General features: G+C 41.8%; 2 protein-coding genes across 3 annotated transcripts; both read left to right on the plus strand.

The window, feature by feature from the left end:
• Window positions 1–4,913: 4,913 nt before the first annotated feature.
• ST18 (ST18 C2H2C-type zinc finger transcription factor) lies at window positions 4,914–80,736 on the plus strand. The gene is made up of 16 exons (XM_069960046.1): window positions 4,914–5,108; window positions 6,710–6,844; window positions 8,763–8,853; window positions 11,323–11,421; window positions 11,788–11,987; window positions 12,443–12,651; window positions 39,050–39,165; window positions 51,469–51,531; window positions 52,888–52,956; window positions 56,221–56,283; window positions 56,361–56,441; window positions 58,824–59,045; window positions 65,107–65,195; window positions 69,837–69,940; window positions 74,527–74,670; window positions 79,342–80,736. The coding sequence occupies exons 1-16, from the start codon at window positions 4,994–4,996 to the stop codon at window positions 79,480–79,482; spliced, it is 1,941 nt and encodes a 646-aa protein (XP_069816147.1). The 5' UTR covers window positions 4,914–4,993; the 3' UTR covers window positions 79,483–80,736.
• A 30,252-nt stretch (window positions 80,737–110,988) lies between these two features.
• On the plus strand, window positions 110,989–134,580 carry PCMTD1 (protein-L-isoaspartate (D-aspartate) O-methyltransferase domain containing 1). 2 transcript variants are annotated; one of them, XM_069957593.1, is made up of 7 exons: window positions 110,989–111,160; window positions 113,832–113,914; window positions 119,246–119,679; window positions 124,938–125,040; window positions 127,428–127,599; window positions 130,071–130,194; window positions 130,826–134,580. In XM_069957593.1, the coding sequence occupies exons 3-7, from the start codon at window positions 119,373–119,375 to the stop codon at window positions 131,191–131,193; spliced, it is 1,074 nt and encodes a 357-aa protein (XP_069813694.1). In that variant the 5' UTR covers window positions 110,989–111,160; window positions 113,832–113,914; window positions 119,246–119,372; the 3' UTR covers window positions 131,194–134,580. The 2 variants fall into 2 exon arrangements, with proteins under 2 accessions (XP_069813694.1, XP_069813693.1); XM_069957592.1 differs by lacking the exon at window positions 113,832–113,914.
• Window positions 134,581–144,179: the final 9,599 nt, after the last annotated feature.

The raw sequence follows: 144,179 nt of genomic DNA on the forward strand, positions 1-144,179 counted from the left end.
AATGACTTAACTCTGCTTCATTGCCTCATCTATTTATCCCTCTTATTTCCATCCAAAGAGACTTCACATTATAATTACATATATTCTCCCGCAGAATGGGCTTAACGAAGGATTTAACATATAGGAAGACCCTTGACCCTTTCTTATTTGTTTCTAAAAAGTCCATATCCCTGTAGATTAACTACCCAGAGTTATCATCTAGCCATGTCTCAGTTATCCCCACTATATTATATTGCTCTTCTGCCATTATCAGTTCTAATTCCTCGGCTTTTTTAGTGAGGCTTCTGGCATTAGGACACATACCCTTAATATACTTATCCACATTTCCATCCCTCTTATCACTAGTGACTCTTCTATCCCTCCCGACGCTCCACCCCCAGTTCCATAACTTAGCCCCTGTTCTCCATCTACTCTTTCTTCACCATCTATGTTGTACCCTCCTGCCCAGCCCCTAGTTTAAACAGTCCTCCAACCTCTTAGCATACCTACTGTAACTGTAACCATCAGAAAAGTTGGTCCAATTCTCCATGAACCCAAACCCCTCTATCCTTCACCAGCTCTTGAGCAACTTATTTACCTCCCTAATCTCCTGCTGCCTCTCCAGTGTGGCACGTGGTACAGGTAATAATTTGGTAAATATCATCTTGGAGGTCCTTGTCTTAAGCTTTCTGCCTAAGTTCTTGAAATAATTTTTAAGGACCCTTCACCTATTTCTAACTTTATCATCAATGCCAATGTGCAAAATTACAGCTCGGTCTTCGCCAGCCCCTCCCTCAACCCAATCCGCAATGTGATGAACTTGAGTGCCAGGTAGGCAACACACTGTTCGATGACCCCAGCTTTTATGACAGATTGCATTATGGTGATGTTTCTCTTATGCTGCAAGTAAAGTGAAATTTCTGTGCAGCCCTTAAAGAGATAGTACACTCAGCCGATGGAACTTGGACTGGAGCTGTGTGAGCAGCGTGAAGGGCTGCCTAAATGATCATTAGAATGTTTGGGCTGTCCACTGAAGTAGGCAGAAGTCTGCTGCTGCTCCTATTACATGGAGCATTGAGCAGCAGACCCTTGCTGACATGATGGTGCTCTTTCAACATTTTGATCGTTGCCTGTTAACATGTCCTGTCACACTAAATTATTATCAACCTAAATGGCCGGTAATCTGCCAAGTAAGTCCGATAATCATTTTGTGTAATAGGGCCTTAACTCATGTGCAGTCAAGATTCCTGACCCCAGTGTAGGGAGCTTCCTATAGGGTCATGTTACATGAATCAAATAAAGTGGCTGAACGGCTACAAGTACAGTATCTCTTTGCCATCCCTTTGCAAATATATCAATTTTATAATAATTGTAGTGTTATGAATAGAGATGAAAACATATGGTTTAAGTGGGGTAGACAATAAAATGAGAACGCCTAAGGAATCGTTCATATACAGCATAAAAAATATATATATATATATATATATATATATATATATATATATATATATGCACCAAAATATAAGTTTGAAAGGGCTGTGTTAGCACCAGAGTCATATTTAAAAGATCTTTACGGGAATTATAAATGTGTCGGAAAATGCAACAGATTCCCCCCATAGAGATAGACTAGAAGCAAAAAATGGGGGAACATTAATGAACATAATAATAAAACAAAAAGAGTATAAACCAGGACTTATTTACAATTGTGTATTCCCAGTGTGTAGGAATCCTTGATGCTTTACAATTAAAATTCCTTTATGAGACCCTATAATATATTATGTATTTATTATTTTGTATACTTATAATAATTTCTTATTTAAAAAATAAATTGTATCGCCACAATCATTTTGGAAGCTAAGACCATAAATGCAAAAATACAGAAGAGTCTAATGATAGACCACAATTTTCTAACTGGAGAGAAAATGAAGAATTAAAAAAAAAAAATGGACTTGTTTGTTATGCCTTATTTCATCAGCATGCCAAATTTTGTATTCAGCTTACAAGGGAAGTAGAACAGCGGGATTTCTTTAAAAGTGAGAACTACTTGGTTGGACTAAAACCTCTTTTTACAAAATCTAAATCATCATTCCCGGTATGAATCCTATTTTCTTAAATATAATTAATAAATATTTTTCTTTTAACACATAACAAACAGTTGAACCAAACATTAGGTAAGTTGGAAACGTCCCAAAATGCTAACAGTTTGGCATCAGAAAAGTGAAATGCATTGGGCCGCACATGTGCTTTTCTACCCCCCTGTAATCTGCACTTAATAGGAATATTTTAAACTATGTAACTAAGCAACAGAGGTAATTGTTGCTTTCTAGAGCTTTTGTTAGGCACTTTAACACAGCCCAAATATGCATAATTAGGCATAATGTCTATAAATCATTATTGTACACATGTGGGTAGTTAAGTGGATTGAGAGAATAGTTCAATGAATTGAGCATATTCACTGAAAATGCTTTTTATTTGTTTTCTCCAGTTCATAATACTTTAAAATTATCATAACCCTTTACACCATCTCTCAATAGCTAGCAGTGTTATTGAGAAAAACTTCATTTGCATTTTAGACTATGTTTAATTTATTATTTAAAACTGGAGTTTTGTTGGATGTGAAATCAGGAGATGATAGGCCATTGTGCCGAATGATATGTGGCTTTTTACGCAGCCTATTTTCTAGTATGTAAAATGTTAAATTTTTCGGTTTAGAGTGAATAGATCCAAACAAAAGAACGCCATCTATAATCAAAGTTATTAAAAGGGCTAGTGTTGTGACTTCTTCCAAAAATGCTTTTAGTTACTATGACAATATTTACTTGATCCTGGCAGTCCAGTGTTGATTTTAGGGGGATAATTACAAGAAAGATACATAATGTGGACTTTTTTTGTGAGTGCCCTTGTCTGTGGTGCTGTTTATAAGGATTGCAGTGGAGCATAAAAGCAGCATTGTCTACTATCATTATACCCTCTCATCCGGCTTCTACAACCTGCTGCTTTTCTCAATTTTTCTAGTTCATATTGTCATTTTGACAGAAACATAATAATTAACACAAATAGAGATATTTATTAAAGTTTCCTGGCTGTAGAACTTTAACAGAAATGTAATGAAAACAAAGCTTTAGGAAATAACATTGCTAGATGAAAGACTCTGCAGTAAGCAATGGGATTCGGTATCATTAACTTAGTGCTGTTTTCCTCCCCAGCCGTGATAGCCACTTTAAAGACTGGTCTGTATCACGGGGTTAGGTTTACTGGAGTGGAATTCAGGTTAGCTATTGTATTGTGCATTTTCACATATCCTCTAAACAAAGATCTCTGTTCCAAATCAAATTACGCCACAGGAGAAAATTCTTTATCTAGTGGCTCCTATCTGTAAGAAAATGTGAGTGAAAAGTAGAATATTTGAAATATTTAAATGACTTTCGGAATTTCAGGTGCAAGTTGTATCTGGCTAGTTTCTTTTTGCTTGAGCTAATTAATATAAAATTTGTGTACTTTGTGTTCTTAAAAACTATTGATGGCTCGACCTAAAAGCATTTATTGCAGTATTTCTCAGTCTTAAAAAGGAGTACTCCGGCGATTTGTTTTAAAAGATTAATTAACACACATTACAAAGTTATATAGCTTTGTAATGTGTGTTAATAAGCTATCTGGCCCCGTTATTCCCCTTTCCCCTCCCCCCCGAAGAGTAAGAAAGAATACATACCAAATAACTGTCGACCTGTCCTCTTCTCCCGGGCATCATCTTGGGTCGATGGGGTCAGAGCAGGGGGGCGAGAGCTTGGTCTTCTTTCTCTTCTCTGTCTTCTTCCACACCAGGGAATAGGAGAGGAAAAGGCTAGATTGGCTAGAGCGCATCACATGGCTTACAGCTTGCTCGACCCTGATTGGCTGAGCAAGCTGGAAGCAATGTAATGCGTTCCAGCCAATGAAAAGGCTGCTTCTTCGCAATGTTCAGCAGCAGCCTTTTCTCTCCCATTCACTGCTTCGCAACCCAGAGGTGAGGGAGATCCGAGGAAGATGGACAAGATGACAGGGACGCGGCCGGCTGGATATTCAAGCGGTGAGCACCACGCATGGTGTTTTTTTTTTTTTTGGGGGGGGGGGTGCAAGAGTACTCCTTTAAGACCCTTTACATGGGCCGATTATTGGCAAGGAAAGTTCCTAGAAATGCTCCTTCAGACAATAGCTGTCCCATGTGCACGTGTCAGTGAGTGGTAAAACGCCCCATCCACCGTTCTTTCCGTCCTGTTGTTGACAGCTTTGTCTACCATAACAACCACCACTCTGCTTTAAAAGCAGCGGTCTGGTTGGTGTACATATAGCTATATTATACATATTTATTTATATTATACAGTATATTTATACTTCATTCTTATAGGCACATTCAAATTTCATGTATTGTATACAGACACTTTTCGGTATGTTTTAATGCAGTTTTTGTGTTTCCATAGGTACAATAATTGTTCAATCATCTGGCATGTCAACACATGCAATAGAGGAAAAGTGTAGCTATGAAGACCATATAGCAGACTCGTGCGTAATAGGAAGGTCAGAAAAAGACACAGACAGCCCTACTGGGAGTGTAATCCAATCTACAAAAGCCATTAGAGATCATGGAGAAGCCTATTGTATCCAGTCCTCCAAACAAAAAGACTCAGCATTTTCTTCTGATGACAATATTGGTAGTCCTGCAAAACCTGAAAATGGATGGGATAGTTCTTCCAGTTATTCAGATGAAACTCATTCACAGGACCATATATCAGACAGGTTCAGTAACACTAGCAAGCAGAAAGGTAACATGGATATTATTGAAGGAAAAACATTGGAAACTGACTCATTGCTAGGAATATCAGAGCATGATGACAGAAGTCCACACCACATTCCTGAAAGTGAAGAAGATGATAAATGTCTCTCCATTATTACAGAGGAGTCAGTGGACCTGGATAAAACGAAAGGGAATCTGAGCCTGCTGGAACAAGCAATAACTTTACAGGCAGAGCAAGGTCACATGTTCCATAGCACCTACAAAGAACTTGACATGTTTTTGATGGAACACTTAGCGAGAGACAGAAGACAAACTAAAATAATAGATGGAGTTGGGCGGCAAATATATACCAGCAAAAGTAAGAAGTAATATTATCAGATTATTTTTTATTTTTTTTTTAGTTTTGTAAGTAAAGAGAAAATTTGTAGAAGGTGATTGCATAGTATGCTCTGACATCAGACAATACACTACACTGTAAGAATATCTGCAATTTAAGCACATTCATACCTTTTGCTGCTAATCTACATATCATCACCTTGTTAAAGAACCTTCAAATTTAGTGCAAGACTGAGAGCTATGGTCCATACCTGCTTTTGTCTTTCTAGGTCATATTCTCTCTCAGTCATTTAAATGAATTGATGCCTCTGATAACAGGTCTATTAGGATACTAGACCATGTGGTCATTAAGACAGGAAGTGTTGTCATTTGATTGTCAGGTATTAAGACATCACTAAAGAGAGACTTCACAGGAAATGGCCACACATATCTTATATAGCAGACATAAGGTTTCATAAAATAAACCTTAAGGCTATGTTCCCACTAGGTAAAAATAGGGGCAAATAATGGTCGTTATTAAAGACGATTATAAATCACGATTTGCTCTTATTTTTACCTAGCGGGAACATAGCCTAAACATTGATTTTAGTAAGTAGAATATACCATAATATGGAGTGGTTATAATACATGTTAATCATATTTTTAATTATTCCCAAGCTCTATTAAAAAAGGTTTTCATTACAAAAGATCCTATTACAGGGATTTAAAGGGGTTGTCTGGTAGAATAAAACCTTTTTAAAAGGGTAAAACTGGGTTAAACACAATGCCTTACCACTGCCATTCTGATTCTGACTGGGTCCTAGTTGAATTCTCCACTTTCTGGTCTTATCTGGACACACTGAAAATGCCTACTCAGCCAATCACTGGCTAAGGCAGGTCACTGCTCCGGCCTCTGATTGGCTGACCAGGCATTTTATTCTATTTCATGTGTACCGACACAGGGATCATGAAGTGGATATTAACAAGGATCTGGGCAGTGTGGGAACTACAGCAGTGGGAGACTGCTGAGGTGAGGTAAACTGTGCCAGAAAATCCCTTTAAAATAAACTAATCATTTTAATAAGATTATAGTTTAGCATGATATGAATAAATGGAGAATGTTTTCCATTGAATTTAACATGCAACCCAGAAGCAATGACGAGAAATAGAATTGTACTATATGCATTGTATCATAGCTAAAATAGTTTAAGGCTGGGTTCACACTACGTATATTTCAGTCAGTATTGTGGTCCTCATATTGCAACCAAAACCAGGAGTGGATTAAAAACACAGAAAGGATCTGTTCACACAATGTTGAAATTGAGTGGATGGCCACCATTTAATGGCAAATATTTGCTGTTATTTTAGAACAACGGCTGTTGTATTGAAATAATGGCCGTTATTTACTGTTATATGGCGGCCATCCACTCAATTTCAACATTGTGTGAACAGATCCTTTCTGTGTTTTTAATCCATTCCTGGTTTTGGTTGCAATATGAGGACCACAATACTGACTGAAATATACGTAGTGTGATATGCTAATATGCTAACTTTAACCTTCTTCTTATATTGTTCCATGTGAATGACAACCAGTGCAGACATGTATGAAAAGAAGCTTAAAACGTTTGATTCTTTTCTGTACAGGTTCTCCACGTCTTGAGAAACGTGAGACCAAATGCCCTATACCAGGCTGTGATGGCACAGGTCACGTTACAGGACTCTATCCACATCATCGCAGTCTGTCGGGGTGTCCCCATAAAGTTCGAGTGCCTTTAGAAAGTCAGTGACACTAAGTTTACTGCAGATTTAATGTGATTAACTGTAAAGTTTGTAATGGATTTGGAATGAAATATTAGCATGTTAGGCTATGATTGTAACATTGAGCTTAATTGACTATTGAGTAGAAAATGATGTGGATTCCTATTTACTATTGATCCAAATTAGGTCTTCCTATCTAGTAAGCCTAATTAATGCAAAAGATAAATCAATATTTAACATAAAAAGTAATAGATGAGTGGATAACGGATACAATGAAGAACTGAAAGCTGTAGAATAGTTTCAGTACAATGTTGAACAATATGCTCATAGTAATGTGTTCATTTATAATACTTTACTAAACTCAATACAAGCATCACCTCATTGTTTAACACAATCTGGCAGTCATGGCCATTGGTAATGCATGTATTTCTGTGTGATAACAGGATCACAGTGATACTCATACACATACCACTTATTTCTATTACTAATATATATATATAAAGTATACAGCATAACATCAGGTTGTAAACAGCTTTTGTACTGTTTCCTCTTCATTCTTGTATTTTAGTGCATTACTGTTTCTAGGGCACACAGTGACAAGGAGACCTTCCTAATATCAAACAGGAATGTTTAAGAGTTTTATTTAGGATATCAAATAAACTCCTCAGTTTTGTACATTGATAGTCATTTGCTCAGCTACAGACTATCCAAAGAGGTCCAATGATAGGATACAGAAATGGTAGAGGGTCTGAAGCGTAAAACCAGAAAAATTAGAAAACAATTAAAAGAGAAGTTTCATGATATAGAAAAAAAAACAAAAATGACAGGGGTGTGTGGGAACATAATAAAAAAAGTATACTTACCTATCCTCGGGTCCTTTAGGGCAGCTCCTGGGTCCAGCTGACAGCTTCCTGCAGCTCCTCCAACTGCAATGTCACCCATCTGGCTGAGCGACTGCCCACTCAGCCAATCAGTGACTGGGACGGGACACCATGATATTGCAGTTGGAGGAGGCAGGTACGTGACGAAAATGACAGCTGGCAGCCATCAGCCAAACCTGGGAGCGGCACTACGGAGGCACAAGGACTGGTAAGTATACTTAAATTTATTAAGTTCCTGCACTCCCCTGCCTGCCTTGCTTTTTTATTTTCTTGGGACTTCCCTTTTAAATATTTCAGGCTGGGTTCACACTACGTATATTTCAGTCAGTATTGTGGTCCTCATATTGCAACCAAAACCAGGAGTTGATTAAAAACACAGCAAGGATCTGTTCACACAATGTTGAAATTAAGTGGATGGCCGCCATTAAATGGCAAATATTTGCTGTTATTTTAAAACACCGGCTGTTATATTGAAATAATGGCCGTTATTTACTGTTATATGGCGGCCAGCCACTCAATTTCCACATTGTGTGAACAGAGCCTTTCTGTGTTTTTAATCCACTCCTGGTTTTGGTTGCAATATGAGGACCACAATACTGACTGAAATATACGTAGTGTGAACACAGCCTAAATCTGTATAGTCTGGATGAAAGAAGAGAATGGGGAGGACATGATTAAAACCTTTAAATATTTTAAAAGGAATAAATAAGCTTTAAAAGTGTTATGCAGGCTTGGAAAAACACAGCTACCTTTGGGCAAAAAAAGCACTACCCCTGGGCTCAGGTTGTATGTGGTACTGTAATTAAGGTCTATTTACTTTACTGAAAGAGTAGTAGATGCTTAGAACAAGATTCCAGCAGATGTGGTAGGAAAATCTACAATACCTGAATTTAAACATCCCAGGGATAAACATATATCTAGCTTAAAATAATAAAAAAGAAAATAATATATGGGTAAACTAAATGGAAAATGTGGTATTTTTTGTTTCTAACTTCAACTATCTGCCTGATTAATGTACGTATAGGTTTCTGAATGAAACTTTCTTTTCGTTTAACTAGTTTTGGCCATGCATGAAAATGTGCTGAAGTGTCCAACACCAGGATGTACGGGAAGAGGACATGTTAACAGTAATCGCAACACACACAGAAGGTACCGGCAGCAACTGGTGGATTTACAATTGCTGAATGATTGAGCTATGATTGACAGGACAAATGACTGTTTGGATAAAGTAATAGGCTGCCGGCTACAAAGGAACCATTTTGTAGCAAATCAGGATTGAGCAGATGGCTTGCTTGCTGGGAAGCATTTTTGAATTTACTGAAGCCACAGATTTATTTAAATTAAAATAGTGATTTAAAACTGTGATAGGGTGATGTATTTCAGAACCAGATGACACAAAAGAGAACAGGTTTTAAATTGTGACTCCATTGAGTCATTTATAATCTTGGAAATACTCCAACATATAGATGATAGAAACAATAAACGTGTAAATTAGACAAGAGAGGACCCTCACAATCATGTACACATATGTAGAGCTATCTATCCCATAGCATCAAAATTCCAGGTTAAACAGAATAATATTGTTCCAGCTGTCATAGACACATACATTATATTCCTAATGACTCCATAGCTGCCATACATGCTGTAAATCCCCCTCAATACTAACCAAATAATAAGGCATTATTAATTGGGAGATTACATTAGAACCTTCCATATATATAAATGTTAGACCTAAAGTTTTGAGATTTTGAATTGCTACAGTTAACACCAGCTATTAACCCTTTAAGGACATGGCCCATTTTCGTTTTTACGTTTTCGGTTTTTCCTCCTTGTGTTTAAAAGGTCATAGCACTTGCATTTTTCCACCTAGAAACCCCCATGACCCCTTATTTTTTGCGTCACTAATTTTACTTTGCAATTACAGACTGAATTTTTGCATAAAGTACACTGCGAAACCAGAAAAAAATTCGAAGTGTGGTGAAATTGAAAAAAAAAAACGCATTTCTTTTATTTGGGGGAAATGTGTTTTTACGCCATTCACCCTGGGGTAAAACTGACTTGTTATGCATGTTCCTCAAGTCGTTACGATTAAAACGATATATAACATGTATAACTTATATTGTATCTGATGGCCTGTAAAAAATTCAAACCGTTGTTAACCAATATACGTTCCTTAAAATCGCTCCATTCCCAGGCTTATAGCGCTTTTATCCTTTGGTCTATGGGGCTGTGCGAGGTGTCATTTTTTGCGCCATGATTTGATCTTTCTATCGGTACCTTGATTGCCCATATACGTCTTTTTGATCGCTTTTTATTACATTTTTTCTGGATTTGATGCGACCAAAAATGCGCAATTTTGCACTTTGGGATTTTTTTGCGCTGACGCCGTTTACCGTACGAGATCAGGAATGTGATTAATTAATAGTTCGGGCGATTACGCACGCGGCGATAGCAAACATGTTTATTTATTTATTTATTTGTTTACTTTTATTTAAAACCTGGGAAAAGGGGGGTGATTCAGACTTTTATTAGGGGAGGGGGCTTTTTACTATTAACAACACTTTTTTTTTTTTTTTTACACATATACTAGAAGCCCCCATGGGGGACTTCTAGTATATACACTGTGATCTCTCATTGAGATCTCTGCAGCATAGATATGCTGCAGAGATCCATGAGATCGGCACTCGTTTGCTTTCGGCTGCTGCAGCCGAAAACGAACGAGTGCCGAGCCGAGGACGGCGCCATCTTGGACGCGTCCCCGGCCGGCATCAGTAACGGAGATCGCTCCTCCGGGACAAGGTCCCGGAGGAGCGATCTCCCCCACTAGACACCAGGGAAACGTTGCCTCCGGTAATCGGAGGCAGCTGTCAACTTTGACAGCTGCCTCCGATTAGCTAATTAGCGGGCACGGCGATCAGACCGTGCCCGCTAATAGTGGCGGTCCCGGGCTACACGCGGCACCCGGGATCGCGGCACTTCAAAGCGGGGCCGCCGCGCGGCCCCGCTTTGAAGTGCAAGTGAGGACATAGGACGTACTGGTACGTCCTATGTCCTTAAGAGGTTAAACTCTAAAGTTTACTATAGGACTGTACATAGAGTTGAGCCGAATTGTGAATATTGCAGATTTCTTTGACAGTTGTAACATTTCTACTGAATATAGATATACGAGAAGAATGACTATGTCATTGTATGTAAGTTACAAATATACAAATATAGCATGGATTTAGATAGCTGTAGCCCAACCACATTTGACTTTCCAAATTCTACCTTCCACATTGCCTTTCACTAGTCAACTTTAACAGTCTATTGTGTATGTGTTCTTCATTGGGCTTGCCTATGTTATTTATTTTCATATTATAAAGTATAAATTTAATTACTCATGGAACAGGATTGGTTTTGATGCCTTAAATATTACGACTGCAACATGCAGACGTCACCAGCCATAGTGAGCCACGTTTGCTTCAGCAAAACTTTAGCCGTTATAATAAATATGATTAAAATGCAGACACATTAAGGTTGACTAAAATTAGCCTTAATGGTAATATAACACTATTGTGGTAAATGTAGTAGAAACTGTTTAATCTCCTTATGACTTTGATTTTTTTTTTTCAACTACAGTCTTTCAGGTTGTCCAATTGCTGCCGCTGAAAAGCTTTCAAAAACGCAAGACAAACCATATTCTACTAGCAGTGGGTCAAGCCTTGAATCTTTTCACAGGTATGATATTTCTCAAAGTTATGAGATGCAGATTAGAACATTGGGTACAATTATTATTTTTTTTTTCAAACAAATTTTTATTGTGGAAAAGAGAAGAATAGCAGGAATGTCGTTAATCGATTACAGTGAACTTAAGCACATCGATCTCCAAAATATAAACAGAGAAAAAGAGGACATTCTATCTGATTACAACAATTTACAGATTATAACAGTTTCCACATTTTTTAACATTTATGTGCTGAAGACTTAATAATGGCAAGAGTCATGCCATGAACAGAGTTGGGTTGGGTACAATTGGGTACAATTATAAACGGTAAGGCAGAAGATTACATCGGTCATAATTATTGTTGATTTCTTTCTTTCCAGATCAACATGTGTCAAACATCTTGAAGTCACCCAATTCAGTTATGGAAGTGCACCAGTTACCACAACACGAGCAACAATAATTAAAGAGCATGATAGATTTGGGAAAGTTCCATTTGACTATGCCAGTTTTGATGCCCAAGTCTTTGGGAAACATGCTATTGCAACAGTTGTACACAGCCAAGAGACAAGTAATGGAGAAGGTATAAACTTTTAACTTTCACAATAGCGAAGTATCAATATAATGTTAATATAATGATAACTAGAAAAAATTTAATATTTGATAATATTAAAGTTAAAAAACGTTTCCAATTGAAAGCTTTATCTCTTACCATTGAAACAGCAGAAGGAATTGTTAATCAAGGTCTAGTTCTGATCTTGAGGCTGCAGTTCTAATTGCTATTTGTTACAGAACCATTGTCAGTAATAACATTGCACATAGATATATTAGATATAGTGATGACTAGTAAATTTAAGTTTATATTTGCCAAAATAGCTATTTGGAAATTGAATTAAAACACACACACACACACACACAAATGCTTACTTTCTATGCATAAATATAGTGCAAAATTCACTTTTTTGTTCAAATTTTCAATTATTCTGCCATGAAGAAAATCATATGTTGCATGCATGTAATCACATCTCTCTTTCACAGCAAAACAATTTACAAGTCCAGTGAAATCTTCCAACCGACTGCCTAGCGCCCACACACAGAGTCCCTGCCATGCCAGCTCTTACAGCTATGGTCAGTGTAGTGAAGACACCCACATAGCAGCAGCTGCTGCCATCCTCAACCTTTCCACCCGCTGCAGGGAAGCAGCAGCAGAGATCCTGTCCAACAAACCATTGGGTCTGTCTGCCAAGGTAGGAGAATCCAAGATCCTGGAGGTTGTAGTGTCTACTGAGCTGTGAATAAACTGCTTTTCACATTAGAGTTAAATCCCACAAAAACAAGGGATGTGCTGTACAGTATCTACAATAACTTTGTGTGAAGGGATTAGAAAATGTAAAAGAATGTCTTTTTTGTTTTGGGGTTCTTTCTCGAGATGTAAAGAAGAATTATGAGATCAGTAGGGTGTGAGAGATGCCCAATTGTGCTCTCTTGCAATTAGGGGGTTGAAAAAATTGTTCCATTTTTTTCATGTGTAATGGAGCTGAATTTTTGAGCTGCAGATTTTAGATAGCTATGATTTTCTGGAGGCATATGCAGTCGGTGGCTCTATTTTTTTTTCTCTCATTGTTCTAGGAGATTTCATGCAGAGTCTCCTCCGTATGGATGAGCAGACTACATGCTGAATTAAGCATCTTCTAATCTATTTACCATGAACAGAAAGTGATAGTTTAGCCCTCCTTTATTAAAACCCTACAGTGAGGTCGGATATAATGATCCATTTCTTAAAGTGTATTTCCAAAAATTCTGATTATTGGTTTCCACCTAAATAAATTTGCCTGGTGCTGATTATTTCAATATGGTTACACCACAACACCTTCATTGTAAGGTTTATATATGTGAGAGGTAAAAGAACAATAAGGGTCTATAATAAACTCTAAAATATAGGGCCAACCTACTTGAATGAATTATTGGTAAGCAAGTACTCTAGTTCATGCAAAACGAACACATTAGTCACGTTATAGCTATTAACAGTCAGAAATTTTACTATAGTTGAAGAAAGTTTCTCAATAGGCAAAGCCCTTTAAAACATCATGTGAAATCATCAGCTGTAGCCACTGGGTTTATGCACACTGTATGCAAATTATAATGCCTCTTGCTCTGACTGGCTGAGAGGCACCACATGGTTGTACCTCCTTCTGGCATTAAGTGCCATGGCAAAAAGGCAATATAATTTGCATACAAAGTGCAGTTTATATTGGCAATCCAGATGTGTGTTTCTCAGTGGGTACAAGATAAAGGATTGTCTGGTAATAGATTCCTACACATGGGTGCAAAATCTAACTACAGTTAGTTGGACCCTACGGAGAAACGAAATACCAAAAACGAGATACCATAAACCACCATATTAGTTGTATTCCATGTATCACCAGTCTTCAAAAAGCCAGCCAAGTCCAGTCTGATGTGATCAGCATATTGAAGATTACCTCATTTACTCTCTGAAAATCAGAACAATTCATACGGTGTGGACGGAAGCCTAGATTATGATTTGCTCTAATTCTCTGACACAAATAGGAGCTGGAATCAGAGAGAAAACCTTTGTTTCCTGCTATAATGTCAGATTAGTTTCAGTTTGTATAGAGTTAATTGCACCAAAACGACATTTTTTTTTTTCATTATCTTGAAAAAGCAGAGACAATCCCCGATATCCCATCCTAGATCAACCCCCAGTAAGTATGTGGCAGCAAGGAGGATATGTGGCATTAAGAAAGGAGGATACATGGAAATTCATTTTTACCATGGCAAGCATAGTATTATCTCATAAAGGATACCTTTTACCTTTGCCATCAAACTTTTTGACAGGCCAGTATTGATCAGTGAAGGTTCAAGTACTGAAACATCCAGAGTTTCTAAAATGAGGAGGCTAAAAAGCTTAACTGTGTCCAAACAGCATTCCTTGGAGCCCAGTGAAGAGTATACGGGATCATTGACTGTATGAGGACATATCAAAAGTTTAATTTGTCTTAACATAGACATAAGACATAGACATAGAGAGAAAAGGACAGGAGAAAAAAAATGAAAAAAATACTTTGTATCCTCTGCCTTCCTTAGCTACCTAAAGAGTACCTGTCACTAAAAATAACTTTTGACGTGTAAAAAGTCATTGTTCTCACCAGGGATTGGTAGATATAGCTGCGGAAAAGACACAACAGCAGCCCTGTCCATTCCTTCGCTACCTGCTCTGGCCATTAAAATAGTCTCATAAACTTCAATTGACAGACAGAGCCTTATCAGAGATATGGCCAGGGAGTAAAGCCCCTATTACATGGGGCAATGCAAAGGAGGAAACAAGTCAGGTCCCTTTGATCCTTGTTCCCCGCTCGCTGACGGTGCTATTACATGCGTCAGAAGAGAGTGGGTAAGAGCCGGGGGCCACCGGGGAGCTGCGGGGGGCTGCCCGGGTGATCGCTAGATTTTCTAGGCAGCCCATAGAAGATAGTGGTGATCTGCTGCCACCGTTCCTCTTGCGCAGAGCCATGGCAACATATCGCTGCTATTCTGATCGTTGTGTTTTCAACATGTTGAAAGACAACAATCTTCTATTACACAAGGCGATTATCGGCCGAATATGGCAATTGTTAAAAAAAACAAAAAAAAACATTGGCCTTATGGAGAGAGCTTTTGTTTTTGCGGCTGTGCAACGGTGGCACCCGGAACATTATTCTGGTTCAGGTGGACTGATTGCCCTTTGGTTGTGTCTTTAATTGAAAAGTCCATTGAATTTAATAGTAAGGACGGTGAAAAAAGAAAAAAATGTGTGTGAACCACTAATGTCTGTTAATTGCAAAAGACGTCATGATCACTATTTTGATGTCCACACAAACAGTGTGTGTTATTTAAAACACTGTATGTATTGGGCATATGTCATTTCATTGACTTTAATGCATTCCATTGACGTAAAAAAAATGTGATAATAAATGATGTCATATTAAAAAGAAAAGGTGGTTGACCTTTCTCTTTTTTCTTTTTTTTTTTACTTAGCATGAACATAGCCATTATGGGGTACATGTGATTTATTTAATTATTTTTATTACATTTTGTTTACAATGGGAATGGAGACAAATGCATTTACGCTATTTTACTGTGCAATAAAAAGATAAATTATTGTATCATTACATTGATACCAATTTATATTATCTAATGGGTAATAGGGTTACCTGTGGGCTTTTAGGACCCCAGCTGCTATGACATTCCATCTGTATCCAGCAATTGCTTTGTGAGGGTGCTGATAGGGTTAAATAAAGGGAGCCCATTCCCTCTATAAAATCAATTAGGTGACAAAGTCAACTTTTACCAGAGCATCAGAACAGTTAAATTGTAGTGATCAGAGTTTATGTTAACCATGGCCATTTCAGTATGTCACAGTTGATACCTGCTGCAGTGCAGGCCTAGCTCCCGAGCTTGCACCATCCCTGTGCTATATTAGTACAGTATAATTCAAAAAGTCGCCATGCTATTACAGTAGAGTGCAGGAACAGGTACGGCTGGGCTCATGTATCTTGCAGTGTTTGTTGATTCGAAACAGAGGGCAAATATGCTGGACAGTCTATATGTCTGACACCCTGTCCTACTTCATGTAAGGAAACTGGATGCAAAATATTTAGCTTGTGGCATCCAGTTTGCCCATTGATTCCCACCAGACACAGTGTCAGAATGACAAACATAAGTGAATCCAGCCTTGGGCTAAGTTCACACAGCATAAATTTTCAATAAATAACGACTGTTGCAACACCAACCGCTATTTATTGAAAATTTAAATAACATTGTGTCTTATAGAATCCCGTCCAGAGCATATACACTCTGTATACCCTCCGGCCGGGATTTCATGTGCGGTCGCTATTCACACTCCAGCCACACTCCAGCCACACTTTTCATTGTCTGCTATGGTGATTTGGAATGTGGCACACCCGACTGTGCCAGCATTCCAAATCAAAATAAGTGACGTTCATTCGGTCGGTACTGCTGTACTGGCCGGCGTGGACTTCACTGACAGCGGCCGCACTGTGACACGGCCATGTCACTGAAAGGCTGCTGTCTTACTAAGTGTGAACCCGTTCTTAGAATACTTGAAATGTAAAAAAAAGTCTGGTTTTGTCCTCCGCTTTCCTCTTTACCCACTTTAATGTATTGCATTGCAATTAAGCCCCAATAACTTAAATGGGAATTAGTTACAACACGAAAAGTCCATAAACCAAAGTGGTAAATTATCTAGGGAAAAAAGACCTTAATTTCAATGTCACATCACCTATTAATTTCTATATCTAATGCCTATAACTTGTATGGTTTCGTTTCATGAACTACCATGGCTGAATAAACAACATTGGTACGGGAGTTCTTCCTAGTAAAATCTATCTAGTAAAACCTATAAACAAAATCACAGTGCATATATACGGTACAATATTTGGCTTTTGTCTCATATAGGAGGAGACAAGGTAAGAGCTTGGTGCTATTTAATGACACGGCCATTCAGCTAGCTGCAAATGACATCTGGTGTTAGCACTAAACAAATAGTAAATTGGTCTGGCTGTTACAAGTAGACATTAGAAGCTGTTGAGGAAGAAGGGTTGCGTATCCTGTTACAAACTGGGTGTGGAGCATAGAATATCATCTGCTATGTAAAAGTAGAATGGGACATCTGTTTTAAGGTTTATACCATTCTTTACCAATTCTTTTCTTGCCTCTAACTGGAACAACTTGGTAAATAAGGAGCTACAGCTACAGTATATGCAGATGTATAGTGCCATAATACATGAATCCTATAGTTTAATGGCAGTAATATTTGAGCACTGATTTTTGTGATATATTAAACACATAACCTGTCCTACTTTAGAGGCAATACAATCAGTATGTATTCATTGCACTGCAGTCTTAGAAAGGGTTGTGAGGAGATTATCATGGAATAGCCCTTGAAATGCTGCTGGGTAAATAACAGAAGAGTGAAATCATTATGCTCATCCCTCCTGAGAAAATGAATCATTAAGTGGATTATTTGTTGCCATAGTGTATTGTGAGTCCAGTGTTTTTATTAAGAAAAAATGAACAATTGAAATAAGTCTATGGTGACTTTCTGTGAATTCCATAATAAAGATGTTTGTGTGGTCTTTATATCCCTAGTCGCATAAATGTCTATCCACGGCATATTATTTCTGAAACAGATTAGCATAGTCACAAAACTGGGAGTCTATCAGCCCCAGAGTAAAAGGAAGAAAGACAGGAGGGAAGAATTTATATTGTTTATATTGCAAAGGTAAAGAAAGTGAAGAAACGAATCTACATGTAATGGAAAACCAACTTATATTTATACATGCCACTATAACAATAGGCATAATGCATGCAACCTTGATAAAAATGTATACTCCAAAGGGCCAGTTCATTTACAAATATATAACTTTGAAATTAAGCAGTGTTTGTCAAAAATTCACGTGCTTAAAGGGGTTATCCAGCACCAGAACATTCTTACATCTCGCTGCTGGATAGCAAAACATAACAAACATTATATGCTCACCTCCTTGCACTCCCTCGGTGTCCCCCGCTGCATGTAGTAACTGTTACTTCTGAGAAGAGCTTGACTGAGACGAGACAGACGAGACAGACGAGAAATATTTTTTTCCTTTTTTTTTCTTTTATACTTTTTTTTTTTTACAGTTAAAGTGACTCTGTACCCACAAGCTGACCCCACCAAACCACTTGTACCTTCGGATAGCTGCTTTTAATCCAAGTCCTGTGCTGGGGTCCGTTCGGCAGGTGATGCAGTTATTGTCCTAAAAAACAACTTTTAAACTTGTAGCCCCATGCCCAACAGCCTAATGCAAACACAATCTAAGCCCCGGCCGTTGGGCATGGGGCTGCAAATTGAAAAAAATTTTTTAGGACAATAACTGCATCACCTGCCGAACGGCCCCTAGGACAGATCTTGGATTAAAAGCAGCTATCTGACGGTGCAAGCGGTTTGGGGGGGTCAGATTGTGGGTACAGAGTTGCTTTAAGAAGCTGGCGGCTATAATTCAATGGACACAATCCTCAATCCTTCTGATGGTAAATATACCCCCCCCTCCTCCAACAGAGCACAGTCTGGCCCCAAGGGATTAATATCCGAAGGTACAAGCGGTTTGGGGGGGTCAGATTGTGGGTACAGAGTCGCTTTAAATATGAAATCATTAGATTGCATATACCGATCAATGCTATGCCATAGCATAGCATTGATCAGTACTATTGACAATGTTCTCATAGAGCCTGATTGAGGGCAGACTCTGACAGGATGAGGTAAGAACTCCTCCGCCTATCAGTGCAAGTGATTGGAATCCCGGGGTCCAGTTCAGGCAGTTGCAGGTGCTTATCCTATCACTGACTTCCTTAAACAGAGCGATCGCTATAGATAGCAGCATTTAAGGGGTAAGGACAGGCAGCAGTGTGACCATAGCTGCCTGTCATTACACTTATGTGTGTGTGTGTGTGTGTGTGTGTGTGTGTGGGTGTGTGTGTGTGGGTGGGGGGGGGGAGATCGCATTGAAACAGCCCTGTACACATTAAATCCACTTCATGGCCGTAAAAGTTTATATATGTTTCTGCTCCATGGGGCATCGGCAGCAGGAACCTATATAGTCATATTGTGGACGTGAAGCTATAAAAGAATAACTTTATCTCTACAGCCCAGTGACCACACAAAAAACAAGCCCATACCCAGCTCTAGAAAACTATAAATCTTGGAATGTGGGGTGACAGTTTTTATTGTTTGTTTTAGGAAAATTGTTTTTACTGTGCCAAGTAGTAAGATTAAAAAAAAACTATATAAATTTTGAATCACTGTAATGTAGTGTTTATGAGAATATCTTTATTATTTTTACAGCACACTAAATAGCGCACCAATTTTTTTTTTTCATTTGTCTCCCCAGAAAGGGTTAATAAAAGTTAATCAATAAGTTAAATAAATCCCAAAATGACACCAGTAAATTGTTTTTCGCATAAGACAAATCCATATGGCTATGTTGACTTTTTTTTTTTTTTTAATGATGGCTTTCGGAAGGTGACAATGAAAAAACTAAGAAAATAGATTTGTTACTGAGGCTTAAAATAGAGCAGTACTAAGGGGTTAAAGAGACTCTATCAGTAGGTTTATGTTGTCCAATCTAAAAGTAACATAAGCTGGTAACAGAGAAGCTGAACAGAATGATGTAGAGTGCAGCTGATTCAGAGATACCCTACTGAATAATATGGACTATAAGTAGCCCTCTCCATTATGTGCATGAGCCCAGTAGTCCTTAATATTCATGAGAAGCAGAAAACTCCACCCACTAGCTGCTGATTGGCATTTATCTATCCATGAGTGATGGAAGTAATACATCGATCAGCATTTCGGTCATTAGTTTATGTTGCCCTCATTTAAGGAAGCATAAACCTAGAGACAGATTCCCTTTAAAGTTATTATCTGATTACAAATTAGCTAAACTATATCCATCCAAACCATCAAAAGACAGACTTACATATTAAAGATGAGGAAAGTGGACAATTTCAACCCAAATTATTGTTTGACAAGTGAAAGTAGAAAAAAGGATATTAGATTTAGCCTACCAATAACACACTGTCATCACCCGGAAAGAAGTTGACTGTATTTGGAAATATTTGTGAAATGATAGTTCATCAAATCGTTCATTCAACTGTCAAAGAATTTCTACGTAATAAGTATCGTCATTTTTGAAAATATTTTTTTCTTTTACCCCTTGCTATAGGGTAGCAAAGAGCACATCAAACCATGTCAATCTGAAATTATACAGGTTTTTATGCAATCTGTTTTTGCTCTGGTGCGCTAAACCACTGCTACATATTGGCTATACATACCCTGGCTGGAATTGGTAAAAAACCTCTTGAGCTTCAATCTAGCTATTTGACACCAATCAAGTTCCCTTGATCTTATTTTTTCTTCCATGTTTTGAGACGAGTACTTGGAGCAGGACCTGCCTGCTCAGCCAATCACTGGTCAAGACAGGACACCGCTGTGGCCAGTGATTGGCTGAGTGGACAGGTCCTGCACCAAGAACTTGTTTTGATAGGAAGAAGAATATCGAGGGACCAGAAGGAAAAGAATGGGAGCTGTGGGAAAAAAACAGGGGACTGGGACTAAGCAGGTATAGGTAAATATAGTTTGTTATTCTATTTTCCACTGCCCCAGCAGCATTCTATTTTTTTTTGTTTGTTTTTTGGTTTTTAACAGTACTGGGACTGAGATACCTCAAATGAATAGTAAATTACAATATACAGTAACAAAAATAGTATTGCTTTCAGATTAGAAAACTAATCCTTAATTATTAAGAAGATAAAAATATAAATATTGTAAGACAAATGATTGAAAAGTGGAAAGTTAAAATATCATAGCGTGAAAGTCAAAAATGGGCCAACAGGCAAAAACCTCACACAAAATGTTGACTGCAAAACAAATCCATAATATCAACAATAGTAAATCTGCTCAGTATGGATGGAACACAGCAGGAAGACATTTACTACTTATTTTCAATTGTTAAGTACTCAGTGCGCTCCCCGAGTTAAGCAGATCTGTTATTTGGAGTAAAGGAATATTGCTCATTTGCTGCTTTAAGAGTATTTTTTCAGTGGGAGAGTTTTTGTAACATAAAAGGATTTTAGCCCAGTTGCATGGCTTTTTATCCAAGCCATCTGTTGTGGAGGTCTGGAGTTTTAGGTGAATTTTATGGTTTTTATATAGTCTTTTCTGTTTTGAACAATGTAATTATTTACATTTACATTTTATGATAATTAAATAGAATGTGTTTAGCATCACATCATAGTCGTTTCAATAAGCCATCCCTTAAGGAGGATCAGAAAAAAATATTGTAAAATCACCAGAAATTCTAAAACTTAAAACTGTAATTTATAAAATTACAGAGGGCTTAAAGCATGTGAAAGTTGTAGAAAAACCTTTTTATATTTGATTTTGTATAAGTTTAATCTTATAGTATGTATGTTGGCTTGAAAAATATATAGGTTTTCTACATATAAATAATTTATATTTATGACAATAAAAAAAAATTCAAATGATCATGGTATATTGGTGAATTGTGCCCCATATGCTAAGGAACATGAATAAAGGCCGTATTAGACAGTCCGACATGGATGACATACTATGGCCAACTTCACATTAGAATTATTTTTAGACACTTTTAGACATGCAGTATTATTTTATAAAGGAATGTTATAGCTGATGAATCAGTTGTAAATGTATGGATATGTAAGAAAACATAACTTTGTATTTATGTTTGTATATTCAGGTGTGGATTCCATATTGGAATCCATTTGACAACTGCATAGAATATGAGCCCCATTTATTAAAGAGGATATGGAAGCTGTATAAAGACACAGTTTGAGTGTAGTATTTGGTCCAGTATTGGACTACTTGGAAGTACTCAAGCTAGTATTGTGTGCTAATCGGGTGCTCAGTTAAAAAAACAAAAAAACAAAAAACTTTTTGAAAGGCTGCTGAGTAGCAGAGTGGAGGATATCTGGTTAATCTGGAAGTGACAGTGTGACAGTCTGTTTAGTTAACCCCCTGGGCGCAAGACTATTCTCTGTTGGGGGAAGGGGGTGGGATTATAATTACCATCATAAGGATCAGGGATTGCATCTATTGCATTACAGTCGCCACCTTCATAACAGTATATTAACTCAAAATAGCATTTTTTCATTTCAGTTTTGCTTTTATAAACCAAAAATATGCTAAATATGCTAAAATTAAAAAAAATATGCTGTATTAAGTTAATACACTGTAAGGCTATGTTCACACAACATACTTTTTATGAAAAGAACGGCCTTTGTTTTATATTTACACAAAGGCCATTCTTTTTATAATGAAATGATTCGCACTGAAGTCAATACAAACAAGTGCGTTGTTCACACAATGAATTGAACAACGGCCGTTGTTTGTTACGGCTGTCGAAAGAATGATCATGTCAATTATTTCCGGACGTTGTCCATAGACTTCAATGCAATTTGCAATTTAAACAACAGCTGTTGTTTAACCCCTAGACGACCCAGGACATAAAGTTACGTCATGGAAGTCTGTCACCAGACGACCCTGGATGTAACTGTACGTCCTGGGTGGTTCTCCCGCTATGAAGCGCGCTCCAGAGCGGAGCGCGCTTCATAGAAGGTGGGGGCCGGCTGCAGTGAGGGACCTCACCGGTAATGACACGCTCCAGCGATTGCGCTGCCGCGTGTCATTAACTCCTTAAACGCAGTGTGACTGCGGGGGGCCCGATCGTTGAAATGGACCTCCGGAGGTCTCTCACCTGCCTCCGTGTGGTCCGATCGGTGATCTGCTACACTGAGCCTGCACAGGCAGGCTCAATGAGCAGATCGCCGATAGCACTGATCATTGCTATGCCTATGGCATAGCATTGTACAGTGTGAGCAATCAAACTAGTGTATGTAAAAGTCCCCCAAAGGGACTTCAAATGTGTAAAAAAAAAAAAAAAGTTCAAAACACTATTACACTACCCCTAAACCCCTCCCCCAATAAAAGTTGAAATAACCCCCCCTATCACATTATATAAATAAAACAAATAAAAATAAATAAATAGATACACATATAATATACCGTAGCGTGCATAATTGTCCGATCTATTAAAATATAACAAGCATCATTGCGAACGGCGAACGGCGTACACGAAAAGAGGGAAAAAGTGCGCGGATTACCGATTTTGTTACATTATATATTAAAAAAAAATCAATAAAAAGTGATCAAAACATCAGCTCTTCACAAATATGGTATTAATAAAAACTAGAGATCATGGCGGAAAAAATGACATACAGCCCCATAGGTAAAAAAATAAAACTGTTATAAGCGTCACAATAGGCCCATTTTATTAATAATTAATTGCCAAAAAAAGGATTTCATAAAAAAATATATATATAACATTAGAGAATCTGTGTAACCTGCATATGGTTGTGTTCGACCTATACAGTAATAGTATCATGTCGCTTTTACCGTATAGTGCATTACGTAGACACAGGAACCCCCCAAACGTTACCATATTGCATTCTTTTTTACGATTTCACCTATTTATATCTTCATAAATAATATATTTGGAATTCCATCATACATGTTATCGTAAAATGAATGACGCCATTACAAAGTACAACTATTCCTGTAAAAAACAAGCACTTACATGGCTTGTAGATAGAAAACTGAAAGTGCTAGAGATCTTAGAAGGGGAGGAGGGAAAAACGAAAACACTAAGATCAAAATTTGCGCGGTCCACTGGGTCATTTTGGGCCTGGTCCTCAAAGGGTTAATACTTAAAACCAGGGCTGTTGTTTTGAGTGCCAAATAATGGATGCTGTTTATACAGTGTTTAAACATAGCCTAAAGAAGATGGCTGCTACACTCCAACAGATGCAATCCCCTTCCTGTCTATTGCATTATAGCCCCCAGCTTCTTTACTATATATTTTCTTAACACAACATATTTTTGTTCTAATTTTGCAATTTTCCATTTATAAAAGCAAAATTGAAATAACAATATGCTGTTTTAAGTTAATAAACTGTTAAAGCAACTCTGTACCCACAATCTGACCCCCCCCCCCAAACCACTTGTACCTTCGGATAGCTGCTTTTAAACCAAGATCTGTCCTTGGGTCCGTTTGGTAGGGAATGCAGTTATTGTCCTAATAAACAACTTTTAAACTTGCAGCCCGTGCCAAACGGGAGCATCTGTGCCCTAACTTTGCACCACCCCTCCGTCCCTACTCTCTACCCTCTTCATCATTAGGAATGCCACTGGAACATTTTTTCCATGCTGAACATTGCACAGGTGTTTAACGATCCAGCCCATGTTCAGTATTCACTCAGCTGACAAATAGGAGACAATCTGTCTGGAGCATTCCTAATGAGACAGAGGGTGAGGAGGAGGGACGGAGGGGTGGTGCAAAGTTAGGTCACAGATACTCCCGTTGGGCAAGGGCTGCAAGTTTGAAAGTTGTTTTTTAGGATAATAACTGCATCACCTGCCGAACGGACCCCAGGACAGATCTTGGATTAAAAGCAGCTATCTGATGGTGAAAGCGGTTTGGGTGGTGTCAGATTGTGGGTACAGAGTTGCTTTAAGAAGCTGGCGGCTATAAGTCAATGGACACAATCCTCAATCCTTCTGATGGTAAGTATAATCCCCCCCTCCCCCTCCTCCAACAGAGCACAGTCTGGCCCCAAGGGATTAATAAAAACCCCTGGGGCTCAGTACTGCTGTACTGGCTGGGATGATCTTCTCTGACACTGGCCGTTCTGTGACCTGGCCGGTGTCTTACGTCATGTGAACATGGCCTAAGCCATGACCAAATCCTCAGCATAAAAGCTGTAAATCCACAGCAGAAATCCAACTATATAATATGTCATAGAGACTTGCTGAAAGTCCAAATTTAAATACATTTCATAAACATTTTGCTATATATAGTAAATTATTCATTAAAGGGGAACTCCAGAGAAAAAAAAACTGGTGTCAGAAAGTTATATAGATTTGTACAGAAACCCAAGCCTGTTGTACAGTATGACCTACATGGAGTGGAGTTTTCTTTCCAGTCATGGTGCTCTCTACTGCCACTTTTGACCATCATAGGAATTGTCCAGAACAATAGTAATTCCCCATAGAAAACCTCTTCTGCTTTGGAAAGCTCCTGATACAGAAAGAGGTGGCAGCAGAGAGCAATACTTCCTGTAAAGCCTACAGCAGCTGATAAGTACTAGATTAATTGAGATGTTTGTATGTACAATGCATTCTGTCTTACTTACAAATCTGTTATCACTGCTTTACAAGCTTCTGCTTGTTTCATTGCTGTCTATTAAGCCTTAATCTATAGATCTGTAACTTGTGGTCATTTGGTACAGATATAGTTAATACCTTGCATTTCTGTAACTAAGAGTTATTAATACTAATGTAAAATGCATTTGATATTATACAGATGGCACAAGATGTTGTTACTAAGTTATTATCTAGGATAAGCTGCACTGTTAAAATCAGGACTTAGAACTATCACATCAGATTAAACTATTGTAGTGAAATGGGCAGCGAGATAAAGTTAAACTATCTTAATAAAAAAAATGTTAAAATGTGTTATTATAGCGGTAACCCAGTATGTTTCTATTAATGGACATTAAGTACTATTATGCTAGAGGACTAGTGCTTTTGATTATAGTGTTACATTATACTGAAAGTAGTGCTGGCATGAATGTATAGTATACAATATGTGGGTATTTATCTATAAAGTTATACAAGGAACTAAAATTAGTGACTGAATGCAGCAGTATCACTTTATGGCAAATAAAAGCCATTCTCTGGCTCACCAAAACAATGTAATCAGCAATCTCTATTAACATTTTTTTTTTTTTTTTTGCAAGTTAGACATGTTACCAAATACTGCAACTTATAATGATCTAAGTTTGGATTCAGTGGAAATGCTTAGGGGTCAGGGTCTTACAGATGTAGTATACAATGGCATTGAGCTGGCCATAATAATTGTTTTATATAGCACCACAGCACTGTCATCATTCATATTGCTCCCTGTTCCCATTAGAGTTGACAATCAAAATTCACCTATCCATATGTTTTTGGGAGTGTGGTGGGAAACCGGAGGAAACCCACACCACACAAACATGGGAAGAACATACAAACTTTTTGCAGGGGATGTACCACTCCCATGACAGGAAGTTATTTTCTTCTATAAAATACATACAATTTAGTATAAAATTGCATTTGAGTTGCTTGAAAGGGCTATCTTGGGAGCAATTTTTTATTTTTTAATTCTCCGGCAGATTTAAATAAGGGTTAAAATGGCTTGTACCCACCTTCCTCCCTCCCCTGACAATGTCATTCCTACAATCCCACTTACCATGTGGAACTGGCCATCGTGGGAACATAGCCGTATACAACAATCGTGTTCATATTTTTTTTTTTTACTGACATAAATATAAAAAATTCATATATAGTCAACCTATATGTCCTAATACAACATAAATACTCTTAAAGGGTTAGTTTTTACTATTGACACTTATGGCCCATCCATAGGCTATGATACTTACCTATCAGGATGTATATATATATATATATATATATATATATATATATATATATATATATAAATTTAGTACATCTAAAAATACAGAAGGCAGGAATTACTTTAAAAATCGATAATGCTAGAATTACCAACACAGTGTCAGGCTATGTTCACACAACGTCTTTTCATCTCCGTTTAAAATTACGTCCGTAATTTTGAGTCTAAAATAACGGATGTTATTGAGCAGCCTGACCTCCCCTTAGTGCACTGACGGCTGTTGGCACATTATTCTAGTTTTAGTTACTACTTGGACTTTGGATGTGGCTTAATTGAAAAGTCCATCGAATTTAATAGTAAAAACGGAGACAGAACGGTGACAAGAGGAAAACTGTGTGTGAACCACAAAAAAAAACGTCCGCTGTTTGCAAAAGACGTCCGAAAATAATGTTCATGTTCATTATTTTGACGTCCGCGGCAAAAACGTCCGTTATTCAATACGCTGTGTGCATTGGACATCTGTCTTCCCATTGACTTAATGCATTGCATTGCACTCAGTTAAATCTCGGCAAAAACGGACGTTATTTTAAATATGAAAATCAGCCGCCTTTTTAATATTTTTGACGTTGTGTGAACATAGCCTCCCAATGATACAAAAACCAGGCCAGGATTTCTTTTTTTTTTTTTATTGTATCAAAAGGATCAAGCAGCTTTTTTTCTTTATTTAAATTACCTCAGATTTAGTGATGAATATTTCTGCTTAAATTGTGGTTAAATTCTGGAAGCGTCTTATTTAAATTCTACTTGCAATAAGCTGGAAAACATGGTGAGCATTATGAGGTTACACAGAACTCTGGCAAAGAATTACACATTAACTGATGTGATGTAAATCAAAAGCTGCTTTTTAAATCAGATATTATTTAAATAAAAGCTTGCATTTACTTTTATCCCTTAAAAGCACCACATGGCCACACTATCAAAGCCGCAAACTGTTCATCAGTTTAAAATATATCTTTATGATTCCCCCAGGCTGCAGAGATTGAAGTTGATGAAAATGGAACTTTGGACTTGAGTATGAAGAAGAACCGGTTCCACGACAAGGCTGGTACTTTAAGCCCTTCCAATCCCATCCTATCGACTCCATCGTCTTCTCCTTTTAAAACTAGTAGCCTCTTAGTCAATGCTGCCTTCTACAAAGCCCTTTGTGAAAAGGAGGGCTGGGACGCCCCAATCAACTACAGCAAGGTTCATGGTAAAAATGGAGAGGACATTGAGGTACAGTATCTACGTCTTTCTCTTACAAAATATCATAGTATAAAATGTGACTCACATAACATGTTAAAGTAACCTTATTAAAAGTGAATAAAAATAACCCTTTACTGAGTAAATAACCTTCATGTAGCAACTGTCCTATATTCAGTGCCAGCAATGTGTAGTCCAGGAAACCCTCCTCCTCAGTATTGTGATGTAACCGTGCCAAGAGATCTGTGCAGAACATAGTGAATACAACATAATATTCCATAATCGGGTGATGATTTTGTCTCATGCAATGGTCAGCACAGCCAAATACGTTGTAGCATACTTCTTATAATTCCAGCCTTACTTATATGTCCCTATATGGAACTGTAGTTAAGGACAAATATTTGCTACCGTTATTACAATTGTGTCTGTGTAAAGTATAATAATGTTACATTCTTAAGCCAAAGAATGTTCTGTATCCAAATTTACATGACACATACTAACTGAAGAGCTAGCTACCATAAATGAAACCATTCAAATAAAATACAATTTCAGGTTATGGCTGAAAATTAATCACAATGTCTAGTTTTATTAAGAAAGAAAATATGAAGTTGAAAATTTACCACCTCTATAAATCCAGCCGGTAGATATCCGTAAGCTATGCTGTTAATAACAATCATTCAGTCAATACAATTATACTGTCAGTAACAATTATCTTACCTTAAGGGTGCCTTCACACCTACCGGATCCACAGTGGATCTCACTTCTGCGGATTCGAAGCGAGAACCGCTGCGGATCCGGTATCAATTCACCCCTATGATAGCACATATTCGCAGCGGGATTGACATCCCGCTGTGAATATGTGCTTTAACTCCCTGGTGCCCGCAGCCCCGCCGTCGCATCCCCCCATCAGCCCACCCCCAGCCCGCCGTCGCGAGCATACTTTACCTGCTTGGCGGCGCGGCTGCAGTGAGGCTGTCGGCTCCGGTCCCGCTCAGATCAGCTGAGCGGGACCGGAGCCGGGAGCCTCACTGCAGCCGCGCCGCCAAGCAGGTAAAGTATGCTCGCGACGGCGGGCCGGAGATGGGCTGATGGGGTTATGTGGCAGGGATGGGGGGGATGTGCCGCCGGGGATGGGGGATGCGATGGCGGGGCTGCGGGCACCAGGGAGTTAAAGCACATATTCACAGCGGGATATCAATCCCGCTGCGAATATGTGCTATCATAGGGGTGAATTGATACCGGATCTGTAGCGGTTCTCGCTTTGAATCCGCAGAAGTGAGATCCGCTGTGGATCCGGTAGGTGTGAAGGCACCCTGAAGGGGTATTTTAAAGTTAATGTAGTCCGCAGTCCTTTTTTTGAACCGCAGCCCGGTTCCCACACACAGGGCGGTCTATTAGCAATGGAGGTGGGCTGGCTGCCCCTCTATGACGTGGCTCCATTGATTCTAATGGAGCCACGTCACACAGGGACGGGGGTCTCCTCCCACTCGGGTTGAGCCAGCCTGCCTCTAGTGCATCAGCCTATGCTGATGCCTGGTAGAAGACTGGCACCGTGCACAGGAACGGGGCCGCGGTCCAAAAGATCGACTGCGGCACCGGCTTCCCTACAACGGCAATTCTATTGAAATGCAACACTTAAAGCGAATGTACCTGATGGCACATTCACTTTAAACTTGCAAGGCTATACCTATTCACATGACAGGGGATAACAAGGTTATTGGTGGGTGTCCGACTGCTTGGACCCTTACTAATCATGAGAATGAAGGAGGACTCCTAAGTGAATGGAGTGCACCATTCATTCACTATAGGCATTCCTCCATTTCTATTATCAGTGGGGTTCCCGGCTGTCAGACCCCCACCTGTCAGCATGTTATTGCCTTTCCTGTGCCTAGGGAATAACTTTGTAGGAATACCCCCTACAATGCTTGGTGATAGTTTGTCTATGATATATACATTAAGGATTATCCTAGTGTTTAGTTTACTGCCTATTGTTCTGATATCGTTACATAACTCCTTAAACAGTAATAATGCTCTCATGCAGTAATCTGACATGCATCAGAGCAGATATTCAGAATCTCATAAGGCTTTGAGAAATGTGAAGAGAAAAGTGAGAAAAACCAGGTCTCTTCCTTTGGCTCTCCAGCTGTTTTTAACCAACAGTTCCTAGCATAACCTAAGCTGGAGTTTTAGTTTCAGAACAGCTGGAGAGCAACAGTTCAAAGACCTGAGATTTACGTTTGTTTTTTTACACCTGTATATACTCCCTCCAGCGTACACACAATAAAAAACTGTTCTAGACTTTGTTGGACCCTATACTTAGCTACTGGCCTCTCTCAGACTATTGCTAATGAGACTTTTGGTGCACTGGGGGTGGGATTGGCCCACACCTTCTAATGCATATGGGTGCGGTGCTCTGCAGTGACGTCACTCCGACGTTCATCACTGCAAAGCGCCTGGTAAATATTCATTAAAAGGGGCAGGCTGGCCTGGGTCACATGGAAGTCAGATTTCAACGAGTTAAATATTCTCTATAACTATAGAATGCCATGAATAGAAGAGAAATAACAATATATGTCAAATCTATTAGATTCCATGAATAATAAACCATATTCAACATAGGAAATCATAATAGAAGCAAGTACACAGTGACAGAGGAGCGCTGGTTTCTAATGAATTCTACTGCAGATTAGTCAATCTACGTTGGATGAACTGTATAAATATTTTTGTCCCTTTCTGCTTTCGGGTAAATTCTAGACAATGAGTTTTTATATGTGGTCTTTTGTTCGTTGCACCAGTTCTTACACACAACAGTTGCTTAATTTGGGTGGCAATTTACAGAAAATATTGTCTATATGTCTCTGCGAAATAGCCTGTCCAGATGCCCTCTAACAAACAAAAACAAAAAAAGAATGGATTTGGACATGGCTCAAAATCTCTACAAAATCCTTGATAAATAAATAGGGCTGTTAGTTTAGTTGAAACTGTCAGTTCTCCAACAATTTCAAGGCTTAAAAAAATGTTAAAAGTGCCAGATGCCATTAACTGTTATCCATTTTACCACTATGTTCTGGTCTTTGCTGAAATCACTGTAAACTTCCATCTGCATATTAATGGAATTTAACTATTCCTCCTTCTCTCTCGCTGTCCCTTTTTGACTAACCATCAGGCATATTAACAAAAACACCTACAAAATGTCAGCCTTAACCTGAGCTATTCATAGCCAGGAAACATCGAGAAGAAAAATTTAAATATTACATATTACAAATTTAAATATTACATATTCACTGACAGAATATTGGGAATACTTGCATAAATTGTTAGTCACATCATTTTGTAGGTAATAGTAGAAGACAAAAGTAATAAACTAATGGATCATTACAAAATCCTTCCTGGACAGTTTACAGCTATGGGCTCAACTTTACTGACAATTATGACAATTAGATTATTTATTTTATATTTAAAGGGATATCTCAGCCCCTTCTACTTTCCCTATTAAAGCAGGGGTGGGTAGGTAGGTGAGTAAGGTAAGGGATAGGTAGGTCTGTCCAGTAGGTGGGACTCCTATCATTAGGTAAATAGGTACCCCCCCTCCTTAATAAGTAAGTAGTTCACCTTATTAGGTAGGTGCTCCATATTATATGAGAAGGCCCCCTAAATGGCTCCTCTGTAGATAGACAGTTTAGGTCCTTGGTATATAAGTTCTTGTATTAGATGGTCCCCCAAGTAGGTGGTGTCCCTAGAAAGGTACACTCATCCCCACCTACCCCACCCCCAGTAAGCAGACAGGTCCCCATAAACATTAATAATGCCCCTATTCCCACACAAACTAGCAGGGCTTGTCTTCTCCCTCCTCCGTTTTCTATAGCTGTTGCAATGAACTATAGCAAAGTAAGTAAAGAGGCACATTGTTATACAAAATCAGATTTGCCCAAAAATCTATGACTTTTGTATGTTCGTTTTCTGCCATAAAAGTGTTAAGGAATGCCCCCTGTTGTTATGGCAACATATTTGCATTACTTTTTATTTTATTTTATTAGTATAAAAAGTTATTAAATGCTACATGGCTAGATAATAATTGTTTATGACAATGTGCTTCAGCGCAGCAATCAATAAATTAAATTAAAATCACATTAGTTACATTAATCACATTAGTTTATTGTTGGGGCTAATTTGTTTTTGAATTTCCCAATTTACCGTCATGTTTTATTTTTTTTTTGTGTGTGGTCATAAATTAATTCACTCATTACTTTCCTGTCACATAGACTTCTATGGGTCAGAAAATTAACCCCTGGAAGTCCTGCACCATGATAGTACTATGTAGGCAGATGTACACATTAGGACCTGCCGTGTACTATTATTGCGCTATAATTGAGTGAGCACTTCAGTGTGTCCATGTGATCAAGAGCAGGACCGTAGCTAAAATACACAACCACAGACCTGCTCTAACAAAGAGCCTTTGATCAGCATTGTTTAACCCCTTGTTTGCTGCATTGACTAATCATAAATAATTTAAAGCTTCACTTTTAATTATCTTGTTTAAAATTATAGTTCGATATTAAGAACATAAATAGGGAAAGGCGACCAGGTGTTTTACCTAATTATATATAGAATATTTATAGGGATGCAGGGATAGCATGGTTCACAGATTAGTTGTAAAGACATGGTGGGGGGAGGATTCTGTGTAGATTCTTCTTCTGGTTCATGAGTATTCACCTACATCTTCTTATTACTCTTATCACTCAAATCAAAGAGAGAATAGAGCATGGGGATTGCAGCCGAAACTCTTAAATCGACTCTGTACCCACAATCTGACCCCCCCCCCCCCAAACTGCTTGTACCTTCAGATAGCTGCTTTTAATCCAAGATCTGTCCTGCGGTCCGTTCGGCAGGGGATGAAGTTATTGTCATAAAAACAACTTTCAATCCTACAGCGCTGTGTCTAACGGCCAGGGCTTACATTTGTATATGCATTAGGGTGGCACCACCTCTCTGTCCCTCCTCCCGCCTTCCATCATTAGGAATGCTCCAGGCAGATTGCTTCCTATTCCCCACCTGTGTGTATAATGAACATGGGCTGGATCGTTAATACACCTGTGCAAAGCTCAAACAGCAGTAAATGTTCTTGGATCATTCCTAATAATGAGGAGGGTGGGGAGGAAGGACAGAGTGGGTGTGCCAGCCTAATGCATATACAAATGTAAGTCCAGGCCGTTAGACACGCTGCAGGATTAAAAGTTGTTTTTATGACAATAACTGCATCCCCTGCCGAACGGACCCCAGGACAGATCTTGGATTAAAAGCAGCTATCTGAAGGTACAAGTGGTTTGGGGGGGACAGATTGTGGGTAAAGAGTTGCTTTAAAGCCCTATTACACGGAGTGATAATTGCTCAGTGTAATAGAGAGAACGAGCAGCCGATGAAACGATCATTGGCTGACCATTTCTTTGGGTCCAGACCTAAAATCATCGGGGGTCGGGCGTGCATAGTTTTGAGTAATAGCGATGCAACGGCTGATGATTGTAGAATAAAATAATGAAGTATGAACTTATGCAAAAAAGGGTCCAAGGAGCCTCAGTTACGAGTCTCAAAACACGGGACGTATGAACTTAGCTTACCACATTCCTTGGTGTCCACGGGCCTTCCACAGTGTCCTCGGAGGCCTTCCCCGGTGTCTGCAGCCCTGCCTTCTGTTCTCTGCACTGCCACGCTGTGCCCGCTCAGCCAATCACATCGGGGAAGGCCACCGAGGACACCAAGGAACGTGGTAAGGTGAGTTAATACTTAATTATTTCACACTAAGGGCAAGGGCTGCAAGGACATTGCTAATGATTTCCGTGCAGCCTTTGCTGCCCGATAGTCGACCTGTGTATTAGCTCAGTAAATGAGCACCAAGCACTGATCTAGTAGATCATTTACAGTGTTCATTTAGTATTTATGATCCGGCCATGTAATGGGACCCTAACTCACCAGTTCCTACCAAACTTACGCTCTAAGTGAAGCACCCTTGCTGAAAAAATCATCAGTGCTGGATCAGTGCGGTATGTAAAAAGATTTTTGTTTTGTTTTTTTTACTTCTGCACAGTGCAATTGGTTTAGAACCCTTCATCAGGCAGCTGAATCAATTTGTTTAATCATATTTTTAATATGATTTAAAACGGTCAGAAATAGAAGGGCATAGTGAGGGTTCGCACAGACTACACAAAGAGAATGTTATGGTGTGTCTGTGCAGTAGACACTATTTACATTTAATAAACAAACATTTAAGAAAACTCCCTGGTTACTTACAGAAGAAGAGAGATGATAAGGGAAAGAGGAGGGTTGTACTCACTGCTCAGCCTGGGAAACAAGGGAGGATCAGTAAATCATTGATATGAACTATTTCCAGGATACACAGAGACCAAGGGAACAAGACAACACTTCTGCTGTGCTGGTAGACTTTACTTTAGTCTGGCAAGAAGTCGCACATGTCTGTCTGCACAAAAAATTATGACTTTTTGCCGATGTATGAAAAGCGTAGGGATAATAATTCCCCAACCCCCATTGTGTTTATGTCAAAATTAAGATTAAACGGTTATCTGGTACCACCATTTATTTTACATAACCACTTCATTTGTTGAGATCATCCACTGTTTCTAGCCCAGTCCTAACAGATTACCACATCCTGCTTTCTTTCAATTTTCAGAAAATGCTGAGATTAATAGGTTCGACCAGCATTCATCTGATGCTTATGGCCAGCTTTAAGATGGTCACATAGCCAAGGTAGTGGGTAGCAAAAGGTTTGTTTGGAAGACCCCTATCTCCCCTGACCTCATAAATGTGTGATCGTATTATTTATGGGGGAGCAAATGCATCCATTACACATATCTAATTTTCCCTGAAGTCATGTGGGGCCCATAAGATTTTAGGTGGATCCTACCAAAATCATCAGGATTAACCTATACTCTTGAAATACTATGATTAGTGATGAGCGAACATCCCGATGTTCAGTTTGAATCCTTAACACGAACATTTAAAAAAATGATTGTGATTGGTTTGCGTTCGCCGAACATTTAAGAACAAATAACGAACATACAGTAGAAGCATACATTTCGGTCTACGCACATGCCGATTATCAGGTCAAGATGTAAATTACACAGTTACGTGCGCATTTCATGCGTACACAATTGCGTACAGATTGCATAAATTTCGGATTATCAAGCGCAAAGTGTAAATTCGCAAGTTTGACTTTGTTCGAAAATGATCGTTATAACCATTCCGATAATCAAACAAATCGTCTATGATCTGCAAACACGAACAATTAACGTCATGTTCTTACGAACATACAAATATTTACGAACATGTTCGCTCATTGCTAACTATGATCTGTAGGGCTCTGTAAAAATTACAACTCTCAGCTTGACCCAAAAGCCTGATAAAGCTTGAATAACTATTGCCGTGACTTGATAAAGTCTTTGGGAGTTTAAACATCTGCTTAGGTTGTGGGTAATCCTGCTTTTCCTGTGCCATTATGTCATAATCTGATATCAAAAGTTCATTCATTCAGTTCAGTACATTCATTTTATGTAGCAAATGTCATCCGCTGTTATGTAGTAAGTATGAAATTTGGGCCCTGGCTATTCATTAACATGATGATAAATGTGCAGAACAATGATTTCCCCTAAGTAACATTTGCTTAGCGTTTTATTTTTAAGTACAAAAGTTATTTATGTGTTATACCTTTGTCTTAATTTTAATCATTAAAAACACCTACTCAACCCACAAAACAACAGATGGCAGACTTTACTTTTTTTATTGATAAATAACCAGAAAGGTCAACGTGGAGATAAAGGCTTGTTTTTAAGCTTATGTAGCAGGGCAATAAAGACCTGAGACCTGTCTTTGTTATGATCTGAATACCAGGAAAATACTAAAGAATATTCTATGTCATTGCTGTTGGTATTTAAACCATAACAAAAGTAACTATTATATTATTACAGATGTTTTCTCGCTTCATATTTACTAGTTTAGAATATGCTGCGGCTTAAACGACTCTGTACCCACAATCTGACCCCCCCAAACCACTTGTACCTTCGGACAGCTGCTTTTAATCCAAGATCTGTCCTGGGGTCCATTCGGCAGGCGATGCAGTTATTGTCCTAAAAAACTACTTTTAAACTTGTAGCCCCGTGCCAAACGGGAGTATCTGTGCCCTAACTTTGCACCACCCCTCCGTCCCTCCTCCCCACCCTCTTCATCATTAGGAATGCCACTGGAACATTTTCTCCATGCTGAACATTGCACAGAGGATTAACGATCCAGCCCATGTGCCGGGCTGCCACAGGTGGGGAATAGGAGGCAATCTGCCTAGGGCGTTCCTAACTATGAAGAGGGTGGGGAGGAGGGACGGAGGGGTGGTGCAAAGTTAGGGCACAGATACTCCCGTTTGGCACGGGCTGCAAGTTTAAAAGTTGTTTTTTAGGAAAATAACTGCATCACCTGCCGAACAGACCCCAGGACAGATCTTGGATTAAAACTGTCTATTAATGCCAGTAAACAGGAAGCTCTGAAACTGGTAGCACAGTTATATGCATATCTATGCTGTCAGTTTCCCTTTAAAGGGGTTGGTCACTTTATAGTAAAATTGTGCAGTGTACAGTATTAGTTACTGTACTCAATGTATATACTGAGAGAAGCTCCCTGTGTGCCTCATAGTCAAAACCACACTCCTCTCCTCCTGGTCCTCTGTCTTGCTCTGTGGTGATTCTGTCCATAAGATGGCCGACATGGAGGATCATGTGACCATGCCCTGCCCCCCCAGTGTCCTTTATAGACATATACAGGTGTAGTGGTTGACAGAGGGCAGGGCATGGTCACATACTCCTCCATATTGACCATCTTATGGACAGATTCACCACAGAGAAGGGCAGCACAGCCTGGGGAAGGGGAGTCTGATTTTATCTCTATGAGGCACACAGAGAGCTGCTGTCAGTATAGTAAGTACACTTACTAATACAATAAAACGAGAAAAAGTCACCGGCACAACTAAAACATTATACTCCCGAATATCACATTATCTTGGATTTTGCACATAAAATACAGTGGTTCTCACTCCTAATAGTGGCCTATGTGGATCCAATGAGTGTAGAAAAATAGAAAAAGTACCGGAGGGCACTCACCATAAAATCTTTCCTTTATTTCATTTTCTTAAAAGTAGTACACAAACGGAAGTGCAGGACGAGCATGATGTGAATGCCAGAGCTCCTCAATCAGTGCGGCAGCGTGACAGCTGTTTCGCATGTTCAATCACGCTTCTACAGACGCTCACTAATATACTTACTAAGGCTGGGTTTACACTACGTATATTTCAGTCAGTATTGTGGTCCTCGTATTGCAACCAAAACCAGGAGTGGATTAAAAACACAGAAAGGCTCTGTTCACACAATGTTGAAATTGAGTGGATTGCCACCATTTAATGGCAAATATTTGCTGTTATTTTAAAACATCGGCTGTTGTATTGAAATAATGGCAGTTATTTACTGTTATATGGCGGCCATCCACTCAATTTCAACATTGTGTGAACAGATCCTTTCTGTGTTTTTAATCCACTCCTGGTTTCGGTTGCAATATGAGGACCACAATACTGACTGAAATATACGTAGTGTGAACCCAGCCTCATACTGTACACACTGAACTATTTTACTATAAATTGGCCAATCCCTTTAATTTAGAATAAAGATATAAAACCACAGCACGTGCCACTTTCACACAAATCTTATGTATTCAGCAATGGCCACAGATAATGGTTCGTCAATAAGACATTTTACCACATTGTTATGTTATATCTTCTATATCTATGGCATTCAGAGGGAAAGCCTACAGCAGATGTCTGAGGGTATGCCTGGTGTTTTGATGTAGAAATGCAAAGGATTTTAGAGAAAATGTCTAAACCTTTTTACTGCTCATCCGGTAAAGGCAATTTCCAGGCAAATATGACTCTCTGAATGGGAGCTGAGCTGCAGTAACCAGGCTTTACAACTACAGTATGTAGTGAACAGAGGCCATGGCTTCTGGCCCCATTCACTGTATGTCACTGGTGTCACGGCAGGGCTAAGCAACTGACTGGTCGGTGGGGGTGTCAGCACCTTGCTGATCATCATATCCTGAGGATAGTACATCACTTGAATTTGCCTGAAAGACTCCTTTATTAGGTAAATAATGTCTTTCATATGCTATAAAACAGTGTTCTCCAACTCCAGTCCTCAAGGGCCACCAACAGGTCATATTTTGAGGAAATCCCAGACAAAGAAGACTTGTAATAATACCTGATGCACTGACTATAACACCCATGAAATACTAAGGAAATCTTTAAAACATGACCTGTTGGTAGTCCTTGAAGACTGGAGTTGGAGAACACTGCAATAGAAAACCATGGTTGAGTTTAGTCAATGTAGTCACTGTTATACATATGATATTTATGTAGTTCCATAACACAGCTACTGCATTAATTGTGAGGTGACATATTCACATGTAGACCAAGACCCATACCCCTTCTCTCTCCATTGAGAACATGTGAACCATTGGCCAAGCTAAATATTTGCAATGCAGGATGACACAGGCACAGAACCCGTGTCTGTGTCATCCGCGGCGGGTCCTGGCTGTCAGTGATAGCTGGGGACCTGCCGCAACTTTCAGCTTCAGATTTCTCTGGTAACCATTGGGGCTCTGCCATGTGATCGCAGATTCCCGATGGTAGCTATGGACACCGGAAGCCTCAGACTTCCAGTGTCCCGGCTATGGAGGCTGGCGGAGAAGGGAGGGAGGTAAGGCCGCCATGCAGCCACTCTCGGAGCACAGCCGAGAGCTCTGCCCTCTCTCGTCTCTCCCCTGCCGCTGTTACAAGTTTCTAACAGCGGCAGGGGACAGAGGAGAGGGGGCAGAGCTAGGGACTTCAGCTTATGGGATCATTATAACCCCATAAGCTGAAGTAGAAAACGACCTGGGCATTGAGGAATCAATCACCCATGGTCGGGAAAGGGTTAATAGATTAGTTTGCTGTATGTATATGAGAACGTTACTGTTTATATGCAATGGCTGAACCCACTGCATACCTAACCCTGCTCTCAAATGAAAAGTGAAAGCTAAACACATCAGTTCCAGTTACTGACAGCAAATATCTTCAAATGGCGCAGAATTAAAAATATTATAAACATATATCAGTGTTATAACATTTACATTTTATTTTTATAAACCTAGTAAATCTCTTTAATCTCCCTAAATAGGTGAAAAAATATATAATAATACTATGAATATGTTTTTTTTCCAGCTGGATCCTGGGAGCTGCTCAGAAACCACAGATGAAACAAAATTTTCTGGAGACATCTCATTGCCGAGTCCTAAAACCAAGTTTCATTCAAGAGACATGAAAAAAGAATTGATTACGTATGTAAATTATGTCCAGTTTCTACTTTAACAACTCTGTTATTTTTGTCATCCATCTTTGCATTTAGATTCCATGCACACAGCAGAGCTGTACACAGAGGCCATGTACCATGTGCTGTCATATAATTTGCTGATGGGTACCATATATTGAAGATATTCTTCCCTAAAAGCAATACTACAAGTGAGGAATACCTCAGTACTGTATTATAGCATGTAATGGAGCATGCTACAAGATTTTTTTTCTGTAGGGGAAAAAAAAAGAAAACATTTTTATGCACCTGTATGAAATCACATCCAGTAAAGCAGACATGGGGAGCCCGCAGGCCTCCAACCCCACTATTCCCATCATACCTGGATAACCAAAGCCAAAGTTTGGCCATTCAGGCATGGTTGGAATTTTATTTTTGCAACAACAGGAAGGCTAAAGGTTCCCCATCCCTATAGTAAATGTTCTAAGCACCCCTGTGCTTGTCCTTTTACAGTCTTTTATAGCAAGTGTGTGCATGAAGTGCCACAAGGGAATCAATATTTAATACATATTTTATTTTTAATCATATACATGTGGAATTTCATTAAGAAATGAATCGTGATTCTGGGTGTAATAAGGACAGCCTTTTGATCAGGATCTCTGTCTATTACCCAAAGCTTCTAAAAAAGAAGCACTCCCTCTGGAGGATGTGGTTAGTCTGTGCATTACACAGAAAGCTCAATGAGGTAGTTGTAGGTGAAATAAGAACAAGCCCGCCACTTCCAAAGTTATAACAGATATCAGCAGATAGTGTTTAAATCTGGCAAATACTAAACTGATTAACATAACTTGAATAACACTAAATTGAAAAAACATAGGGGGAGATTTATCAAACATGGTGTAAAGTGAAACTGGCAATCAGATTCCACCTTTCATTTTCTAAAGAGTCTGTGAGGAATGAAAGGTGGAATCTGATTGGATACCAGGGGCGTCTGAGCCAGTTTCACTTTACACCATGTTTGATAAATCTCCCCCATAGACTTTTTATTATTTGATTGTGTTTTTCAAAATATCAACTCCTAGACAGTATTCCCTCAACTTACAGTGACCTCAGGTTACAATATTTTCAACATACAGTACAATATTCTTTTTTGAACCATTGTAACTTGAGATCAGAATCAGACTCAACATACAATGCTAGAAACAGTCAGGATCTGTGGCAGAGGTAAATAACTAGATAATTGACCACTAAAAGAGTAAATTTTACTGGTAACCCCCCAGTATAAGTAAAGTGCATGCAGTGATTGGCTGTCTAGTTATGCCCCCCCCCCTGTAGCACAGTGTGATACTACTTGTCCTGTACTGCTGTATGTGTCTGGTATCTCCTCCCTACAGTACAGTGTGATACTACTTGTCCTGTACTGCTGTATGTGTCTAGTATCTCCTCTCTACAGTACAGTGTGATACTACTTGTCCTGTACTGCTGTATGTATCTAGTATATACTCTCTACAGTACAGTGTGATACTACATGTCCTGTACTGCTGTATGTGTCTAGTATCTCCTCTCTACAGTACAGTGTGATACTACATGTCCTGTACTGCTGTGTGTGTGTCTAGTATCTACTCTCTACAGTACAGTGTGATACTACATGTCCTGTACTGCTGTGTGTGTGTCTAGTATCTCCTCTCTACAGTACAGTGTGATACTACATGTCCTGTACTGCTTTGTGTGTCTTGTATCTCCTCTACAGTACAGTGTGATACTACACGTCCTGTGCTGCTGTACTACATGTCCTGTGCTGCTGTGTGTCTGGTATCTCCTCTCTACAGTACAGTGTAATACTACATGTCCTGTACTGCTGTGTGTGTCTAGTATTTCCTCTATACAGTACAGTGTGATACTACATGTCCTATACTGCTGTGTGTCTAGTATCTCCTCTCTACAGTACAATGTGATACTACATGTCCTGTACTGCTGTGTGTCTAGTATCTCTTTTCTACAGTACAGTGTGATACTACATGACCTGTACTGCTGGGTGTGTCTAGTATGTCCTCTCTACAGTACAGTGTGATACTACATGTCCTGTGCTGCTGTGTCTAGTATCTCCTCTCTACAGTACAGTGTGATACCACATGTCCTGTGCTGCTGTGTGTCTAGTATCTCCTCCCTACAGTACAGTGTGATACTACATGTCCTGTACTGCTGTGTGTGTCTAGTATCTCCTCTCTACAGTACAGTGTGATACTACTTGTCATGTACTGCTGTGTGTGTCTAGTATCTCCTCTCTACAGTATAGTGTGATACTACATGTCCCTTACTGCTGTGTGTGTCTAGTATCTCCTCTCTACAGTACAGTGTGATACTACTTGTCCTGTACTGCTATGTGTCTGGTATCTCCTCTCTACAGTACAGTGTGATACTACATGACCTGCACTGCTGGGTGTGTCTAGTATGTCCTCTCTACAGTACAATGTGATACTACATGTCCTGTGCTGCTGTGTGTGTCTGGTATCTCCTCTCTACAGTACAGTGTGATACTACATGACCTGTACTGCTGTGTGTGTCTGGTATCTCCTCTCTACAGTACAGTGTGATACTACATGTCCTGTACTGCTGTGTGTCTAGTATCTCCTCTCTCTATAGTACAGTGTGATACTACATGTCCTGTACTGCTGTGTGTCTAGTATCTCCTCTCTCTATAGTACAGTGTGATACTACATGTCCTGTACTGCTGGGTGTGTCTAGTATCTCCTCTCTACAGTACAGTGTGATACTACATGTACTATACTTCTGTCTGTGTCTAGTATCTCCTCTCTACAGTACAATGTGATTTTACAGTTTTATTTCTAGTCTTTCTCTGCACTTTACTCTACCTGATATAGCTGCTGCTTGGTACTAAATTCTGCTGCTTTACTTTACTGTCAAGCTGTTTACTAAAGGCCTCAGGTTTCTTTTGGTGTGTCCATGCCGGAATTACGCTCCGCACTACGGCATGTCAGTAATTTTTTGCAACATGGATCACGGTCAAATCACAGATCCGTAAAATTACATACATGCAAATAGAGCCATAGTTACCTATGGGACTGTACTTTCTTATGTCTGGATCCACAATTACGGACAAATTACAGTCCTTTAGGTTACTATGGCCCTAATTACACGTGGATTCGTAATTTGGCTGTGATTCGTGCTGCAAAAATTACTGACATGCCCTAGTGTGGAGCATTATTGTGGCGTGGGCACACCAGTAGAACCCTCGGAATCTCTATAATTTGCATAAGATCTGACAAAAAAAAAAAAGAGTCATAATTCTAGCTAGTGACATCATTTTGAACTTTCCATCTTCACACCCTTTTGGATAGGTGTGGATTAAACGCTGCATATACACGTTCCTCATGGAACACGGACGTGGAATGCCTGTATTGCACTAAACACCGCCCCCCCCGCCCGGGAAGCAACTGTGATAAGATGCCGGCAGCGGGGGAACTGTACAGATATGCACCGCGTTGTAATGGCAGCGACGCACGGCTGATTCATTACAGCGCGGCGCATATCTGTACATTTTCCCCGCAACTTATCACAGATGCTGCCCGTGTGGGGGGAGAGTCCGTTACAGGCATTCCACGCGGAATGCCTGTAACACGGAATGTGTGAATGCAGCCCTACTCAGGTGAAGTTGTGCATTATATCAATAATCCAAAGCTTTACTATCATGTTAATTTTATGAACATTGAATTTCAACCAACCCTGATGTCAGCTTATTGAGTTCTGTGTAATATTCTATCATGCAAAAAATAAATAAATAAATAAATAAATATATATATATATATATATATATATATATCACCTACACACTTTGTGCTGCTTCAGATATTATGTAACTTCCGCGATGAGATCTTGATTCCTAGTGGCTACTAAAGGAAAGAATTGTTACTGTTAGGGTTATTCTCCACCATAAGAGATTGCATTGTACCAAAAGAGTTTTGCCACGATAGACACTTATTCCCAATCATGCATTCCTCCACCCCATTCCCTTAAAGTGACACTGTCACCCCCTTTTGTGCATTCTGACATCTCAACACAGGTGCAAAGGGTAAATTTATATCATACGTCATGGTGCTTGTTCAAGTAAAAAGTGTTCTTTTATCAACTGCAGATTATGTTAAGTGGGCGGGGCCTTGCGGCATTAGTGCCACTTAGCCCCGCCCACAACTGCACCATTGGCCCCGCCTCCTTGGCGGCCATTGGTGGGCCGACCTAGAGGGGGTGGGGCCTAGACCTTTAGGCCAGCCTGTTCCAATGGCTGGTGAGGGAGGGGCAATGGTGGTGTTGTGGGCGGGGCTAAGTGGCGCTAATGCCGCGAGGCCCTGCCCACTTAACATAATCTGCAGTTGATAAAAGATTACTTTTTTCTTGAACAAGCACTATGACGTATGATATAAAATAAGGTATGAAAAACGCTAAATTTACCCTTCACACCTGTGTAGAGATGTCAGAATGCACAAAGGGGGTGACAGTGTCACTTTAAGGACAGAACTTCTGAAGTTCTCTGGTCAACCCTCACCCCCTGTGGATTATAGTGTCCATGGTGTCAAAACCCTTTAAGTAACCCTTTAGTCAGTTTCCAGATTCGATATACAAATTCGACAAATTTTAATGCAATTAAATAATATAGTAAAATATTGTACTCTATTGCAAAGTAAAGGTATAAAAAATAGGGTAACACTGCAATAAAACAGTGGCAAAACATCATTATTCACAGCATTAATTGGGGGATAATGTTCTTATTGCATATACTGTTGGGGCATATACTGTCCTTGACTACCTTGGTGTAAAATAAAGGCAAACTTCAACATATAGTACGATTTAGGTTTAATCTATTTCATACATATATTTTTTTGGTCTAACTATTCACATTCTATAAACATGTTCAGTTGAATTACATAAACAATGCTTTCTTTCATTGTTACTGTGTAGTGCCATCTTGTGGTAATGTTGAGGTGCTGCAGCATGTAGCTTCAAGTCAGCTTTTGCACATTATATTGATAGAAAAGAAACTAAGTTTTGTTAATGTTTCATTCTTCTAACAAAACCGTTTTCAAGCTTGAAAAAGGTCTCGTGGGGAGACTGAAATATTGCCTCAGGTTGGATGGTTATCACTCATTTATGTCTGAATAAACAGCCATCATAAACAGCCATCTACATGTTTCTTTGTGATTATATATATATATATATATATATATATATTGTAGGCAACCAGCAGGAAAAATAGTGGAAGGTAGATATGTGCCAAGCAGGTTATTGTGCTCTGTATGGAAGTTTCAGGGAGTTCAGGGTTGCCAGTCCGCTTGTACATCCCAGACTTTCCACATATCTGAATTGCAGCAGGAGAACTACAATGTATGTGCCACAGAGGTCCTGGGACTCTGTGGGGGAAAGACAGCAGTTCGTGGTCAGTAACTATAGGTTACTGACATTTGCTATTTAGTATAGCTGCTGTGTGGCTAAAATGGGCTGTCTTTCTTGGAACGGCTGTAGCGTGGGTGGGAGGCCGTTCCCATATTCCGGTCCAGGCTTTACTGGGTTTTTTAAAAGCCTCTGACTTGGTGCATGAGGTGTGGAGAGACAACCTGCTGAGAGTGTTTGATTGAGTTGATCCACAGTGAATCTGGCAGACAGGAGCTGGAGAGAGAAGCCCTGCAACAGAGCTGCTACAGACTTGCTGGTCTGAATAAGGACATAACTACACGGTGGTGTGTATATGCTTTCTGTTAATGTTCCTGAAAGTCAACTACTTTGTGTTTGAAGCTAGAACGGCTGCTGTAAAAGCCTCATGCTGGACTATTTTTTTTTATGGTTTGTTACCAATAAACGTTTTTTAGTTGCATCCAAAGCCTGCTTGTGCCTACCTCTGGTGACGCTAATTCCCACACATGGTGGAGGATGCGGGCATTTGGTTGCTAATGGTAACAACTGCATGATTTTGGTGAATTCAGTAATCAGCATATGTCCTGGGTAAAAGCTGCTGCAACTCTGCCAAGCCAGTCCCCTGCTATGGAGGAGCTCTGCAAGCAACTGGTGGAGGCCAATGCTGCCCAGAAAGAAACAAATCGTTTGTTGCTGGAACAAATTGCAGTCCTCAGGGACAATGTTTCTGCTCAGAGGACAGAGGACTTATCTGGGCTCATACATGTGAAAAAGGCAGTGCAACGCGCCTTGCAAAAGATGACCCAGGACGATGATGTAGAGGCTTATCTGGCAGTTTTTGAGAGACTTGCTGAAAGAGAAAAACTCCCTGCTGCAGTATGGACTGAGGTTCTGGCACCTTACTTGATTGGGGAGCCTCAAAAAGCATACTTTGATTTGACTGCAGAGCAAGCCAAGGACTATGACCTCCTTAAAGCTGAGATTATGGCCCGGCTGGGAGTCACCTTAGCAGTTCGGGCTCGCAGAGTCCATGATTGGCGGTTTGAGAAACATAAGCCGCCTCGCTCTCAGTTGTTTGACCTGCTACACCTGGTGCGCAAGTGGCTACAACCAGAGTTTCTGGATCCCTCAGCAATTGTTGACCGGATCGTTATGGACCGCTACACAAGTGGACTTCCTAGAGACATTAATCGCTGGGTTTCCCAGGGAGACCCCAAGTCACTGGATGAGCTGATTTCCTTAGTGGAACGTTATACCACTGCAGAGACCTATCTGGGGCCTGAAGGTAAACTCCAACACTCCATGGGGCGCTCCGGGGATCGCTTTCAGAGGACAAACGCCAAAGCCTACTCTGCTGACCAGGAGAGCCGAGCCAGGGGACCAACTCGGGGTGGTACAGCTAAGGGAGAAAGGTTTGTTGGCCCAGGAAAGGTACCCTCACCCTTTAAAGTCCCCTTGGGTAGCCGAGCAGAGGTACGTTGTTGGAGGTGTCAGCAACAGGGGCATATTGCAGCGCACTGTCCTCAGCAAGAGGAACCAATGGAGTGTGGTGCCACCCGTCGCCTCTCCATGTTTGCCCATCCTGCTTGCAGCGCTACACCCCTGCATGAACATGGCCCCCAAGAGAGCCAACTTTGGGTAAATGGGGTCAGTGTTGTCGCCCTGTTGGACTCTGGCAGTCTGGTCACCCTCTTAAGAGCTTCTATTCCCCATGTTCTATTATCTCCAGAAAAACGGGTGGGGGTGGTTTGCATTCATGGGGACATTAAGCACTATCCTCTTGCCAAAGTGACTATAGAGACTGGCTGCGGGACACTAAACCATGAGGTGGGTGTGGTGAAAGACTTGCTACATCCTCTGGTTGTGGGCCGGGACTTTCCGTTATTCTGGGAACTCTGGTCTCAGCCCCAAGGTGTGTCTGAAAATGTCTTGTGTCCCCAATCTCTCAGTCCGATTCCCCTAGATGAAGATGTCCAAAGTGATGCAGTAGGGGTGACCCCTAATATACCGGACAATTTTCCCTTAGCAGTGTTGGCTGGGGATGAGGGTGAGATGTCTACTTCTGAGCAAAACGTTCCTGAACTAGAGGTATTACGAGAGAATTTTGGAACTGCTCAGTTGCGAGACCTCACCCTAAAAAATGCTTGGGAAAGTGTAACAGTACTAAATGAGGTTCCACAAGAGCCTGATGCTGAGAAAAGGTTTCCACACTTTTCTGTCCAAAATAATTTGTTGTATCGTGTCAATAAGGTACGGGAAGAATTAATAGAGCAATTGTTGGTGCCAGTGCCTTATAGGAGGATGGTACTAGAAATGGCACACAGTCATGTGCTAGGGGGTCACTTGGGGGCAGAAAAAACACAAGAGCGAGTCCTGCAAAGGTTTTATTGGCCAGGCTGTTATCAGGAGATTGTGAAGTTTTGTAGGTCCTGCCCAACGTGTCAATTAACTGCTCCTATGTCCCATTTCCGGAGCCCTTTAGTCCCCCTACCAATAATTGAAGTACCATTTGAGAGGATAGCGATGGATTTGGTAGGCCCATTGCTAAAGTCTGCCCGGGGTCACCAATATATTTTGGTAGTGTTGGACTATGCCACCAGGTACCCTGAGGCCATTCCCCTGAGAAATACCTCCTCAAAATGCATTGCCCGGGAGTTAGTTCACATTTTTTCTAGGACTGGCTTGCCAAAAGAAATTCTAACTGACCAAGGTACGCCTTTTATGTCCAGGGTGATGAAGGACTTATGTAAACTGCTGAAAATTAAACAGCTTAGAACCTCTGTTTATCATCCTCAAACAGACGGCTTAGTAGAGAGGTTCAATAAAACCTTGAAAGGAATGTTGAGAAAGGTAGTAGAAAAGGATGGGAGGGACTGGGATTGTCTGCTGCCATACCTCCTGTTCTCCATCCGGGAGGTCCCTCAGTCTTCCACGGGCTTCTCCCCATTTGAATTGATATATGGGAGACACCCCAGGGGTCTGCTAGATATTGCCAAAGAATCTTGGGAGAGTGAGGCTACCCCTTACAGAAGTGTGATAGATCATGTCACCCAAATGCAGGATCGCATCAGCAGTGTTATGCCCATTGTGAGGGAACACATGAAAAGGGCCCAGGAGTCCCAGAGCAGGATATATAATAGGGCAGCTAGGGTGAGACAATTTAACCCTGGTGATCGTGTACTGGTGCTTGTTCCCACAGTTGAGAGTAAGTTCCTAGCAAAGTGGCAGGGTCCTTATGAAGTGATGGAGAAGGTTGGAGAGGTAAATTATAAAATCCATCAGCCAGGGAAAAGAAAACCTATTCAACTGTACCACATAAACTTAATTAAACCTTGGCATGATAGAGAGTCCTTGGTAGTGTCCCTGACATCCCAACTTGACACTCACTCAGATATTGGGAAGGTTACCATTGGTGATGCCCTGTCCAAACCCCAAAAACAGGAAGCTTGGGAGTTACTACAGCGTAATAGGGATATGTTTACCGACCTTCCAGGTACTACAGATGTTGTTCAACATGAGGTAATTACCGACCCTGGGGTGAAAATACACGTTAAGCCATACCGAATTCCAGAGGCCCGGAGACAAGCTGTCTCTGATGAGGTAAAGCGCATGTTAGCCCTACAGGTTATTGAAGAGTCCAAAAGCGGTTGGTCTAGCCCCATTGTATTGGTCCCTAAGCCAAATGGGACCTGGCGATTCTGTAATGACTTCCGCAGACTAAACGAGGTCTCTAAGTGGGATTCCTACCCCATGCCCAGGGTGGATGAGTTAATCGAAAGGTTGGGGCCAGCCAGGTACATTACTACTCTCGACCTCACCAAAGATTACTGGCAGATTCCCCTTTCAGAAGAGGCAAAGGAGAAAACTGCCTTCTCCACCCCAGAGGGGCTATTTCAGTATACTAGGATGCCGTTTGGTTTACAAGGGGCCCCAGCTACCTTTCAGAGAGCAATGGACAAGGTTTTGAAGCCTCATACCAGGTACGCAGCGGCCTATTTAGACGATATTGTGGTCTTTAGCAGTGACTGGGAATCCCATCTGAGCAAGGTACAGGCAGTACTTGATTCACTCAGGGAAGCTGGGTTTACTGCTAACCCTGAGAAGTGTGCTGTTGGCTTAGAGGAGGCTCGCTATTTGGGCTATATTGTTGGTAAGGGTACAATAAGGCCCCAAATAAACAAAGTAGAAGCGATTCAGAGTTGGCCCCAGCCTCTTACGAAAAAACAGGTAAGGGCGTTCCTAGGGATAGTGGGCTACTATCGTAGGTTTGTGCCAAATTTTGCCTCCATAGCTGCACCATTGACAGACCTAACAAAAGGGAAAAAGGCAATAATGATTCAGTGGTCCGAGGAGGCAGAAAAGTCGTTTCAGGCCCTGAAAAAAGCCCTCTGTAGTCAACCAGTGTTAGTGGCCCCTGATTTTACTAAAGAGTTTATTGTGCAGACGGATGCCTCAGAAGTGGGTTTGGGCGCAGTAATGTCACAGGAGGTAAATGGAGAGGAGCACCCCATTACATATCTGAGCAGGAAGCTCACTTCCTGCGAAAGGAATTATTCTATTGTAGAACGAGAATGTCTGGCCATAAAGTGGGCTCTGGAGTCCTTGCGGTACTATCTGGCTGGTAGGAAGTTCAGATTGGTGTCAGATCATGCTCCATTACAGTGGATGTATAGAAATAAAGGTAATAATGCCAGGGTGACAAGGTGGTTCTTGGCATTACAGGACTTTAAGTTTGTAGTAGAACACAGGGCAGGGAAAGATCATATAAATGCAGATGCCTTGTCAAGGGTCCATTGTCTGATGGGATCAAGTGCCCAGTCTCCTGGCCTTGGGCAGAGGGGGGGGGGGGATATGTAGGCAACCAGCAGGAAAAATAGTGGAAGGTAGATATGTGCCAAGCAGGTTATTGTGCTCTGTATGGAAGTTTCAGGGAGTTCAGGGTTGCCAGTCCGCTTGTACATCCCAGACTTTCCACATATCTGAATTGCAGCAGGAGAACTACAATGTATGTGCCACAGAGGTCCTGGGACTCTGTGGGGGAAAGACAGCAGTTCGTGGTCAGTAACTATAGGTTACTGACATTTGCTATTTAGTATAGCTGCTGTGTGGCTAAAATGGGCTGTCTTTCTTGGAACGGCTGTAGCGTGGGTGGGAGGCCGTTCCCATATTCCGGTCCAGGCTTTACTGGGTTTTTTAAAAGCCTCTGACTTGGTGCATGAGGTGTGGAGAGACAACCTGCTGAGAGTGTTTGATTGAGTTGATCCACAGTGAATCTGGCAGACAGGAGCTGGAGAGAGAAGCCCTGCAACAGAGCTGCTACAGACTTGCTGGTCTGAATAAGGACATAACTACACGGTGGTGTGTATATGCTTTCTGTTAATGTTCCTGAAAGTCAACTACTTTGTGTTTGAAGCTAGAACGGCTGCTGTAAAAGCCTCATGCTGGACTATTTTTTTTTATGGTTTGTTACCAATAAACGTTTTTTAGTTGCATCCAAAGCCTGCTTGTGCCTACCTCTGGTGACGCTAATTCCCACAATATATATATATATATATATATATATATATATATATATATATATTAGTTGTACTGTGCCTTACTCTGCTGTTTGCATACCTTTATATACAATATATACACATCTAAAGCAAACAACCTGTACAGCTATTGAAATACAACAAAAAGGCAGCAATATGCTCAATATTATAAAATACCACATTACAGTATTATAAAATACCATTCCATATTAGAATTTTTTTAATGAATAAAAACTATATACAAATATAAACTAATACTCACGGATCACAGATCTTCATATGTCTGATGTTTATTGGTTCACTAATATGATTAACCATTTACTATGATTCTGTAAGATGTGCAGATATACAGTATGTCAGTCTACTGTATCTATGTGGAAAATTAAGCTAGTAAGCTTCTTGTAAAAATAATAAAACTACTAACTTGGTTGTGTTATAGATGTAACGTTGTTAAGTGCTGAATACAATGGGCCCAATGTAAATTTTTAATAAATTTCTAATATCTCCTAAACTATTGAGCTGTTCAATCACTACTGTTACTGCTCAGTTCTTGTCCTTCAAGAACATTCTAGGTTTAGCCTTCCTTGGTCACTGAGGGGTCTTGCCTTCGATGTCAGCATCAGCCTGGTTATCCTGTGCCCATTACATTAATAGGTGACCATGTAATACAACAGATCACTTTTGCCCCAAGCTACTCACTTCTATGACGTCCATATGCTTTATTAAGAAACATGGGCAGGAGTCCTGGGTGAAAACCTGCTTTAAAACCGAATGCACTAATAAAGAAGCTGCTACCATTGATATGGTTCAATATAGCGTAAAGGAGAAGTCTGGAGGTGGGGATGCAAAAATTATTATTAGCAGGGGATGGGGGAAAATAAAAAACAAACTAAGCATACCTTTCCCAGTGCTCGTGTTGTGCTGCATGACCGGGCTCCCATACCCTAACGGGTGTCATCTTTTCTCGGGTTCTGGGTACTTCACAACCGGGCTGAATCTCCACATGCGGGTGGGATTTAACCTGCTCAGTTAATCAGTGACTGCAGCGGTGTCCCGCCCCAGTCACTGACTGGCTGAGTGGGGCATCCGTCAGCCGAGTGGTGATGTAGCCGGGGGGGAGCTAAGAAGACAGCCGGCTGGGGTCCAGGAGTGGGCACGGCACTGCGTGGGCGCTGGGACAGGTGAATATTACTTCTGTTTTATGTTCCTCCAGCCCAAAATAATGTTTTCGCCCAGCGTCGGGACTCTCCTTTGACACAAATCAGTTTAGTAACGAAGAGATGCCCTCACAATATACAACCTACAATCTGGTTTAGATGCCTTTCCAAATGTTAAGTTTGTAAACTAACTTGACTTATTCTTGCTCTTTTCTGCAGTTGTCCAACTCCCGGGTGTGATGGCAGTGGTCATGTGACTGGAAACTATGCTTCTCATCGCAGGTTTGTATATATAACTATATTACAGGATGTTGCAGTCACAGACAATAATTTCGGCTTGATCCTTTTTTCTGTTTAGGAATAACCTAATGCTTTAATGGGTATTCCAATCTGAGAAACTTATGCCATTAGATTTCTTTTCTAACAATTATTTTTATTTCATTGATTATCTTTTACACCAACCTAGCTGTATAAAAATATATATACTATTATTATTATTATTTTTTTTTTTTATTATTATTATTTTATTTTTTTGGTCCTTCAAGTTATTTTTCATTTTTAGTGGTTCTATTTTGAGGTATATAGAACCTCTTAATTTTATTAAAGGGGATATCCAGCCTTAACAAAAAAACAACGTGGCCACTTGTTTGAGACAACTTTTGTTTCCAGTTCAGGTGTAGCTTGCAGTTAATCTCCATTCACTTTAAGGCCATGTTCACACAACGTATGTGTTATATAAATCACGGCCAGCTGTGATTTATACAACACATACGGTGTATGTGAATGAATGGAATCCCGTCCAGAGGGTATACAAATAGTATACGCTCCGTCCGGGATTCTATCTGGCCGCAGGAAAAACCAACGTCAGTTTTCTGCAGCCCCTATTCATTGAACAGCGGCCACAGAGAACCTGCCAGTTCACACAATAGAGCGTGCGGCTGCACGCCCCATTATGTGCAGCAGCGAATTGGGATGCAGGCGCACACAGATGTGCCCACATCCCAATTTACCAGACATGAAGATCATCCGGCGGTACTGCAGTACTGGCCTGGATAATCTTTTCTGACATTGGCCGTTCTGAGTTTTTTCTGTCCATTTAACATGTATGTTTAAAGGGGGAAAAACAGAAAATATGTAATTGACCACTTTTTTTCAATATGTTAAAATTAAAGGGGTTATCCCGCGCTGCAAAAATATGGCCATTCCCCTCTCTTGTCTCCAGATTGGGTGTGGTTTCAAACTCAGTTCCATTGAAGTAAATGGAGCTTAATTGCAAACCACACCTGAACTGGAGACAAGATAGGGGGAAAAGTGGCCGTGTTTTAGTAGCGCTGGATAACCCCTTTGAATACACTGAAACCGATACAGTGAACCGCAGTGTGAATCTAGCCTGACATGTACAGAATAAATTCAGGCTGAAGATGGATATTGTAATAAAAAAGTATACCAATAAACCACGTCAATCATAAAGACAAGAAAGCTGATTATTTGTTTTGTATTGTTTTATGCATTTTCTTAATGAGCACGTAGAATAAAGAATATATTAGTAATGCATCTGTATTAGTGTAGGATGGTGGAGAATATAAAAGGTATGAACATTTTAGTTTGGTTTAGTCATATTTTTTATTCTTACTACAGTGTTTCTGGTTGTCCACTGGCTGACAAGACCCTGAAGTCTCTTATGGCTGCAAATTCCCAAGAACTCAAGTACGTGTTATCATATACATGCTATATGTGCTGTTTTTTTTTACTGTCAAACATTTAAACATATAAAGCAAACCCTTTCCTTTAAATACATTTGTTTTAGATACTATATAAGGCCATGTTCACACGTAGTATAACACCGGACTTTCTGTGATCCAGCCAGGTCACAGAACGTCCGGTGTTACTGAAGATCATTCTGGCAGTACTGTTCGAATGATCTTCCCTTCTGCTGAATTCAGAAGTGGGCACAAATATGGCTGGAGCCGCACGCTCCATTGTGTGAACTGACAGGTTCACACAATAACGGCCGCAGAAAACTGACATACTATGTGTATACACTCCGGCCAGGATTCCCTCAGCTGCCGCACAATGTAAGTTACGTATTAATTACGGCCTTGTTGCAAATCGGCAACAAAGGCCGTGATTAATAATTAACTTATGTTGTGTTAACATGGCCCTACCAAGTAAAAGTGCTGTGTTTCGTTAAAAGCTGTAGTTAATGTTATACTGTAAAAAATTATCAAAATATGTTAAAATATTGAAGTTGAAATTAAAGGAATCATCAATTACATTTAGTCATGTAGAAATAAAGAATAATTATGAAAGGGTTTAGAATTAGTATGCTGTTTGACAGCAATGTATCACATAATGTTCCCCCTACATTGTATTACCCCTTGTTTGTCACTTTTTTGCACTTCCTGGTGAGGTACAGTATATGTATAGTGGCAGGCTCGTGGTCAGAGTTATAGACTAGAGTTGAGCGAACCGGGTTCGGGTTCGAGTCCATCCGAACCCGAACGTTCGGTATTTGATTAGCTGGGGCTGCTAAAGTTGGATAAAGCTCTAAGGTTGTCTGGAAAACATGGATACAGCCAATGACTATTTCCATGTTTTCCACATAGCCTTAGGGCTTTATCCAACTTAAGCAGCCACCGCTAATCAAATGCCGAAAGTTCGGGTTCGGATGGACTCGAGCATGTTCGAGGTTCGCTCATCTCTATTATAGACTAAAGCAATATCATTCACACATTAGTAGAAAATGAATTCTGGCATACCAAGGGACTTTTTACCTAGGGATCACAGCTACTTTCTTGACAAAACAGCACCACCCTTGTCTACAGGTTGTGTGTGGAAAAACAATCCAGAACCATTCACTTCAATGAAGCTGAGCTGCAAAACCACACCCAAACTAGAACAAGAGTTTTGCTGTTTATGGAAGAAAGCAGCCTTGTTTTCTAGGCCTGGACAACCCTGTTAACTGCTTCCCATCTGCCTACAGACTTTAAATCTCCTGGTGGACACTGTGATGTTGCATTAACAAAGAAACGTCTGTTAGTGAGACAAAGAGAAGGAAGAAGGCAGGGACAGCTTATTATACAGAGTTCAGTTACAAAATAACAAAAGTGGAAACCCACCTTATATACATCACCTATATAAAATGACTGTAACAGAAAGAATATGCTATTTAAAATAATTTTAGTGGCAATTTGTGCTATTAATTAAATAATTAGTTACAAACACATGCATCAGCAATAGGCATTGCCAAAAAAGTAATAATGACTTAGGTGGTCACATGTTACATGACATGCCCTCTATTGTATGCAGAGCTTAGAGTACTTTTGGCCTGCTTTATTACAGCATTCATTTGTCCCTTGGTAACTCACTATACAACCTTGAGGGAGGGGCCAGACCTGTATCTATTTAGGTTCCTTAAAGTATCTTAACTAGAGATTAGCAAATCGAATCTTACAAAACTAAATTTGTTACGGCTGCACAACTACATAAAAAAAAAACTATAAAACGGTATGCTTACCTGTCCACGTTCCCCAGGTGTCCTCCTACAGGTCTTCTGATCACAGACTAAGATGGGACAACACTATGGCCAGTGACTGGTTGAGCAGGCTGTCAGTCTTGTCTCAGGAGTGACAGCCCACTCAGCCAATCAGTGGCTGCAGCGCTGTCCAATCTCAGTCAGGGATTGACTGAGAGGGCTGGAGGTGGGTGCGGGGAAAACCGGAGAAGGAGAACATCAGGGAATCATGGACAGGTAAGTATTGATAAGCAAACTTGCTGACCCCCACTAAAGCAGCTAAAGGCCTACAATTGTTTAGTTGTTTTATTGCAGTTCATTTAAAGGACAACTCCGGCGGGACCCCCCCCAAAAAAAAAAAAAACACAGACACACACAGACACCATACTCACCATCCCTCTGGTGACGATCGCGACTCCATTCGCCCGCCGTCCGCCTCACCGTCACCTGCGTCCGCCGTCCAGCGATGTCTCTTGCTTTCGGGTCCATGAGAGAGAAAAGGCTGCCAGTGCGCTTGCGCACCGGCAGCCTTTTCATTGGCTGGAGCGCATCACATGGATTCCAGCAAGCTCAGCCAATCAGGGCTGAGCAAGCTGGAAGCCATGTGATGCGCTCCAGCCAATGAAAAGGCTGCTGGTGTGCATGTGCACCAGCAGCCTTTTCTCTCCCATTCACTCTCAATGAAGACGCCGAAGAGGAAGGAAGACCGCCCCCAGCTCTGACGTCACCCGTCACCAGATGCCGCCCGGGAGAAGAGGACCGTGACGACCGTAATAGGTAATGTATAAATTCTTTAACTTCCGGGGTGGGGGGTCGGGAGTCGGAAAGTGGGGGAAGGGGGCCAGACCGGGTATTTAACCACATTACAAAGTTATATAACTTTGTAATGTGTGTTAAATAAGCCAAAAATATTTTTCGCCGGAGTTGTCCTTTAAGGTACGGTTCAGACAAAACCTAACCTTGCTTCAAAGTTTGGCAAACCTGCCGAACCGAACTTTTGAAAAGTTCGCTCATCTCTAATGAAAACCCTTACACCTGGTAAATTGCATACTTTTTACCCCATCACACAGCACTGATAGAGCTTTCTAAATAATATATAAGGTTAACTGAAGGGTTCTCCACCGATTCTCACAATGATAGAGCCTGGTTACAGGTCCTATTGAGGAGGAGGCCACACATTTTTGTAGTTAGCCTCCATTACAATCAAGAGAGCATAGCTCACTGTTTTGAACACCTCTTCTCTTCACTATAAACAGGGACCAAGCATTATAGTTTTTTTTTATAGCAATGGTTGTCCTAATGGTTTGGCCTCTCGTAGGTATTTATGCCATATTCAGTTGATAACCCTTGAAAGTGTTTTATGAGACAACCCTGAAAAGAATATTTAAACATATGAAGGGGAAAAAAACGTGAAAATAAAAATATATCCCTAACCACACAGATCTGCATGTTTTCAGGTGCCCAACCCCAGGCTGTGATGGATCTGGACATGTAACTGGGAATTATGCTTCTCACAGAAGGTAAACTAGCTTTCTGATTGGGCTTTGGCATATCCCATTTCCCAATAGCTATCCTAATGCTTTTATTATGTCTACAGTTTGTCAGGCTGTCCTCGGGCCAGAAAAAGTGGTGTTAAAGCATTCCCAAGTAAAGAAGACAAAGAGGATCCAGAACTTAAGTAAGTCTTATTCTTGCTCAATTCCAAATGTTTAAAGTGTGTCAGGGCTTATACCCATGTCCCACATGCTATGGACAGGAAAACCCTGTAGTGAACTCATGTATCAACATGATGCCAGGAGAGGGAAAAGTGTTTGAATCTTCGTGGCACTGTAATTTAATACACTGTCAATTTTGCCACCTACAAAGACCGGAGAGGTCTGTAATTGTAATCGTAGGTACACTTCAACTTTGAGAGACAGAATCTATTTTTTTGTTTTAAATCCAGAAAATCACATTGTATATTTTTTTAACTATTAATTAGCATTTTATTTCATAAAATAAGTATTAAATAACCAACCAACCAACCAGCAAGAATTCTTGCTCTCACAGACCAGTTAACTACCTGTAGTAATTGTACTTGTTTGGACTCTTTACCAGTATAAAATAAAACACCTGTTCACACAATCAATCACACTTCAACCTGTCCAGCAAGTATTAAATAACCAACCAACCAGCAAGAATTCTTGCTGTCACAGACCTGTTAACTACCTGTAGTAGTTGTACTTGTTTGGACTCTTTACCGGTATAAAATAAAACACCTGTTCACACAATCAATCACACTTCAACCTGTCCAGCATGGCAAAGAACAAAGAACACCTGTTTAAGGACACAAGGGTGTACACCTGCATAAGGCTGGGATGGGCAACATATAGACATTTCACAAATTTTAATCAGTGGATGTCTGAGTATTCAGACCCACTGACTTCTAGAACGGGGTGGGGGAGTGGCTACGCACACTCACTGAGGGAAATGATTCTTTATTAAGTCTGGGGAGCCTGTCTCCTAAAGTGCATGAAGAGACATGGCGAAAAGTCCATAGATGAGCACTTCTCCCCACACGAGCACCCGGACATCGACTGATCAAAACTTTGCTGACACTTTTGCTAATGGAGTACTTAATGGGAGTTACTCTGCTGGCATTATAGTTAAATAAGGACGCTTAGATGATACGATAAATAATAAATACATTAGGGGTATGCAAGTTAGAGAGGTGGAAATCTGCGTCTTGAGATCTAGTTCAAAATCAGTTGTATCTGTATGGACATTACTTTTTAAATTAAATTAAATCAGGAAAATACAACACTGATCCGACATAGTTACATAAAATATACATAGTTAAATAGTTACACCCCACTGTGTTGATCTAGAGGAAGGCAAAAACCCTCATAAAGCTGATGCCAATTACCCTATCAAAGGGAGAAGAATTCCTTTCCGACCTATTACATGTAATCTAGTGCCCATATCGTAATTTTATTTTTATCGCAAAAAGCATCCCATTAACTTTATTTAATAAAGCAGCCAAGACAATATATTGTGGCAGAGTTCCATAGTCTCACGGCTCTTACAGTAAAGAATCCCCAATCTGTGCTGAAACCTTCTTTCTTCTAGACATAAAGAATGTCCCCTTATCATGGTTATTGGCCTAGATGTTTTTTGTTTTTTTTTACAAAATTCCCTTGAAGTTTTGATGAGTGAAAAAAAAAAACACCCTCTTACCTCCCTGACTCCCATTCTGGTGCCTGCATGTGGACAAAGAAGTCCTGGGCACGGCCGAGCGTATCTGTGTTCTCTATGGAGGGGGGAGGAGTAAGCTGCAGCCAGAGTGCTTTAGCTGCAGCTTATCTCTGACTGAACCAGGTGGTCGGCTGTGATGTTCCATTATGGCTGACCCTTATCTCCACTGACATCAGCTGTCGGTGGTGGTTCTAGACAGCCCTGTACGTCTTATATTGAAAACTGAATCCACCGCAAAGTCTAAAGTGTATGGGGACCTGAAGGTATATGGCAGCTTACTATTTTTCCACAGATGCTATCAGTGGAGAGATGAATTGAGCATACTGGGTTTTTACTGTCTGACCCTTTTGTTCTAGGGGAGATAAATCATTGCCAGAGCAGCTGTGCCGAACGTTTATGTATATGGAGTCAGGAAATGAACATCTGAAAGTTACTGAATGTGTATGCCCAGCTTTATTCAATAACAGCTAATACATATCGGAAAAAAATAGTGAGCAATTAAAACCTTAAGCATATGAGAAAACAGTATGACTTTCCATTCATACAATGATTAAACATTCTTTACATATAACTAGAAAGCCCTTTTAACTTTCATTGCACAGTCTGAATCTAAATCCACTGTAGGCCTTACCTGTCATACAGTAGTAAACCTTTTTGCCATTGCCAGACACTGTATAGTCCAGTCTGACTATTCGCAGGTTATAAAACATGACATGGATATCTTGAACCAGATTTGTAACAGAATGCACAATGGTGACATAGCATAACAAATAATATGTCCCAAGTAGCCATATTGTAAAAATAATTCTGGTTATCCTCTACACAGATGTCCTGTTGTCGGCTGTGATGGCCAAGGCCATATATCAGGAAAATACACATCTCATCGAAGTGCTTCTGGCTGTCCCTTGGCTGCTAAAAGACAAAAAGAGAGTACAATGAATGGCTCATCCTTGTCATGGAAGCAAAATAAGCAGGAGCTGCCACACTGCCCACTTCCAGGCTGCAATGGACTTGGACATGTCAATAATGTTTTTGTCACGCACAGAAGGTACTTTGCATACTTACTCTTCTTCAGCATTTCTTTTTACAAATCAAATAAGTGTTTTACTCAAAGAAGAAGCTCTACAAAATCTAGTTTTTGGTCCCATAGAATAAGAGTTACTAATTTATTTATTTATTTATTGATTTTAACAAAATTGTTTTGGGAATTGTATGTGTTTGAAACAACACATATTAGTGAACATCAGGAAAACTAAAACCCTGAGGTGTAGGGTTCTTGAAAAACCAGTCTTAGTAAATCAGCCACAATGTTCTTGGAGGTTTTGCGCAGTATTTTACAACCAATAACCAGGAGTGGATTGAAAACACAGAAACGTTGTAGAAACTTTGTAATGCCGACGATTAATAACAGTGAGTTCACCAGCAACTTGACCTCAAATTAACCCTTTTGGCATTACAAAGAAGCTACAAAGTTAGCGGAGGGTACCTTCACACGGATCATATCAAAGTGGATTTTGAGAAAATGAATGAATACAGCATCAAATCCGCACTGGCAAATCTGCTGTGGATCAGCAGCAGAAAGCTTGAAGCTACCCTTAGGGTATGTTCGCACTGAGGAATCTGCGCAAAATTTCATGAAATTGTAGTTGCAGACTCCGCTTCAAATTCCGCCCTTAAAATATGAACATAGCATTGCCCCATTGTGTTTAATTAGATTTCCACTATGTTGTTCATGCGGCGGCATATCCGTGAAGGATTTTCTGCCATGGATATGCTTTCCACCCAAATGTCAATTCTTTGGCCGGATTCCGCTAGAGGAATCCTATAGAATCATTGGGGCTTGAATTATCCTTCAATTCTTCTCCTGCTGTGCCAGAGCTGAATAGGCAAGGAATTTCAAGCAGAAAACTTTCCTCAACCATTACTTGTGGAATCCGCATGGATTCCCCAGTGTGAACATACCCTTAAGCTGATCCTTCATGTACTGTAGAGATCACTTTATAGTAGTGTCATCCCTATCAAAACTTGCAAGATTACAATGAAAAGTTGCACCAATAGTTAACACAAAATCAACCATTCACATTTAGGGCATCTCCCTCACAGTACTGGTGGTTTGGGGTGGGTGGTGTCCAGTAGATCATTAGTAGAATTTAGAGAATGAGTAGGGTAATAGAGAGAAGGGAGGTGCAGCACTGTGGACAGGTTTGTGGTTGAGGATTTTGTATCGTATTCTGAATTTCATGGGTAAGAAAATTACCTTAATTTGCAGTATCCCCAGCCCTATGGGAACTTAACAGCAGGTTAGCGTATTGTAAACTGCCGTTTGTTTCCCTAGTGGGGAGGTCACTATTGTTTACAAAAAAAATGTCATTGGATTAAAAATTCTAATTTTCCTATCAAGACAAGCAAACCCTAAGGTCAATTTAATAGAAAGGTTCACAATTACAGAAGAGCCAAACATCATATATTAGCACCATAAAAAACCAAACACATGTTTATACTTTATTTTTAATTTTGCTCCCCCTTGTGGAAGTTTGCGGCATACCTGTATGCGTTTAGTGTAACATGCATGTAAACAATATCTGTAGGTAAGAAATAGAGCCCTTATTATAATATATTGCTACAACAATATGTATAAACTGGCATTTATTAATCAAATTTAAAATATTTAACTACATGACACTTTGAATGAAATATATTGCATAAACAGACATTTATTAATCAAACTGAAAATATTTAACTACACAACACTTTGCAAGAAACATATCGCAAGTGCCTATACAAGAACGAGAATGTAATGTGTTATCCTGTATATAAGTGTTCATTGTGGATGTTTACTGGACCTACATTTGTAAAATAAAAAAGCACGGTACACAGTTCTAATGACTTAATCTGTGGGTCAGAAAACTAATGATGCTTATAAAACATAAAAACATAATTTACTGAAACATGGTAACTACAGATGAGTGTACTCTGGAGTACTGCTGCACAATTATTTTACACTTTATGGCTATGTTCACACAGCGTTTTTGTCAGCTCCGTTTAAAATGACATCCGTTATTTTGAGTCTAAAATAACGGACGTTTTTTTAAGCCTGGCATCCCCTTAGTGCAATGACGGGTGTTTGCACATTATCTTAGTTTCGGGTTACTAATTGCCCTTTGGTTGTGGCTTAATTGAAAAATCCATTGAATTTAATAGTAAAAACTGAGAAAGAATGGTGACAATAGAAGAACTGTGTGTGAACAACTAATACAAAACGTCCGCTATTTGCAAAAAACGTCCGAAAACGTCATGTTCATTATTTTGACGTCGGCGGCAAAAACGTCCGTTTTTCAATGCATTGTGTGCATAGGACGTCCGTCTTCCCATTGACTTCAATGCAATTGCATTGAAGTCAGTTAAAGGACAAGTGCCATGAAAAACTTTTTCCCAGTAATTGAAGCACATTACAAAGTTATATAACTCTGTAATGTGCTTCAATCACCTATCTGCCTCCCTTCCCTGTCTTTTCCCCCCTCCACCCCCCACCAGGAAGTGTCCTGACTCACACAGACCTAATTACTGTCGTCACCGTCACCAGGCAGCTCCTTCTTGTGAGGATGAGTCATCATCAGGAGGGCTGCTCTAGGTCCTGTTACACCAGCCTCCCCCTCCCCTCCTTGTCAGGTGACTCTGCTTGCTCAGCTTATCTTCTCTAGTGACATGACTCCTTCACTGAGTCCATGGCAGCAGGAGAGAGGGTATGAGGTGGGGGGGAGGGAAGGGGCTTCCTATGTGCCGGAGTCAGTCAGAGGGAAGATAAGCAAGTGAGATGTGACAAGTGATGGCTTGCAGTTGTTCAGCCAATGGGAGCTAAGCAAGCTGAGTCACCTGACAAGGCAGGGGAGGGGGGAGGCTAGTGTAACAGGAGAAGGAGCTGAGAAAAGCTTGGTGACGGTGACGGCAGTAATCAGGTCTGTGTGAGTTAGGACACTTCCTGGTGGGGGGTGGAGGGGGGAAAAGACAGGGAAGGGAGGCAGATAGGTGATTGAAGCACATTACAGAGTTATATAACTTTGTAATGTGCTTCAATTACTGGGAAAAAGTTTTTCATTGCCCTTTTTTTCTTTAAATTGCTGCAAAAACGGATGTTTTTTTAAATAGCAAAATTGGATGTTTTTTCTCCATTTTTGAAGTTGTGTGAACATAGCCTATGAGTGATGAGTACAATTTTATTACCTGCCCAAAATACACCAGTTTAATGACACAAAAACAATGATATATGTGCCCCTTAGGGTGCCTTTACACAGAGAGATTTATCTGACATATCTTTGAAGCCAAAGCCAGGAATGGATTAAAAAGAGAAAAAATCTCAGTCTTTCCTTTATGACCTGTTCTCTGGTTACAGTCTGTTCCTGGCTTTGGCTTCAAAAATCTGTCAGATAAATCTCTCTGTGTAAAGGCACCCTTAGAGTACTTTTATTCTTATACTAGAAAATGTACCCGGCGCTGCCCGGGTATAAAGTGTCAGTGTCCTGTATACCTGCAGGGTCGTATTTACCATTAGGCACCCATGGTCTGGTGTGTAGGGTAGCACCTTGCAGAGGGGCAGTACCCTCCTGTTCAGACTTGCCAGAAAATCTGGTGTCTTTTCGAGGGGGGTATGGCGGTATTGGTCTGGTATAGCGGTGTTTTCCAGTCACAGTATGGCGGTATTGGTCAGGTCTGGTATGGCAGTGTTATTCAGTCACAGTGTGTCGGTATTGGTCATGACTGGTATGGCGGTGTTATCCAGTCACAGTATGGCGGTATTGGTCAGGTCTGGTGTGGCTGTGTTATCCAGTCACAGTATGGCGGTATTGGTCAGGTCTGGTATGGCAGTGTTATTCAGTAAAGTGTGTCGGTATTGGTCATGTCTGGTATGGCGGTGTTATCCAGTCACAGTACGGCGGTATTGGTCAGGTCTGGTGTGGCGGTGTTCTCCAGTCACAGTATGGCGGTATTGGTCAGGTCTGGTATAGTGGTGTTATCCAGCACAGTATGGCGGTATTGGTCAGGTCTGGTATAGTGGTGTTACCCAGTCACAGTATGGCGGTATTGGTCAGGTCTGGTATGGCAGTGTTATCCAGTCCCAGTATGGCGGTATTGGTCAGGTCTGGTGTGGCGGTGTTACCCAGTCACAGTTTGGTATACCTGTCCTGTAGTGCCCTGTATATACATGTACTGTATAGATGGAGTAGGGGGTCCTGTATACATGTACAGTATTGATGGAGTAGGGGGTCCTGTATATACATGTACTGTATAGATGGAGTAGGGGGTCCTGTATACATGTACAGTATTGATGGAGTAGGAGGTCCTGTATATACATGTACTGTATAGATGGAGTAGGGGGTCCTGTATACATGTACAGTATAGATGGAGTAGGGGGTTCTGTATATATGTACTGTATAGATGGAGTAGGGGTTTCTGTATATACATGTACTGTATACATGGAGTAGGGGGTCCTGTATATATATATATATATGTACTGTATAGATGGAGTAGGGGACCCTGTATATACATGTACTGTATAGTTGGCATAGGGGGTCCTGTATATACATGTACTGTATAGATGGAGTAGGGGGTCCTGTATATACATGTACTGTATAGATGGAGTAGGGGGTCCTGTATATACATGTACTGTATAGATGGAGTAGGGGGTCCTGTATATACATGTACTGTATAGATGGAGTAGGGGGCCCTGTATATATATTTACAGTATAGATGGAGTAGGGGGCCCTGTATATACATGTACTGTATGGATGGAGTAGGGGGCCCTGTAAATACATGTACTGTATAGATGGAGTAGGGGGCCCTGTATATACATGTAATGTATAGTTGGAGTAGGGGGTCCTGTATATACATGTACTGTATAGATGGAGTAGGGGGCCCTGTATATACATGTACTGTATAGATGGAGTAGGGGGCCCTGTATATACATGTACTGTATAGATGGAGTAGGGGGCCCTGTATATACATGTACTGTATAGATGGAGTAGGGGGCCCTGTATATACATGTACTGTATAGATGGAGTAGGGGGTCCTGTATATACATGTACTGTATAGATGGAGTAGGGGGTCCTGTATATACATGTACTGTATAGATGGAGTAGAGGGTCCTGTATATACATGTACTGTATAGATTGAGTAGGGGGCCCTGTATATACATGTACTGTATAGATGGAGTAGGGGGCCCTGTATATACATGTCCTGTATGGATGGAGTAGGGGGTCCTGTATACATGTACTGTATATATGGAGTAGGGGGTCCTGTATATACATGTACTGTATAGATGGAGTAGGGGGTCTACCAGTTATTACTGTGGATGTTGTGAGGCAGCTTCCCTAGCAACCATTGCTCCCTGTGAAAATGAAAGCAGTAATCCTATTGGTTGCTAAGGCTCCAACTGCCGTGTCTGCTGCAGCTAATTATATCACCTGTGTTTGCAGTGAGGAGATTTTCCAATTCATCTCTATGGGGCGCCTCTCTTTCCCCTCCCCCTCCCCTCCTGTACATCTGGCGGGGACGGGACCTTCGCAATAACCTTCCCGGCCACCCAATGTATCTGTGTGCCAAATTTGGGGTCAAACGGTTCAGGCGTTTGGAAGTCTATAGAGGACAGACAGACAGACAGACAGAAGGACAGACAGACAGACTTTGATTTTTATGATATAGATGGGACAGAGGGACTTTTTGCATTATTTTGCATTTCCATTAAGCGCACGCCCTCATGCAAATGCGACTTCTGTACCTCTTATATCTACACCTCTGTATAGTATAATGTGCTTACAGTATAATTTGTCTCGCATGCAGGTAATACAAACACATTTAAATTGACTTCCAATTTTATCTGTCTTCTACCATTTGATTGAGCAAATGCATTATAGATAATAGCCACTGGATAGTGAAAGAGGCATGGGCCGCTTTGTCCTAGTTATCACTTATAGGGTCACAGCTCAAGGGCTGCCAACTTCTATTTCAAATGAGATGTCAGCAGATTGAAAAGTTGGAGAACCCTTTTAAAGTATGCGCTGTATTAATACTATTGTTTTATCAACATTGTAAAGTGTCTTCTGTGTATTTTACAGTTTGTCTGGATGCCCTTTAAACGCACAAGCCATAAAGAAAGGGAAAACATCAGAGGAACTAATGAGTGTCAAAATCAAGACAAGTGCAGGTAAAGACTTGCGGTGTACTCATTTTCATAAAAGCTTTTTCACTAATCTAAATACTTTCCTTTGATACTTGGAAATGTTTCTCTGAGCCGAAACAAAAATGCATAATAAATACATTTATTTCTTTTTGATGTTTTCTGAATGAAGTTTCTGACATAAGCATGAGATCTAGTACTGTATCAAGATGCTTCAAAAGTATGGCCTAAGGCTTTACATGGAGTATAAGCTAATTTACTATAACATATTAAAAACAAAAACAAACCAAAAGTCATTTTAAAATGTTTAGCCTATCTTGAGGATAGTTGATGAACCCAAATGTGAGCCATTTGTATACCGGAGCTGAAGAAGTTGGATGCAGCCCTAAGGGCCGTATTACACAGTCCAACATTACCTGTTCGCTTACTGGGCCTGGACATGTGTTCTGAGGTCCATGAGATTGATTTGCAAGTCATTGCACTGTGATGAGTCTCGCAGTTGCTGACAGCGGATCTTCGTCACCTGTGGTGGCAAGATTTTCATGTAGTAGCTGACTTTGTTTCTGAATGGTCTTTCAGAGTCCCCTTTGCCGGGTAACATTTCATAGAGACTTAAAAAGAGAAGAAGTCCAAAATGTTCAATGATATTTGATGTTTATTTCATAACCAAGTAAATCACTGCAATGTTCCGAGCCATAAGGTTCTTACAAGCATGCAAAGATCCTATGGGTTAAAACCTGTGGACAGGCCGAGTGTCTTAATGTGTATGTGTCAAATTTTTATATTTCATAGAAACTTAAAAGGAAAAGAATTTCAAAACCATCCAGAATACTTCAATGGTACAAATCACAGCAACGTTTCGACCCATAGGGTTTTTAAAAGCATACAAAGACCCTATGGGTCAAAATGTTGTAGTGATTTGCTCAGTTATGGAATAAACATCAAATATCATTGAAAATTCCTGGATGCTGTTGGACTTCTACTTTTATGTTACATTGGTCAGTATTGGGATGACTTTCTAGCGTGCATCCACACTACCTCCTCCTAACTATTGGACTTGGTTCCACAGTAATGTAGGACCCCTCATTATTACCTCCTAACTATTGGACTTGGTTCCACAGTAATGTACGACCCCCCTTTATTTGGTATTTCTAGAGATTCAGAGATTTCTAGAGCGAAATTGCCGAAGTTCGGGTTCGTATGAACCTGAACTCTGTGCGTCTTATTCCCGCTGTCTGCAGCCTCCGTGGAGAGGGTGGATACAGCCTAAGGACCGCCTGGAAAACTGGGATACAGCCTATGCCAAAGTCTGTATCCCAGTTTTCCAGGCGGTATCTACCCTGTAAACGAAGGCTGCAGAAAGCGGGAATCAGAAGCCCATAGTTCAGGTTCATACGAACCCAAACTTCGGCAAATTCGTTTATCTCTAGTTATTTCATAAAGACTTTTCAAAAGTTTGGATCAGTCACAGTTTAAGTGTTCGGACCATGACCAATTGCAAGAGTAAGCAGGGAGAGAAGCACAAGGCTGAGCACTTCTCTATAAGTTCGACCTAAACAATCCAATAGATTTACACCGGAAGTCCATCTCAGTCATGTGGCACAGAGCTCGAAGAGAGCGTGCACTTATCCTGACTATTCTGGTCAAGAGACAGTGTTCATGTAAAGTGACTCTGTACCCACTTTCCCCCCTCCCCAACTACTTATACCTACTTGTAGCTCATGTGAAGTCCATTCTTCTAGTATGTGATGCTGGTAGAGTTTTCGTTCGGATGAAAAAAGAAGCTTACTTGTGGAGATGTTGTGTCTAAGAGGCGGGCCGAGAGCCTTCGTGCCCAGGTGAAGCACCGCCTCTGTGGTCCCGGTCTGCGTCTCCCCCTCCTCTCGTTACGCCGTTTGTCCAACCCTCACTACTGAAGTTGTTCTCTTGCGCCTGCGCCATGCGTGAAAACCCCTGGCACTGTTTCCGTGACGTGAGAGGTCAGCGCCCCTTCGTTGCGGGTCACGCTGCGCGTCTTCCACGCCCAGTGTTGGCGACGTCCTTTTGTGTGGCCCGCCTCCAATGTGTTTGTAATCTGCCTCCCCATTTTCCTGTCCCGCCTCCCATGTCAGTCTTCGCCCACTACGCCCCCAGTTTATGCTGTTTACGTCCCTTCTATCCTCAGTGTCGCAGCGCATGCGCAGTAGAGCACCGTAGCGCACGTATCCGGTCGCGTTACTGCACCTGCGCGGGATACGTGCCCTACGGTGCAGATTACAAACACATTGGAGGCGGTCCACGCAGAATCGCGTTGCCAACACTGGGCGTGGACGACGTGCAGCATGACCCGCAACGAGGGGGCGCTGACCTCTCAGGTCACGGAAATGGCGCCAGGGGTTTTGACGCACGGCGCAGGCGCAAGAAAACAACTTCAGTAGTTAGGGCTGACAAAGGGCGTAACGATAGGAGGGGGAGACGCAGACCGGGACCACAGAGGCCGCGCTTCACCTGGGCACGAAGGCTCTCGGCCCGCCTCTTAGACACAACATCTCCACAAGTAAACTTCTTTTTTCACCAGAACGAAAACTCTACCAGCGTCCACAAACATAATAGAAGAATGGACTTCACATGAGCTACAAGTAGGTATAAGTAGTTGGGGAAGGGGGAAAGTGGGTACAGAGTCGCTTTAAAGAGACTCTGTACCTACAATATGCCCCCCTGAACCGCTTGTACCATCGGATAGCTGCTTTTAATCCTAGATCTGTCCTTGGGTCCATTCGGCAAGTGATGCAGTTATTGTCCTAATAAACTACTTTTAAATTTGCAGCCCTGTGTAAAATTGGCGTGGCCTAGAGTGTCTGTGCCCTAGGCTTGCACCGTTTCTCCGTGCCTCCTCATCATTAGGAGTGCCCCTGGCAGGATTTCTCTTATTCATCACTTGTCTGAACACTGCACATGTGCTGGATCATTAGGGCACCTGTGCAGTGTTCAGACGAATGATGAAAAGGAGAAATCCTGCCCAGGGACATTCCTAATGATGAGGAGGGCGGGAAGGAGAGACAAAGAGGTGTCATATTCCTAGGGCATGGGTACTCTAAGCCATGCTAGTTTGACACAGGGCTTCAATTTTAAAAATTGTTTTTTAGCACAAAAACTGCATCACCTGCCGAACGGACCCCAGGAAAGATCTTGGATTAAAAGCAGCTATCAGACGGTACAAACGGTTGGGGGGTGGGGGCAGATTGTGGGTACAGATTCACTTTAAGTCATTAGGCAATCTGTAAGTGGTTAAAAAGAGGTGTGAATCAATGTTTTTGGAGCAAGAAAACATTTTTTATTCTAGGCAGAACTATTTTGCTCTGTTGATATTGATTTAAAACTATTAACAAAGTATATTAAAGTTATCCAAGGGTATCTCACAAATTTTATGCCACAAATTCTGATCAGCTCAGGGAAGAATTCTCATCATCCATGGAGTATTATCAATGTTAAAAAATAAAGTAATGGAAGCAAATGCTACATTTCACTTAAAGGAGAAGTCTGGCAAATTTTTTTTATTAAAGTATTGTATTGCCCCCCCCAAAAGTTATACAAATCACCAATATACACTTATTATGGGAAATGCTTATAAAGTGCTTTTTTCCCTGCACTTACTACTGCATCAAGGTTGATGTAGTAGTAAGTGCAGGGAAAAAAGCACTTTATAAGCATTTCCCGTAATAAGTGTATATTGGTAATTTGTATAACTTTTGGCATCCAATACAATACTTTAAAATAAATTTTCACTGGACTTCTCCCTTAACCATTACATTGCCTTGGATATGTGCTGAATAAAGTCACTGCAGGAACCATGTGCTTCATGAGCACAGAGTACACCAGCTGAATCGCATTATATATATATTTTTTTTATAAAAGAGGTTACTTTTAATGTAAATATGGCTCACCACCAGAATCTTTAACCCATCATTGAGTTATTTATACAGCCAAATGTCTATATCTCAGGTACTGTTGGGTTTACCAACAAAATTGGAATTAGGCCCCAAACCATATAAAACTGATCCTGTTTCTCCAAAAATAATTATTAACCTGAAAATAAGCCCTAGCTTGATTTTTTAAAGTAAACTTGAAATATAAGCCCTACTCTAAAAATAAGCCCTAGTTACAGTCAGCATCTCCTGCACTCGGTTATGGTAGGTTATGTCACTTTACAGAAACGGAGAATAGTCATACCGTAGCTCCCAACCGTCCTGGACAAATGCCCCACAACCTCCCGCCATGGCAGGGCAAAATCTCTCACAAGCTTCGGGGTCCTTTCCCAGAGTTCCATCTCCTGACTCCCAAGTTTACAGATTCAGGCTGAATCTATGAATGGACTTGCACCTTTCTAATTGGTATACTGTATATGCTATGGTACAGGAGTTAAAAAGAAAAAGCTACTCCATGGAGTAAAAAAAACGGATCGAACATAATGTCTGATTGTTGTCCATAGGGGAAAAAAACCTACCCCTGAAAATAAGTTATTTCAGAGAAAAATAATATTTTTTGGGGAAACTATTTTTTTTATATATATATTTATTTTTATTCACAACTCATGCACATCACCCTTTCATGACAATACAAAATTGACAATTTGGTCATGCTACTGAAAATCACTGCTCATAAAATATAAATATGTTAATGTACCAGCAGGCATAGAAAATGGGGATGATATCAGGAATTTAGATGAAGAGATCAAAGAATTGAATGAATCAAATTTGAAGATAGAAGCTGACATGATGAAACTTCAAACCCAGGTTAGAAAACACTTTTAGTCGTTCTGTGAAATAAACTTGGAAACCTGCAGTTTAGTCAGAAAACATGTATTCATAAATTTTTTATTCGAAAAATATGCAATTAAAATTATTTTAATATATTTTTTTTTTAAATTGTAAGCCTTAGAAAATACACATATGGTATTGCTGCAATCGTGACAACCTCTAGGATAAATATTACTTATACTGCACAGTCAATCTATTAGAATAATAATAATAATAATAATAATTTATATTTATATAGCGCCAACAGATACCGCAGCACTTTACAATTCTGGGGCTACATGCATTGAAAAAACACAGGCATTAAAGAGCTACACACGTAATTATCAAACCATAGATGAGGAGTGAGGGCCCTGCACATCTAAGTTTACAGAATATGAGAAGAAGATGGAGCAGGGGCAGCAGGGCAAAAGTGCTTCCCTGTTACTATAGTCCAGCCATCTTTATAAATAGGGCAGTGCGGGTAGAGAAGGGTGAGCCAGTCAACAATGTGTGCATGTACAGGTACTTGACCAGGGGGTTGGGTAAGGGGGTGTTCACCAAATTAGGAAACCTGACAGGCCTGTCTGAAAAGATGTGTTTTTAAAGCATGTTGGAAGCTTTGGGTATTGGAGATGAGCCTGACATTCTTAGGTAATGCATTCCGTAGAACCGATGCAGCTAGGCTAAAATCCTGAAGATGGGAGTGAGAGGTGCGGATTAAGGAGGATGTTATGTGTCGGTCATTAGCAGGGCATAAAGCACAGTTGGGCAGTAGGCAGACATGAGGGAGAAGATGTAGGGAAGGGCAGCACTGGGGAGAGATTTGTAAGTGAGCAGGAGGAGTTTATATTGTTTAATAGGAAGCCAATGCTTGCTTAATAGGGAGCCAATGTAGTGACTGGCACAGCGGGAGGCATCGGTGTAGCGGCTGGACAGGGAGATGAGCCTGGCCGCTATATTGAAAATGGACTGAAGAAGGGAGAGATTAGAGAAGGCCAATTAATAAGGAATTGCAGTAGTTTAGACAGGAATGAATCAGAGCGACAATGAGAGTTTTGGCCAATTAAACAGTAAGGAAGGGACGGATTTTAGAGATGTTTTTTAGAGGCAGGTGACAGGAACTTGAAAAAAATTTAATATGAGGAGTGAAGGACAGATAAGAGTCTAACATAACCCCAAGGCAGCGGGCTTTCTGTGTAGGGATTATTGTTTCACTATAGACAGAGATGGAAATGTCAGGTGGAGAGCGGTTAGCAGAGGGAGGGAATACAAGCAGCTCAATTATAGCAAAATTGAGCTTGAGTTATGGAGGACATTGAGTTATGGAGGACATAACTTTAGAGACGGCAGACAGTCAGTCACTGGAAAGAAGAGGTGGTATTATGGGAGGAGGTATATTGCTGTGTATCATCAGCATAGACATGGTACCAAAAACCAAACTTGTTGATGATTTATCCAATGGGTAGAGTGTAAAGAGAGAAAAGGAGAGGGCCCAGGACTGATCCCTGAGGAACCCAAACTGTAAGGGGAAGGGAAGATGAGGTGGAGGCCGGAAATGCATAAAAAACAAGTTTTCAGCAGCATAAGAAAAAAAGAAGATTGTGGGTGAAATTCTCACCAAACTGGACCCAGCTTTGTATGAAATATCCAAGAAGATGTAGGAGACCGCACTTCCAAAAAGAATTTCCACTTTATTCACACCAATGCAACGCTTCAGCTCTATGTGCGTAGCCTTCACTGCTTGAGAAAGGCTACGCACATAGAGCCGAAACGTTGCATTGGTGTGAATAAATTGGATATTCTTTTTGGAAGTGCGGTCCCCTACATCTTCTTGGAGGCAGGAAATGATACTCTAAAAGCCACTAAGAGGTCAATCATCCCCGCACTGCGTGCTGACAGGCAGAGAGCCGTGACCAGTTACAGGCAGCTCTCTGCCCAGAAGACTAGTTGCCGGCCCTCTCCCAGCCTCACATCAAACTCATTTTTCCCTGATGTAAAGCTACCACTGCAGATGCGACTGGTATGCTCGGGGAGTTACACAATAGATCTATACTGTGCAGCTGGGAACCATATCAGCATAACCATGCTGATTGGTTCCATTAAAGTAAGAGCAGAAGAGAGAGACTGGACAAGGTGTGAGGGAATAAGGTCACTAGAGTAGGTGGTGGGGTGAGAGGGGTAGAGGAGTCTGGAAACTTTTATCCCTTTGGGTATTTTATTTTTGCTCTAGGGCAAAAACACTAACCAACATCATTCATGTTGGCTAATCGTTGCGTCGTTTGTCTTTCAAACATGTTGAAACACAAATGACCAGGATAGCGACTCCACGGAGCGGCGGCAGCAGACCGCCACTATCCCCCATGGGCTGCCCGGTCGAACAGCGATCCCCCGGGCAGCCCCCCCTGAGCCGCCCCCTACACTCACCTGCTCGCTGCTACCGCGTGGAATAGCGGTGGCAGCGAGCAAGGAACGAGGAGCAAACGAGCGCTAATAGCGCTAGTTTGCACCTCCCTGTCGGCCCGTGTAATAGGGCCTTTAGCTTGACTTTCCAGACTTTTGTAGGCTTATCAGCAATCACACATTAGGTAAAATCTGATAACAGGGAGATGCAAGATTCAGATGTCCCTGGAATATCCTGTGGATGACCAGAAATCCAGGGGGAAGAGTATATGGAAATGCAAAAATGACTTCATTAGATTAATTAGAATCTGACAAATCAGCCTAAGCGGCAGCTCTGCCCCTGTACGTGTTACATGTTCAGTGTTACAGGTTGTAGTTAATAACTCATGTCTGTTCACAGCTCTGGATATTTTTTGGATGCTTGGTGCAGTCTGGGCGCCACGTTCACACAATGTATTTGTTGATTAAACAACGGCCGTTGTTGCAAGTTTGCAACAACAGCCAGTGTTTAATCACAACGGCCAATCGCATTAACCCCTAAAGAATCCCGTCCGGAGAGTATACTCACTGTATACACTCTAGCCAGGATGCCATGGGATCACATAGAAAACTGCCATGTTTATTTTGTGCAGCCGCTATTCATTGAACAGCGGCCGTACGAAATAGACTGTGCATACATTGTATAATGCGGCTCCGGCCATACTTTACATTATCTGCTATGGTTAACTGGAGTGCTGGCAGACCCGAAATTGGGGAGACCCAACATTGGCAGACCCAACATTCCAATTAAAAAGAAGCAATGTTAACTCGTCTGATACTGCAGTACCGGCCGGGATGAACATCACCGACAGCGGCAACATCTGAACATGGCCTAAAGTAATTTTTGCCATTTTAAATAATACATTCAGCAATATATGTAGTTGTTTTTTATTATTAACCAACAACTACCAAACCCACATTTTCATTTGGCAAAAAATGAGGGTTTTTGTTTTTTTTGAGGACCCATGAAATGAAAATCATAGTCCATGTTCCATTAGTGTCAGAAATTATTTATTTATTTGTTGTTTATTATTTGGCAAATCTCTTTAGACTGAACATCTTCAACCAACACATGAACCAGGATGCATTTACACCATAATTTGCATTTATGGGATAAATGGGATGCCAAAGTATTAGTGTACAGACAGGCACAGGTCCCATAGACTTTAATGGCCTAAAGTCAGCTAGCAACTACATTTGAGTAATCTCCCGATTGTATAAGAGTTTTCACTTGGACTCTAAAGCTCAGAGTCCAGACATGTATATGTTTGTAAAATGACCTATACTTAGTCACTAGCTGACTTCATTCAAGTCAATAAGGTTTAGGGGGCTTGTGCTTAGCCATGCACATGATATGTTGGCATTTAGTTTTGCAAATCATGGTAAGAAATCTCCCTTATTCAAATTTATAAATAATGCCTATGGTATATTATTTGACTGGCCAAGTAAACTACACTAAAGTGATTTGGAGGGTTAACAAAAAATGTTGGGACTATGAGTGGATAAATTCTAAAGGGCCAATATCTGCTATGAATACTTGCTTCCTTTACATATAACAATGCCGTGCGCCTCCTAGTAAATCCGGCCGGGGAAAAGGACGCAGGCCTAATTTAAGACTACGCTGGTCTTGAAATCCAGGATTGAGACCCAGTGTGATTAGTAACTTTTATTATGTCTGTAATTTCAAGAGTTACTTCAAATGACAGTAACACTTTGTAGGTAGCAACTGTATATTAGTTAGATTCTTTGGTAGCCTTTATATACAGTACTTTAGATACCATTCCTTTGTCTATCTATTATCCATACTTTTATTACATAAAACCACCCCATATGAATGCACAGTTAAACCAACAGAGTGTACATGGTGTACATATGTACTCCTCTGCCGGCAGCACACAACTTGTTGGAACAAAAGATCAGAGATACAACATAACTGTTCCTTTTCCCCAGATATCTGCTATTGCCCACCCCCTACCCCCATACACAGTCAAAATAAAACAAAAATAAATACAAAAAAAGAATAATAATTAGACAGTATGTTTGATATAGAGCTACTTAAAATTCATTTAGATTGCAAACAGATTGTTTTTCCTCATTCCAACTATAATCAGTTTCCTTGTAACCAATAAAATTTTCTGATTTAGATCTCTTCAATGGAGACAAATCTGAAAACAATAGAGGAGGAGAACAAACTCATAGAGCAGAACAATGAAAGTCTTTTGAAAGAGTTGGCAGGTCTAAGCCAAGCCCTTATTTCAAGTCTTGCCGATATCCAGCTTCCACAAATGGTAAGACCATATAAATTCCCATAATGAGGACAATAAATTAAATTGCATCTACTATAAAGTGTGCTACAAACAGTATGCTAAGAGCCTACCAAGCTTTGCATCCCCCTCCCTTCAACTCCCTGCTTTCTGCTAAGACTTATCCCCGAAGGAGCCTAATGACCTGTGCACATTCCTATATGCTATTCTCTAGAAATGTAAAAAGACCTATGTAACCATAGATATGCTACAAATGATTGGCATACTGTATATGATTAAAAAGGATGGCCTTGGTTTTATTTGATTGATTGTGTATCGTCTTATAGGGGACCAGTGGACTGTCTTTTAGTAAATACATTCCTTATTGACTGTGAGACTGACAGGTCCTCCTTATTGACTGTAGGAATGACAGGTCCTCCTTATTGACTGTGGGAATGACAGGTCCTCCTTATTGGATGTGAGAATGACAGGTCCTCCTTATTGACCGTGGGAATGACAGTTCCTCCTTATTGGATGTGAGAATGAGAGGCCCTCCTTTTTGGATGTGAGAATGACAGGTCCTCCTTATTGACTGTAGGAATGACAGGTCCTCCTTTTTGACTGTGAGAATGACAGGTCCTCCTTATTAACTGTGTGAATGACAGGTCCTCCTTTTTTTACTGTGGGAATGACAGGTCCTCCTTATTGGATGTGAGAATGACAGGTCCTCCTTATTGACTGTGGGAATGACAGTTCCTCCTTATTAGATGTTAGAATGAGAGGCCCTCCTTTTTGGATGTGAGAATGACAGGTCCTCCTTATTTACTGTGGGAATGACAGTTCCTCCTTATTAGATGTTAGAATGAGAGGCCCTCCTTTTTGGATGTGAGAATGACAGGTCCTCCTTTTTGGATGTGAGAATGACAGGTCCTCCTTATTTACTGTGGGAATGACAGGTCCTCCTTATTGACTGTGAGAATCACAGGCCCTCCTTATTGACTGTGAGAATGACAGGCCCTCCTTATTGACTGTGGGAATGACAGTTCCTCCTTATTGGATGTGAGAATGAGAGGCCCTCCTTTTTGGATGTGAGAATGACAGGTCCTCCTTATTTACTGTGGGAATGACAGGTCCTCCTTATTGACTGTGAGAATGACAGGCCCTCCTTATTGACTGTGAGAATGACAGGCCCTCCTTATTGACTGTGAGAATGACAGGCCCTCCTTATTGACTGTGAGAATGACAGGTCCTCCTTATTTACTGTGGGAATGACAGGCCCTCCTTATTGACTGTGAGAATGACAGGTCCAACTTATTGACTGTGGGAATGACAGGTCCAACTTATTGACTGTGGGAATGACAGGTCCCCCTTATTGACTGTGGGAATGACAGGTCCTACTTATTGGATGTGATAATGACAGCCCCTCCTTATTGACTGTGGGAATGACAGGTCCTACATATTGACTGTGGGAATGACAGGTCCTACATATTGACTGTGGGAATGACAGGTCCTACATATTGACTGTGGGAATGACAGGTCCTACATATTGACTGTGGGAATGACAGGTCCTACATATTGACTGTGGGAATGACAGGTCCTACATATTGACTGTGGGAATGACAGGTCCTACATATTGACTGTGGGAAATGTTGGTTCAACTGTATTATCAGGCACTGCTATGTTACAATAAATCTGAATAGACGTTATAAAGAATATTTTTGATTAACAAAATATGATTCTATCAAAGCTTTACACCTTTGGGCTATAATTAAATAACAACCTGTGTCTAATATAGTTAGATCGCACAGTCTAATGCTGCGTTAACGTGGAGCGATAATTCGCCAGATCGTGCGATTAACGATTTCGAAGTAATGATTTTGTTTTTATAACGATCAGCGTTTAGACGGAACGATATATCATACAGAGAAATTGTTTTGCGATCGTTTTGCGATCACTTAAGCCTATCTCACACATAGGTTAAATCGGTGAACAACTGTTTACACGGAACGATCTGCAAATTTTTTTGCGAACGACCAACAACGTTTTGAGAACATGTTCAAAGATCAAAATGAACGATTTCTCGCTCGTAGCTTTCTCGCTCGTGCCTTTACACGTACAATTATTGTTCGAATTCGATCGCTATCGTGCAAATCCGCACAATAATCGTTCCGTGTAAACACAGCATTACACAGGTCTGTCCACAGGATCTTATTTAGTGATTTGTAATAATGAATGAATAAATATGATGTAAAAGTACATGTCTTCTAGAGGGCTAAAAAAAATTAAAGTTTAATAAAGTATACTTAAAAGAAAAATAACCTACATACTTAAAATAAATAATTATTAATAATTCTAGTACCTTTACTAAAAACTAACAAATAAAAAATGAATATTTGGTATTCTCAAAAATGTAACTACTCATACAATAAAATTAAAAAGGCCTCATATCAACGTCCTTTCCAGTAACTTAATGTCATCAGACATATGAAAAGTTACTGATCAAGTTACGTCTCACTCCTGAGACCCTCTAAGATGCACTACACTTATTCTAAGATGCCCTACACTCCCCAGCCAGCAGGGGTCTTTGACTCATTTGCTCCACAAACCTTAATGGAGCAGACCTTATTGACAGCTAGGGAGTGAACATCTCGCCCCACCGGCTCTATTTCTCAGGATCACAGAGGGTCTCAGCAGTAATATCCAATGTGATCAGTAAATTTTGACATATTGACAGAGTTATGCTACTTTGCTGGACTTTGCTCCAATCAATGCACATCAATTTATAAACTTATAGGGGGAGATTTATCAAACATGGTGTAAAGTGAAACTGGCTCAGTTGTCCCTAGCAACCAATCAGATTACACCTTTTATTTTCCAAAGAGTCTGTGAGGAATGAAAAGTAGAATCTGATTGGTTGCTAGGAGCCAGTTTCACTTTACACCATGTTTGATAAATCTCCCCCATAGTCTACAAATAACGGTGGCAGGTTTCCAGACTGGATATAGTCCTGTTTTGTAGGATGATAGTTGAAGAAAAATATTTATTTTTCATATATAATATTATATTAAAGGGTACTAATGCTTTTAAATTTATAAAAATTTTGTCATGTCATAGTAACATGACAGAAGTTTTCATGGGTGGGGCGTCCAAGTGCTGAGATTACTGCCTGTTCCTATCAAAACGTTTTAAGGCCCCTTTCCCACTGAGCAAAACTAGAGGAATTCCGTGGTGGAATTGTCCGCCGCGGAATGCCGTTAGCCTCCCGCTCATAATGGGAGTCTATAGGAGATGCGCACTCTTGCTCTGTCCGCGCTGAAGAATGAACATGTTCATTCTTCAGCGCGGACAGGGCAGGAGCACGCGCCTCCCATAGACTCCGATTATGAGCGGGAGGCTAACGGCATTCCGCGGCGGACAATTCTGCCGCGGAATTCTGCTAGTTTTGCTCAGTGGGAACGGGGCCTAAAGGATTACCTTATAAAGAGAATATGTTCATGTAATACATTGGTGGTTCAAGTCAACCATTGTAAAAGCTGATGGTTGCTAGCAGCTCTCCACCCTGGCTCATAGATGGGGTTGAAAAACTGGGATCTCTACGCTGTTTATATGGACTTTTTTTTAAAATAAGAGGACCCTTTTAAACCAAGTCTGCCAAGTCTCCTGTGAGGAACACCTCCAGGGTAAGCAGGGCACAGTCACATAAATAGTATTACATACCAACTTTTCAAATAATTTATAATGGTTCGCTGTAGGCTAATACACTAGGTGTCTCTAGTGGAAGATATAACTAACATTGTGCTTTCTGGCTATGTTCACACTACGTAAGTGCCGCAGAAATCACGGCCATTGTAAAAACGGCCATGATTTCCCCCGGCACTTACGTAATGCTGCAGCCTGAGGGAATCCCGGACGGAGTATATACACATGGTATACCCTCCGTCCGGGATCCCATGCGGCGCCATCGAAAACTGACACGTCGCGGCCGCAGAAAACCCTGTCAGTTCACACAGTAGAGCGAGCGGCTCCGGCTGCTTGCTCTATTGTGTGCTGTGGGGAGTTCAGAACTCTGCGGGTGATCTTTTCAGAGACCGGCCGGGTCACAGAGCGGACGGTCTCTTACCGAATGTGAACATAGCCTTACTATGTAAAAGTAAGTATCTGCTTGATCCCCTGCTTTTCCCTATGGGGTTTCCTTATCCCCACTGGTCTTCCCTTTTCTACTCTCAATGCACAGTAAATTGCCACATGTCCAATCACTGGCCCTAGCAGTGACCCGCCTCAAGCAGTGAATGGGCAATTCCTTCTGGGGACCAGGAAGTAAGAATGAGCTGGGACTGGGCATCACTAGGGGACAGTGATGTGGGATTGTACAGGTGAACATAGCTTTTTTCCAACAGCTTTTTAAATAAAAAATAAGGAATCCTTTTAAGTGAAGTGAAAAAATAACTTTTCTGACCATGATATGTGTGTCCTTCTGTTCTGAAATACAGATACACACATTTTAGTGGTAAAACATTGTAAACAACACATGTTGAGCATAGCTTTGTAAGATGGGGTATATACTGTACAGGTGTATATATGTAACCAAAAGGGAAAAATAATTGCATCTTCTTGGTGTAATTTTTAACATAATTATAATTGATCATATAATGCATTTGTCTAGGTTAGTGTGGATTACCATGAGTCTCACCTGTTTTTTTCTTTTCTTTCATTTAGGAACCAATCGGTGAACACAACTTTGAAACATATGTAAATACACTAACAGAAATGTACAGCAATATGGAACGGGAATATTCTCCAGAATGCAAAGCTCTTTTAGAAAGTATAAAACAAGCCGTGAAGGGAATCCATGTATAGCATGCAAAAAGAAAAAAAAAAGTATCTGCTGGGCCTAGAAAATGACACAAAGGAATAGACTTCATGCATAGATTGCTCTGTTGTGTACACTAGCACAAAGGAAATGGCTGATTGGTGTGCTGTATTAACAACTCCAATATTGCACTACTTACTTCCCCAGCAGTCATAAAACAATATAAAACATAAAAAAGTAAAAAAAAAAATCTAAGACTGTTGAAACTAACAGCAACACACTTATGAAGTGTATCTCAATGTACTTATTTCAGCTCATTTTTTCTCTATTGCACTCTTTCTTTTGTATAGTGAATGTATAAAGGTGTTTGCAACTATTTTTTATAAATTGTATTTATTTCAGATCGAAGGAGGTTTTGTTCATACCTTTAAACGACGTTTCTTTTGTTAGGCTTACCATATTTTTACAAATATCTTTTTTATATGTTATTTTCTGAGTGGATTTTAAATAGATTTAATGAAAGGATGATTCTGTAAAATATTATGTTTAAAAAAATAATAATAATCTTGGAATGAAAAGAAATGTTAACTTTGGCGATAAAAAGGGGGTTCTTAGTTGTTCTATTTTTGGTACTATTGCCCATTTCCTTTAATTCTCATTTTCAAGGTACTGTTGCTGCAACATAAGATCAGGGATTAAACAAATTATGAGATAGCCACCCATATCAAGTCGTTTTTTTTTATATATATATATATACAGTAAAGCCGATGCTAGCAATAATTCTAAGTAGCATTTAGTATTGTTTCTCACAATGTATATTATTTCTGTTATACACTGGATCTCTTGCTAGCACTTGAATAGATCATAATTTATACCTCACAACCTTTAGTATACAGAAAAGTAACATAAAATTAGAATGACATATAGCGATTGCTCATATACACATATGATTTTACTCTTCTTCCACATAAGGTGGCGATCCTAGAAAGACAATTGTATGACATGATGTTTTTATGGTAATTTATTTATTTCTCTTATTCTAGCTGTGTTTTATTACACTGCCCCTCCATAGGTTGTGACGATACCTGATATGCCATGCCAAGTGTGTATCATCTTGGTACTAGATGAACAGTTAATATGTTCATGTGTAAATACTCAATATTCTAGAAACAAGGACAGTTTAAATGCTTTGTTTGGTTTTTTTTTGTGTGTGTTTTAATTTTCACAAACTATATTTTTGCAACTGATGATGTTGAAAACCAGCTAAACTGCCTTGTGTATGCACATTGACCGTGCATATGTGCCTCATTGTAAATGATAAGTTCATGTTTCTCTTTCGTTGTGTAAAAAACATGATATATTCTCAATTGGTGCACATGCTTCCCTGTAATGTTTAACTACAGCTAGAATGGTCATCCTTGCCATCTAGGACAGCATAAATGTTACTGATGAATGCTGTGTAAGTAGACTTAGTTGCATAAATTAGGTGTAACAAAACAATTTGCAATCAATAAATGTGCCATTATGTAAACTAGAATATTGGGGGATTGTCTGAGACAAGAAAAAAATAGGTCTGCTTTTTTTTTCCAGTGGCCTTGTCCGGTATTGCAGCTCAGTCCTACTTAAAAAACACCCTTGGGCTATGTTCCCAGTTAAGGAAAATATCAGGATAGGCAGCCATCTTGTAACATAGACGTCCGGTAATAATAATCATGATCAATATTAGTGGCCATCTATTTAATAAGACGGCCGCCTTAAGCTGATATTCTCAGGAAGTCGAAACATAGCCTTGGTCAGTCCCCAAAAACTTTAGTTATTTCAACTTGTTTTCAAAAAATGTCTTTACTTCCTTGCTACACCCCCTAGTTCCCAAGATAAAGTGGTTTGATAGGGTTGTCCCATGACAAAGGCAACATGTGTTTTGTCGACCTCATGTTTCCATATTGGTCATATAGTAGGAGGGTCTCAAAAAAAGCACATGCAATGGAGCTAAAGAGGTTTTCTACAGGCCCTATAAGTCCATGTATGTCCCTCTGTGCACTGGTTACTCTGCCACATAACTAAATTTATAGTATCCTTCCCCCAGCTGTGCTGAATGCTCCAATAGTTCATATTCCTCCTCTCTGTATGACTGAAAATCACCACAATCATCATGGGCTGCTGCCACTTACAGTCCCCGTACACTTTATACTAAAGTTGGCCAAACTCCCTGCTGGAGGCAGGTTCAGCTGTCAGTATAACGTGAGTAGGGGCCTCCAGAGTCTCCACCAAAAGATGATGTCAATAGAAATAGGTGTTAAACAAGATGGATCTTCACTGCCCAACCCCTTTATTCTCAGAGAGAAAAGCCACTGCCAGAGCTCTATCCATGCCCTCTCACTGTCATCATAGGGCACTTGTACAGTTCAGGCAGGAGGGCTCTAATATTACTTTCAGTTTTGCTCTCAGATTTATCGCTATGTATGGTTTATACAAGTGTTTCTATGTAAGCAATTCTTATTGAAGACAGCCTTACTTGCTCCAAAAAAAAATAATTTGATGTCCACTTTTTGTTCATTTTTTTAAATTTGGTTCACTATCATACTTTGTCACTGAATAGTTAGATGTGCAACTTTAGGGTTGTGAAGGCTGGGCTCAAATGATTGTGGTTAGGAGGCGTGTGAATCATGTTCAGGATGGTGTGATTATAAAGCTCATATTTATACACTACCTTGGACCTAGCATTCACACCCTATTTAGCAATTAAGTTTCTGACCCATCTAATAATTAAGAGAAAAGTGCAGATTGTCAACCGAATTGTCCCATTTATCTTGGAAACAAGGAGGGTAACAAGAAAGTAAAAACATAGTTGGAATCAGGGCATGTGATGTAAAGAACTATAGTTTTTGGATTGATCACTGATCCTCTTGGGTTGAGCTTCAAAACCAGTGCTGGACTGGCTCAGCAGAGGAACGGAGGATCCTCCGGTGGGCCCCCAGCTTTAGAACCTGCACTAACATTGACCGGCATATTGTTTCTCACTGGGTCTTTACTGGTTAGCCCTCAGGATCATTTCCTCTGGTGGGCCCAAGATACCCCAGTCTAACACTGTTCAAAACTATACTTCTACTATACTATACATTCTTTTTTAGCCTCACACTAAAGTTAAAGTTATAACTTCACTTTAGTAGCGGAGAGCGCATGTTTTTCTCATATTAAAAAAGTACCTTCACACAGTCCTGTCCTTTCCAATCCCCTTGATAAGCAGAATGAACAACAGCAGAAAAAGAACAGGATACATAACCCAATTATAAGCTAAAGTATTTCATGGATCTTATAGAGATATAGTTACATAGTTACATAGTTAATACGGTTGAAAAAAGACACATGTCCATCAAGTTCAACCAAGGAGGGGATGGATATAGGGAAGGGGGAGGGGTGATAGGTTCTATACATATGCATTTATATTATTTTGGTCTAAGAATTTGTCTAGCCCTGTTTTGAAGCCCTCTACTGTTTTTGCTGTGACCAGATCCTGTGGTAGACTGTTCCACAGATTCACAGTTCTCATGGTAAAGAAGACTTGTCGCCTCCGGAGATTGAACCTTTTTTTCTCCAGGCGGAGGCAGTGCCCTCTTGTCCTTTGAGGGGGTTTTACCTGGAACATCTTTTCCCCATATTTCTTGTAGGGGCCATTTATATATTTAAATAAGTTAATCATATCTCCCCTTAAACGTCTCTTCTCCAGACTAAACAAATGTAACTCTTTTAAACTCTCCTCATAACTAAGATGCTCCATTCCCCTTATTAGTTTAGTTGCCCGTCTTTGTACCCTCTCCAGCTCTAGAACATCCTTTTTATGAATCGGGTTCCAAAACTGGACGGCATACTCCAGATGAGGCCGTACCAAAGCTTTATAAAGCGGTAATATTATATCCCTGTCCCGTGAGTCCATGCCTGTTTTAATGCATGACAATATCCTGCTGGCCTTAGAAGCAGCTGACTGACATTGTGTGCTGTTCTGTAGTCTATTATCTACAAGTACACCCAGATCCTTCTCTATCAGTGACTCTCCCAGTCACCCTTTAACCCTAGAGTTTAATCTTAGTTTTAAAAGATGTACAATAGGTGTTTTAATTCTTTATGGCAGCATTCATTTGAAAGGTTTTTTTTCTTTTCCTAACACGTTGGCTAGCAATAACGTAACTTTCTCAGTAAATCTACAACATAGTAAAAAGATTGCATATAATGTAGCATATTCTATAACAGATGATGGTAAATTATCATTCTGGTATCATTTGGTTGAAGACAAAACTATAGATTCCCAAGTTGCTCTGGCATACTCATTCACAGGGAATAGGAAGGATGGAAATGTTTTTATGGTCCCATTAATCTCTTTGGATATGGATGGTGCATCTGCATCCTGCTTTGATGATTGGGAATAACGGGGGGGGGGGGGGGGGGGGGGGGGGGGGGGGGGGGTCAATTCATTCTGTTACAGACGTTTAGAAATACAGATTTCAGACATATATTCCATCTGATATTTCAGTTGCCAAACTGCCATTCTATGCCTATGTGTATGAGTGATAAAATGGTGGGGATGTGGCAGATCTGTAAGAGAGTTCAATGAGAATTATTTTATTTGTCATTGGTTACTGTAGCAGGCAGTGCAATATTCATTATTTTTCTAATTCATTACTTGAAATGAGAACTGATACATGCCCAGATAGGAAGGCCTGGTAGATTAAGGAAAAAGGTTGGACTAATGGTGCGTTTACACAGATTTATCTGACAGATCTTTGAAGCCAAAGCCAGGAACAGACTATAAACAGGGATCAGGTCATAAAGGAAAGACTAAGATTTCTCCTCTTTTCAAATCCATTCCTGGCTTTGGCTTTCAAAATCTGTCAGATAAATCTCTGTGTAGACGCACTCGAAGAGTTAAAATGTCCTATTAAAAAGCAAATATATATACACTGTGTTGACCTAGAGTTTCTTTGGCCCCTTAGGTGGGCTCACCATCTATCTATATCAAACTCAATGGCCGTCCAGCTGTTGCAAAACTACAATTCCTATTATGATTGGACGGACAAAGTTTAGCATGATGGGATCTGGAGGGCCATAGTTTGACACCTGTGATCTATATGAACCATGAGGATGTCCACTATCAGGCTATGTTCACACAACGTATGAGACTGGCCGTTCCGTGACCCGGCCGGGTCACAGAAAGGCCGGTCTCTGAAAAGATCATCCCAGCCGGTACTGCAGTACCGGCCGGATGATCTTTAGGGCCGCAGAGTTCTGATGCATCCGAGCGCGTCCGCATGAGAACTCTCCACTGCACACTATGGATAGTGTGCACTGACAGGGTGCACTGACTCTATTCTATGAATACCGGCCACAAAAAACTTACATGTCAATTGTTTGCAGGGCCTCTAGGGATCCCAGCCGGAGTGTATACCATGTGTATACACTCCAGAGGTGATTCGTTCTAATCACGGCTAATGGACGGTCCTGTCCAAATGAGGTATCGTCTGGTGGACCTTTGGGGTCTATAATGCTGCGTTTACACGGAACGATTATCGTTCAAATTTGCACGATAACGATAGAAATAGAACGATAATCGTTTGATCTTACAACATGTTCTTAACTTGTCGTTCGTAAAAAAATTTGCAGATCGTTCCGTGTAAACAGTCGTTTACCGATTTAACCAATGTGTAAGATAAGCTTAGGCGATCGCAAAACGATTTTTTCGTACGATATATTGTTCCGTCTAAACGCTAATCGTTATTAAAAAAAAATTGTTACTTCAAAATCGTTAATCGTATGATCGGGGGAATTATCGCTCTGTGTTAACGCAGCATTATTGTGCCAGATCCTGGGACCACTGCATGATTTACATCAGAGATGGGGAACCTGTGGTCCTATAGTTGCAGCAAAACTGCTATTCCCATCATGCCTGGACAACAAAATCCATAGCATTGGCTGATGGGAATTACAGTTTTGCAGCAACTGGAGGGTCGCTAGTTCCCCATGCCTAGTTTCGATACATAAGGGGTGCTATACAACCTATTCACACATATAATAATTATATTAAAGGGGTTTCCCAGCAAAAATCTTCTTTTTTCTTTCAGATCAACTGGTTTCTGAAAATTAAATAGATTTGTCATTTACTGAAAGTTACATAGATTTGTAATTTAAAAAAATCTCCAGTCTGTCCATACTTATCAGCTGCTGTATGTTCTGCAGGAAATGTTGTTTTCTTTCCAGTTTGACACAGTGCTCTCTGCTGACATCTCTGTCCAAGACAGGAACTGTCCAGAGCAGTAACAAATCCCCATAGAAAACGCTCTCCTGCTCTGGACAGTGAAAGATTTTCACTGGATTACTCCTTTAAGACGATCTATTTGACGTGCTATACCCTCATCTGCTTCAATGCCATAAGAATTTGGGCAAGAATCAGCACATGCAATGCAACCAATCCAACATAATCTACAGGTACAATAGAGTCAGTGCCGCAAACAGGTAAATCTCATGTAAACCACAAGCATAGCTGTTACATGTCTGAAGGTTTGAAGAAAGGGGCATTCAGGGATGAAGCAGTAACTACTGGAATCACTGCAAATGTTAATATTTAATTTAATTCATGTTTAAATGTGTTGGATATTTAAGTTGACAATGAGGAAATCTCGCAAACATATGTATTTATTGCTAAGGCTTAATTAATTTATGTCTGATGCTCCGGATGTTTGGTAGTGTATGTTTGTATTTATTAATTTGCTTCCTTTGTAATTGATGTGTTCTCTTTTTGTAATGTGCACTGATTTCTTTTTATGTTAAATTGCATCAATGAGCAGCACTGTAAATTAGATCTTTTGTAAGAAGCGATGTATGCAATTTTTATTTGGAGTAGTTTATATATTGTGTCTTCATAAATTAATATTTCTTACATTCAGAGCAACAAATTGTGTTTGTGCTGTAAATTTGGTGGATGTTAGGAAATAAAATTGATTATAAAACACCAACTTTATCTTGATTTATTTACCTTCTAGTAAAAGGCTATATACTGGGCTTTTCTATGTATTTCTGTTTAACCCCTTAAGGACAGAGCCAATTTGCATTTTTGAGCTTTCGTTTTTTTTCCTCCTTGTGCTTAGAAGGCCATAGCACTTGAATTTTTTTTACCTAGAAACCCACTTGAGCACTTATCTTTTGCGCCACTAATTGTACTTAGCAATGACAGGCTGATTTTTTTTCAAAAAGTGGTGACATTTTTTTTTTTTATTTGGGGGGTATTTGATTTTACACTGTTAGCCCTGGAGTAAAACTGACTTGTTATACATGTTCCTCAAGTCGTTACAATTACAACGATATGCAACATGTATAACTTTTCTTTTATGTGATAACTTGTAAAAAATTCACACCATTGTCAACAAATATATGTTCCTTGAAATCGCTCCATTCCCAGGCTTATAGCGCTTTTATCCTTTGAGCTATTGGGCTGTGTGAGGTGTCATTTTTTTGCGCCATGATGTGTTCTTTCTATCGGTACCTTGATTGCGCATATGCGACTTTTTGATCGCTTTTTAATAAAATTGATTGGATTTGATGCGACCAAAAATGCACAATTTTGCACTTTGGAATTTTTTTGCGCTTACGCCGTTTACCGTACGAGATCAGGAATGTGATAAATTAATAGTTCAGGCAATTATGTATGCGGCGATACCAAACATTTATTTATTTATTTTTACTTTTAACATTGGAAAAGGGGGATGATTCACACTTTTATTAGGGGAGTTTTTTTTTTATTAATAATAACACTTTTTTTTTTCTTTTACACTTATACTAAAAGCCCCCCTGGGGGACTTCTAGTATGAGCACACTGATCTCTCATTGAGATCTATGCTGTAAAGTTATACAGCATAGATCAATGAGAAAGGCACTGGATTGCTTCCGGTTTCTGCAACCGGGATCGCGCTGACCCCCGGGGGGATGATCCACCTCACCACGGATCGGGCTGCATGAGCTTCCAGATGCAGCTGTCAACTTTGACAGCTGCATCTGAAAACTTGATTAGTGGGCACAACGAAAAAACAAAATACATTCTAAAAAGAAAATAAAAATCCAAAAATGTGTGAATACAGTCAGATGCTATGTTCACACACCATTTCATATTTAAATCACCCATGAAAAAAGAAAAGAAATAAAGAACACTACTGACAAAAAGTTAGGGATATTTGGCTTGCAGGTGAAATTTGTAGAAAACAAAGTTCATGATATACCGTGATATAATATCATGAATCAAGTACAACCCTGCAATGGTGATTTGCCTCATCTCAAACTATTTATTGAAACAAAAGCTAACAACAGTGGTCTGACCTTGATGAGCAGGAGCATTGTTGTCTATGAAGAAGATATTAGGCCTTTGCTGTTCATGTAGGGGCACAATTACTGGATAAAGTGTGTTGTTCAAGTAGTATGGACTTGTTAATGTACTATAAAATAGGCGTAAACCATGCCATAATCCACATATGCTCCAGAGCAGGTATAGATTTTTGCCCAATCCCTACGACAGGAGCCTGCTGGCACGCGCCTCTTAGTAAATCTTGCTGGGGCTTTATTTAGGACTGGCGTACATATACATATACACCAGCCTTAATAAAATGCCCACCTTAGTTTTCAATACTGTGTAAATGGTTCAAATAAAAAAGTATGTAAAAATATGATTTCCAAAACTACTTAAAACGCTGGCACTATTCTTTTTCTCAAGTAAAAATAAAATGTTGACTGGAATAAGTCATGTAAACATGCATCTGCCACTGCACTAAATAGCTTGTTCCCTGTTGTGCTCAAAAGAGGATGATGATTCTCAAAGAGAAATCAGCTATCCCAGCTTGTTCAATAATTCATCTATCTCTCCTCTCTTATGTAGCTAATGATCCTCTTCCTTTCCTATTCAATTCACTTTGTTGTGTGTCTGTGCATCTTGTCCATCTGTCACCAGACTACAGCTCTCAAGCACCTGTTACTGCATATTCCAAAGTTCATTTCAAGCCCTTTAATTCTGCTCACTAGCAATAATTATCTGCATGGCGTACAACATGATTTCAATTAATAATTCAATTTTAAGAAACATTTTGTTCTATAAAAAATAATCTTATTTCCTCATATGACTTAAAATGGGGGGGCAGACTTGAATCCACAATGTGGTGGATTTCTTGCTATAGGGCTATGTGTAGCTATCAGACACAACATATTGTTACTGAATTGTTAACTCGAGCTATGTCTGGCCTTCTTTTAGTTCTCGTTCATGAGGCATGCTCCACTATAAGGCCATGTTCACATGGCGTAAGAGACTGTGACCCGGCCAGGTCAAGGAACGGCCGGTCTCCGAAAAGATTATCCCGGCCGGTACTGCAGTATCGGACGGATGATCTTTCCTGATGTAGAGTTCAGAACTCATTACTGCACACTATTGAGCATGAGGCCGCTACCGCTTGCTTCATAGTGTGCACTGACATGGTTTTCTGGTTTTTCACTGAATAGCGGACGCAAAAAACTGACATGCCAGTTGTTTACGGCGCCGCTAGGGATCCCGGCCGGAGCGTATACTATGTGTATACGCTCCAGCCGGGATCCCATAGAAGGTAAAGCAGCGTCTTAGCGTAAAAGGTACGGCCGCTGTTGCCGATTGCAACAACGGTCGTACATTTACGAAAATATACGCTGTGGGAACATAGCCTTAGGCTGGATTCACACACAGTATATTTCAGTCAGTATTGTGGTCCTCATATTGCAACCTCAACCAGGAGTGGATTGAAAACATAGAAAGGCTCTGTTCACACAATGGTGAAATTGAGTGGATGGCCACCATATAATGGCAAATATTTGCAGTTATTTTAAAACAACAGCTGGTGTATTGAAATAATGCCAGTTATTTACCATTATATGGCGGCCATCCACTCAATTTCACCATTGTGTGAACAGAGCCTTTCTGTGTTTTCAATCTACTCTTGGTTGAGGTTGCAATATGAGCAGAGCCGTTTTAATACATCGGTGGGCCCGGTGCACAGCCCTCAAGAGTGGCCCCCCCTTTCCCTTTCGGCACATGGTATAATGTACTGAATTTGCCCCCACACTGTATCAAGAGCCCCAATACATACAGTAGTTACCTTATAACACTATTTCCACCATACAGGGATTACATATTACATGAAAACTGCACTGAACAAAACAAAGATATCACCAATGATACCATTACATAATACCGCCACATCATGACCCCTTCACTACAGACCCTATAACAGAGTGCAGTTACATCCAGTGACTCACCGGGGGAGTCTTCTCTCATCAGAGTCTGTCACCTTTTCTTTTTCTCCCCATCCAGCCTGGGCCACCTTGATGTCTTCTCCTGGCTGTGAATCTTCTCTCAGAATCTGCCAGACAAATATTTTAGGCTCCAACACATAAAGTAGTTAGGTCCCTTGTACTCCTATATAGTAATTACACCCCTCTGTACCCCTATATAGTTACACCCCTCTGTGCCTCCATAGTTTTAGGTTGTCCCCCTTAGTATATAAACCCTTGTGTGCTCCTCCAGTTATATACAGCCCTCTTGTGCGCTCCCTCATTAGTATATAGCCCCCCCTGTGCACTCTCCCCAGTAGTAGATACATCCCCGTGTGCTTCCCCAGTAGTATATAGCCCCCCTGAGTGCTCTGAGCGTGCCCGCATCAGAACTCCCTCTTTTTTACACTTATACTAGAAGCCCCCCTGGGGGACTTCTAATATAAGTATACTGATCTCTCATTGAGATCTTAAGCCTGTGTTTTTTCACTCTCCCCAGTAGTAGATACATCCCCGTGTGCTTCCCCAGTAGTATATAGCCCCCCTGAGTGCTCTGAGCGTGCCCGCATCAGAACTCCCTCTTTTTTACACTTATACTAGAAGCCCCCCTGGGGGACTTCTAATATAAGTATACTGATCTCTCATTGAGATCTTTGCTGTATAATTATACAGCAAAGATCAATGAGATCGGCATTTGGATGCTTTTGGCTGCTGCAGCCGAAAGCATCCGAGTGCCGAGCCGGGATAAGCGCCATTTTGGAGCTGAGACCCGGTCGGTACAGATGTGTGGATCGCTTCTCCCGAAGGAGCGATCCACCCCACTAGACACCAGGGAAGTGCTGCGTCCGGTAATCGTAATTGGACAAACCTCATGTAAGTAACCCGTCCACCCAGTGTGGACGGGTTACTTACATGAGGTTTGTCCAATTATGTTTATATTATGTGTGTTTTTCATTAACTTGATTGCAAGTGGGGTATATATTTGTTGGATGATGTGAGAATTAGTACCCTTGAGAAAGTCCCGAGTAGGGACGGAACGCGTGGGGTTCTGTGGACGCCGACATGGATCCTTTTATCTGCAGATATATACTCTGTTAAGCCTGTGTTTTTTCATCTTTACCATGTGTTACTCTTGTACTTGTGTCTATTTCACTTCATACTACTCTGACCAGTGCGGATCCCCTGTACTCTCATGTTAACTTGTCCTTGTGCCGTGCTTATCATACACGGTACAGTGTTTGGTTGTGTCTGTACATTTTAAATGTTTTTATCTTGTTTGTCTCACTTGCTGTTTTGTACCAATAAAGTATATCATTTTTCACCAAATTTGTTTATATTTTTCTCTCATACTTATCACTGGAAGTGCCACCGATAATGTTGGCAGTCTTTTTCTTGCATGTGTAGGCTTGTGTTTTCTCATGCCAATTTGGTTGAGCACTCCGGGAATTGTTATGCTTCTTTTTGAAAAACTTGTTTTGGCTAGTGCCTTGTCCGCTTTTGTAGTTTTGTAGGTATTAGGCCTGCACTACATCACTAAGAATGTGCGAACCATCGGCCGGTATGGGATCCGGTTCAGATTTTCCCAAAAATCCGAGTCTGATCGGATTCGTTTTTTTTTTTAAATTCGCTCCGATTTTTTCCCCCCCCCTTGCTTTCTAAAATGGCAGCCACCATTCTAGAAAGCAGGAAGTGTTCCGGGCGGGAAAAGCGCTTTCCTATGATGCCCGGAACACATCCAATCAGCAGGGATCTTGCACTAGCCCACCCCTTGTGTGACGTCAGCATTGCTTTAAAAGGAGTGGTCACATGACTGCGCCACGCAGTGTGTAGAGAGAAAGAGAGAGAGGAAGCAAGCTGCTGGTGCTGCTGCTGCTGTTGTGTACTACACACTACTGAGAAGATATTGTGGGAAAGGAAAGGAAAGATTAGGAAAGCGGAGAGGAGAAACATCTAGTGATTGAGAGAAAAATATAGAGAGGGCGAAAGATAGATAGATTAGGCATAGGACAGCAAAGAGTGCACGGAACCAAAACGTGCAGTACAGATATACAAGTCCTATACTTCGGATGTGTGTATATCACATCCATCTTATCCTGAGAGACTAAAATACCTGGTGCAGGTGTAAGCATTATATCTTTAAAAAAGTGCTCTATATATATATATATATATATATATATATATATATATATATAGACAATTTCTATATTGTCCTATATATCTCATCTACCAAGTGTAGAAATCATAATTTGAATATAAAGTCATAGCACAGCAGCAGCAGAAAAACCTCACAAAGCGTTTCAGGCAGAGGGCAGGGCAGAGAGTCTGGCTCAAGGGGCAGAAGAGGAAGTAGCGCAGGAAGAGGGTCCAGTGGAAGGTCTAAGCTTCCTTTGTCACACCAGGGTCGTGTCCACACGTCTAATTCCACAGTCCTGGAGTGGCTGGCTCACACTTCGACATCCACAAGGATGAGTGGTGAGACAGCAAGCCAGGTATCTGTGGGTACCTTGGACACGACCCTGACTTGGCACGGGCACGCAGCAATTCCCCCACGTCCTCCATCTGACATCCTCAGCAACATCCCGCTAACTTTTGACCTGCCGCCTGCAAGGGAACTGTTGGCGTCTATGAGCAGCGAACTGCTCTTTGATGACGATGAGCACATGGGGGAAGAGACAGGACAATCAAGTGCAGGGCATAGCTGTGTCAGAGGCGATATCAGAGCAGGCCCATGTTAGGCCTGGCAGGAGAGCAGTAGGTAGTAAATGAGAGAAGGCTGAGCAGGAGCCTGATGAGGATGATAGCATCATTCTGGAACAGGATGATGCTACATCGGATGTTACATGGATCCACGGCAGGATTTGGCTTATTCGACGGATTCGTCAATCGGGAATCCGTCCGCCAGCAGGCCCGCCACAACTAAAAAGCAGACAGGCAGCAGTAGTTAACTAACAAGTCGGAAGTGTAGCAGGGACAAGCAGATGACCGCTGGGGAAGCCTCCTCCACTGCAGGTCCTAGTATCGTCAGCGCCCGCTCATCCTCGCAGCCTGTCGGTACTAGACTCTACACCTCGCCTGTGTGGCAGTTTTTTTAAAAGTGCCCGGAGGAAACCTATTTGGTCATCTGTCGCCTGTGTGACAGGCGCATTAAAAGAGGCAAGAGTTGCCATCCTGGCACCAGTGCCATGGCTGCCCATATGAAGCGCCACCACCTTTCCGCCTGGGAGAAAAGGGGTGATAGTGGGTCACAGCAGGCCCAGGCAGACCTGCGGTCAACAGCAGCAGGAAGCAGCAGTAGTCAGGGTGGCCTTTCACAGAGTCAGACCTCCTCTGTGGAAGGGAGTGTGGCTTCACTCCCTTCTTCGGCTGGTGGACCCTGTGTTGCTAGCAGTAGGCAGCCTGGCATCATGGAGTCCCTATACCGGAGGCAGACATATGCACCCAGGAATCCCGCAGCAGTCAAGCCAAACGCCCACCTGGCCAAGTTGCTGGTGCTCCAGGCTCTGCCGTTTAAAAATGTTGACTCTGCACCTTTCCGTAAACTGATGTCGTGTGCGGAGCAACGGTGGAAGGTGCAGAGTCGACACTACTTTTCCAACACAGCTATCTCGGCCATGTACAGCTATGTTCGCGAAAAGGTTGCTGACTCGCTGAGCCATTCAGTGAGCAGAAATGTACATTTAACCACAGACATCTGGAGCTGTAATTACGGGCAAGGGCAGTATATGTCCATTACTGCTCAGTGGGTAAATGTAATATGGCCGGCGGCCCTCCACCAACTTGGCCAGGGAAGGGCGATGACACCACCCCGTTGTCACAGCAGGGTTCCTGTGTCACGGTCCTCCTCCACCTCCTCCAGTAGGTCCAAAACCTCCTCAACCGCCAGTGTTCCTCTCTTGTACCACTTGGGTGTAGCAAGAAGGTGTCACGCTGTGCTGCATCTAGCCTTCCTGGGTGAACACACAGGGGAAGAGTTGCACTGCCTGCTCGAGACGGAAATCCTCTTGTGGCTGACGCCACGTCATCTTAAAGTTGGGATGGTGGTGAGTGACAATGGGAGCAACATTCTCTCCGCGCTGCGCCGAGGAGGTATGAGGCACGCCCCGTGTATGGCACATGTTTTAAACCTAATAGTTACACATTTTCTAAAGTCTTCATCCCATTTACAGACTGTGCTGTCAATGGCTCATGCGTGACACCTGCCGCTTGCTACAACCATTTGAGGAGGCCACCTTTCTGGTGAGTGGGCAAGACACAGGACTGAGCGCCATCATACCCATGCTTCATGTACTGGAGCTGATGCTGATGCGACTCAGTGGCGAGGGGGAAGAGGTCTTGCCACTGTCCCAGCCTGGGTCTCTGGAGGAAGGCTTGGGAGGGAGAGGAAGTTGAGGAGGACCTGAACGCACAGGAACTCTTAGGGGAGACGGGTGGAGGAGAAGGAGATGAGCCTTCCTGCCAGACCATAGGGGGGCCACAGGAGAATATGCAGGGCTATGAGGAGGATGGAGGCAGTACCCATTGGCAGTATGCTGTGGAGACGGAGGTGGGGACTCCTTCCCACTCCCTGGTGGAAATGGCTAAGTGCATGTTGATATGCTTTCTGGCTGACCCACACTTGCAAAGGATTCGTCAACGGGACGAGTTCTGGCTGGCCACAGTACTGGACCCACAGTATCGCAACAAGCTGTGAAAATTCATTCACCCTTCCCAACGGGAGGAAAAAATGAATTATAGAGAGGAGCTGGGTGCACAGTTAGTGGCAGCCATTGGAACACGGCGCTCTCATTCACGTCATTCCCACCAGGGCCACACCAGCAGCGCTGCCTTCTCCACATACCCCTCTAGCAGCTTGGGTAGCATGAGCAGCGGCACCAGTCTGAGCCTAATGTCCATGCAGCCACAGGCCGGGATAACAGGAGCACCCACACAGCAGCAGGACATGGCGGCACACCTCAAACAGCAAGTCCAGGTGTTTTTGGACTCTACGTTGCCACCTAACGTCCCTGAACCCCTGGACTACTGGGTGGGAAAATTAGATGTCTGGCCACAACTCGCTGAACTTGCTTTGGACATACTCTCCTGTCTGGCCAGCAGTGTGTCATCTGAGCGAGTTTTCAGTGCAGCAGGTCATATTGTCAGTCCCAGGAGAACCAGATTGTCCTGTGATAGTGTGGAACGTCTGACTTTTATCAAAATGAACGCCACATGGATAGATAAGGACTTTGTGACACCTGCTCCTGATACCACAGAGTAGGATTTGGTCCTGTTGTCACCAAGATGTAGGACCTTTTCTGCATCTATTATGGCCTATATGTGAACTAGACCTTACTGGTCATTCCACCATTCCTGCTGCCCTGCTACCTCTCGCCTGTCCATGGACCTCATTATTCTGCTTCTGCTGCACATGTCACCTCATTACAACTGCTACTCCTGCCCTGGCCTCCATCTTGGCTACTGCTGGGAATTCACTGGCCTCATAATTGGCTACTGCTGGGCCTTAACTGGCATCCATGTTGACTACTGCTGTGCCTGCCCTTGCCTCCATGTTGACTACTGCTGGGCCTTAACTGGCATCCAGGTTGACTACTGCTGTGCCTGCCCTTGCCTCCATGTTGACTACTGCTGCTACTGCCTGGCCTCCATGTTGGCTACTGCTGACCCTGCCTGGCCTCCATGTTGGCTACTGCTGATCCTGCCTGTCCTCCATGTTGACTAGTGTTGCTCCTGCCAGGCCTCCATGTTGGCTACTGCTGCTCCTGCCTGCCCTCCATGTTGACCACTGTTGCTCCTGCCTGGCCTCCATGTTGACTACTGTTGTTCCTGCCTGGCCTCCATATTGGCTACTGCTGATCCTGCCTGGCCTCCATGTTGGCTACTGCGGATCCTGCCTGCCCTCCTTGTTGGCTACTGCTGGGCCTTAACTGGCATCCAGGTTGACTACTGCTGTGCCCGCCCTTGCCTCCATGTTCACTACTGCTGGGACTTAACTGGCATCCATTTTGACTACTGCTGCTCCTGCCTGGCCTCCATGTTGGCTACTGCTGCTCCTGCTTGGCCTCCATGTTGGCTACTGCTGATCCTGCCTGGCCTCCATGTTGGCTACTGCTGATCCTGCCTGGCCTCCATGTTGGCTACTGCTGATCCTGCCTGGCCTCCATGTTGGCTACTGCTGATCCTGCCTGCCCTCCATGTTGACTACTGTTGTTCCTGCCTGGCCTCCATGTTGGCTACTGCTGCTCCTGCCTGGCCTCCATGTTGGCTACTGTTGCTCCTATCTGTCCTCCATGTTGGCTACTGCTGCTCCTGCCTGGCTTCCATGTTGACTACTGCTGCTCCTGACTGGCCTCAAATGACTATTGCTGGACCTCCACTGGCCTCCAATGACTACTGCTGCTCCTTCACTGCATTTGTGACCTTTTTCCTGCATAGACCCAGCAATGGTGAGTTTCCTTCATAGACCCTGTAATGGTGAATATTGAAGTAAAAAAAAAAAAAAAAAAATGACTTTGAGATATCAAAAAGAAAACGATGTTACTGACATGTAGAGCCCTAAATTCAACCAAATACACTACCCCCGTATCATATAGATGCTTTAACCCCTTAACGACAACGGGCGTACATTTACGCCCTCACTGCCTGGGACTTAACGCAGGAGGACGTAAATGTACGCCCTGGTGAGGTCTCGGGCTATGGGTGAGGCTATCTGCAGCCAGGCCCTCACCCTCAATGGCGGGCCGACCGCCATTAACCCCTTAAACGCCGCAGCGTTTAAGTATAAGTGACCGGAGCATCTGGAAAGGCACAGGCCACAGGCAGGCTGAATCAGAAGGTCACAGATAACACTGATCCCTGCAATGCTATGGCATAGCAGGGATCAGTGTTACTGATCTAATATATGAAAGTGATAGTTCCCTAAGGGAACTATAAAAGTGTAAAAAAAATAAATAAATGTTTTACAAAGTGCCCCAAAGCCCCTCCCCCAATAAAAGTGTAAATCACCCCCCCTTCCCATTGCATACATAAAACACATAAAAAGTAATAAAAGTTAATTAACATATTATACACCGTAGCGTGCGTAATTGTCCGATCTATTAAAATAAAACAATATTTTTCCCGCACAGTGAATGGTGTGAAAAAAAGCGGTAAAAATACGCAGAGATTGCTTTTTTTTAAAGACATTTTATGTATAAAAAATTTAATAAAAAGCGATCAATACATTTGATCTAGAAAAAAATGTTACTAATAAAAACTAGAGATCATGACGCAAAAAATGACACCCCATAGGTGAAATAATAAATGCGCTATAGGAGTCACAATAAGACCATTTTAAATATGCCTATTTGCAAAAGAAAAGTTTTACTGCTAATAAAAATAGTAAAACGTAAGAAAACCTAGTTAACCTGCATATCACCGTGTTCAGACCGACCTATAGAATAAAGGAAAAGTGCCAGTTTTACCACAAAGTGCATTACGTAAACATAGAAGCCCCCCAAAATTTGCCGAATCGCATTTTTTGACCCAAGTTCACCCCATAAGTGATATTTTGGGGGTTCCGTCATTCAGTTGATTGAAAGATGCCATTACAAAGTACAGCTGCTCCTGAAAAAAACAAGCCCTCACATGGCCCGGTAGGTGGAAAAGAGGTCTTAGAAGGAGAGGAGGAAAAAACGAAAACGCTAAAGTGACAATTGTCCCTGTCCTTAAGGCCATTTCAGGCTCTGTCCTTAAGGGGTTAAACTATGAAATCCGAAATTTGGTCAAACCGAACTTTCTGAAAAAATCCAAAAGTCTGGTCAGACCGAACTTTTGAAAAGTTCGCTCATCTCTATACATCACTTATGAGCCATTTCATGTTGTTAAATACGGAGAGGCTGGGGGTTCTTTTTTCCTCCATTTGTTTTGTTTCCACAACCTGAAATTTGCCCAGCAATTCTTCTGTGTGAACTAGAGACAACGGTTCAGCAATCTAATCTCTTACAGTCTATTAAAGGGACTTTCCAAGATCATAAATATTGAGCAATATGAAGGAAATTTGTAAAATAACAAACCTTTACTCACCTGATTAATCCCCTGAAGTTCCAGCACCTTCTTTCCACTGATCCCAACGCAACTAGAGTATGCTCAAGTCAAATCATTCTGCATTTGAATACAGTGGCTGAACAAATTGGATGCAGCCCAAGGCAGTGTACGTTTTCCAGGACATAGGATGTATTCATGTTTTCCAGGACTCCCTAGGGCTGCATCCAACTTCTTCAGCCACTGGTATTGAAATGCCGATCAGACTCAAGCATGCTCGAGCTGGGCTCATCTCTAATCCCTGCCAGCTCTTGTTTTTTGGCTACATCGATGATGTGCCCGCATACTCTTCAACAGTGCTGAAACCAGTAAAGAAATATATAAATTTCCTTCAAAATTGAAAGGGGCAGTTTGGTTTGGTTACTTTACCCATTAATAAAACTCTTTGTGCAATAAAGAAACTTATACCAATGTGTACAGAACAATGTTATATCTGTGTATAATCAGATACAGTATATAATGGACACTACTGAAGAACAAAAAGACAAAGAAGAGGTTAAAAAAACTACAGGGCGAGAGGCAGGGCCAGCTGGAATACATGGAGGGGCGGGGGTTACCAGCATGCTGTGTGTGGATGTCAGCACCAGACTCTGGCTGCCATGCACTAAGAATGTTCCTGTGTGTATTTCCGGGTCACGTGTGTACAGCGTGCTGAGGTTATGGTCCAAGTTACTGCTGATTGTGTCTCCTCCAAGGGGGAGGAATCCAGTGTAACAAAGCTGCTATGGGAGGAGGGAGGGTTAACCCTCTGTGTGACTTTGTACTTTGCAGTCTAGAATAGAGTTGTGTGCTGACAGAAGAGGATGCTAGAGGAGTGTGTAGAACAGTGATGTGGAACCACCTGTCCAGGCATGATGGGGATTGTAGTCTTGCAACAACTGGAAGGCTGCAGGAAAGACAGAATGTGTATTTGCACAATACGGAATCCGCGTGGAGAGCTCAAGCAGATTCCGCCGTGTGGTCTCCGCTTGTACTTCCGCTCGTCCCATGGACTCATGACATGGCTATGTAATGAGTGGAAGGGACCTCTACGGTTTACTTGGTTTAGTCGAGCACTCAAAGTGTACTACAACCTCTAATTAAAGGGGTTATCCAGGAGTAGAGTAAACAGAAATTACTCACCGATAATGATGTTTCCTCGAAACATGACGGCACCATGGAGAGAGGGACCCCGCCCCCAGGGACAGGAAACCTAGAGTATAAAAAGTTTAGGCCCTCCTCTCATCCTCAGTGATTTACAGAGACCGAAGAGAGCCATGGTTAGTACAAAGATAACAATACAACACCTTCACCAACTAATAATAATATATATATATTTTTTTTTTGCACACCTACGTGAAATAGTGTGAGATAACACCAAAAAGGGTGGGAATGTGGTGGTGCCCTCATGTTTCGAGGAAACATCATTATCGGTGAGTAATTTCTGTTTTCCCCATCAACATGACGGCACCATGGAGAGAATACCAGAGAAGAAACACACTAGGGGGGGACAATGGCCTGTAAGACTTTCCTACCAAAGGCAACACCCGATGAATCAGATAGATCTAATCTATAGTGCCGGAAGAAAGTGTGGGGTGAAGACCAAACCGCCGCCCTACAAATCTGAGAAATAGAAGCGTCACTCCTCTCTGCACAGGAAGTTGCTATTGCCCGGGTGGAGTGAGCTCAAAGCCTAACTGGTGGAGGAACCCCAGCCACAGAGTAACAAGAACATATGGCCTGTCTTATCCATCTGGAAATGGAGCCACTGCTTGCCTTACATCCCTTATTGGCTCCAGAAAACTGTATGAACAGTGATCTTGACTTCCTAAATTGTCTGGTAGACTCCAGGTATTGCAAAACAACTCATCTAACGTCTAGACAATGGAATTCTTTTTCTTTATCATTAGATGGGTTCTCGCAAAAAGATGGCAAAACAATGTCCTGAGATTTGTGAAAATTAGTCACTACCTTTGGGAGGCTGGATCGGGCTTAAAAACTATTCTGTCCGATAAAATTTTTGTATAAGGTTCACAACAGGACAGATTTGCCAATTCTCCTACCCTCCTGTCAGAGGTAACTGCAACTAAAAGAGCTGTTTTTAATGTCGTTTTTTAGTGAAATTTCAGTAAGGGGCTCAAACGGAGCATCTGTTAGGCTTTTTAGGACTAAATTTAAATCCCATGGAGGGACGGCACAGCTAACTGGTGGAGAATCTAGCTGCAGCTTTAAAGAATCTCATGACCCATGGATGACATGCCACTTGTTGGTTGTATAATGCCCCCAGTGCTGAAGCATGAACTTTTAATGTGGCTGGTTTTAGCCCTTTTTCTAGCCCTTTTTGTAAAAAGTCCAAAATTTGGGCAATATTTGGTTTATGTAAGTCTATATTACTGGGACCCAAAAAGGAGAAAAAAGTTTGCCAGATCCTAAAGTAGATTTTATATGTTACCGCCTTTCTACTTTTCTGTAGAGTGGAAATTACTGTATCAGAAAGGCCATGAGTCTTAAGGATCATCCGCTCAAAAGCCATGCCGTCAGATGCAGCTGCTTCACACTGGGATGCAAGATGGGCCCCTGAAAAAGAAGATCTTCCTGATCTGGAAGCACCCACGGGTCCGTTACTGACAGACTCTGAAGAGACAACAACCATGCCCTGCGAGGTCAGAAGGGTGCTATTAGAATTAACTTGGCTTTGTCTTGTCTGATTTTCCTCAAAACCCGAGAAATGAGGGCCAGCGGAGGGAAGGCGTACATAAGGCTCCATGACCAGTAGTGAGCTAATGCATCTACTCCTAGGGGCCGGTCTGCTGGGGACAATGAAAGAAAAAGCTTGACTTGCCTGTTCTGCCGTGTTGCGAACAAGTCCACGACTGGTACCCCCCATAGATCTGTTATCATTCGGAATACTGTGGGGTTCAGCTGCCATTCTCATTGGTGTAATTGGTGGCGGCTCAGGAAGTCTGCCCTCGTGTTCATGATCCCTTTCAAGTGCACTGCTGAGAGACTTAACAAGTTGTTTTCTGCAAATGAAAAAATATCACAAGACAGGTTAAGCAATCCCTGACTTCTAGTTGTACCCTGTCTATTAATTACTGAAACTGTAGTGGAATTGTCTGACATAATCTTTACGTCAGTTTTACAAATGAATTTCTTTGCTGCTAACAGAGCCTGGTAAACCGCAGCAAATTCTTTTTGATTTGAAGACCCATAGGTATGTTGTTCCAACCAGGGGCCCTGGAAATTGCGTTGATCCAGATGTGCTCCCCATCCCCAGGGACTGGCATTGGTGGTAATAACTTTAAGGGATTTGTTAACCCAACTCAGTACTGACGATAAATTTATTCCTGTAAGCCACCATGAAAAGCTGTCTATAGTTCCTTGAGACAGGACGACTTTTCTGTCGAGGTCTGTAGGGGAGCCATCCCATATGGACAATAGCTCTGCCTGCAGAGGCCTGGAGTGATATTGAGCCCAGGGCACTGCCGGAATGGCGGCTGTAAAAAGACCCAACAAGGACATACTGTTCCTTATGGACGTTCTCGGATTTTGAATCAGTGATCTTACTGCCTCCTGCAGCTTCTGAATTTTCTCTTCTGGTAAAAAAGACTTCTGTATTACTGAGTCCAGTATTATTCCTAGAAACTTCTTCTTCGTTGCAGGCACTAGAGAGAATTTTTTTTTCGTTTATGATCCAGCCCAGGTTCTGTAGAATGGATAGGACTCTTTTTATCATAATCTGCAGTTTGTCGCTGTTTTCCGCCACTAGCAGAAAATCGTCCAGATACGGAATGAACAACCCCTCCTCTTCTCTTATGTGAGCTGCCATTTCCGCAATGATCTTTGTGAAAACTCTCGGAGCGATTGATATCCCAAATGGTAAGGCTCTGAACTGCAGGTGTAGGAGCACGTTGTTTATCCAGATTGCTATTCTCAGGTACTTTTGAAATTTTTGATGGATTGGTAGGTGTAGGTAGGCATCTCTTAGATCGATGGATGCCATAGAACAATTTAAATAAAGATTTACCGTGCTTTTTATCGTCTCCATTTTGAATCGTTGGTATCTTACGAATTGATTCAACGGTTTTAGGTTTATGATAACTAGGTAGGATTTGTCTGGTTTTTTTTTTATTAGGAACAAGGTTGAATAAAAGCCTTGTATCTCTTCTCCCTCTGGTACAGGTATAAGAACTCCCTTCTCCATGAACGTCCTGACCTCTGTCTCTAATAGTTGTTGGCCCTTTTCCCCCGAGTGACTTTTTGTTATTATAAAACGAGTGGGAGGCAATGAAAGGAAGTCTATGCTTACTCCCTCTCGAATGGACTGCAGAACCCAGGAACTGCCGCAGATTTTTTCCCATTCCTGAGCAAACTGACCCAGCCAGCCCCCCACTCGTGGCCTGGCGTCACTGGGCAGAGGGCTTTTTGGAATTGTCGGTCTTTTGAGAGAACATATACCCCCTGGCTTTACCTTTCCCTTTTCCGGAGGTTTCTGACCCTTTCCTCTGGAATCCACCTTTTCCCTTGTTCCGAAAGGACTGGTAGTGACTCCTTTGTGAGGAATAGGGAAAACCCTTCTTTCTGTCTGACGCTTTGGCTAGAAGGTCATCTAGAAAAGAACCAAACAAATAATTGCCTTCACATGGTATACCACATAACTTTGCCTTTGAGGCTGGTTCCCCTGACCAATTTTTTAGCCATAGGGCTCTCCTGGCCGAATTGGATAAAGCTGCTGAACGAGCCGAGAAGCGTAAGGCGTCAGTTGAAGCATCTGAAAGGTAAGCAGCCGATTTTTTTTAACATGGGTAAATGTTTCTCTCCTGATTCTCCTGCTTGTAAGTCCTGTTCTAGTTACTGAGCCATACCATAATAGACCTGGCTACTCATGTGCTTGCGATATTGGGTTTAAAAGAGGCTGTGGAAGCTTCAAAAGATTTCTTTAAAAAAGCATCTGCCCTCTTATCTAAAGGATCCTTTAAAGTTCCTAGGTCTTCAAAAGGTAAGGCTCCTTTTCTGGACATTTTGGCTATGGAAACATCAATGCTAGGAGGTTTATCCCAAGAAGGATTCTCTGATTCGTCAAACGGATATTTCCTTTTAACTGCTCTAGGAATAAACGCCCTTTTTTCAGTTTTTTTCCACTCTCTTGCAATAAGTGGTTCTATGCACGGGAAAAACTCTTTGCTTCTTAGTGTCTAGCCCTCCAAACATTATATCCTGCACGGTTTTAGGTTCTCTAACTTCTTCCAACTCCATAGTAGCTCTAACCTCTTTCACCAGAGCACTGATATCTTCAATAGAAAAAAGAGGCTTCCCCCCAATATCTGAATCCGAGAAGTCAGAGTCCTCTGCTCCTGAACCTTCTTTAGTTACTAGTCCCTCTTCTTCAGCTCCACCAAAAACTTCCAGTGGAGCTCTGGAGGGACCTGGCACTTCCTCATCTAAAGGAGGCGTAGGCATAATTGTTGGTAGCGGGAGAGGAGGAGCAGGGGAAGGTACAATATCTTTCAAAGAATTCTGAATTTCATTCTTAATGATATCTTTTACAGATGATAATAGATTCCATAGAAGGGACTTCAGCCCTAACCATTCTAGAAATACAATCTTCACATGTGGGCTTGTTGTAATCAGACTTCAATTTGTCTCTACAAATCCTGCACTCTCTATGCCTAGAAGACCTTGAGCGCCTGGAACTTTCATCCTATAAATAATCATAATGAAAGCCCATAAATGTATGATACAGAGGAAAACAAAAGTCATCTCACCACCCCCAACCGAAGGAGAAGAATGGCCGATACCCTGGATGACGCTGCACCGGATGACTCCTTCGTTCGCTGCTGGAGCTCATGGCTGCTGCTCCTGCTGCTGTCTCTAGCCACGAGCGCTGGCCGACTCACCGCCGCCGAAGATCTGCGGACACCAGCCCGGAAGTACCCGGCCGGCGTGCCACGTCACTTCCGGCGCGTCCTGGCCCGGATTCCCACGCGACATCACTGCCCCGCGCCAATAGGGAATCCCGGCCCCTGAACCGGAAGTAGTGTGGGTGTATACCTGCACGCTCCGTTGCGCGTGTTACTCCCCCGCAGCGTCCCTGAGCTGCCATGAGCCCGCAGGCTGTCCGGTCCTCGGCCTCAAGACGACACCGTGTCCGGGAGGAATGGTGACTCGGTCTTCTTGGGAGGCCACTGCATCCCCATTGGACCTCTTCTGCATACCCCAACTAGGGAGGCACCAGCAGGAGAGAGGCCCCGGTAAACTTGTTATGGAGACTCAATGAGCCTCTGTACTCCAGGTCTCCCGTCAGGGACAGGAAACCACTGAGGATGAGAGGAGGGCCTAAACTTTTTATACTCTAAGTTTCCTGTCCCTGGGGGCAGGGTCCCTCTCTCCATGGTGCCGTCATGTTGATGGGGAAACAGAGATGATTTCTTTTAGAAACACCACCACTCTAGAAAGTAGACACACAGCAGTACAGAATATGTAGTATCACACTGTACTGTAGAGAGGAGATACTAGACACACACAGCAGTACAAGACATGTAGTGTCACACTGTACTGTAGAGAGGAGATACTAGACACACAGCAGTACAGGACATGTAGTATCACACTGTTCTGTAGAGAGGAGATACTAGACACACACAGCAGTACAGGACATGTAGTATCACACTGTTCTGTAGAGAGGAGATACTAGACACACACAGCAGTACAGGACATGTAGTATCACACTGTACTGTAGAGAGGAGATACTAGACACACACAGCAGTACAGGACATGTAGTATCACACTGTACTGTAGAGAGGAGATACTAGACACACACAGCAGTACAGGACATGTAGTATCATACTGTACTGTAGAGAGGAGATACTAGACACACAGCAGTACAGGACATGTAGTATCACACTGTTCTGTAGAGAGGAGATACTAGACACACACAGCAGTACAGGACATGTAGTATCATACTGTACTGTAGAGAGGAGATACTAGACACACACAGCAGTACAGGACATGTAGTATCACACTGTACTGTAGAGGGGAGATACTAGACACACACTGTATTGTAGTGCTGAACTAGGCACAACTCTATGAAGCGTTTGTATTGAGCAGAAGTACCGCAGCCCGGCTTGTGATCCCACAATTGTCATCTATCACAATGAGCATGCCCAGAGTAAACCAACTTACATCTACCAATTGGATCAACCTTAAAGCCTTGGTGCAGGAATAGGGACTCTTGTTGCTAATAAAAGCACCAATTTATTGCACACTCCCCTAGGGTACATACACCTATGCATTTACTCTTCTCCCTGTTACATACACCTCTGCATCTACTCCACCCCCAATACATACAGCTCTGCATCTACTCCACCCCCCGGTAACATACACCTCTGCATCTACTCCCCACCAACACCACCACTGGTACATACACCTCTGCATCTACTCCTCTCCCCGGTACAAACACCTCTGCATCTACTCCTCCCCTGGTAACATACACCTCTGCATCTACTCCCCAACAACACCACCACTGGTACATACACCTCTGCATCTACTCCTCTCTGGTACATACACCTCTGCATCTACTCTATCCCCCGGGTACATACACCTCTGCATCTACTACCTCTATGGTACATACAACTTTGCATCTACTCCTCTCCTCGGTACTTACACCTCTGCATCTACTCCTCTCCTCAGGACATACACCTCTGCATCTACTCCTTTCTGGTGCATACACCTCTGCATCTACCCCTCTCTTCGGTACATACACCTCTGAATCTACTCCTCTCCCCGGTACATACACCTCTGCATCTACTCCTCCCCCTGGGTACATACACCTCTACATCTACTCCTCTCCCCGGTACATAAACCTCTGCATTTACTCCTCTCTGGTACATACACCTCTGCATCTACTCCTCCCCCTGGGTACATCAACCTCTGCATACATTCCTCTCCCTGGGTACTTAAACCTCTGCATCTACTCCCCTCCCCGGTGCATACACTCTGCATCTACTCCTCTCCCCGGTACATACACCTCTGCATCTACTCCTCTCTCCTGTACATACACCCCTGCATCTACTCCTCTCCCCGGTGCATACACCCCTGCATCTACATCTCTCCCCGGTACATACACTTCTGCATCTACTCCTCTCCCCGGTACATACACCCCTGCATCTACTCCTCTCCCTGGTACATACAGTTCTGCATCTACTCCTCTCCCTGGGTACATACACCTCTGCATACAGTCCTTTCCCTGGGTACATACACCTCTGCATACAGTCCTTTCCCTGGGTACATACACCTATGCATCTACTCCTCTCTTCTGTACATACACCTCTGCATCTACTCCTTTCCCTGGGTACATACACCTCTGCATCTACTCCTCTCCCCGGTACATACACTTTTGCATCTACTCCTCTCCCCGGTATATACGCCCCGGCATCTACTCCTCTCCCCGGTACATACACCTCTGCATCTACTCCTCTCCACGGTATATACACCCCTGCATCTACTCCTCTCCCCGGTACATACACTTCTGCATCTACTCCCCTCCCCGGTACATACACCCTTGCATCTACTCCTCTCCCTGGTACATACAGTTCTGCATCTACTCCTCTCCCCGGGTACATAAACTTCTGCATCTACTCCTCTCCCTGGGTACATACACCTCTGCATAAAGTCCTTTCCCTGGGTACATACACCTCTGCATCTACTCCACTCTTCTGTACATACACCTCTGCATCTACTCCTTTCCCTGGGTACATACACCTCTGTATCTACTCCTCTCCCCGGTACATACACTTTTGCATCTACTCCTCTCCCCGGTATATACACCCCTGCATCTACTCCTCTCCCCGGTACATACACCCCTGCATCTACTCCTCTCCCCGGTACATACACCCCTGCATCTACTCCTCTCCTCGGTACATACACCTCTGCATCTACTCCTCTCCTCAGTAGAAACACCTCTGCATCTACTCCTCTCCCAGGTACTTAAACCTCTGCATCTACTCCTCTCCCAGGTACATACACCTCTGCATCTACTCCTCTCCCGGGACATACACCCCTGCCTCTCCCCGGGACATACACCCCTGCATCTACTCCTCTCCCAGGTACATACACCTCTGCATCGACTCCTCTCTTCTGTACATATACCCCTGCATCGACTCCTCTCCCCGTTACATACACCTATGCATCTATGCCTCTCCCCGGTACATACACTTTTGCATCTACTCCTCTCTTCTGTACATACACCTCTACATCTACTCCTTTCCCTGGGTACATACACCTCTGCATCTACTCCTCTCCCCGGTATATACACCCCGGCATCTACTCCTCTCCCCGGTATATACACCCCTGCATCTACTCCTCTCCACGGTACATACACCCCTGCATCTACTCCTCTCCCCGGTACATACACCCCTGCATCTACTCCTCTCCTCGGTACATACACCTCTGCATCTACTCCTCTCCTCAGTACATACACCTCTGCATCTACTCCTCTCCCAGGTACTTAAACCTCTGCATCTACTCCTCTCCCCGGGACATACACCCCTGCATCTACTCCTCTCCCAGGTACATACACCTCTGCATCGACTCCTCTCCCTGGTACATACACCCCTGCATCTACGCCTCTCCCAGGTACATACACCTCTGCATCGACTCCTCTCTTCTGTACATATACCCCTGCATCGACTCCTCTCCCTGGTACATACACCTCTGCATCTACATCTCTCCCCGGTATATACACTTCTGCATCTACTCCTCTCCTCAGTACATACACCTCTGCATTTACTCCTCTCCCCGGTACATACACCTCTGCATGTTCTCCTCTCCCCGGTACATACACCTCTGCATGTTCTCCTCTCCTTAGTACATACACCTCAGCATCTACTCCTCTCCCCGATACATACCCCTCTGCATCTACTCCTCTCTCCGATACATACACTTCTGCATCTACTCCTCTCCTCAGTACATACACCTCTGCATCTACTCCTCTCCCCGGTACATACACCTCTGCATGTTCTCCTCTCCTTAGTACATACACCTCAGCATCTACTCCTCTCCTCAGTACATACACCTCAGCATCTACTCCTCTCCCCGATACATACCCCTCTGCATCTACTCCTCTCCCCGATACATACACTTCTGCCAATGGCGGATTATAATGTAGGCGGTTTGGGCGGCCGCCCGGGGCCCGAGGCTCCGGGGGGGCCCATGCCTTGCCGCCCACATTATAATGCCGCCCGGGAGGCCCCCTCGCCACTGCACTCTTGTGACCGCAAGCATTGTTTCGCTTGCGGTCACAAGAGTCTCCGGCTGCCTCCGTCTGATGCGCGGCTGCCGGGGGTGTCCGGTCCTCTCCCCGGCAGCGCGCGCATCACACAGCTCCTAGTGCCGCCTGGGGCCCTGACTTCCGGTACTGGGAGCGCACGTACCGGAAGTCAGGGCCCAGGCGGCACTAGGAGCTGTGTGATGCGCGTGCTGCCGGGGAGAGGACCGGACAACCCCGGCAGCCGCGCATCAGATGGAGACTGCAGAAGGAGAGAGGATCGACGGGGGAACGCAGGGTAGGTGAGTTATATTTTGTTATTTTTGTGTTATTTACTCACTGGGGGGCATCTATAAAGGGGGGGAAAGGGGGGGCAGCTATAAAGGGGGGGGAAAGAGGGGGACCAGCTATAAGGGAGGGGGGAGAGGGGGACTATCTATAAGGGGGAAAGAGGGGGACCATCTATAAGGGGGGGAGAGGGGGACTATCTATAAGGGGGGAAAGAGGGGGACCATCTATAAGGGGGGGAAGAGGGGGACCATCTATAAGGGGGGGGGAGAGGGGGACCATCTATAAAGGGAGGGGGGAGAGGGGGACCATCTATAAGGGAGGGGGGAGAGGGGGACTATCTATAAGGGGGGAAAGAGGGGGACCATCTATAAGGGGGGAAGAGGGGGACCATCTATAAGGGGGGGGGAGAGGGGGACCATCTATAAGGGGGGAAGAGGGGGACCATCTATAAGGGGGGAAAGGAGGACCAGCTATAAGGGGGAGAGGGAAGAGGGGGACCAGCTATAAGGGGGGAGAGGGAAGAGGGGGACCAGTTATAAGGGGGGAAAGGAGGACCAGCTATAAGGGGGGAAAGAGGGGGACCAGCTATAAGGGGGGAGAGGGAAGAGGGGGACCATCTATAGAGGGGGAAAGAGGGGGACCATCTATAGAGGGGGAAAGAGGGGGACCATCTATAAGGGGGGAAAGAGGGGGACCATCTATAAGGGGGGAAAGAGGGGGACCATCTATAGAGGGGGAAAGAGGGGGACCATCTATAAGGGGGGAAAGAGGGGGACCATCTATAGAGGGGGGAAGAGGGGGACCATCTATAAGGGGGGAAAGAGGGGGACCATCTCTAGAGGGGGAAAGAGGGGGACCATCTATAAGGGGGGAAGAGGGGGACCATCTATAAGGGGGGAAAGAGGGGGACCATCTATAAGGGGGGAAAGAGGGGGACCATCTATAAGGGGGGAAAGAGGGGGACCATCTATAAGAGGGGGGAAAGAGGGGGGACCATCTATAGAGGGGGAAAGAGGGAGACCATCTATAAAGGGGGACTATCTCCTATAGGATTAGCACCCTCCTCTCCTGACATCCTCTGTGCTGCTGGGACCTCCCCTATAGATCAGCACCCTCCTCTCCTGACATCCTCTGTGCTGCTGGGACCTCCCCTATAGATCAACACCCTCCTCTCCTGACATCCTCTGTGCTGCTCGGTCCTCTCCTATAAGATCAGCACCCTCCTCTCCTGACATCCTCTGTGCTGCTGTGACCTTGGGGGGGGGGGGCAACATCAGGGGACCAGGTGAGGTGGCGATATGTTTATTGGGGGCAGTGGAGGTGGGGTGGGCAATGCTTACTGGGGGTAGCAGCAAGGGACCAAACATTATGTTTATTGGGGCCAGCAGGGAGGGGAGGCAGGCAGTGTTTATTGGGGACAGTGGGGGGTGGGGGGGGGGGACGCAGTAGCAGATTATAATGTGGGCGAATTGACTGGGGGGGGGGGGGGGGCAGGTTGGGTGGACAGCCCGGGGCCCGGGGTACATTTAATCCGCCACTGACTTCTGCATCTACTCCTCTCCTCAGTACATACACCTCTGCATCTACTCCTCTCCGCGGTTCATACACCTCTGCGTGTTCTCCTGTCCTTAGTACATACCCCTCTGCATCTACTCCTCTCCCCGGTATATACACCCCTGCATCTACTCCTCTCCTCATTACATACACCTCTGCATCTACTCCTCTCCCCGGTACATACACCTCTGCATCTACTCCTCTCCCCGGTATATACTCCTCTGCATCTACTCCTCTCCTCATTACATACACCTCTGCATCTACTCCTCTCCCCGGTATATACTCCTCTGCATCTACTCCTCTCCCCGGTACATACACCCCTGCATCTACTCCTCTCCCCGATACATACACTTCTGCATCTACTCCTCTCCTCAGTACATACACCTCTGCATTTACTCCTCTCCCCGGTACATACACCTCTGCATGTTCTCCTCTCCCCGGTACATACACCCCTGCATCTACTCCTCTCCCCGATACATACACCTCTGCATCTACTCCTCTCCCCGATACATACCCCTCTGCATCTACTCCTCTCCGCGGTTCATACACCTCTGCGTGTTCTCCTGTCCTTAGTACATACCCCTCTGCATCTACTCCTCTCCCCGATACATACACTTCTGCATCTACTCCTCTCCTCAGTACATACACCTCTGCATCTACTCCTCTTCCCGGTACATACACCTCTGCGTGTTCTCCTCTCCTTAGTACATACACCTCAGCATCTACTCCTCTCCTTGCTGCCTCTATCTAGTTTTCCTTCTCCATTACACTCTCATCTGGCGTCCTCCCTTGTTAGCACACAATACAACCCTGCCCCCTCCCCGAGCAGCATACTGTGCTATACTGTGCTGTGCTAGCACGAAGTCAGGGCAGCACCTCGGGCGCCGCCAGGTGACACCGCAGAGCACACAGCCAATAGTGCTGCTAAATAAACCACCTCAGGCAGCTAACAAACAGGCCCCGCCCACGCTTCTGACGTCACCGCAGTCGACCTGGAATAGTCGCGCTGTGATTGGGCAGCGCTGTAGCCGGTCACGTTGCTACACTGTTTACATCCTCTCAGCTGTTCACCCCCCGCAGCTTCCCAGAGTGCACTGCGCACATCAAAACAAATAACGAGTCCGGGCAGACAGGCCTGTGTGTAGGCTGCGGTCCGTGCCCGCTGCCCTCGCCACCTGACAGTCACCAGGCCGCAGACTGCACGCTGTGGTGTGTGAGCACCGGGCCGGCATCTCATGGTGAGTTGTGGCAGCGACTCTCAGCCTGCAGTTAGTGAGATAGAGAGGTGCTTACTCCTTCCCCTCCCCCCGGCTTGTGGCGCAGTTCGCAGCTTCTCCCGCACGCCTCACACTCCGTCTCATTGTTACTGTATGGAGTTGGCGCACATAGGTCGCAGTGTCGGGGAGCGGCACCGGCTCCAGATGGCGGGGGCTGTCACCGCCGGCCCGGGAAACTTCTCTCTTATTGTCACCCAGTGAGGCTGCTGGGGGCGAGCACCGGCCTCTGCCCGTCTGCCAGGTGGTGATGTCATAACATTGTCTCAGTGCTTGCGGCCATGTGGGCCGCTCTGACGTCATGTGTGACGGTGACGTGTCTGGCAGTTATCTGTGCCGTATACTGAGGATGAGTGATGACGTCACTGCACAGCGCAGACAATGAGGCCGGAGCGACCAATCAGATTGCAGCTTTCATGTACTGAGAAGAATTCCTAATAAAAGGGAGCAGCGATCTGATTGGCTGTCAGGAGGAGCTGCTGTCCCGATGAAGCACATGCAGTAATGTGTACCTCCATATGTATACTCCATCATACATGTATACTCCATCATACATGTATACTCCATCATACATGTATACTCCTATCTATCCTCTGCACCATACTTATATACTCTTCTCCATATATCTATATATCTCTATATATATCTTCTCCATACATATATACTTCTCTCCTCCATCCATCCATATATATACTCCTCTGCACCATACATATATACTCCTCTCCTACATCTCTCTCTCTCTCTCTCTCTCTCTCTCTCTCTCTCTCTCTCTCTCTCTCTCTCTCTCTCTCTCTCTATATATATATATATATATATATATATATATATATATATATATATATATATATTACTCCTCTGCACCATACATGTATACTCCTCTACGCCATACATCCATATATATATACTCCTCTGCACCATGCATATATACTCCTCTCCTCCATACATACATACATATATATATACACACACTCCTCTGCACCATACATGTATACTCCTCTCCTCCATATATATTCCTCTCCTCCATACATATTTACTCCTCTCCTCCATACAGATGTACTTCTATCTAAAATACATATATACTCCTCTCCTCCATACATATATACACTTCTCCTTTATACATATATTCTCCTATCCACAATATATATATATATATATATATATATATATATATATATATATATATATATATACCTTTCCTTCATACATATGCACTCCTCTCCATACATATGTTCTCCTACCCACAATAATATATATATATATATATATATATATATACCTCTCCTTCATACATATGCACTCCTCTCCATACATATCATATATTCTCCTACCCACAATAATATATACCTTTCCTTCATACATATGCACTCCTCTCCATACATATATTCTCCTATCCACAATAATTATATATATATATATTTCTCTCCTCCATACAGATCTGCCCGTCTCCCATCTGTCCTCTTGTCCCACTCCCTGCTCCTCCAGTGTCCTCTCCTGCCAGTACACAGTACAGTCCTACATTACTCAGTGCAAAGCCACACAAAGGGTTAACCCCCCCTCCCCTTTAGAGGTGGCACAAGCTACATTATCATTGCCTTGCTGGTTGCTCTGCGGTTTGTTAACCTCTTCCTTGCCTGGCCAGTCACTCTGCAGTTTGTTAACCTCTTCTTTGCCTCTCTTTCCTTCAGTAGGGTCCATTATACACAGATGTAACATTTATCAGTACACATTGGTGTAAGTTTCCCACTGTCCTCTCCCTGTATTCCAGCAGTGTATATGGCAGGATAGCACAGACATCCAGTATTTAGTATACTGGTGTAAGTCCCGGGTGATGTCTCCACCTGCGGACGGTATTACTGAGCTGGTTGTGTTTTGTACATATGTAAAGCCCCAATACCCTGTTATATTCTTGTACACAGAGGAAGGTTCGGCGTGCGGGATGGAAACGTCATGTGAATTTTCATTTATTGCTTGAATCAATATAAATAAGAAGCCAATATACACAACCATCCACCAGCTTGTGACTTTGCTGTGAGCCGCACTCTTTAACAACCAAGTTGAAGCTGTAATAAAGTCTCACAAAATATTTTCTCTGTGTGACCAGTGTGTTCCTAGCCTAATGATGTGTTTACACAGAGAGTAGAGATGAGCGAACCGGGATCAGGTTCGAGTCGGTCCGAACCCGAACGTTCGGTATTTGATTAGCGGGGGCTGCTGAACTTGGATAAAGCTCTAAGGTTGTCTGGAAAACATGGATACAGCCAATGACTATATCCATGTTTTCCACATAGCCTTAGGGCTTTATCCAACTTCAGCAGCCACCGCTAATCAAATGCCGAAAGCTCGAGGTTCGCCCATCTCTAGCAGAGAGATATAGCTGACAGATTGTTAAAGCCAAAGCCAGGAATGGAGAAGAGGCAGAATCCCAGTCTTTTCTTTATGACCGCTTCTCTGTTTGTCTGTTCCTGGCTTTGGCTTCAATGATCTGTCAGATAATTCTCTATGTGTAAGGCTGAGTATACCTTGTTGCATTGTATCCATAGTTCCTGCATAGACATAGATGCGTCTCCATGGTTACAAACTGTAAACAAACCTTGTGTAATCTGATTTTTGCTTCTTTCACGTTATGTCTCGATAGCATACAGCATACTGAATGTATGCTACCATAGATCAAGGGACATCATGAGGAAGTAACACATTTGGAGGACTAGTCCGTGCATGGTACATAGCACCTGTATACATCAGTATAACTACTGTATATTATATTGATAAGTGGCTATTTTGTTCTAAGCGCTAGCACTCTGTTGCTCATTTACTTATTATTATTAGAGATAAGCGAACCGGAGTCGGGTTCGGATCGACTCGAACCCGACCCCGGTTCGCTTATCTCTAATTATTATCCACATACTACTATACTGGTATTTAGCTCCCCCCTGCTGTTTTTATGGGTGTTTTTAATTATGAATTGTGGATATTGCTTAAATAAATTATAAATATTTAATGAAATTACTTTTTTGTATTCATTTTGTGGTGTGAGCTGTAAGTGGGTTTTTAACTTAAATATTTTATTGTAGATACATTTAACCCCCATACAAGATTTTTGGCAAATATGTTCCTCCTCACATTCAAAGAGTTATTACTCTTTCCATATAATACGCCATATTAGGGCTTATTTTGTGTGGGACCTTTTTAATGATATCCTTCATTTTATAATAAAAAAAAAAAAAAAATCTGCAAAACAAAAATAACATCTCAAATTAAAAAAAAAAAAATGGGATTTCGCTCCTACATTTGTAAGTCAATACAATTGTGGCGATTGGCAGTTTATATATTTTTTGCGCTTTTTTTATTATTTCCCCCCCACAATGATGATACTATTTGGGGAAAAATGCCTGTCCCGGCTGATGGATTGCGCGCTCAGCCAATCAGTGATCAATTTACTGTCCCGGTGACTGGCTCACCGGACAGTCCATCAACCGGGTCATGGCGACAGTTGTGCCGGGGATCGCGGAGCAGCAATCCAGCACTGCAGTGGCATGGGGACAGGAAGGTTGTGATTGTTTGTGTTCCCCCCGCCAGATGAAACATTTTTCAAGAAGAACTTTCCCTTTAATTTTTTTCAAAATGTTTAAGGCCCCCTTGGGGGGACATCCAGAGTGGATAAGTGTGAGAAAAAAAAATAGGGAAATGGTGCAAGATAGGTTATACATGTATATTAGACATAGGGCAGCATTGGGAAGGGGACTGTTTAGAATATTGTTTTTGTTACCCGGATAACCACTTTAAGGTGCGTTCACATGTACAGGATCTGCAGCAGATTTGATGGCGCAAATTTGAAGTTGCAGATTCGAAGCAAATCAAATCTGCTGCGGATCTGTTGCGAATCTTGTGTGTGCGCACCCTTAACCCATTCCCGCACGAGGGCGTAACTGTACGTCCTCGCACGGGTGGGGGAGTTCAGAGCGGGGCAGCGCGGCAACCCCGCTCTGAACCGCCACGGTCCCGAGTGCTGGGACCACGGCTATTAGCGGGCACGGTCCGATCGCCTGTCAAAGTTGATAGCTGCATCTGAAAACTTACTGCAGCCCTTAACTATACTGCATAGATCTCTATGAGAAATTAGTGTGGATATACTAGAAGTCCCCCAGGGGAATTCTAGTATATGTGTTAAAAAAAAAAAAAAAAGTATTATTAATAAATAATCCCCTCCACTAATAAAAGTTTGAATCACCCCCCTTTCCCCATTTTATAAATAAAAAATAAACATGTTTATTATCGCCGCGTGCATAATCGCCCAATATATTAATTTATCACATTCCTTATCTTGCACGGTAAACGGCGTAAGTACAAAAAAATCCAAAAGTGCAAAATTGCGCATTTTTGTTCGCATCAAATCCAAAAAAAGTGTAATAAAAAGCGATCAAAAAGTCGCATATGCGCAATCAAGGTACCGATAGAAAGAACACATCATGGCACAAAAAAATGACACTTCACACAGCCCCATAGACCAAAGGATAACAGCGCTATAAGCCTGGGAATGGAGCGATTTTAAGGAACATATATTTGTTAACAATGGTTTGAAGTTTTTACAAGCCATCAAATAAAATAAAAGTTATGCAGGTAAGTTGCATATAGTTTTAATCGTACCGCCTTGAGGAACATATATAATATGTCAGTTTTTCCATAGGACATACGGTGTAAAAACGATTCTTCCCCCCCCAAAGAAAAAGAATTGCCTTTTTTTTTTTTTTTTTTTTTTTTTTTAACTGCGCATATAATTTTTTTTTCTGGTTTCGCAGCATATTTTATGCAAAAATTCAGCCTGTCATTGCACAGTACAATTAGTGACACATAAAATAAGGGCTCATGTGGGTTTGTAGGTAAAAAAATGTTCAGGGCCGTCTCCACGTGTTCAGAGCGGGGCCGCGCTCTGAACCGCCGCGGTCCCGGGTGCCCCTCGTAGCCCAGGACTGCGGCCATTAGCAGGCACGGTCCGATCGCCGTGCCCACTAATAAAGTAATCAGATGCAGCTGTCAAAGTTGACAGCTGCATCCCATTACTTGATGCAGCTGTTCCCTGGTGTCTAGTGGGGAGGATCAATGTCCCGGAGGAGCGATCCACACATCTTACCCTGTCCGGGGTCAGCGCCGTAATGGCGCTGATCCCACCTCGGCACTCGACTGCTTCCGGCTGCAGCAGCCGGAAGCAATCGATGTGCCTATCTCATCGATCTATGCTGCATATCTATGCAGCATAGATGTTAATGAGAGATCAGAGTGCTTATACTAGAAGTCCCCCAGGGGGGCTTCTAGTATAAGTGTAAAAGTAAAAATAAAAGTGTTATTATTAATAAAAAAGCCCCCTCCCCTAATAAAAGTCAGAATCACCCCCCTTTCCCCATGTTATAAATAAAAATAAATAAACATGTTTGTTTATCGCCACGTGCTTAATCGCCCGAACTATTAATTTATCACATTCCCGATCTCGCACTGTAAATGGCATAAGTGCAAAAAATCGTAATAAAAAATTGTAATAAAAAGCGATCAAAAAGTTGCATATGCGCAATCAAGGTACCGATAGAAAGAACACATCATGGCGCAAATAATGACACCTTACACAGGCCCATAGACCAAAGGATAAAAGCGCTATAAGCCTGGGAATGGAGCGATTTTTAGGAACATATATTTGTTAACAATGGTTTGAATTTTTTACAAGCCATCACATACAATAAGTTATACATGTTACACATCGTTGTAATCATAACGACTTGAGGAACATATATAACAAGTCAGTTTTAACCCAGGGCGAACGGCGCAAAAACGAAAAAACACCAAATAAAAGAAATGTTTTTTTTTTTTTCAATTTCACCACAAATTTTTTCTGGTTTTGCAGTGTACTTTATGAAAAAATTCAGCCTGTCATTGCAAACTACAATTAGTGATGCAAAACATAAGGGCTCATGTGGGTTTCTAGGTGAAAAAATGCTCGAGTCGATCCGAACCCGAACTTTCGGCATTTGATTAGCGGTGGCTGCTGAACTTGGATAAAGCCCTATGGCTATGTGGAAATCATGGACATAGTCATTGGCTGTATCCATGTTTTCCAGACAACCTTAGAGCTTTATCCAAGTTCAGCAGCCCCAGCTAATCAAATATCGAACGTTCGGATCGACTCGAATCCGAACCTGGTTCGCTCATCTCTAAAAGTGATCAAAACATTGTTGCAAAAGGCATACATGAACTAAAGAACTCAGCAGGAAATAACAAACCTATGCAAATCAACCTAGAAAAGCAGTGAAACATTCCCAGCTTTATTGTTCTACTGGTTTGTCATCCAGTTCTGAGCTGAGGGCAGAGGTCTGTGGGCTTCCTGCTGCTTATGATGTGAGCTCCATAGACAAACACTAGACTTCCCTAAAGTAGACATTTAAAGGTCATTATAGGCCACGATTACCAGGACCTGCACATGTCCCGGCTGTGGGAGGCAATGTGACTTTTTTTGTAGGCCAACAATAAGATATTCAAGAAGTATCTTTACCATTGGTTCGTGTTCAGTTGGTTTGATGCAATAAATCAGTTCTCTCCTCTGGCATAGTGATATATAGGAGGCATTAGAGACAGACTGTGCCTTTATTACAACCCATTGTATCTGCTATTTCATTACCTTAGTTCAAGCTTTTTATATTGTACATCTAAGCTGACGTAGAGTTCTGAATAGCCTGTTTTTTCCCTCTTCTTCTTTTCTTCCAACTTGTAGAGAAGCCTGTGATCAAACCTTTGTCTCTTCTGGAAATGTCAGCACCTGTATTTAATTTTATAACTTTAATTTTTAACGTGTCACTTCTGTAGCTCTGAATAGATCTTTATTTGTTCCTGCAAAACCTACAATAAGTCTAGTCATACCAGACATGATAGCAGGACTGTAGTTGTTTTTTTTTTTTTTTTTTTTTTTTTTTAATGCTATAGACATCTTTGGAGGAGAGAGTTATATAACCTGTGTACAAGGAACAGGGGTGGTAGACGAAAAACTAAGCAACATTTTAACAAAAGACCTATAAAGAATACACATTTGCACCATAGTAAGGACACAGCAGAGATAAAATATGCTTTTTAGAGGTGTCCATAGCCTTTAATATCTTTTTATTTTTGCTTTCCCCATCTGGTTTGCATACCAACCTGCATCAAGTAAACACAATTCTTGCAATATACTTCCCGATAGAGTTCTCAGCCTTACCATCTCAGTCTCATTGACAAGGCCACAGTGACATTATATGGGACATTGCACCTCTATGCAAAGATCACTGCAGTGAACACATCACAGTGGCCTAAGGTCATTGGGGGGATGGGGAGCCTTGTTTCCTGATACCACTCTGGATGCAATATCATTGCAGGCTAAGTGACCAGCAACAATCTTCTCATACTTGAAGGTTGGTAAAGAGGGGGGGGGGTGATATAGGTGATGGTGTTAGAAGTGAAACTGTATAGGGGTCATTACACCTTATAATAAATAACTTTATATCCCTCGCTTTCTATAACATGGTGTTAAAATTACCGTATTTTCCGGCATATAAGACGACCCCCGTTAAATTTATAGAGTTTGGGATATACTCACAGTATAAGACGACCCCTCTTCCAATGCACGCCGAATAAAAATTAATAAAAAAAAACATTAGACATTAGCAAGATCTGAGAGGCAGGGAAGGAGGTACAGTTATACCGATAGGATACAAGGGCGGCCAGGTGGGTGAATAAGGTGTGTTTTTCTGGGTACAGCGCCACTATACTGTATCTTTTTTCCATACTCCGGACGCCTACAACTTGCTCTGACCTTCATACAGGGAATGCATACGGGGATGCGGATTAGCAAAGGTTATAGAAAAGTAATTTGTTATATTACAGATATAATTCAAAAACATACCTTTTTTTTGCTATTTTGTCATGGGTGTGCTTTATGTGTTCTGTGAGATAGATTGTAAGTTGTTCTTTTTTTTTTTTTTTATTAAAACACATGGTAAATTGTGTCCCAACCTTTACATTTTGTCTCCTCTACAGGGTGCGGTTACGGTGGGTGCGCTGATGACTTGCTAGACCTGAGCTCACAAACGTGACTGATCTGCTGACACTTTCTTCTGTACTTGGCGAATGTCTCACCAAATCCTTTAAAAGCAATTGATAGAACATGGGAGGAGCAGTAAGTGCTGGAGAAGACAATGACGATCTGATCGATAACTTAAAGGAAGCACAGTATATACGTACTGAGAAAGTAGAGCAAGCCTTTAGAGCAATTGATCGAGGGGAATATTACCTGGAAGGATACAGGGACAATGCTTATAAAGACTTGGCATGGAAGCATGGCAACATACACTTGTCTGCACCTTGCATCTATTCCGAAGTCATGGAGGCTTTAAAGCTTCAACCAGGATTGTCTTTTCTTAATCTTGGTAGTGGAACTGGATATTTAAGTACAATGGTGGGCTTAATTTTAGGTAAACCCATTTTTTCTGTTTCTTTAAATGTAATAATACTGTTTTTACAATTGCTGTTGTGTAAAGTATGTTGTAACTTTACCTGTGTAATGGTCTGCTGATATAACACTTCCTTGTACAACTTAGCTTACCAGAAATCTTCAACTGATAGCCAAAGTGACCCAAAGCCCCAGGTGATGCACACAGGCAGTCAGGAGAGTTTTTATTGACTTTTCCTGAATATCCATACACCAACTGAGCTTTGCTGCCCATTTATTTTAGTCATTAGCAGGGGTGTCAGACCCCAACCCCCACCAGTCGAACCTTTTGACTCAATTTTTTATTTATTATTAGAACTTTTAAAGAGACTCCATAAGGCTTTGATGACATCATGTTTACCTAATACAAGTGTGTGTGTGTGTCTGTAAGTAACATACATTTGCACATTGCTGTAAAAATAACATTTTCCGAATAACTTCTATTTTTGCAGATTTGTGTCACAGGTATGTTTATTTCAGATTATCAAGCAGCATTTAATATTAGAGATAATCAAAATAAGCACAGATTTTTTTTAATATTTTTTATTATTCTTATTATTATTATTATTAAATTATAAGTGTTATTCAGGCTTACCTCGGCCCATGTGAAAAAGTTAAGTAATTGCCACCTTAGCTACTAAATTGACCAGTTAAAGGGGTACTCCGGTGCTGATAAAAAAAAAAAATCAATCATAAACATAGTTTTTCCATTTACCATCCCTCCTGAGTCTGTCTCCATTTAAATTTCCCGCTGTTTGCAGGTCCCTGAAGCTCCAGTTGGTGGCTTAATCGTGTTTAGCCAATCAGAGCTGAGCAACCTGTGTCATCTGACAAAGGGAGGCTGGCTTAACAGGGCTTAGACCCGCCTCCTTCTTGATGATGTCATTGTCTTAAAATGGCTGCCACAGAAAAGCCTGGGGTCAACAGTCAGTAGGTAAGAATGAGTTTGCTTCCCTTCCTGGTGGGGGATTGAGGAGGGAAAAGATGGAGAAGGGGGGCAGATAGGTGATTGAAGTATATTACAAAGTTATATAACTTTGTAATGTGTTTTAATTACTGGGAAAAAGCTTTGTGCTGGAGTACCCCTTTAAGTGAATTTAGTTAACAATTGGGTTGAATGTAACCAACCACACCCAAACATCATATTGCCAGACTTATTGAATCTAAAAATCATATAAACACATGATATGGCATTTTAAAGCTAGAATGGCAATGTGAAACAGCTAGAAGGTCTAAAAAAGCAGCACACAATGCCACGTTTTATAGCTCAGCAGGTGTAGATTCCTGACATGGTTTATGCATTCATAAATCTTACTCTCAGTGTATATAGACTGTATAATATATACACACCAGCCAGATCACTGCTTTTAGAGCATAGTGGTGGTTAACCAAGATTGCAAGAAGAGAAGACTTGACAAGCCCTACAGCCCTTTGCGGTAGGCTGGATTCTCGAACGTGCATGTGTGTATTGTGAATGGTTAATTCACTGTTCCCTATTCTAGTGTCTTCTTAAAGGGAACCTGTCACCCCCTGTGCCGGGGTAACAGGCTCCCGACCCCCGCTACAGCCCCCTATACTCACCTGATCCTGCCGAGTCCCGCTTCTGGATCCGGTCGGGTCACGGAGATCTCAATCGCTGCAGCCTGGCGCGCGCGCTGAGAGATGAGTCCAACACTCATAGAGAATGACGGAGCGCTGGACTCTCTGTCATTCTCTATGAGCGTTGGACTCATCTATCAGCGCGCGCGTTGGGCTGCAGCGGCTGAGATCTCCGTGACCCGACCGGATCCAGAAGCGGGATCAGGTGAGTATAGGGGGCTGTAGCGGGGGGTCGGGAGCCTGTAACCCTGGCACAGGGGGTGACAGGTTCCCTTAAAAATTTGCACTATTTTTTTTTTTTTAAATCTATCTTTTGTCATCTTTTATGTTCTCTATTACCATCATGACTTTCATTCTTACCAGGGCCATGACTGTTATGACCACATTGACTCATAATGGGATTTGTTGGGGTTCCAGTACTTTTGATAAAAGGCATAGCATCACTGATATTTCTTACCAGCAATTTCAGTTTAATTGAAAACAAATGCTGATGTGAACAAAGCCATGCACCGCTATTGCACAAGTTTGCTCATCAGCTTTCTTGGCATTATGTATTTTCCAAATGTCTGGCACAAAGTCTACGTCACATCCTACACAGAAGTAGTAAACTTATGTAGCATGCTGGGTTATGACTCCCAGATCAGCAGGATTTGAAGGGGTGTTTGACACATTTAGCACCCACGTATTCTGTGCCATCACAGCTTTGTAACATATTTCCTTCATATTGAATCTATCACTTTGTTTTTGTGTGTATATATTTAAAGCAAATCTGTCCGTCTTCCCCCCCCTCCCCCCCCCAAAAAAAAAAAAAAACACGCTTATGAACCTGGCTCCACTGCCTGATACTAGTTAAGAAAAGCTGTCATGGTATACCGCTCTATAATTCTGCATGTATCTAGTCTTTTCGGGACAGTGCCAAAAAGGCGGGCCCTCATGTCCTCTGCCCTAAGACTGCAGGTGACAGATGCGCTTTAACTAGCGAAAAATAAAATGAAGTCAGAAACTGATCTATGACTATGTGCAGCAATACAGTAGGGGCTGTGGTATCTCAACAAACAATGTACATTCAACTGAACAATAAAAGCTCTAAAGAATAACCATTGAAAATAAGTTACTTACAGAAACCTACATAGAGTTCGTATAGTGTGCAAATGTTTTATGTAGAATGTACGGTACATGTCTTAACATTATTCCTGCTAATTTTCATTTCATCTACAACATTGTCATGATGTTTCACATCTATTATCTTGCTGGTTTCGATAGTAGTTTACTGTTCCCTTCCATATGGTCTTCATAACATAAACAGATGGGACTTTCCAATCATAGAAAAAATAGGACACGTCTTTCAGCATTACCTTATTGTTTTGTATTTCAAGGACAGAGGACATCCATTACTACTTCTTCAGTTATTGGGCAACAAACTGATTCAGAGAATGGGGATAAAAACTGCCCCAGGAATAAATGTGCACCTCCCGCCAATGGCCAGTATTCCGTTCATTCTCTATCGGACCTGCCGAACATCGCTGAGTGCCTCATGTCCAGTAACACAGAGCCCCATAGAGTATGAATGGAATGATGACCGTGCACTCACAGTTTGCACCATTCATTCTTGGGATAATTCTATCCCCTTTCTCTGGTTTGTAGTATTTTTTTACCTCATATTTTATGGCGCAAAGATAACTTTATGAGATGCAAATACCCCATTTGAGTCAAGCCGTAGAGAGTAATGGTTTTACCATGTTTAGAGCTGTTACATTTATTGAAACCCCCTACACCTTCTCCCACCTTGTGCCGTTACAAAGCTGCTCATCATATTTGTGCCATCCATGGCATGTCAAACTGGGATCCTAACATATATGTGCACGGACATGCCTAGGTCCCATTGACCTTAATAGCCTGCATGTAATATTTATTGTAAGCACTTTAGGAGGTGTTTGTATCTGAGTTGGTCATAGAACTAACCAAATAAATTCTGGGTAAACCTCGTAAGTGATGAGATGATCGGAAAGTGAACTGGCACTCATTGCTGCAGTTCTGTAACCAGCAGGCAGTAGTACGCTGAGTCACCCTCCACTTATTCTATAGTCATCGCCAGGCTGCCGCTATATACGGATAGCCCACGTGAATACACTATGTTTTACACCACAGGTGGTACTGGATTGGTTCAGAGTTATGATGCGTTTACACGGAATGATTATCGTGCAAATTTGTACAATAACAATCGAATTTGAACGATAATCGTATGTGTAAATACAGTGAACGATCAAGGGACGAGCGAGGAATCGTTCATTTTGATCTTACAACATGTTCTAAAATCGTCTTTCGTCGTTTGCAAAAAATTCGCAGATCGTTCTGTGTAAACAGTTATTCACCAATTTTACCTATGTGCGAGATAGACTTAAGTGATTGCAATAATCGCAAAACGATTTTTCCGTACGATATATCTTTCCGTCTAAACGCTGATTGTTCTAAAAAAAACATTGTTGTTTTGATATCGTTAATCGTACGATTGGGCGAATTATCGCTCCGTGTAAACACAGCATTAGGCTGGAGAGCCCTGCTAAATGGATGATTGGCAAGGGTTTCTTTCTGAATGGATCCATTCCTGTTTTTGTATAAAGTATTTGATACTGACTGTTCATGCAGCCCAGTGACTGAAGCCAGTGCTCACATTTGCTACAATTCTCTTGCATTTACAGTCAAACTTGGATTGAACTATAGCTCTTCAAGAGCAAAAGTTATGACCGTTCACACCCGCAGTCCTTGCCTGGAAAATGTATTGGAAAGTTTCACAGAGCTGCCAAACCAGGGATAAAACCAACCAGCATACCGATATTTTCTATTGCCTTCTGTAACATTTAAAGGGAACCAATCAGGCTAATATGGTTCCCTGAACCGCCGTATATCGCTGTATGTAAAAAAGGACTTTAATCCCCCGGGCGCGTGACAGGCAGTGGCGGGGAGGTAGTTAGCCTCTCAGCGTGCTCGGAAAGGATGAATGACAGGCAGAGAGGCCAGTAAGGGACCTCTCTGCCTGTCATTCATCCCCTCGGAGCAGGCTGACAGGCAGAGAGCAGTCACTAGATACGTGCGGGGAGCCGCCCAGATGACTACCTACCCACCGCTGCCTGTCATGCGCCCGGGGGTTTAAACTGCTTTTTTTTCGTGTTTACAGCTACTGCTGCAGCCGTGGCTGGTATGTGCCATGGCTGCTGCAGGAGCTGTATACAGCAGTTCAGGGAACTATATCAGCCCGATTGGGCTGATTGGTTCCCTTTAAGCTGTCTACAGCAGTGTTTTGTGTATTTCTAATTCGCACAGTTTAAGAAGTACTTGTTTCTTTAAATATTTTATTTTGTGGCCAGTTTAACACAGCAAAAATATATAGTGGCGTTTAAGGGTCTGTATTATGGTCACGATGCAAAGACCTCCATCAGTTCTACTGTGGAGGCTCTATGGTGACCTAAGTTTGGTTCAGAAGATCAGCCGGGGGGCTTTTGTCTTGTGGCCAATACTTTTTTACAGTGACAGCTACTCTAATAATTTTTTGACACATGGATGTAACGTTTTATAGCTCATTTAATGGGAAATGGCTGCTTTTCTTATAGAACTGTGTAAAACCTGCCTTTCTCTATGTCCTAGGTCCATTTGGCATTAACCATGGAGTTGAGCTTCATTCTGATGTGGTGGAATACGCCAAGGAAAAATTGGAGGCTTTCATTAAGTACAGTGATAGCTTTGACAAGTGAGTTCTTGGACTAATTTAATATATATTTATTTGTCGGTGATATTGATTATTGAGATATCGTGGCAGCTCTTAGGGCTGTTAATGCCAAGCAGTGGATATAAAATCCATTGTGTTTCTGATGATTATTCCAAAATGGAAACACGTCAGAAATAGTATTAGTTATGGCCTCGGCAATCTTTACTGCATTTATTTCTAACTAAACCGATATAGTGATTGTATATTAGGAAATCAGAGGTTTATAAAGATGTATTGTCTCCTCCCCCACCCCATAGGCTGCTACCCTGATAATCTATGTTCATAAATTGAAAGGCAACAGTATTATTTTCATTGTGTCCAAGCACAGATACTGAGTTATTTTTTCTCATTCAAAACTATTGTTTATAGCAACTGTCAGTGGGTGAAAATGTATTTTCCATCTATTAGAATTATAGTAAACATTCCTCACAACTTATTTGTTTCACTATTTCAATAGCATGTACCACTACAGAAGTAGCCAGTGGTATTCTAATGCTTAAAGGGATACTCCGGTAAATAAAATGTTTCTAAATCAACTGGTGTCAGAAAGTTATACAAATTTATAAATTGCTACTTTAAAAAAATCTCAAACCTTCCAGTACTTATCAACTGCTGTATGTTCTCCAGGAAGTGGTGTATTCTTTCCACTCTGACATTTTGCTCTCTTCTGCCACCTCTGGTCGTGATAGGAGCTGTCCAGAGCAGTAGCAAATCCCCATAGAAAACCTCTCCTGCTCTGGACACCATTTCCTGTGGTCATATAGAATCTGATATGTGCTAGAAGACAAAATAAAAGTAATTTACAAATTTGTATAACTTTCTGACATCTATTAATTTGACAAAAATAAATTAATAAAAATACACTTTGTCCGAAGTACACCTCTAAGATCAGGTAAGGTTAGGATAGGGACAGTGTAAAAATGTAAACACTTTTGATGTTATAAGGGGTGGCTTGATTCAGATTTCGTTTGAGGCACAACAGTGTTTTAGATGAACAAGTGCTCATCAAAACTTTATTTCACAGTCCAAGAGAAGGTATACACTGGTCAATTATTGTTATTTAGCTTTCCCAGGAACCCTCATTCACCAGATAATCGGCCCTTAAGGTCCTAATCAACGGAACGATTATCGGCCGTTACGAACGATAATCGTCCCGTGGAATAGAGTGCAACGATCAGCCGACATCGTTCATGTTGGCTGATCGTTGCAGTCGCTTGTTTTTCAACATGTTGAAAAACAACCGACTGATACAGCAATGAACTTCTGCCGTCGCTCCGTTGAATAGGAGCATCGGCAGCAGACGCTGCTGTATCCTATGGGCTGCCTGGATCAGCGATCACCCAGGCAGCCCCCCCCCCTCGCAGCTCCCTGACGCCCCTCCCGCACTCACCCGCTCACTGTAGCGCGTTGAGAACGCTCGTTTGCTCCTCTAGATGGCCAGTGGAATAGGGCCATTAGAAAACGACCGAGCAAAAGGCTGAATGGATTTTTTGTGCAGCTGGTAAAATCATTATCAGCTGCACATCTGTCTGATTAAAGAGGAGATGTGCAGCCGAACACGGTGCAATTAAACGACCGCACAAACAATACACACTAGCCGCACAACTATTTGTGCATACGGCTACACATCGGACCATCTTAAAGGGCTTGAAATGTCCAAGCTACCCCCACTTCTTGGGTCAAGTAAAGCCATAAAGGGACAGAAGAAGGACTATAGATCAAAAAGCTTCCTTCTGTCTCTTCAGACGGTCAGCAGGACCTCCTCCTTGTTGGTTGAAGTAAGGCTACGTTCACGTTTCTGTTCGTTCAACAGATCTGTTGTAAAATGTTTAATTTTGACATACAGAAAAACTTGATCAACCACATTTTTGTGTATGCTCAAAATTAAAGAAAAATAAATGTTAACTGAACAGCAAAAACTAAGTGTGAACCTAGCCTTAGAGCTGTCAGTACTCCAACTTCAGCCTGCTGTTAGGCTAGATCAGGTCCTGAGTTGTGATCTTGATCTTCTTTTAAAGCCAGGGATCTAGCAGCTCTAAAGGCCCTATTACACCAACAGATCTGACGACAGATTATCTGCCAAAGATTTGAAGCCAAACCCAGGAGTGAATTTGAAAAGAGGAGAAATCCAGTCTTTCCTTTATGACCTGTTCTCTGATTATAGTCAGTTCCTGGGTTTGGCTTCAAATCTTTGGCAGATAATCTGTTGTTAGATCTGTTGGTGTAATAGGCCAGATTGCAGTTAAGGCCCTGAGGGCCCTATTACATGGAGCAATAATCCGCCAAATCAGGCTGATTCGGCGGATTAAAATTGCAGATCTAAATTTTTGCTGATAAAATTATACTGATGACCACATTTTGCATTTCAGATTTGAGTTTTGTGAGCCCAATTTCGTTGTTGGAAATTGCTTGGAGATAGCATCAGACAGTCCACAATATGATCGTATTTATTGTGGTGCTGGTGTCCAGAAAGACCATGAAAATTACATGAAAATTTTATTGAAAATTGGAGGAATTCTAGTTATGCCTATTGAAGACCAGGTGATACTTTATTTATTTTGTACATTAACATATTCTCATATAGCTGCTACAATTATATTTAAGACCCTATTATACAGAGATTTGCCAAATGGGGCAGATATCTTGCTGTGTAATAGAGACCAGGATTAGCCTATGAGCGAGCAAACACTAGATCTTTGGTTAATCGCTGTCTTTCAACATAGATCTGCATGCTGTGTTCAAGGCTCACAGCGGGCTGAAACTCGTATAGCATTTTTCTACGTTTTTTGTATGTAACAATTTTAAGTAATTAACACAATAAATACCGGATTTTATTGGACTGCTTCAATACGTTTCTTTTATCCAAGCTAGATTTATGGACAAGCTGTATGGGTGGGTTCACACTACGGAATCCGTAGGGAAAAATTCCGTCGCCTGTTCCTGTTCACTGCGGCGCGCCTCTCCGCCAGCTCCATAGACCCCCTTCTATGGCCAGGTGGATTCCAGCTTCCGCCGATAGAACTGACGTGTCAATTCTTTAGTCGGACAATGGAATCGGCCCGGCCATTAAATGGCGTCTATGGAGCCGGCGGAGAGGCGCGCTGCCGTGAATGGGTACAAGCGACGGAATCTGCCGGAATTTATCCGCACGGATTCCGTAGTGCGAAACAACCCTATCACCAGAATCCTGAATGTAGATCAGATAACTTTCATATGTACAGTGAAAGTTGTCTGTAAGAAAGCTTGGGCAAAGTTACCAGTAAGCGTGTATTTAGATTAAAAAAAAAAAAACTTCATACACTGTAGCCTTTTAAACCACCACCTCTTTAAGAAGTCCACCCTCTTATCAGAAGAAAACAGGCAATCTGGTCTGGTTAAGATCCAAAATATCACAAATTTTATTGATCATTTTAATGAGGTTTCACTGTCCTTTTGTATTTCAATAGTATAGTAGTTAATATTGGAAATAGTCTCAGTCCCTAGTCAGTGTTGCAGGATCCACCTTGTATGTGCTTAGTGTTAATGTATGTCCACATTGTGCACTGGCTGCCAGAAGAGCAGGCGCTGACATTTGGAATGAGCAGAAGGCAGATCAGCTTGCAACTTAGTGCTGTTAAAACTGTGCTAAATTTTTCTGTGGGTGTGCCGCATCAAATGGTAAGTGAGACCTTTTGTAATCCTTTTACACACAATATTGCCACTATAGGAGAAAAATACCATATACGTATATAATATAAATGTTGCAGTGACCATAGTTTTCTGTTGTGCAGACGTATGACATTATGTCTGAATACTTTTTTTTTAATAGTACTACAAATAATAGTGGTAAACAATCATCATTTAATGTATAATAGTCTATGGGGACAATTTATTAAGACCAGCATTTCCTTCACTGGTCTTAAAAATCCCCGATGGCTCACAGGATTTATGTGGGGGTGTGGTGCCTCCCCATAAAATCTGTGCGCACCAGAGTCGGGGCCTAAACCCTGGGGATGGGCCGGCCCCCCTCCAGTGCTTCAGTCCCGGCCGGTGCTCAGGAATACAGTTCAGTTATTTCAGTTTTTCTTTTAAAGCGCAACTATAAAATATTTTGACCATTCAGTTTTAGTTAGCTTAGGTCATGATAAAAATCTTTCCAATATACATTAATAACCTAAAATGAACAGTTTTTCAAATACATAAGGCTGATTAAGCCCTTATAGCCCTCTCTGGCTGTGACTTATTTCTGCATTCCTGCTGAACACGCCCCCTCCCTGCAGATCCCTGAGAGTACGGACTCTGACAGGAGGATCAGATAACAGTCCTGACACAGAGAGAAACATAAACAAAACCTCCTCCCCCACCTCCTAGCAGCACGTTCTCCCCCCTCCCCTCACAGAGGTGACTAAGCAGAGCTGAGGGTGTTGTGTGTGAGGAGCAGCGCAGGGGAAGAGCTGGAGCTGACATTATCCTACAGTGTAATGAGAGCAGATGACTGTATCTAATCCCACTGTGTGTGATACCATCTGCTGGAGCTCTGTATCTAATCTTACATTGTGATACTGTATGTTGGGGCTGTATCTAATCCCACTTTGTGTGATACATCTGCTAAGGTGCTGGTCAGTGGATAGAGGGACGCAGCCAGGGAGATGAGGGATAGGCCACGCCCACTTTCTTTCAGCCAGAAGAAAAAATAATTTATTCCTCTGAGCCAAACAACTGGGGATATCTCAGCGAGCGTACACACTATCGCAGTTTAGGGCTCTTTTTAAAGGGTAACACATGGGCTTTTTATTTGAGGAATTTCATTTTTTGGCTACTGAAATTATAGTTACGCTTTAAGAAACATTGTTTCTGATAGATGCTACAGGTGAATGCTGACAGAACTTATTCATGAAGTCTCTCATTAAATAAATCACTCAGTTTTAACTCTTTTTGTTCACAATCACTCTTCATAATACATCTTTATTGATGGCACAACGAACCATTACGTTTGTATAACTACATTAACATGTTTGATTTCAACCCTTTAGCTTACACAGATCCAGAGAACAGGACAGAATACATGGGAAAGTAAGAACATTTTAGCTGTTTCTTTTGCCCCCTTGATGCAGCCAAGTAAGAATGACAATCACAAATCTGAAACTGTGAAATTGCGTAAGTAGTCACTTACATCTTAAGGTTTCTTGACATAACAAATAGTTTTCTTTTCATTTATTTTTTATTTTTGTCAGCCTGGCAGTAATGCTGAAGGCTTACCAAAGCAGTTTTTTCCTTCTTTCACAGGCAGCATTATTTCCTGTTACCATACCATTCCTTAATGCCTACTTGACTTGGTCTTTGACTCTCTGCAATCTATAGCATTTTTGCTGTAGACCAGAAGTTTGCATCATGAGTCCTGTAGCTATAAATTACAGAGAACACGCCAGACACTAGATGTACCATTTGAAACTATCCATGACTCCATTTTTGTGCATCATGCCATGAAGCAGTGCCTGTATGCATATAATAAGCCAGCTTCCAGTCACATGACTAAGCAGAGGGGGTGGGGGTTGGAATGGCTGAAATCCTTCAAAAATCGGTCCTGGACACTCCTTCTTGGTTAGACTCCTTAAATGCAATGTAACTTGCAGGGCTATACGTGATTTTGTCAGTTCTCCTCCGAGATCTTTTGCCAGTACAATTACGTCAAAGACGTCTTCTATATTTTATATTGTTTCATTTTGTGTAACCGCAATAATAATGCATTGGATGATGATTGCCATTAAAGAATGTCTCTTTCTCACAGCTGCCTGTACAGTAAGAAGCCTACAGGACTTGGCACGTATCTATATTCGCCGTACACTTAGGAACTGCATAAACGATGAAATGCAGGCCAAAGGAATTCCTCCAAAAGCACCACCAAAACGGAAGCGTCGGCGTTGCCGTAGACGCCGCATAAACACCTATGTATTTGTAGGAAATCAGCTAATTCCTCAAGCCTTAGATAGTGATGAAGATGAAAAGATTGACGAGGACAGCAAAGAAGAAGAAAAGGATCACAATGAAGCTTTGAAAGCCGAGGAGCCTCCACAGAACCTTCTTCGGGAGAGAATTCTGAGCTTACCTCTCCCCGAATCTTTAAAGGCATACTTGACCTATTACCGAGAAAAATGATGATGCACTTGAATATGAAACTATTGCCTGCTGATATTTTTTTTTTCTTGACAATGTAGCATTTGTTAATAAACAATTTGCCAGTTCTATCTTTCAGCAACAAATCCAGTGGACACCTAGATGGTCTTAACTCCATTCATTACTTTACTGTAGTTTGTTTTTTACAAGCTCTATATTTTCTGTACATTTTAAGAGAAATTGTACGCAGATTTTTAACTGTAACAAGTTACTGCTTTGTGGTATCTCTTGTTCTTTGGGGAGAGCGTTGTTCAGCAGCCCATATTCTGTATACAGGTCATAGCACGTTGAAGCAAGATCCTAATGGTCTAAAAGCCATTTCACAAGTCACAGTGGGACATTCCATTCTAATTGTTTCATTTTGTTTAGTCCTTTGTTTTATATATGCCAGGTAAAAAAGCGTGAAAAAAGTGCAATAGTTTAGCAAAGTTAACTTTTGTGAACGCCACAAGTTTTGTGATTTTTCTAAGAAAAATTGGAAGTGTGAAATATGGAAATAAGGTTGCATTAAAAAAATGTTGCTTGTTACAATCCTCTAAAAATAATCAAAACTATTTGTTTTCTATAGTCCTAATGTGGTTATATATGTTCTGTGTTGCTATCTACCAAGAACCAGAAAAAAAAATACTGATTTATTACACGTTCCAAAATGAAAGCCAGTAAGAAATTTGTCCCATAGAAGTTCTGTTTTCATCATGTGTTGGGGAAATGTAATTGTACAGCAACTGATAGTAACAAATTACTCCATCCAGCACTCAAACCTGTTGCATAGAAATCTTTAGTACAGAAGGAAGCTCTTTTGCCTAATAAAAGGTATTACAGAGTTTCTTAAAATCACTTGTACTATTGGTTTTCTACAATGTTGTTTGAAATGTTACATTTACACGTTATACTTTAAGGCTATGTTCACACTGTGTCTTTTGCAATTTGTGTTGTATTTTAATCAGTGGAATCCCGGCTGCAGTGCATACACATGGTATACTCTCCGGCTGGGGTCCCAACCGCCCGCACGGAAAACTAACGTCACTTTTGTGTGGCCTGTATTCATTAAATCATGGGTCTCCAAACTGCGGCCCTCCAGCTCTTGACAAACCACAACTCCCATCATGCCTGGACAGCTAAAGCTTTGGATTTGGTTGTCCAGGCATGATGGGAATTGTAGTTTTGCAATTGCTGGAGGGCCGCAGTTTGGAGAACCATGCATTAAATAGTGGTCACATAGATATGTCAGTTCACACAATGGAGAGTGCGGCTCCAGCCGTACTCTCCATTGTGTGCAATGGCGAATTGGGATGCGGGTTCACACGGGTGCGCCCGCATTCAAATCCAAGAGAAATGAAGGTCAGCCGGCCTTCGCTGACATCGGCCGTTCTGTTACCTAGTCAGATGATGTGTGAACCTGGCCTAAAATATAGAAATTAACTTTGCAGTTTGTCTTTATTAACCCCAGTCCTCAAGGCCCACCAACAGGTTATGTTTTGAGGATTTCCTTAGTACTTTATGGCTGATATATAGTCAGTGCATCAGGTATCACCACGGCTGTTCTTTGTATGGGAATTCCTCAAAACATGACCTATTAGTTGGTCTTGAGGACTCGAGTTAAGAAACACTGATTATATGTGTGTGTAAAATATATAATATATATATATATATATATATATATATATATATATATAAAGTAGACACCTGTGTGGTCTAAACCTGCAGTCATACGGTCTTCCAGTTCTTCCTCAGTTTTAGGTTTTGTAAGGGGGTAAAAAAAAATACAACACTAATCTAATAGTATCTACACTACCCTCCAGTATAATGTTCATCCTTATCGGCCTTTCTCAACTCTTTGCAGCTTTGGGGTATTTCATTTTTAGTGGGCAGGTGGCAAGGTGAACCATGTGGCCAGGAAGCAGTCTGGCCTTTGGTTGGTCTGCATTCACATGAAACACTGACGTAAAATGCCTGTAACGGAGTCCTTCCCACCTGCAAGGCCAGTATCTCTGATGTGATGTTGGGAGCAGGGGAACTGTGTGAATATGCACCGAGCTACATAATAAACTAAAATAAAAAAAAAACCAGCATGTTTTTAATCAATAAAAACCCCTTATTTGTTTACATACTGTAGGGAAAGCACAGAATATGTTTTGTGGAATAGTTTCTTTAGGAATGTATGTACATAAGGAAGTAAGAGAAAGATGGGAGGGAGTATGACTGTACGATTATACTACACACCAGGTTTGTTGGCAGTCTGCAACCATGGAACAAACAGGCAAAGGAGCTATAGAAGAAATGTAAAATGTTTTAGATCCTTTTTTTTTTTTATTATTCTAAGTACGTAAGAGCAGTAATACAAATGGTTGTGAACATTTATTCCTTTTATTACAACAGCCACTGACGACACTAGCTGACCTATGAACAGGCTTCATGTCATTCTCTGTTATTGCTTTATTGGCAAACATTTAAGGTTTCTTCATAAAGGGACTCCTGGTGTTCCTGGCGGATTGTTACTTCTCATTATTTTTCCAAACGGTGTTGAAAGTGGCATGTTGAAAAACGACTGTATAAATCCGCATTCATGTGACTGACAGCTGTACATAGGACATACGTTAAAGTTGTATATCGCTGTGGGACACAACGTAAAACATTCCTTCCAAAATAATATCACCAGCTAAATAAAGATGGTTCCTAAACTTGTATGTGAGCAGAAGCAATATAGATCCGTATAGAGGATATTATGACATTAGAAGACAATAGATGATATATCGATATTAATCAGATTATTTTCACTCTATTATAAATGTAAATACCCTTTACTAACCCCATTGTTGCAGGCATCGATAACAGTGGCTTACGTCCCTTACAATGGACATTTACTATGTAGCTTCATTTCAGATCACTTTTATAGCGTGTGGTGTATTCATGCTGAGGTTGACATAGCTGCCCCCAACCTATACTGTTTTATTTCCTTTTTCTGAATTATACCTTTTGTCACATTGATAGGTGATGCCAGACAATTTAGTTATTTTTTTTTAATATACAGTATATATTAACCATTTTCCAAACAGTAGTGACGTTTCTAATGAATACCTGAGGCAGTTTCTAAAGTGTATATGTAAAATGCTTTTGTAGAAAGACTGACTGCACTTTCATTTGATTGTATTCTTTGCAAGCGGTAAATATATATATATGTTTTCATGACTATTTTTAAATGTTTGATTTATATATATATATATGTATTTTCATGAAATGCTTGTCTCATCCCTTTCACCCACTTTAAAAATGCATTAACTGAAAATAGAACAGTAAAACAAGTGGTTGTTTGAACAGTTTGCATATGCTGTTGATTGGGACATTATTGCAATAAAAAAACAAAACAAATTTTGCATATTTTATTATTTTAACAAATGGAGGCCTACCTGTTTATGCAAGGCATTTGCCCTGTTATTTAATGACTGATGTATGTGGCTTTAGCTCCAGGGAGATGAAGAAAGCCTCATCTCCTGATGAGATCCGGTTACGTCCTTAACTGATGATTGCATTACTGTATCTGCTTATAACTACAAGTCATCAAGCAATTCTATCTCTCTGTAACATAGTAGAAAAGGTCAAGAAGTGTGCTGCCAGCTTATTTTTATTTTTTCTAATACATGCTTATCAGTTATTCCCATGTGGTAGGTACAATAGGATGTGGATATAGATATACAGTAATAACTCGGTTTTTGAACGCTTTGGAACTTGAATTGCTTGGTATTCAAACGAAAATTTACCCAGAAGTAGTATTTGGAATTTGAACTTTGCTCGTTTTTTCGAACGTTTTTGCGAGCGTGGATAGTGGGTTGTACCTGGCGAGTTAAGCAGTGGTGAGGCTTCACATACAGTACAGTGCTGTATAAGACTGCTGGAGTGCATATACAGTGCAGTAGTAGTACAGGCAGTGCACCACCATCTCCCATACATTACAGTGCTTGGATGGGGGGGACGCTATACAGTAAAGGATGGGTGAGGAGTTGGTGACTACTGTACTATAATTGCTGGTTCTAATGAACATTTTTTGTTTAATGTCCTGTACAGTATAGTGCTGTTCTGTACTGTAGTGATTATACTGAGCACTTCTCAGTGTAATAAATAAGTATTGTAGGTAATTATTGGTGGCTGCTGGAACCACATTTACATTATTTCCTATGGGAAGACACTGCTCGGTTTTCAAACTGCTTGGTTTTCAAACTGCCTTCCGGAACCAATTAAGTTCGAGAATCGAGGTACCACTGTGTGTGTGTGTGTGTATATATATATATATATATATTGAATTAAATAAGCAATCTCATTGGTTACTATGGGCAACTGCTCCATTGAAATTCAGAACATGGTTTGTAAATCTCCCTCTTAGTTTACATAACATTTTGGGGCTTTTCGGTTATTTGTGGTTACAGTGTGGGCAGGTGTATCTAGTCAATACAGAACTGTCCTATACTTTGTGCAAGGTACAGTGACAAGCCTAGACTACTTGAATAACATCAATAGCTAGTTATTGCGCCTCTGCATGAAGAACACAGGCCAAAAGTCATATATGAACAATAATGCTCCAGCTTCTCAATGTTGCATCATTGCTGGAGACTGGGGTATATCAAATGGAGTCGAGATGCCATGTAGAGGCTGGTAACTCTGTACTACAGAACCACAATGACCTGAGGGCCGCCCTTCAAGATGCCATGCCTCAGCAAATATAAGTTGATTTGTGAACAAGAGATGTTGTCAAGCTGTGATTGGTCCGCAAGGGAACATGACTAGTTATTAACCCCTAGACGACCCTGCATCTGATTACTTGTATGCAGTCATCCCTGGTGTCTAGTGGGGTGAATGGCCCCCCCGGGACGTTGTCCCGGAGGAGTGATCCACATATCCTTTACCGGCCGGGGTCAGCGCTGCAGCAGGCAGAAGCAATCGAGTGCCTATCTCATTGATCTATGCTGTATAACTATACAGCATAGATCTTAATGAGAGATTAGTGTGCCTATACTAGAAGTCCCTCAGGGTGGAATAACCGTAACCCCCGGGGGGCTTCTAGTATATGTGTAAAAAAAAAACTCCCCTAATAAAAGTTTGAATCACCCCCCTCCCCCCTTTTCCCATGTTATAAATAAAAATAAATAAGTATGTTGGTTATCGCCGCGTGCGTAGTCGCCCAAACCATTAATTTATCCTGATCTCGCATGGTAAACGGCGTAAGCAAAAAAAAAATCCCTAAGTGCAAAATTGCACATTTTTGGTCGCATCAAAACCAGAAAAATTGTAATAAAAAGCGATAAAAAAGTCGCATATGCGCAATCAAGGTACCAATAGAAAGAACACATCATGGCGCAAAAAATGACACCTCACACAGCCCCATAGACCAAAGGATAAAAGTGCTATAAGTATGGGAATGGAGCAATTTTAAGGAACATATATTTGTTAACAATGGTTTACATTTTTTACAAGTCATCAAATAAAATAAAAGTTATACATGTTACATATCGTTCTCGCAACTTGAGGAACATGCATAACGAGTCAGTTTTACCCCAGGGCGAGCAGCGTAAAAACGAAAAAAAAAAAATAAGAGAAATGCGTTTTTTGGGGGTTTTTTCCAATTTCACCACACATTGAATTTTTTTTTCTGGTTTTGCAGTGTACTTAATGAAAAAATTCAGCATGTCATTGCAAAGTACAATTAGTGGCGTAAAAAATAAGGGCTCATGTGGGTTTCTAGGTGAAAAAATGCAAGTGCTATGTCCCTTTAGGCACAAGGAGGAAAAAGCGAAAACGCAAAAATTGAAATTGGCCGGGTCCTCTAAGGGTTAAAGGGAAGCAGTCAGCACGATTGTGCTGATATGGCTCCCGGCTGCACACTAAAAATCTACTGTGTAGCTCTCCGAGCATACCAGCCACATCTGCAGCAGATATAAATATCCCTGCCAACAATGCCACAGTTGAAGCCCTTGGCAGCCATTGGTGGGTCGACCTAGAGGGGGTGGGGCCTAGACCTTTAGGCCAGCCTGTTCCAATGGCTGGTGAGGGGGCTGGGCCAATAGTGACATTGTGGGCGGGGCTAAGTGGCGGCCATGCTGCGAGGCCCCGCCCACTTAACAATCTGCAGTTGATAAAAGATGACTTTTTACTTGAACAAGCACCATGACGTATGATAGAAAATAAAGTATGAAAACTGCAAAATTTACCCTTTACACCTGTGTAGAGATGTCAGAATGCACAAAGGGGGTGACAGTGTCACTTTAACTTCTTCCATCTGGTCCTCTAAGCAGTATACCTTCATGACAAGAGGGGGCAGGTGTATGTTGTAAGCGATCGATATCGGTGCAAAACCAGGCAGCTGTTGGACATTTTGTGTGGGCAAAACTACAACATGCACCACACCTTCTTGGTCAGGGAAGGAAGCGTAGTGCTGGATAACAGAACAGGTAGGAACAAAAATGTACCAAAAAACCCACCTTTTGACGATTTATTGATAGATTCACGTAAAGAGAATCTGTGGCCCCTGCTGACTTACTTGTTTTAGTAAATATTTGTGTTTCTCATGAAATAAAAATTCAGAAGGGGACTCTTTTATAGCTTAGTGTTATACCATTTCTATGTAATTGGGGTGTAACAAATTGGGGGCATATCCCTACACTGACTGCGTTTACACAGACAGATTTATCTGACAGATCTTTGAAGCCAAAGTCAGGAACAGACTATAAACAGGGAACAGGTCATAAAGGAAAGACTGGGATCTATCCTGTATTCAAATCCATTCCCGGCTTTGGCTTTGCCTAAAGGTATTATGAAGCTTAGCAATCTTCGGGCAATGTGTACCAATGCTCGCAGCTTAGGAAACAAGATCTGTGAGCTGACGGCCATTATGTCTAGAGATGATTTGGACCTTGTTGCTGTAACAGAGACCTGGTTCAAAGAGTCTAATGATTGGGACATAGTTATACCGGGATATATTTTGTACAGGAAAGACAGAGCAGAGAGAAGGGGAGGCGGGGTAGCTATTTATGTCAGGGATAGTCTTAAATTGACAGTCATCCAAAATACATATAAAGAGCTGGAGACTCTCTGGGTTTGTATGCAGTCCAAAGAGGGATCTGTTATTAGGGTAGGTGTTATCTATAGGCCTCCGGGGCAAAGCGAGGACTATGATAATATGCTGATAGATGAAATTACTAAAATGTCATTAAAGGGGGACATTGTAGTTATGGGTGAGTTCAACATGCCAGATGTGGATTGGAATATCCCTTCTGCACTTACATGTAAAAGCAAGAATGTAATGGAGGCCCTTACAGGGGCATCTCTAAAACAGCTAGTGAAGTCACCAACCAGAGGAGAGAACATTCTAGATTTAGTATTTATTAATGGGGATCGGGTGTCTGAAGTTAGAGTGGAAGAAAATCTAGGTTCCAGTGACCACCAGTGTCTATGGTTTGACGTACAAACTGACTACGTCCAATCCCATACTACAACAAGAGTATTGGATTTTAGGAAGACAGATTTTAATAAAATGGGGGAGTATTTAGATAAAGAATTAAGAGGGTGGGATAAAACATCGGGAGCGAGCACTCAGTGGGCAGAATTAAAAAATGCCATATTAAAGGCATCTAGACTACATGTATGAGAAGTTAGCAAAAGTAAAAGGAAGAAGAATCCATTATGGTTTACTAGAGAGGTTAAGGCCATTGTAAAAGGAAAAAAGGCAGCGTATAGGAAGTATAAGGAGACTGGGAATGAAGCTGACAGAGAGACGTATAAAAGTATACAGAAGGAGGCAAAGCAGATTATAAATGCTGCTAAAGCCTCAAAAGAAGAAGAAATGGCAAAATCTGTCACTGCGGGGAATAAAACCTTCAGATATATAAGTGACAGGAAGAAGAAGAAGAATGGCTGCAGCATTACTAAAATAAGTAATGGGGAGAATAAGTTTATTGATGGAGATAAGGCGGTCGCTGACTATTTGAATAGTTACTTCTGCTCAGTGTTTTCAGAAGGCGGCCTTCACAATCACAGGATGGTTGGACACAGCATTGCCTCCTGTTATATGGGTTCAGCTCCAGTATTTTCAGATGAACTTGCCCGTTTAAAGCTGAATAAGGCGATGGGTCCAGATGGGATCCATCCCATGGTTCTTAAAGAACTCAGATCTGTGATTGCTGCCCCCCTGACAGATCTGTATAACCAATCCCTGCTAACAGAAGATGTCCCCGATGATTGGAGAACAGCCAATGTTATACCAATCCACAAGAAGGGGAATAGAGAAGAGCCCAGTAACTACAGGCCAGTGAGCCTGACATCTGTAGTAGTGAAAATGATGGAAACTCTTCTAAAAAAAGAAGATAATGGATCACCTAAGAATGAACAATTTGATGGATCCAAACCAGCATGGCTTTACTGAGGGCCGATCATGTCAGACTAATCTCATTGATTTCTTTGATTATGCCACAAAAGTGCTGGATGAAGGTGGTGCTGTGGATATTGCCTATCTGGACTTCAGCAAAGCTTTTGATACAGTTCCCCATAAAGAGCTGATAGAGAAGTTGGAGAAAATTGGACTTAATTCCTGGATAGTTCCGTGGATTTGTGGTTGGCTGAAGGATAGATATCAGAGGGTTGTTGTTAATGGTGTATATTCCGAGCAGAGACTGGTTACAAGTGGTGTGCCACAAGGGTCTGTTCTGGGTCCTATTCTTTTTAATATGTTTGTAAGTGACATAGGAGAAGGGTTGGTAGGTAAAGTTTGTCTGTTTGCTGACGACACAAAAGTGTGCAATAGGGTTGATATTCCTGGAGGTGTCAGTAATATGGAAAACGATTTAGCTTTGCTAGATAAGTGGTCCAAACAGTGGAAATTGAAGTTCAACATTTCCAAATGTAAAATAATGCACTTGGGGAGGAGGAATCCTCTATCCGAGTATCACATTGGCAGTACTGTGTTGGAAAAGACTTCAGAAGAGAAGGATTTAGGGGTAATGATATCGGACAGCCTTAAAATGAGTCACCAGTGCGACCAGGTGGTGGGGAAAGCAAATTGTATGCTGGGGTGTATAGCTAGAGGTATAACCAGTAGGAAAAGAGAGATTGTGATCCCGCTGTATAGAGCTCTGGTGAGGCCACATCTGGAATACTGTGTCCAGTTCTGGAGACCTCACCTAAAAAAGGACATTGATAACAAAGAACGGGTCCAAAGACGGGCTACAAAAATGGTGGAGGGTGTGAGAAATAAACCATATCAGGAAAGACTTAAAGATTTGAATCTGTATAGTCTGGAGGAAAGAAGGGAAAGGGGGGACATGATTGAAACCTTTAAGTATGTTAAAGGACTAAATAAGGTTCAGGAGCGAAGTGTTTTTAGTAAAAAACTGAGCTCAAGAACAAGAGGACACAGTGAGAGGTTAGTTGGGGGAAAGATCAGAAGCAATGTGAGAAAATATTATTTTACTGAAGTAGTAGATACCTGGAACAAACTTCCAGCAGAGGTGGTTGGTAAATCTACAATAACAGAATTTAAACACGCCTGGGATAAACATATAACTATCCTAAGATAATAAGAAAGAAAATACTAAAAGGGCAGACTAGATGGACCCAGTGGTCTTTTTCTGCCGACAATCTTCTATGTTTCTAAAAATCTGTCAGATAAATCCGTCTGTGTAAACGTGCCATGAGACTATCCAATCAAAACTGACAGTGTAGGGATACGCCCCTAACTGTTGACACCCAATTGACTATTTATTTGTTAATTTCTAGTAAGAATAAAATAGAAACAACATTACAGAACGGTAAGAAAGAAGATGTTCTTAGTTGTTGTTTCCTGATAATTGTAAGTACTTACTAAAATAGAAAGGTCTGGGGAGGCCACAGGTCCCTTTTGAAGACATATTTCAGCATGGACATGGCACATAATATGTGAGAACTGGGATCACCTGCTCAGCTGTTTCTCTAACTTTTCTAGACATGGATGAGAGACCACCTCTTTATTCATTCTCTGCCTAGATTTATTGGCTTCTTCATAGGATACCCCAGTGGATATATCATAGATTTTCATGTTGGAAATACCTCTTTAAATATAATAAGCTGTATATAGTATTGTGATTTATAAAAAAAAAAAAAACCTGAAGATAAAAAGAGAGGTGGCCAGAATTATAGATGAAGACAAATGGTGAATAAAAGAATGATGGTAAATGTCGACAAGTCAGTTTAAAACTGCTCAGTGTCAAAAGAAAGATTTATGGAGTTCGAAAGGAATTCCCATTCTGTCAGTATGATTGATCATACTGGGGGAAGCAAGTTACCATCACTGCAAAAACATGCATCTAGCAGTTGAGATAGACTTACCTGGATTAATCATAATTGAAATTAAGTTTTATCATCCCTGTTCCATTTTCAATCGGACATTACTCTTTAGGGTGCCTTCACACGGAGCGGATTTTCAGCTGCGGATCCGCAGCGGATTTGACTAAATGAATGAACACAGCATCAAATCCGCACCATTAAATCCGCTGCAGATCCGCAGCAGATTTGACAGTGCGGATTTAATGCTGTGTTCATTCATTTAGTCAAATCCGCTGCGGATCTGCAGCGGAAAATCCGCTCCGTGTGAAGGCACCCTCAAGGGGTTTTCCAGCATTAGAGAAACAATAGTGGACTTTTTATTCCAAAAATGGAGTCAATTGTGTAAATGGCCATCTTCTGGTATTACAAGTGAGTAATGTTAAGCAGTAATACTATACAACCTATGGACAAGTGAGTCACCTTTCTGAGGAAATAAACAGAATATCCTAACTCATACTACACCTTTAACCCCATTCTGCCTTGTGACACAATAGAATGCTCCAGTAAGTAAGTCATTCCCAGGCTATGTTCACACAACGAAAGATTCATATTAATTACAGCCGTTGTTCCAGATTTGAAACAATGGCCGTGATTAATACGAACCTTACATTGTGCTGCCCTTTATGGAATCCCGTCCAGAGTGTGTACATATAGTATACACTCCACCCGGAATCCCTAGCGGCGCCGCAAACAACTGACATGTCAGTTTTCTACAGCCGCTATTCAATGAATAGCGGCCGCAGAGAGCCTGTCAGTGAACACAATGGAGGCTGTGTGCGGCTGTGTGCAGCAGGGAATTCGGATGCAGGCGCACACTGATGCGCCCGCATCCAAATTCAGCGGCGGTGAGGATCAGCGGCCGGTACGGCAGTACTGGCCAGGATGATCTTCTCTGACACCGGCCGTTCCGTCACCAGGCCTGGGTAACGGAACGGCCAGTATCTTACTTTGTGTGAACAAATGCGTAAAGGGGTATTCCACCCAAGAGTTAAAAAATGAAATGCTCCCAAATCTAGCTGGTCTTACTCATCAAGTTTCCCTAAGTATTTTAAGCCGTCTTTCTAGCTTCCATCATTTCTGAGCTACAAGTTTTTCTAAAAACTGGGCTGTATCCAAGGTGGCGCCATCCAGAAAACTACATCTTCCAGAATGCATTGCACCTCAGAGCCAACTGCCAAGTATCCGCCTCATCTTGTTGTATCTGCCCATTGCTGGTTCAATCTGCTTCTGTTTTAGGGTGCGTTCACATGTACAGAATCCGCTGTGCATCTGTTGGGGATCTGCCTCAGATCTGCACCATGAAATCAGCTGTGATACGCTACCTGTGAAGCTACCTTTACATTGTAAAGAAAATTTCAATCTATCTGTTATCCACAGCAACTCTTATGGTATGGCAGTGTTAGGTATTGGGAGTTCTTTGAGATTCTGAGGGAATTGGGAGTTGCCTTGGTCAGGTAATTTAAAGGGGAACTCCAGGTAGAGGTTAAAAAAAATTGAAACTTCTGCAGAAGCATATAGCATTACTTACCTGTCTATCCCTGTTTTGAAACTACCAAAAATCCATTTGTTGGGGGTGGTGTTGTTCTGTATTGTGTTTCTGTCCTTCTTGATTGAGCAGTTGTCAGAATGCAATGCTTTCCCTCAGCTGATCATCACAGTCCCCCACCCATAACAATCAGTAAAATTAGTGCTGCACCTGTTTCTGGCCGGTCAGAGATGGTGAATCACTTAGGGGATTGGGGGATACAGCCGAGCCTCCTGTGATATCACACCCTGCCCCCTGTCTGCATCATCAGCCCAGGCTCGGACTGGCCCACAGGGGAGCAGGGGGATCCCCCTGTGGGCCCTACCCATTGGTGGGCCCCTGAGCAGAAGGTCTGCATCCCTGTTTAGCAGCTTCAGGATGACATATATTCCCCCAGTTAGTTTCATGGGACTTCACCTTTCAAAAAACTTAAGTGGACGGCTGTGCTGTTTGCATAGAGCAGGGATGGGGAACCTTTGACCCTCCAGCAGTTGCAAAACTACAACTCCCATCATTCCTGGACAGCTCCTATACACTGGAACAGAGATGGGGAACCTTCTGCCTTCCAGCTGTTGCAAAACTACAACTCCCATCATGCCTAGACAGCCTTCGGCTGTCCAGGCATGAAGGGAATTTTAGGATAATGGATTGTCGACCAGTTAAATATAAGTAGAGTCTTTCCACATTTTGTATGACTATAAATGTTTCATTTATTCATATTCATACTATGCCATGATTAAGGGACTACGTCCTGAAATGCGTCGGCGCATGTTTTTATCGTTTTGTCATCCATTTTAAGATGTGAATAATCACTGAACAGTCCTAATAGGGGACTGAAAACAACAGACCAAACACAAATCAATAATAAGCACAGATAGGTCCCTAATAATTCTAAAACATAACTTTTACTGATATACTAAAAAGCACAAAGAAAATCCAAACTTAAACCTTGTGAGAAAACCTCCACCTTATAAAAAACCAGGCATAAAGAGCCCCATATACGTATTGATGCATGCCACATATAAATACATACATGAATACACACAAGCTTGCAAGCCATACGCTTTAGCCCTGCATGCAATGGACGACCCGAGGTCCA

This window comes from Dendropsophus ebraccatus, chromosome 2 (assembly GCF_027789765.1).
Source record: "Dendropsophus ebraccatus isolate aDenEbr1 chromosome 2, aDenEbr1.pat, whole genome shotgun sequence".
NCBI classification, from domain to species: Eukaryota; Metazoa; Chordata; class Amphibia; order Anura; family Hylidae; genus Dendropsophus; species Dendropsophus ebraccatus.

Excerpts from the sequence above, each read along its gene's own strand:
- PCMTD1 (XM_069957593.1), top strand. The coding sequence starts at position 119,373 with ATGGGAGGAGCAGTAAGTGCTGGAGAAGACAATGACGATCTGATCGAT. Across the intron at positions 119,680-124,937 it reads AATGGTGGGCTTAATTTTAG|GTCCATTTGGCATTAACCAT; the intron begins GTAAACCCATTT and ends TCTATGTCCTAG. Across the intron at positions 125,041-127,427 it reads TACAGTGATAGCTTTGACAA|ATTTGAGTTTTGTGAGCCCA; the intron begins GTGAGTTCTTGG and ends TTTGCATTTCAG.
- ST18 (XM_069960046.1), top strand. The coding sequence starts at position 4,994 with ATGTTCCATAGCACCTACAAAGAACTTGACATGTTTTTGATGGAACAC. Across the intron at positions 11,422-11,787 it reads AGCCTTGAATCTTTTCACAG|ATCAACATGTGTCAAACATC; the intron begins GTATGATATTTC and ends CTTTCTTTCCAG. Across the intron at positions 56,284-56,360 it reads AATTATGCTTCTCACAGAAG|TTTGTCAGGCTGTCCTCGGG; the intron begins GTAAACTAGCTT and ends TTATGTCTACAG.